At 37.7% G+C, this 144,179-nt stretch overlaps 1 protein-coding gene, 1 long non-coding RNA gene and 1 other non-coding gene across 3 annotated transcripts in view; all 3 read right to left on the bottom strand.

Annotated features, from left to right (window-relative positions):
* LOC121072125 overlaps positions 1-16,868 on the bottom strand; it is a 34,117-nt gene extending 17,249 nt beyond the window's left edge. Inside the window, exon 1 of the long non-coding RNA XR_005821022.1 lies at positions 16,737-16,868. This is a non-coding gene — a long non-coding RNA (uncharacterized LOC121072125). The remainder of the gene's footprint in view (positions 1-16,736) is intronic.
* A 21,709-nt stretch (positions 16,869-38,577) lies between these two features.
* On the bottom strand, positions 38,578-38,649 carry TRNAG-UCC. The gene has a single exon. It is a non-coding gene; the product is annotated as a tRNA-Gly (tRNA).
* Positions 38,650-46,239: 7,590 nt separating this feature from the next.
* MTPN (myotrophin) lies at positions 46,240-89,946 on the bottom strand. The gene is made up of 4 exons (XM_040561401.1): positions 87,720-89,946; positions 62,564-62,677; positions 61,345-61,428; positions 46,240-49,486 (listed from the first exon to the last, which is right to left on the bottom strand). The coding sequence occupies exons 1-4, from the start codon at positions 87,789-87,791 to the stop codon at positions 49,400-49,402; spliced, it is 357 nt and encodes a 118-aa protein (XP_040417335.1). The 5' UTR covers positions 87,792-89,946; the 3' UTR covers positions 46,240-49,399.
* Between the last annotated feature and the right edge of the window lie 54,233 nt (positions 89,947-144,179).

Raw genomic sequence — 144,179 nt, 5'->3', positions numbered from 1 at the left:
CATGCATTCCAGTTAGTCTTGAAAAAGAGAAAATAAATATCCATAATTTCCAGGATGTAATTTTTTTCTGTATCCATGCACAATTTTTTTTTCCACTTTTCTTCACATGCAGGGAAGGATCTGCACTAGTGTTGCATTCACTCTGTTTCTACTCCAGGATTTCCATTGTGGATTTTTGTCCACCTCACAATCAGTGTCAATGGAGTCATTTGTGTTTGATCATTAGAGAAGGAATTAATGTCATTATCTACATACTACACTCTCCTGGAACTGTAGGCCTGGATGTTCAGGCTCAGGCTGGATGAGATGAATTCAGTAGGTCCATCCTCTTCCTGATGTCAAGGAAAGAAAGGTCAGTACCAGCAGCCACTGATTAAATTTAGCAAAGTGAGGACACCTAGGAGATTAGCAAGACTGAGCTTTGTCACCTCTAGCTTTTGGTTTCAAGTCTTCAGTGAATGAAAATAAACATCTGTGGCTCATTAGAATTCATGTCTGATGGAAGGTATTTCAAAGAGACAGTAACCTCTGACTGGCTCAGGCTGAGATAAGTGTCTCAATAAGTCTCAAAAATCCACTTCTCCGTACAGCCAGTTCAGCAACGACAAAGACAAATGAACATTGGTAAGATTTAAAATTTATTGGTCAGGATAAGCAAATGGGGATATTTTTTCTTAGCATTTAATGACAGTCAATGATGCTATGTTTTTTTGACTGTCACTTCTTCACCATGTTCCATGAAAAGCACATGAAAACCGTACAAAGAAAGTTTTCACTCAGGGTGGCCATAAATCCAGGTTCTGTTGTATTTTTATTTCATTTTGCCATTATCAGTGACAGAAACCCTGTTTATTTCAGTCAAGAAGGTGCCACACATTTTTTGAGAACTCTGAAATGTCAAGAAGATCCTTTAAAAAGACAGGAAATGTTATAAAGAGAAAAACCAATTCAGTAATATTAAGTCTCTAGGAGTCAAGCTTCTGGTGCATTTCTCATCATCAGTGATATAACAATAAATTTCACAATAACATTTGTAGGGCATATGTGGCATACTGGAAGAGTGAGAATGCAAGCCAGTCTATTTGAGATATTCTGCATGGTACTCAAGGGTTTACATAGTAAACTACACAGTAAAAGAGGCTCTTTCTGTTATGTTACTGTAACTTGTTTTTGTTTGATCTGAATCTGCAATCAGTCAGTGCCTTTGTCCCTAAAGAACAAAGGAATTGGAAGAAAAGGGCTGTATTCTGGTTCTTGAAAGAGATCTAATTTTATGTCTCTAAGTTTCAAAAATCTAAACAACCAAAGAAAGAGAAACATGACAAGAGAAAGACAACCTCTTAGTTCAAACTACTATTGTAGCTTGTTAGTTAATTCTATGTTTTTACTTAAATAATTGCAAAGCAGTTAGACAAAACCTCAGAGAATAAATTTAAATTAATTTCTTATGAACCTCTTAACCTGTCTTGGATGTAGTGCCACAATATCACACAAGCTTTTTAACATATGAGCATGTGAATAGGATGATCATAACATGAGTAACGAATAGATATTCCAGTACCTAGACTCTTATTTCAAACAAGTCTATAGGTCTGGTAACACCGTGGTGGGTACTCAGACATACTCACCATATCTCATGTCTTTGAAAAGCTTCTGGTGTGATTAATTTCTCTCTCATTAGGAGAGAAAATAAATAAATAAATAATGATAATAATAATAATAAATGTTAAAAAAAAAAAAGTAATCCTGTTCTCTACAGCAGAAGATGCAGTGGATGCAGTGGTGAAGGAAGGAAAGATGTCGGGTGCTACTGACACATTCATGAACTGCTGCTTGCAGTAAAAGCCACCTGTCCATGCTGGGACTCCTTTTATTGTTGACTTGTTTAAAGGAGGCTGTAGCGAGGTGGGGGTTGGTCTATTCTCCCATGTGCCTGGTGACAGGACGAGGGGGAATGGGCTAAAGTTGCACCAGGGGAGGTTTAGGTTGGATATTAGGAAAAACTTTACTGAAAGGGTTGTTAGGCATTGGAATGGACTGCCCAGGGAAGTGGTTGAGTCACCATCCCTGGAGGTCTTTAAAAGATGTTTAGATTTAGAGCTTAGCGATATGGTTTAGTGGAGGACTTAGTGTTTGGTCAGAGGTTGGACTAGGTGATCTTGGAGGTCTCTTCCAACCTAGATGATTCTGTGTGATTCTGTGATTCTGATTTTAGCTTGGAGTGATTTCCCTATGATACTTGTGAACTGCAAGCAGAACAGACGTAGGAGTGTGTGGCTACTTCTGCCAGACAGTCAAATCCTGTTTGAACAGCTGTAGAGAGAGGTGATGTCACCCAAAGAGGAATCATAGGACAACCTCCACATAGTTTTGAGACCATAACCTGACAAAACATTCCAGGAAATAAAACTCTGAAAAAAGAACTTCTTCCATTTTTCTGATTTTTTTTTTTCCTCCAATTTACCTGCCTCTGGCTGTACTGTTGTGCTTTTTATCATTCCTCTTCTCTGTATGCATTATATTTCAAGTGTTCATGGATATGTAACTCAGGTAACCAGCCAGAATGATTCATTACTTATCATTTCAAGTGTCCAAAAAGTTGAAACCATCCATTGTTAAACAACAGCTATGTAACATGCATGAACATTAGCAAAACCAAACACATCTCCCCAGCCTTTAAAAGGTCTTTTTTTTTTTTTTTTTTTTTTGGGGGGGGGGGACAGGTTGGGACAGGCAGTCAGATGACAACAGATAAAGGAAGAACCACAAAAGGAAGAACTTTTACGCTGTAGAAATCTTTGCGTTGGAAGCTGAGGAGGTCAAAGAAATATGTAGAGTTCAGAAGCAATGAGAAAAATTCATGGAAGAAAGGTCTGTCAGTCTTTTCCTGTTCCTTCTCTCTGCTCTTCTCCCTGGTAGCATTATAAACCTTCATTCTGAGAAGCCAAAAGACTTCTTTTTAGAGAACAACAGAAAAAAAAAAAAAGCAACCAACTTCTATTCTAAAGGGCTGTCTATTCTACAGTCATCTGTGAAAGGATGTGCAAACCTTTTCAAAGTTGCAATCGCATTACCTCAGAATTTCTACTTTGAATTAGACATAGTATGTTTAAATCTAAACCCAAACCTTTGAGCAGTATCTTTGAAAATAATTAGAAAAATTAGTAGTGTGGCAGTGCATACCCTTTACTACAGTTTTGTAATTCTTTGGAGTACATTGTTCCCAAATGACCTATTTGTCGGCATTGAGCGAGGAACGTATACAAGATATGGCAGGGTGGTGGCCTGATGGGAATGCTGATCTCCAGTGGAGAACTTCTTTTTTCCTTTGAGCTAACAAGAATATTTGTATCTGCCTGTCTCCATGACTCATGCAATGATTGTAAGTTATTCCCCTCTGGGAGCCAGAGGCTACCAGCTCATCTGTTTTAGTACATGCAGTAATTCACTGCACTCTCTGGAAATTTTCTTACATAAAAAACTCTGCTGACAAAGGTCCCATTTCAGGATTCTACTTTGGCTTAAATGGGCTATTTCACATTTGAAGTTCAATATTTGTTAAAGTACCTAGTAAAATTAAAAAGAGAATGACTGTCCTCTCCATCATCATCCTCTCTGTTCCTACAATGGTCCTCATGCCCTGAGAGATGTTATTTCAGCAATGCTATCAATATGCTTCCTTATTTCCTTTTGTGGGTTGTATGGACTCTCCAACACAAAGCTCTATGTGCACTTAATAGAAAAGCAAAGTGAGAGGGAAGCAGAGAAGACAGAGACTTCAAAGCTCAATCATCTCGTTTTTCTAGCAAATGACTGATTTCAGTTACTATTTCCCTAAGGCAGAAAAGGAGCCAGCACAGATTGTGGTTGTTACATGGTTCACCTGCATCAGCAGGAAATACAAGCACATCAGGCAATGTACCTCACTTTTTTTTTTTTCTCTTTATTTATGTGTCAGTGTCTGGTGGCTGACATTTGCAGTAAAACCAAGAAAAATCCATAGGGAAATTTTGTCCTTAAGTTCTGCTGCTCTTGAAAATAGGCCTGCTGGGCACTAAAATTTATAGTTGCCTTTTTAGAGAACATTTTTTTTTTTTTTTCTGTAATAAGCTTCTAGGAACTACTTTGACCAATGCAACTTCCACATGCTCTGATTTTCCCTGCTTTGATAAAGGCTTTCAAGTATATAAGGAGTCTTAATTACAAGTGTCGAAATAGACAAGATTTATTTATCTGTGAACCAGTCAGGATTTGGGTCACTTTGACTACCTCTTAGCCCTCCAAAACCTAGGTGGCCTGGCCTAAGTCACAAATAACCACCAGTGGGGAGGGAAGAGAGGTTCTCCTGGACCACACTTTATTCTGTAATAGCAACCCAGACATCTGAGGTACATCACCTCCCAGACACATCCCTGGACTTCTGTACACTACAGAGGGCCCCTGACTGGCTAGGTTAGCTGATTGAGTGTTAAAGAGACTTAGAGAATAAAGGGATATTAATCTCTCAAGCAATGGACACAAGGAGATCCTAACTGACAACAGAAGACTATAAATGAATTTCATGTACCTACAATTATTTTCCAGGTAGTTCTTTAGCTTTCTACTCCTTTTGTGCAGTAGTAGAAATCTAACTCTTAAAACATTTTATCTGCAACTTATATTAGCATTTCGGTATGTATGCAAAGTGAATAGAATGCAAACCAGTATGGGAAACAATTCTTCCAGATGAACAGTCCTATGTAAATGGAGGGAATTACAGTAATCTCAAACTGAAACACTTTTTAAATTAAATTTCATTTGACTCCACTTCTTTCAATAAAATGTTGCATTTGAAAGAATTACATGAATAAATTTCTGCTTTGAGTCCATCCAGTTATAGTTTTTTTTTTGTTTGTTTGGTTTTTTGACACACAAAGTTTTATATACTAAGAAAGCCTAATTATCATTACTGCTACATTTGTACTAAATTTGTCTTCCAGTACAAATTTTGTAGTGGATGCCAAGCAATTTGTTAGAATGACACAAAACAATACAAATGAACCTTAAGTGAGATGTTCTTTATCAGCTGCTAGCAGCATCTACCCATTCTTCATCTCAGAAATATAGGCAGAGCATTTCACACACTTAAGAAACTTTTAGTATAGGTATGCAATGTGTATAGGGAACTCAAAAATCAGTCAAATTTAAAATAGAAGAAAAACGTAATACCCTATGAAAATCTAACTTACTTTCTATTTTAACTATTTAAAAGATTTATTTTTTTCCCAAAGATTTTACATTCTACAAACTACAGAGTTTTTAAACAGAAAACGAATGGATTTTCTTGGACCTGCTGGTAACTACCACAAAGTTAATTAAAAATATGAATTAAGTCTCTGAGCAATTCTGTGATACCAGACAAATAAATAGGTAGTGCAGCAGGATACAATAACTGCAGATATATTCCCCCAAATTTATGGCACTTTTCCACAGAACAAACAGTGAAATTGCTACTATGGATGTCCCACCAAATGTCTGCCTTCTCAACTTCCCTGCCTATCAAGAAGTTGCCAGGGGTTTACCATCTACACTGCAGCCTAGGCTCAGCCAATTGCTGGGGACAGAATTGCACTAGTTTTGTCAACCACTACAACCAGCAGGGCAAAAACAGCATTCAGCTCCATACTGTCTCATTGTATTAGGCACATAAGAAGGCTTCGGACATGTAGAAGAGCCCTAAGTACTTCACCTGGGTGATGAGCACAGCAAACATTTTCCTTGTGCAATCATAGAAAATTAGGGTTGGGAGTGACCTCAGTAAATCAACCAGTTTGTTCATCTGCCCCAAGGCGGGATCTACTGTACTACAGCAACATTGACAGATGGTTTATCTGAGTCTAATGTATTATTAAAAGCCACTGATAACGGACACAGCACAACTTCCCCCAGGCAAATTATTCCTATGTTTTATTAAACTTTTAACAATATATATACGTATATTTCAGCAATAAAGAAGTTGGAATCTTTATCATCATTCTTCTCAGTGCAATTAAAGTTAAATTTAAGAAACACCCTCACTCATGGAATATAATTTCACTTCCCCTTTATCTTTTCTAGAAAACTTGAACTTGACTTCAGAAGGGCATGGAAATACCAGGGGGCTCTCTTTGTTTCCTCGCTGGTACTCTTTTTCTTTTTTTGGGGGGAAGGAGTTTTACCAGAAGAGGGTGGCAGCCACTCTGAGATATTGGTTTCAGTTATTTACTGATGAATGTTGTACTTCTCTCCTTCTCTTTTAAATTTAATTTAACTCTAAAGCTTCCTTTGTTTTATTTTGCAAACTGTTGTCTAAGTTAAAAGATTACGTGCTTCTAGAGAACAGAACAAAAGCTTTAGGAAAGGGCTGGTATCTCAAGCAAAAACCTAATACCTGTGTTAACACAGATGTTTGGCAGCCTCTGTAGTAGAATACAGGCAAGAAACACACATAGCAAAATCCCACTTAAATAGCTGTCCTTTCTGCCTCCAAAGACTGCTCCTACAACCCCAGGTGCAGATATAGTGGTTACTAATTGGATGAAAATCTACCTGTATTTCTGAGGAACTTGCAGGAAGAGCATTGAAGAATTGTGTCCTTGTTGCTTTGTAATCAGTTTCTAGAGAGCATCCACCAGGAACCCAGAAGGTGGCCACCCCCAGCCCCACGACCTTCCCGGAGGGGAATGAATTGATTCATCGGCACAAGATTTTTTTATATAGGTAGTAGAACTGGGGAGAAAATCAGTGTGGTATTTGGTCTAACCACATTGTAGGCACGTTTAGTGCAAGCCCTGACAATTCTGCATTTTATCAGATCTATTTGAGTGAATGGAAGTCTTAAAACTATAATCTTACTTTGTATCTGTTTTTATACTGTATATTTTCTATAATTCATAAATGCATCCCTATAACAAGCCTGTAATATTTGACTTCATTGCCATATAGCCCTATAAAATTCGGGTCATCTAAGGGATGGAAGACAGTAATCAGTATACAACTGACAATTTCAGGAGACACCATGATCTCACTCTCTGACTATGATGCTTTTTAGAGGTCATAGGTAGAGAAATGACTTCCTTTAGGTTGTAAATCAAAAAGAGAAAGTACCAAAGTATGTCTGACATCAGTGTACTTTGTTTCACTTCAAACCTCCCTTTGCAATTAAAAAAACATATATTTATTATTTTAAACATTCACCTCTTGCATTGGGAAAGTTGTTGATTCCCACTTGAGGGACAAGGGGAAACATAAAGAGAGGTGGGAAATCATGCAAAAATGTTATCTACTCGGGTAGTTTGGGATAGCCAATAAAGTAATTAACAGCACAGCTGTTAGCTAGTTTGCAGTGACTCTTGCAATCAGAAGCAAAGACAGGGAAGGCAGGAAAGGGAGAGAAAGTAGAAGTTTTCAGCTGTCAGTGGAAAATAAATTGGTTGGTTCTAACCCCTTACACTAAATTGTCAAGTAGGCACATCTTATGCTCCCTAGACAGCAGTGCAGACTGTGGGAAAACAATGACTTAGGGACTTCCCATTTTCCCTCATCAAAATCTTAATCTTCAAAACAACACATTTGCTACAAAAGCCATGAGAGGGGAACTGAGAAAACAGCTGGTTAGACAAATAGGCTGTTGGAAACTACCTGCAAGAAAATGTGAGTACAAATTTCCTCACTTTTTATTCAGCATAAAAAAAAAACATTCATTGCCATTGGAAGCACAGAGTGGCATGTCTTCTGATTAGTCTCCTAGGGCAAACGGCTAAGGAAGGCTGCATCTTATTAACACTGAAGCTATTGATTAAATCTTGCATTCTGACCAGGAACACTTGCTTGAAACAATAAAGTTTTAAGGTGTAATTTTAATTAGAGTCAATCAAATGACACTGATTATTGCTGTTAAAGAAAACTAGAGCTCTTTAGAGAATTCCGGTGGTAACTTAGACCCTCTTCACTTGATCAAGGACCAAGCTAAAGTGTTAAGGTGGCGTTTGCCATACTGTGTGCTGCCTTCCAGGAACTTTGGCTGGAAGGGAAAGTGTTGACCACTATGAACATAAAATTAGCGTGAAATGAAACATTTGTTGGTATTAAAAAATAAATTAAAAAAAAATATCAAAGAACAAGTACAGAAGCAGTATCCTGTATGTTCAAGTAAATCCTTATAAAGGTCACTTTTCCATGTGAAATCAAAGCTTTCAACAGAACTGCAAGAGTTCAGTGGTTTTGGAAAGATCAAAGGTGAAGGTGCTAACCCATTGTGATAGCTGGTGGTGTGAGGAATACCCTCCTTTTATGAGGAACTGAACAGAAACTAGCATTTCCTTAAGTGAATTGCTGAACTAATCACAGGTTCAAATAAATGACAAAGAGGTAAAACTGTCTGAGCATGATAAAAATCCCAGAGCTCTTATTTGGACTTTGGCAAGAAAATCTTTTTATTATGGCAAAGATGTTCAGTCTGCTGGATGAGTTTTTTTTCCACTGTAGGGTTCATACTAATTTTGTTTGATTTTCTACCCTTCCTACCCATCCTTCTAGGCAGAAAAAATATATATATCCAATCCCATATAAACCCAGTCCTTTCTCCCGAGCACTTGGGCATATAACAGTTATCTCCAGAGGTAACTATGACACATTGAGACATGGACTATTTGAGCTCAGCACGTGTTTAGGGAGAAGGAGAGGAACATACATCTATGCACATCAGTGATTCATACGAGATGAAAGAAAGGGGGAGGCTGAGTATGGCTTGAACAATGGGGATTTTTTCTGCCCTCTGGATACAAAGGTACAAATCTTTTGTTTATTTATTCTTTTACTATGCTCGTGAAGACGTGAGGAAAGATGCTAAAAATGTACACCGGTAAATAATTCAGAAGAAAAACATTTCCATTCTAAGAAATAAAATTCATAGTTTTAAGACCAAAAGAAAAAAAAATCCTGCAATAAAATAACCTGATTCCTACCACTACTCTTTCCTATAAACATTTTGTTGAGACTGAAGCAAGTACATACTTCTAAAAGCCTCTGCAATCTTGATATGAGCATTTTTAGTTTACAAGGAATCCATTCTAATCAACAGATAATTTGTTTCAATGATCAAGCATTCTCACAGTTAAAATCACTATGTTATCACTAGCCTGGATTTAAACCCCAGGTATGTATTTCTTACTGCATCTCAGTCCATAAAACTGAAGGTTGTTATTCTTATCAACTTCCGAATTCCATTGAAAAATCTCAGTATATGGCTTACTATAAAGTTTGAAAATATCTGCAATACCCTTACAATGATGTTGGCTGCTATTCATTATGTTGGAGAGGATGCCTAAGGCAAGGCAACCTATCCCCCGCATTGCTACATCAACTGTCAAAAAAGAAAGAAGGGTTATTGTCATGGCGGACTCCCTTTTGAAAGGGACAGAGGGCCCAATATGCCAACCAGACCCAACCCACAGGGAAGTCTGTTGCCTCCCTGGGGCTCGGGTGAGAGACTTTGCGAAGAAAATCAAGCGCCTGGTATGGCCCACCGACTACTACCTGCTACTGGTCTTTCAGACTGGTAATGACGAGATAGCAATGAGAAGTCCGAGAGCGATCAAAAGGGACTTTAGGGCTTTGGGGAGACTACTTAAAGGATCAGGGGCACAGGTTGTGTTTGCCTCTGTCCTTCTGACTGGGGGAATCGATGCTGACAAACAGACTCATCACATTAACACATGGCTTCTGGACTGGTGCAACCGGCAGAATTTTGGGTTTTTCGATCACGGGAAGGTCTACGCGACACCAGGCCTGCTGGCACCAGATGGGATGCGCCTCTCTCAGAGAGGGGTGAGGATTTTTGCTCAGGAGTTGGCAGGACTGATAGATAGGGCTTTAAACTAGAGTCAAAGGGGGGAGGGGATAAAACCAGGCATGCCGGTGATGAGCTAAGGGATGGTGTGCTAGAATCAGATGGACTGTGTGCTAGTGAGGCCCTTCGGTCGGCTACACAAGGTGCTGCTTGTAGGGAGGCGCATTTGAAGTGCTTCTACACAAACACATGAAGTATGAGGAATAAAATAGATGAGCTAGAAGTCTTGGCCCAGTCCCGCAGCTATGACATCATTGGCATAAGTGAAACCTGGTGGGATGAGTCCTGTGGCTGGTGTGTTGCAATAGATGGTTACAGGCTCTTCAGGAGGGACAGGCAGGGTGGGCGAGGTAGGGGGGTGGTGATGTATGTGAAGCATGGGCTGGACTGTGTGCAACTTCAAGTTGGCAATGGCAAAGTTGAGAGCCTCTGGGTAAGGATTAAGGGACGAACAAATAAAGGAGATGTCGTTGTGGGAGTCTATTACAGACTACCTGGTCAGGACGACAACACCGATGAATTATTCTTTGCAGAACTAAGAGATGCCTCAAGATCAACGCCCCTTGTCCTAATGGGGGATTTCAACTTGCCAGATATCAACTGGGATCACCACACGGCTGACACGAGCAAGTCCAGGAGGTTCATAAAGCACCTAGATGATAACTTCTTGGTGCAGGTGCTAAGGGAGCCAACTAGGAAAGGTGCCCTCCTAGATCTGTTGCTGGAGAACAGAGAGGGTCTTGTGGGAGACGTGGCAGTTGGCAGCCGTCTCGGTCATAGTGACCATGAAGTGGTTGAGTTTAGAATTTATGGTGACAGAAGGAAAACTGTCACCAAAACTTCAGCCCTGGATATGGGGAAAGCAGACTTCAGGCTGCTCAGGGAACTAGTCAGCAAGGTCCCCTGGGGAACTGCTTTTGAAGGCATTGGTGTCCATCAGTGGTGGTCAATCTTTAAGCACTGACTCCTAAAAGCACAATATCAGGCGATTCCAAAATATCGGAAGTCAGGCAAGTGGGGAAGAAGGCCAGCCTAGCTGACCAGGGAACTTCTACTGGAGCTTAGGCAAAAAAAGAAAGTGTACGGCTGCTGGAAGGAGGGTCAGGCGACAAGGAAGGAATACAGGGATGCTGTTCGTGTTTGTAGGGAGAAAATTCGTGTGGCCAAAGCCCAACTAGAGTTGAAAGTGGCCGTGTCTGTGGGAGACAATAAAAAAGTTTTTTTTAGATATGTGAACAGAAAAAGGAGAACCAAAGAAAACATAGGTCCGCTACTTGATGGGGAAGGTCTCCTCACAGACAATGACATAGGCAAAGCAGAGATGTTTAACGCCTTCTTCACCTCTGTCTTCAACACTGATGATGGGCTTCGGGACCCAGGGTGCCCTGAGTTGGAGGACCATGACAGTGGGAATGACAAACCCAACCGACCCTGAACGTGTGCGGGATTTGCTGCTCCACCTGGCTCCATACAAGTCCATGGGTCCGGATGGGATTCATCCCAGGGTGCTTAAAGAGCTGGCTGACGTCATTGCGGGACCTCTCTCAATTATTTTTCAACGATCTTGGGAATCTGGTGAGGTCCCATTGGACTGGAAGCTGGCAAATGTTGTGCCAATTTTCAAGAAGGGTGAGAAAGAAGACCCTAGCAATTACAGGCCTGTCAGTCTCATGTCAGTGCCTGGTAAAATTATGGAGAGGATGATCCTTGAACTTATTGAAGCATACCTGGTGGACAATGCATTCATTGGTCCCAGCCAACATGGGTTCATGAGGGGTAGGTGCTCCCTAACAAATTTGATTTCTTTTTATGATAAGATCACCCATCTAGTCAATCAAGGGAAACCAGCTGATGTGATCTTTTTGGACTTCAGCAAAGCTTTTGACACGGTTTCACATAGGATCCTACTGGACAAAATGTCCAGCATACAGCTAAACAAAAACATCATACGATGGGTGAGCAATTGGCTGATGGGCAGGGCTTAAAGGGTTGTGGTAAATGGGGCCACATCCAGCTGGCAGATGGTCACTAGTGGGGTCCCTCAAGGCTCCATTTTAGGGCCAGTCCTCTCCAATGTTTTTATAAATGATTTGGATGTAGGACTAGAAGGTGTTTTGAGCAAATTTGCTGACGACACCAAACTTGGAGGAGTTGTGGACTCGGCTGAGGGTGGAAAGGCCTTGCAGAGAGATCTGGACAGATTGGAGAGCTGGGCGATCACCAACCACATGAAGTTTAATAAGAGCAAGTGCTGGGTCCTGCACCTGGGACGGGGCAACCCTGGCTATACGTACAGACTGGGCGACGAGATGCTGGAGAGCAGCCCTGCAGAGAGGGATCTAGGGGTTGTGGTTGACAGCAAGTTGAATATGAGCCAGCAGTGTGCCCTGGCAGCCAGGAGGGCCAACCGTATCCTGGGATGCATCAAGCACGGCATTGCTAGTTGGTCGAGGGGAGTGATTGTCCCGCTCTACTCTGCGCTGGTGCGGCCTCACCTCGAGTACTGGGTGCAGTTCTGGGCACCACAGTACAAAAAGGACATTAAACTGTTGGAGATTGTCCAGAGGAGGGTGACGAAGATGGTGAAGGGCCTAGAGGGGAAGACATATGAGGAGCGGCTGAGGTCACTGGGCCTGTTCAGCCTGGAGAAGAGGAGGCTGAGGGGGGACCTCATCGCAGTCTACAACTTCCTCACGAGGGGGAGTGGAGAGGCAGGTGACCTATTCTCCGTTATCACCAGCGACAGGACCCGCAGGAACGGTGTTAAGATGAGGCAGGGGAAGTTTAGGCTGGACATCAGGAAGAGGTTCTTCACCGAAAGGGTGGCCGCAAACTGGAACAGGCTCCCCAGGGAAGTAGTCACTGCACCAAGCCTGTCTGAATTTAAGAAGCGATTGGACTGTGCGCTTAGTCACATGGTCTAAACTTTTGGGCAGACCTGTGCGGTGCCAGGAGTTGGACTTGATGATCCTTATGGGTCCCTTCCAACTCGGGATATTCTATGATTCTATGATTCTATGTTGCTGACTGGAAGAGATAAACGAGTAAGTAGGCAGTTTCTGCAGGTCAGTGTGAACAAAACTAAGAATGTTCCAAGAAAAAAAAGCAGAATGCTGGTAATTAACTAACAAATCAAATTGGCATTCCAGATTAGCTTTATCAGAACAAATAGCTGATGTTCTGAATCTGCCTATAGCTCTGTGTGCCCACAAGAAAGTCAGATGCCTATCAGTCAGCCCCAGGAACTGAATTCAAAGTGAAGGCTTTTGGGGTATGAGACTCATTGCATTGAAGTGAGGTGGCTAGGGAATGGAACCTACCTTCACTGATGTGCTGGATAGCAGGGTTAAGGACTGACCACTGCCAGCACCCAACTCAGGTGTAATGAAATATCTCCTGTCCTGCATTCAGGACAGGAGACTTAAAAATATGACAGAGTAAAACAAGAGACTGCCCGTCTGTTCTAGTACAAGAAATAGACCTTGAGTGACAGCAAAAAACCTGAAAATGTTCATCACTTTTGAATATCATGTAGCCTAGTTGTGTACCTAAATAAGCATTGACGGTCCCAATTTTCAGAGATGCCTTTTTTTTTTTTTTTTTTTTTTAAATAGGAAAAAACATTGGCTAGGGAATCTAACGTGTGGCATATGAAAAAGACCATGAACTATGTTTTATAACCATTCCACAAAATGAAATGTTAGTTAAAAAACAAACAAAAACACAAACAAACAAGTCAGTATATTAAACTTCAATCTGTAGTCTGTTATATAGTTCTGGTCTGGAAAAAATTTTACTGGTTTTCTAAAGATTAATTTTGCAGTAGAATAAATATAAGTTTGGCTTACAAATTGTGATTTAATGGAACAGAATAAAACATACTGAATTTAAAATACAGCTCAATTAGATGTACTCCTACCCTAGGAAACCATTTTCAGCTTAAATAGTTGCAACACCAGCTCTGATTACATTTACAGTTTTATTCATTGTCCAGTACTGACAGTTCTTCAACTTTTAGGGCAAGATATGTGTTAATGAAGGTTTTCATTTATTATCCAGTTATGGGAATCAGGTAAATAGGGGAATATACAGCCTTTCTCAAAATAATAGTAGGTTTCTTGTATTTCTAATTTAAAAGCAATATTTCAAAACATTGAAAGTGCACTTCAAGACTCTGAGCATAAAGGAAAAAAAGAAGCCTCAACTTACTGTTGTCTGTTGTAATGAAAATAAAAGAAAAATAAATAAATAAATAGAAAAATGTGGTTGATCTGACTCATGAGACAGAGTAAACAACAACTCTTGGATTTAGACACTGGGGTCTATTTAAGAACCTACACATTTTTGCCCTACCTTATTATTTTACATACTTGTTTGCTGTCCCACCTGTATCATCTTCCCTAGGTCTTAGTTTCCCTGCTCAGGTGGGAGGTCTTCCTAGTCTGGGAAGGTCAGGCAGCAAGTCAGGCCTGCTGAGCAGCTGCTTGCCATTGTCAGTCTCCAGTGTTATCAGCTAAGGTTCCTGGGCATTTCTTTTCATTTTTCTCTATATCACAGAATTATAGAATCATAGAATGGCTCGGGTTAGAAGGGACCTTAAAGATCATCTAGTTCCAACCCCCCTGCCATAGACAGGGGTGCCACCCACTAGATCAGGTTGCCCAAAGCTCCATCCAACCTGGTCTTTAACACCTCCAGGTGGGGCATCCACAACCTCTCTCGGTAAACGTCCAGTGCCTCACTACCCTCTGAGTGAAGAATTTCCTCCTAACCTCTAATCTAAATATCCCTTCTTTTAGTTTAAATCCATTCCCCCTTGTTCTTTCATTATCTGATTAAGCAAAGTGTCACTCTCTATCTTTTTTATAAGTTCCCTTTAAGTACTGAAAAGATGTAATGAGGTCACCTCAGAGCCTTCTCTTCTTTAGGCTGAACAGCCCCAGCTATCTCAGCCTTTCTTTGTAGGAGAGGTGCTCCAGCCCCTTGATCATCTTCGTGGCCCTCCTCTGGACCCATTCTAACAGGTCCACATCCTTCTTGTGCTGGGGGCCCCGGGCCTGCACGCAGCACTCCAGATGGGGCCTCAGAAGAGCAGAGCAGAGGGGGACAATCACCTCCCTCACCCTGCTGGCCACTCTTTTGATGCAGCCCAGGATGCAGTTGCCCTTCTGGGCTGCAGGTACACACTGCTGGCTCATGTCAAGCTTTTCATCCATCAGAACCCCCAAGTCCTTCTCAGCAGGGCTTCTCTCAATGAGTTTTTCTCCCAGTCTGTACTCACGTCTGGGATTGCCCCAGCCCAGGTGCAGCAACTTTCATTCTGACATGTTGAACCTCATCAGGTTCAGGTGATCCCAATTCTCAAGCTATAAATCTCCCTTATTTCCACGATATTCCTGCAGCCAGGATGTTTAGATATTCACCCTGCACACGTATGCATACATGCAATTATCTGCTGCCAGTTTAGAGGAGTTTTTTGCCTACCATAATGACTATTTTTTTAATGTTTATATTTGGACTCATCACTAAGATATAAAAGAACCTCAAAGATTTTCAGAAGTATGTAATGGTCCTAAAAGTGTCCATGAATTTCCTATAATGGAGACATTTTTCACCAGAAAGAATGGCCTCAACTTAAAGAATCAATATTAGATGGCTTGGAACAAATTGAGAAACTGAACAATGAAAAATTACCAGGAACAGATGATATTTATTCAAGAGCTTAAAGCATCTCAGCTATGAAACTGCCATGAGGTGTGATCTATAGCATAGCACCAACAAAGTGCTTGAGGAGTAGAAGGTGGCAGTATGGCACCAATCTTTAACAAAGGCTCCCTGTCCCTGCATGAAACTCACAGAAAAAAATCCCAGCTGTTGTAAGAGACAGTGAGAGAAACAAAGAAGAGAATGAATAGTAAATAAGTGTATCAACATGACTTTTGCTCAGGCAAGTCACCCATCATATGGACAGAATGAATGCCCAAGTGGTCAATCTGCCATCTTCCAGAAAAGGTGGCAACAGCTCTCCTTATCAAAAGCCCTTCAGACCTCTCAGGCTGGAAAGAAAGTTTCTCTCAAAGACTGATGACTGCTTAAAAAGTAGGAAAGAGAGCATTCAACTATATGGTCAGTTTTGACAATGGAAAGCAGTTATTGTCATGGTCCTCCTAGGTTCTGAATACTAAGACCTAATGCTGCCTACAGTGCCGACTGCAGTGAACTGCCACAGAAAGACTGCATGACATTGAGTGACCAAATAATAAAATGGCCAATGAAAATCAAATGCAATACATTGTAAGTAATGCACTTAAGTAAAGAAAAAAAGATATATATAGTATAGATTATAAATTCTAAGTTAGCTATTTCCGTTCAGGAAAGAGATTTACTTCAATTCCTCCTCCTATCCAGCCTTCCTTGCTCTTTCCTCTCACATCAGCTGACCCCAGATGCCTGATACCTCAGTCTGGCTCTGGTACCTGACTGATCATAGGGCTAGCCAGCTCAACACACCAAATACAAATGCACTTTTTTTTTTTTTTCCTTCTATTTTTAAGTGCGTTTTCTACCCTTTCAGTCATTTGGAGTGAATCGGTGTGTTGTGTGACTGGACAAGCATCAGAACTGCACAGGCAAGTTTATGAATCCAGGAGCTGGGGGTGAAGAAGCTGAAGGAGCAGGACCTTTCTCTCTTGGCAGTACCTAGCTGTTATCTTGGCTCTATGTATTATGAAACCATAAGCTCGTGCTCATCTCTAAGCATCTGCTACTATCCCAGACAGCAAATTACCTAGATTAATCTTTATTCTGGTGCTGTACTGCCATTCTTATGCTCAGTGAACAAGACTTTGAAAGCAATATGGATAGTTACCTTCAAGCAGGGTAGGTAATTATGTGACCACTGCCCCAGAGCTTCAACAGTCTTTGTCCATTAAGAAATCATTAATGTTCAGTTTAAGATCTTCGGTAAGTTCTTCAGTAAGATCTTCAGCTCTTCTCCCTGTTTAACAAATCACAAATAAAATTAACTATAGAAGTGTATAATAAACTATATATATATACATATTCTTATGTCTCATAATTCTTTCCTTGTTTTAAAGTGGAATATATCCATCTTTATTGTGTTCTTTCCTATTCAAATAAATAAATAAATTTCTATACACCGAGAAGAATTGTTAGAGCTGAACTCAGTCTTACATTTTGGAAATAAAATTATTTCACCATTATTGTGAAGTCTCATTTGTTGAATAACTTGAAAAAGTCTGAAATGCTTTAGGGATCAATTATATGCTCTGAGTCATGCTTTTTACAAAGCTACCACAAAATGGCATCCAAGGAGTACTCAGGCATGAATACATTTTAATTTTTGAAATCTTGTAACCTGAAAAGAGAAGACTCTATCAGGAGATATTCTTGATTAAGGCTATGACTCTGCCCTAACTGGATGTATTAAATCCAAACATAGAACTATGGTGGCCAATTGGTTGAAAAGCTTCTCAGCTTGGGATGAAGACAAAGTTAGCAAAACAATGGGTTGTTCATAGATGCTACTTACTTTTTCTTCTGAAAATACAAACAGAAAAAAAAAAAAAGCATAAAACTGAATGTGAAACCTGTTTCTTAAAGTTATTAGTTTAGGTAATTTTGTACTTACAGGTGTGATTTTTTTTTATGATTTTTTTGCTAAAAAAAGATCTGGAGTAGCTATAAGCATACTGACCAAAACATTAGGAAGGCATACGTATATGATATGGTTGCTGAAATAGCTTGTATAACACGGGCCCAAAACATTTTAAGCTGTGTCACAATTCTCTTCCAACATTGTAAGTGTATTTAGGTTAAGTGCAAATATAGCAAAGCCTATATAACCCAACTGATTTCTCTGTGAACAGGAGGTCATTGAAGTCAGGATGCCAGCCTGTCTTAGATGGGAAGTTGTTGTTATTTAAATGAACATTACAAATCACTACAATAACCCTTAGAGAAAAATAGCAGCCATAAGCAGCTAATAGATTTGCTAAACATTCTTCATCTTCATGGCCCAAGTGGGACTATGAAAGTGCATTAGTATAAATACTTACATTTAATATGTTACATCATACTGGCAAAATTGTCATGAATAAATATAAGTCCAAGCACAAACTCTAGTTTATAATTCTAATAATTCTAATTATTAGAATTATAGAATTATAATAGAATAGAATTATTATATATAATATATATAATATAATTATTAGAATTATAATTCTAATTCTTCTAGTTTATAGTGAGAAAATCACACGGTCCTGTATTCTTGTTTTCCAATATCTTTGTCCCACAGAAGCACAGGAAACCAACTTGTGAAGCCATAATAAATTGGTGTCTGAAAATGTGAAAGAGTGAGCCAGCTCATGAGCAACATCTGGGGCACAAGACCTGAGCTGGGCTGGAACAGCTCTGCCCTGGCTCCAACCCTCTGCTTGACCTCAGACAACCTGTTTTCTTTTGATGGCCACCATTTTCTCTCCTGACTTCTGTTTCTTTTCAACATGTAAGGTTGATTACAGAGGTACAGATGTTAAGCGCAATGGTTTCTCTGAAATTGCATTTAGGTATTTAGCTCCATGTAGCTGAAGAGGGAATGTTCGGTCAAGGATCTACAGCTTCACAACTAGCATTAGCCAGGTCTTAAAACAACTTGTCCAAATCCCAGAAAAGGGTTTATTTCGCAGTGTACCATTGATTCAGCCAGAGAAGTGATTTAATTCAAAACTCACAATTAATTCTCAATTTATTGAGACTTTTGCAAATTAAAACTTAAAAAAAAAAAAAGAAAAAAAAAAGCATCTGTATAATCTGGCAGTTCAGCATATGGTTGCTGGGGGAAGGAAAGCTATTTTGCATGTCTGTAAAACTGATACCAGAAGCTGATGGCTATGAAATGTGTGTCTGAGTTGTTGGTCTAAATAGAGCAGAAGCTGTTGGCCTGATGGTGGGTTGTGTGGGGGCAGTATCCAGAAGCAAGTGGGAACTGGAGTGATCAGAAGACGATGCCAGGCACCAGCTGGAGAAAAATCATTGCCCATTGATACAAAAGACATTGATTCTTCCCTCCCAACATCTTATGCGACATAGAATCGTCATTCTTCTGGCCTATGGAAATCCAGGAAGGAAAGTACGATTTTCTGTGTGCTTTATAATAGTGTTGTTGTAGGTGTGACAGCCAGAGAAAGTAAGACTTAGAACAGAGCTCACATCCATTACTAGGCTGGATATAGAATATTTTCAAGCACAGAATCATCTAAAGGAACCTGACAGCACTTCTTTTTTTTTTTTTTTTTTTTTTTTTTCTAGTAAAAGATGGTGCCTCTCCCTACCAATTGATTTCCCAGAAGTACAGTAGTCACCCACCATAAGGAGTTACAGCACAATTTAATTATCTGAAGAGTGAGGCCAGGAGAAGTTGCTGTATCACTCATGAATAGCACAAGTGAAAAAGAAAAACTGCTGATGGACACATTAATATTTCCCTTCTCAGCAGTGTTTAAGGAACACATATTTTATAGTCTGACACCCTTGTTTACCACTGTATTCAGTGGATGTGATGCAAATATGACAGAAAGCATAATTTTACTTAGTATACTAATATGAATAAGCAGACATGAATGTCAGAAGGAAGAGAAATATATTCTTAAATGAAATAAGAGACTCCAGTCATTACAGAACTAAGCAGCTCCTCTCTCTGGGCATTAATAGAGCATTAGCAGTTTATCACACGGATATGATGATTCTTCTCCTTTCACCAGACAGTGCTTTACTTCAAGTGCCTTAATTCAGGAAGACGCTGATTAATACTAACAGCATTCATCATAATTCTTCTGTGAAATCACCCCCACAAAATTTACCACATTGGCTGAATGAAGTGACTGCCATTGAAACAGGGAGACTAATGACTGAGAGTAGAAGGTTAACCTAGCACACCAGCAACCCAACAAGAACCACACAAGGTTCAATGAAAAAAAAATAGTATAAGAACAATCAAAGAAAACTTGCCTGCTTTGTTGGCTGCTGATTCCATTTCTTTCCAACCAATGCAAGAGGCCACGTGCTATGTCAGTGTAGATGTTTCATGTTTAAGAGTATATTAATTCCCTTTGATCACAGCCCTTTCTCATTGTTGAAATGCATCCTATGAAGTTGGCTCTGCCAGTCCTCTGAAAATGCCCTCCCTAAACAAACATGAGGGGATAAGAAACTTAGTTATATTCTCTTTTATGACTGATTTTCCTTCAACCTTCAATCATCTCTGAAGGAGATATCAGAGTTGCTAAAGTTACTTGCTAATCTCAAGCACCTTCAGAAAGCAGACTCTGAAACTTGTCTTTCCAAAACAGCCCTAATCTCTCAAAATTGCTGTCAAAACCTGCAGTAAAACAGCCATCCATATATTCTCAGTTCTTGTCACAGTAGCTCAGAAAGATATATAGCTGTGCTGACATGCATTGAAAGAAAGCCAGATTTTGAAGAAGGCCATCTGCATCTTGTTCTGTTTTCATGGCCTGAAATAATGCCTATTTCTGTTTTCTTAGTTGCTTTGTTTGTGCCTAAATGTGGCTTGTGATAGCACTTGCTTGAAATGGGAGTAGAAGAAAAGCTATCTCAAGTACAAGGCTGGAATAATGCCACTGAACATATTCATCCCCTTTGCCCCAAAGAAAAGTTTCATAATAATGTGATCCTTGTCATTAAAGTGTCCTATTTTGGGATTTGGTACTTTTGTACACTAAAATAAAGAGATGTAATTTTTTTCTTAAATCCAGGTTTGATTCAGTTTCTGTTCCATCTCTTTGGCTTCTATCTCCTCTGCTGCTTTGTATGCCTTCTCCTCTTTTTACTTCCATGCACGAATAGCTTTTCCTTCCTGTTTTCTCTGCATCTCTTGAGCTGAATCTGCCTCTAAAATCTTCTGAAAACAATTTATGTGAAATTTTGAATTCTACATTTGAATCTATTTCTTGATGCTGTCACAGGAGGTCTCCAAATTTCCCTGTTTTAAAGACAAAGGGAGAAGTGGGAATTCTATCATACATAATGGCAAAACAATGCCACTGTTCTCTGTCAGGAAAGGGGATCATGCAAGAATTGTCATTTTAAGGGACAACCGACATTGTATTTTCAGTAAGAAAATGAACCACAACTGCTATAGTGTGACTGCACAACTTCAAAGCAAACCAAAGGCTGAATTATTATAATTTAGTCCCATGAAAACTTTCTTTGAGAATGTCTCTCACTGTGCACAGCCCAGATGTCCTATGCCCTCCTGTGAGGAAAAAAAAAAAAAAAAAAAAAGAAAAAAAAAAAGGAAAAAAAAAGGAAAATACTTTACATTACTTGTAAAGCACAGCAGCAGCAGCCTCTGACAGAGCAGGGAGAAGAGTGCTGGCAGAGCAAGAAAGGTAGTGTCTGCATCTGAACACATCTGCTAGATTGTCAGAGAGCCTGGCCAGGACTTGCACAGTTTCTGGGACTAGCAGCCTGAAGGGATAAGCTCCGTAAAGTTGCAACAACAGAGCTGTTATGTGCTTATTTAAGCAAAACTCTTCCTCTGAGGCAGAGACTGAGAGCTCCCCACGGAAAACTTATTTACATATTTGAGTGATACATCACTTGGTTATGAGAACATTTCTCAGGACTGTAAATCTGGTAGCTAGTCTAAATCCGTGATCCCACTGAGGTTTTTTAGCTTCTTCCCTGTTACAGAGAAAAATTTAGGTAGATAAGCCCTGTTAAAAGTAACTGTTTTTCTTACTGCTAAAGAAGAAACAGTTGCAAGATGAGCTGCAAATTTTCATCCAAATGTTTGAGACTGTTTTTAGCTCTTGGGCCACAGATAATAGGGTTTGAAGCATTGCAGTCCCACACCTCTCTCTATCTGAAAAATAAAATGTGTATATATATATATATATATATATATATATATACACATTGCTGTTCTGGCTTGTAGTCAATAAGGTGGTTTTTGGCCATTGAAGCAGTACATGTCTCTGAGACAGCTCAAGTCCAGTCAATTAGCGATTTGGGGAATCAAGGGAAAAACTTTTAGTATCAAGTGTTATGGAATGTAAAGCCAATGTATCCACAAAAACATAGGACTCAGACCTTACAGGAAAGGTCTCTAGGCCCCACACTGCAATGGAGTGGGAGATTCTGACATATGTGTGTGGGATTTATGGGAGAGGAATAGCACAGATTAAAAGACCAGTACTGACAATTTATCAACAGCACAATTCTGCAGAAATGCACTTCTGGCAAGAGGATAGGAGCACGTTCTTCCACCCCCACACCCTTTGCAGGAAAAATATCTTAACTAAACTCTCTGTTTCTTTTATGACTAAAACAGAAACCTGGACAGCTGAGATTCAAATGCAGGCTCAGAGATGTAGTTCACAAACACATGTGCTGTGGTCCTCTGTACTGCAACAGCAAAGAGGTGTTTGGCCACAGCTAGAGTGAGCCTAGGACTGCACAATGCAGTGAGACTGAAACAGCTGGCTGCTGGTACATGAAGGCGTTTTTTAGGCTGGAGTTCTTCCGGTGGAAACTCCTCAATAGCTCCAAAATGCCAAAGGAGTTCTGTAGACCCTTAGTGGGAGTGTAAAAACACCTCTATGGGCCTTGCTGAAAGTGCTACCCTGTGGAAGCAGCTTTCTTCTTGTGCTTCAGAGCAAACACGGAGGACAAGGAGACCTTCATGAAGCCATTAGCATTCAGCATGGGGCTATCCAGCTGCTCTGGAGAAGGGACTATCATGCCCCTTTCTTATTGCTGATGACTTGTTTCCAGCAGGGATAGTGCTGTTGATAAATTGCTCGGCACTACTGCCCAAACTCCCACACCTTATCTCTTTGTTCAGGATTACTTCTCCTCTGGGAAATGTGCAGCCTCTGGGGTGCAGGGCAGGAAGGCTGATCAAGCAGCCAGAGCAGTGCCAGACAAGTGAGAACACGGGGAACAACAAACAGCAGCAAACACTGAGAGGAGGCATACAGACATAAACACGTAGGTTTTGTTTCCAGCTACTAGCAGTGTCAAGTTATTCTGGCAAGAGCAAAATTACAGCTCAGGCAGACTGTATCACAAGGAATCACTTATCACTGTAGAAAAAAGAATTGGCACCAACACTCTGCAAGCACTTTTGCAGGGTAACCAGTGTTCAGCAAGTTGGTGGCAGATTTCACCTGATAACTTCACAGGAGATAGAGAGTGCAAAATGTACTTTGAAAGCAGCAGAGCAAAGCTGGGAAGGTGCAAGGTGTGCACGTGCCCGAGCCCTGTTTGGGAGCTAGACTATAATCCTTGGGGCTTGGTTGCCTCATGTTTCTGCCTTGCTACATTTCTATCTTCCACTCATTCCCAAAAAAAAGCAGCAGGTGTTGTGCAAAGAAGAAACACTTACCTCTGGACAACGTTATGAAATACAAGAATATGAAAGGCAGACCTGAAAAAATAAACAGAAAGACAGAATAAGATAGAGAGACTGAAAGGGGGGTGGGGATGAGGCTAAATAAAATAAATAAATTAAAAATAAACAAACAAACAAAAAACAAAACAAAACAAAACAGAAAAAAACACTTTATTCATTTCAGAATCCAATTACCTGTTCATCCAGAAATAACTTACATGGTTCTTCTGTCTGCACATAAGCAGCTCCTCCCCGGGAGGTATGATGCTATGACTGGATATACTCAAACAATACTGCAAAGGGAAGCAGGACAGAAAGCCAGAGCAAGGAAGGGAGCTGGGCTGCTCCTTGGGAACCCAAACCAAGTCCCAGGCTCTTCCTCCATTTCCCGTCTCTGCTTTTGGCAAATCCCTTTATTTTTATTCTGCTCTGTCTGCTCTCTGGAGATGGTGACTAGCACACTACTTTCTTCATGTGATTTGATTTGCCTGGATAGGCTGTAAATGTCTAGGAGCAGGGACATCCATGCTCTCATTCTGCACATTATTCATGTCTAGCAACAGTCAGAGGCCCTCTCTCTCTGCTGTAACTACACTAGTGCATATTTGTTTGAATATTCTGGTTCCCTTTAGCAGCAGCAGCAGAAAGTGCAGCAGCTGCAGCAGTGGGATGTTGCTTATGCACAGGAAAAGAAAAAAAAAACATATTTAGGAATAAATGGTCTTTCATCTTCACAAGTTCACATCTTCACAATCTTCACGTCTTCACATGCAGGGAAGAAAGAGGAATGAACAAGTGGATCAAGACCACCTGAGGCAGATAAAATACTGAGATCTCCTGATAACATGTAAATCTACACCAAGAAAAATGGTTGGGGAACCAAAAAGTAACTGTGGTGCTCCCCGAGTAGACTTCTGAACCAGGTGCTAGGATTTCTCCTACAGACCACGGTGAGCTCAGTAGCCTTCTGTAACTTGTTTCTTCATGTTACTGTGAAGAGAATGTTAACATTACTATTCACAATTTACAGATGAGGAAACTGAGGCACAAGGAGGAGGGATGACTGGGCCAAGACTGCAAGTGTATTAGTGGCATAACCAGGAATACAGGCATCCACATTTCCAGTCTGGCACTTTTATCCACTCTAAACTTCATGTATTTATCTTGTTCTACCGAAATTTGTATCCAGTTCTGAGTGAGCATGATGGCACTGAAGGAACATGAGGAAGATGCAGCCCCATCCAGCTGTAAGTATGCCCAAATTACATCTGTTCTGTCACACAAACCAAAGAGAGACTTCTGCTGCTCAGGATTAGACACATACTTCCCAACTCCCTTCAAATGGCTTGTCAGCATCAAAAACTGCAATGTCCTCGGTAATGCTAATCTTTTCAGAGAAGTAAGGTTTGAAGGGACAGGTCAAATGCTTTATAAAATCAATTGAGTGCATTGAAAAAAGAAAAAAAGGTAAGACCTGAGACATACAAATTTTCAGCCTGGTCAGAAACAGACAGGACCAGTGCTTTTACAACAGCTGAGAAGGGGCAGAGCACAACCCTACTAAGAGTTACCTGTTATGATTGCAAAAAGATTGGAAGGCAAGGTGTTTTTGTCTTGTCCATGATTTCAGTCTGCAGCAGCGTTATGAATTTAGGAATTCGCAGGCTTGCCCTGACTTTTCTGCAGAGTCATGGTGGGGAGGTTGGAGGTGGAAGGCTTCTTAGTGAAAACTTCTTTCACCAGACTCTGGGTATTGCTGATCCCTCTTATACTGGCTGTTTGGTTTCATCTACCTCTTATCTACTGCAATCTACTCTGGCAGTAGAATTAGATGTATAAGGAGGATCAGAGCTTTTAAAAAGTGTTTTCTCCCTCTCTCTCTCTCTCTCTCTCTCTTTCTTTTTTTTTTTTTTTTTTTCTTTCTTCTTCTTCTTTCTGGTATGCAAGCTTAAAAATACAGATACATTTCTGACTTCTAGAGCAAATTAGTTGTTCCAGAACTAAAGTTGGGTTTGAATTAGAGTATTTAACCTTCATAAACACCATCACATTAAAGATTTATAATTTCCCAGAATTACATCTGTTTTTGAAGTCACATATATGTGTATTTATTTATTTTCTCAGAAAGGGTTCATTATCTGCGCCTTAGGTATGACAGGAAAAATATTCATTAGTGAAAATGGACATGATAAAAAATTAGTGGAGAATGCCATCATTAGAGCTCCACTGTTTAAAGCCAGGCTGGAAGAGGGATATCAGTTTCCAGGCAATGGCAATGTGCAGATGAGGGTGTCTCTTATGTGGAAGGACTTTGGGAATCAGAAGGAGTGTGTGGGGTGCAGGACAGGAAATGAGGTTGCCTACTCTGAAACCTCTCGTTCTAAATCACAAATGTTTTTCTGCCTGTAATAGATTCTGCAGTCATGACAGGAATGAAGAGACTACTACCTGTTTACTTCCACTGAAGGTACTGGTGCAAACAACTCTTTTTAATGTGGCTTTGCCTATCAACATATAACCTTGGACTGGAATGTTATATATGGAGATGTGTTAATATTGATGTGCTAATTATGGTGTCCTGACAGGGAGGTGTCTAATGTATTTTTTTAGGAAAACAAAATAAGAGGTAATTGCACAATATGCAAAGGCTTTTGTAATTTTATTTAATGGCTGAAGAATCCCCAGGGTTTTATTTAAGCAGAAAGACAACAGGCAACGCCATTTGGAATGCATAGAGGTATCAGTGCAGAATGGAAAGTGAACTAACAGTAGCTATAGGACAGTGAAGGTTGCAATAGGAAAATAAAAAAGAAAAAGAAAACCCCAAATCCAGGTAATTACCCTTTTGTTCATAATTAACCCTTGCTTTCGATTTCTGCTCAGCTTTTCATCCCAAACAGAGAATGTGCTTGCAAGACAGATGCTAGTTGCTCCAGTTCAAATTGTCCCATCACTTCCAAAGCTTAAGCAAATTGCCTGAACTTGAGAACAAGTTGGAAACTGCAATAAAATCTACTGTTAGATTTCTTATTTTTAGATCAAATGAGCAAGATATGTGACCACAAAGGAAACCCCACCTGCATGCTTCACTTCTAATGCTGAGGACAATTTTTTTTTTCTCTTAAAAGACACCACTCCCCTGTGTAAGGCAATTTTGACAGGCTTTCAGAAAGTCAAGCTGCTCTCTGCAAGCCTGTGCAAACTCTCTTCTGAGTAATACTGAAACTTTAGTTTAGAAGTTTAGAAGCAAGCTTTCGTTGGTCCTCATAAAACTCAATTAGTAGAGCTGTGCTTTTCAACACATCTATTTCTCTCTTTCCTTCAGATGACTCTAACTAACCAAACCACAGAGTTGTTTACTTGTACAGTAGAAAAACTCTTGCCTGGCATTTTCAAAAAGAAAACAACAAAAAAAAAAAATACACCAACAAAGCCATCTCCAGAGAGAGTAATAGGCAAATGTGACTCATAATTTACCAAATCAGCATGTTAGGGAGGAAGCAGCTATCCTGAAAGAAAAAGGAAATTTGGCAGTCATAGTTTGATCTAACCCCCACTAATTCCAGTCTGTACATAAAATATTCCAAATCAAGAGAAAAAGGGTATTTCATGTTGCACCCAGCCCGTGACTTCATAATGCAGAAATAAATCTTATATGTCACTGATCATAAGAAAGAACAGCTTGAACAGGACATAAAACAATTAATGTTATGAAGTCTTTAAAGCTGTACATTTATCAAAAATTACTTCCAACCAACGTCTCTGGAAATAAATAAATAAATATATATATTCTTTGCCATAGCTCAGAAACATATTCTACAGAGCAGCAAGAATTATAGGCAAATTAAATCCACACCTTAGACTAAAGCGTTTCCCTGCTTGAAGATGTGTAACATCCACAGCAGAAGAACAAGCAATTGATCACCATGCGTCACAGGACAGGATGGGGCTGCTGCATTAGCATTAAGTTTGATTGTTCCTTCTCCTGCTAGGAAGCAAAGCTGCATTTTGCAGATGTCATTTATAATGAGAGACCAAATTTTTATTCATCTGCAGGTTAGGTCGTTAATGTGATTCACTTTCCTGGTCTATAAGTCACAATAAAGTGACTAGAGCCCTCCAGCAGCCAGTGTATTAGCTCCCTAGTCATGGCCCTTCCAAAGGTCAGATGTAAAGTGCACAGAGAAGCACCCTCTTGATCTCCCTTATCATTGATGATTCACTGTGGAGAAGGCACATGCTGTCAGCCACAGAGCCACGAAAAGAGCACGCAACCTGTGACCTGAAAGAGTTGCTGCAGTGCTGGGATTCTGCCTGAGGGCCCCTGCCTTTGAAAAGTGTTCCAGTTGGTGAAATCTTCACTGGAGAAATAAATGGTGTCATTCACAGAGCTGTCCAAGGGAAGGCCTTTGCTAAGACTAAGGCTCTCTTTATAAAAAAAAAAAAAAAAAAAAAAAAAAAAGACCTTCATGCCCAATCAAATGAGATTAGGAAAAAAAAATAAAAAAAATAAAAATAAGAAAAAAAAAATCCCCTGAATGAGGTCACAAGGTTGTGGCTGTTGTCTGAACTACTCCAGGACTTTGTGTTACTCCAGACTGATTATTTTAGGCAAACACTACAAAATAATGCAAGAGGAAACTGAATTCAAGTTGCATTTTAATCCTTATTTTTCCTAAATTTTAAGTGCTGTAAAAATGTTCTTTAAGTGTAAGTTTAGGCAGTCTGATTCAGAATCTCAGTGTCATGCCTGTTTGTTGAACCCATACGTTGTCTCTTGCCCATACTCAGCTTGCAACCACTTTAATAATAATACTTAAATAAATAATTGTGCAGCTGCATGGAGACTTCACATGATCCATTTTTGAGCTGTCACACAGAGACACATATTCTCACCCACTCCTTTGCAACAGCCCTTTTGTCTGGGCCGTCAGAGGCCAGCAGTTCTGCCTGGCACCCTCCCCTAGAATTCAAGAATTTTCATGGGCTCCGCTGCTCAGCTGCTTTCTTGTCCCTCCTCAGTCACATAATGTCTGGCCAGAGAAGGGAGCTGAGCTAGAAAACTCAGGGCAGGGAGAGGAGCAGAATTACTGGAGCCCTACTTTAGGGTTTTACCTTAGAAAGTTCTGCCTTCTTCAATTTAAGTCTGGCATGATATGTAACAAGGCTCTTAGATATTACTGACTCATGGAATGGGGTAGTCAGGCTACCTAAAATGTGTTGAAACTGGCTTTTAAGTAATTCACGTTTAATATTGTAACTGATGACAATGGCTACACTCAAAAGGAACTTTCTCCACTATTACAAAAAGCAAAGCAAAATAAAGCTGGTTTGTTTTTACATAATTTTGTGGCCATTGCTGTTGGCTCCTGTGCTGCTTATTTCCAACATTGGCTGGCACAAAATAAGCTATGTTCATTTCTAGCTAAGCTAGAAATACCTGTAAATCAAAGCTTACCAAGGAACACTGTTTTCAGTAAGTTCAGATACAGCTTAAAATCAGATTCAACTTTTGGGAACTTCATTCAAATGAAATCTCCAAATCTAACTAAGTTTTGTCATTGTCAGATATTCAGCTGAAAACCTTACCAGCAGTAAAGCTTTGGTAAAGGATAAACCAAGATCTACCTTACATAAACATCTGGGACTGTAAATATAGATTCCCCTCCAAATCACAATATGGGTTGGTTTAAATATAAGCTGTTTATAGACCCCACATATTTTTCTTCCAGACATCTAAAAAAGTTGTCTAAATAAAGACAAATCTCAAACCCAGCCTTTGTTTAAGTTTGGTAACCTAGGACCTGAGATCTCTCAGAATTTTTGGGAAGTAATCCCAATTTCCTTTACATATGGGAATAAAAGTAATTAAAGGAACACACAGAAAATAACAAAAACAACAACTATTTCAATATTTTATCTTTTTAAAGGCAAGAAGTCCTAAATCTTTGAGGTACTCTAAGGCTTTCTCTTGTCTTTTTTTTTTTTTTTTAAACTTTTTTCTTTTAATGTTAGTTATATCAGAAAGGTACTTTTCATCAGGCTAGACTGTTTATCCTCGTTATGTTCCTTCCTTAAACCTGTTAAGCAACTAAAGTTTTTCTCCCTGAGGTATAGGCACATCTTTCTTCAGTTTAAGTCTTATGTGATGCATTTTAGTACCTCCATCAACCACACAGTCTGTTTGACAACAAAACAAAACAGAACTAAATATACCCAAAATAGCAGGAGGGGAAAAAAAAAAATATATATATATATATATATATTAGCTTAGGGTAAACAAGACATGTATAGTACCTTTGAGAATTTTTATATAAATCTTCAAGGGAACACTCTAAAAATGAAAAGTGAAGTGCACATCTCTTAACAACTGCAACTGAGACCTTTCATGTCAGATATCAGACATTTAATATCACAGCATTAACTATTTATTATGAGGATATATGGAACATTTCAATAAATGATGAAATAACTTCTCAAGATACTGACACAAGAACTCTAGGGAAAAACAAACAAGAAAATAACAGCAGCAACAAACATTCTCTTACACAGATCAAACACTGGCTGGGGGTGTGCTATCTGTCAAAATTATCTGGCCAAAATGTTCTCATCTCACTGAAGATTATGTATATCTCTAGTGCTTCATAACCATTTTTCCTAGTTCTCGTTTCCTCTCTATTTTCCTGTATTTCTATTGATTCTCATGTCCTCTGTCAGCCTCAGAATGAGACAAAATATTTTATAAAAATGACACGGAGAGCTACATGATTCAGAATCGGAATCATGTGTGGCATGGGACACGCACATTGAGAAGCTGCATTTTATTGCATCCAAAGATTGTGGTTGTCAGAGGCAAGTACAGCCCAGAGGATCATTATTCTAGGAAGAATATGTTATGGTAATGACGCTGTTAAGTGTGGAAACAACTATTTCATGTGTTATCAGTTGACAAGCAAAGTGAGAACTTTAAAATTAACTACACTTAAAAGTCTTAGAGAAGGAAAGCCTTATTATGTTTCCAGGTATTCTCAGATCTGTATGTAAGTGTATTTATATTTCCTTTTTTTTGTTGTTTTAACTTAAAGTCTGGTGTATATATATCAGAAATTGAGTAGATTTGTATGTGGATTAACTTTTTATATTGTTTTACTGTTTATTAATATTGACATTATTAAATGTTACATTACTTAAAATTCAAATATTGAAATAAAACATCCAGAAACCTTTCTCAAATACCAGTTTCAGAACTTCATTATCTAATTCTTGATGTCAGACTCTTCACTGAAGTTTATATCTGTTTTATCTTACCTACCACAGTCAGGGGCATGCTTTACATATCTGAAAGTCTGTCTGTGTCTGCCATGTTTTCTTGACCTCTGATCACTCTTGTTGCTTTCCTCTATGTGTGAAGGCATGTTCAGAGTTCTTACTGAAATTCAGGACTTTTTGGTCTGTCAGGGTTATCTGAAATAACAGTAAGTGTAAAACATTGTCTTGTTATAGATTTATTTTACCTGTTTGCACTGTATCACAGAATAAAAGAGATACCACCCTTTAGCTGGGGCTTCTGGACTCCACTATAAAGCGTTAACTTGATTTGGTAACAGCAAATCAGGCTGAGAATTTGGGGATGTGAACTTATTTCTGTCCTCGACTGTGAGATTTTTATCTCTAAGTGTCTGCTTCCTCTATAAACCTCCCACACGCAAGATGGTGTACAAGAACCATGCATTACTAATTATAGCTTTCAGCTGTTTGCCCATGATATCATGGCAGTGGTGAACTCAAGCAAAGATTACGCATCATTCAAAGTGTATGTTTAACTTTTAAATGGCTGTCTAGTATATTCACAGAATAATGATAAATTATTGATATACAAGACATCCTGGTGGTTTGTCCCATGTAGTTTGAACTGTCAGGCTGTTGGCAAAAATTTGATTTTCAATTGCAAAGAACTTAAAAATATTGCAGAGATGCTAGTTCACTCCATTCCTGGGTTTGCAATATCAATGATCTGTCCAAACTTAGGTCAGATAGAGATGTAGTCATGTATTGAAGTTGCCTTAACAGCAGCTGATCATTTGTTTCTTGCTACAAGAGGTAGGGGGAAGGGAATCAATTCATTCATTCAGAAAAGGTATCAATCACTACCCTAAGCATAAGTTTACCCTTGTAAAGAACAGTTTAAAAACTACCATGCTTACTCTGCGGGAAAATAGGTCTTTGGGGAAAAATCAAACTTCTGGCCAGATTTTAATTGCTCATCTATCCACTTGTTAAGGATACTTGCATCCCCTATTTCCTTTGAAGTTAAAGTTGAAGGAGCTAAAGAACTTTAAAGTTGCAAGGTAATTATTGATTGTTAAGGAACCCAAAAAAAGCCCGTGCTATTTCTTCTCTATTGCCACTTCCTACACAATATCTGATTGATTTTAAACACACCAAACTGTAGATAGAAAATGTTTAAACTTTCCAAAGACTTTTTAAACCTCCTTCACAAGAAGTTATTGGAGAAACTCAGCAACCAGCATGAGCTAAATTCATAATGTGGTGTAAAATGTGACAGAGAAGTAGATATAAGTAGCTATTTCTCACTGCTGACAGAGGTTAATACTAGAGTGACCTTGGCACCAGGATGAGGACTGGACCGAGGACATTCCACCTACGTATTAATGAACTGGAAGAGGTGAGCAGCAAGGTGACTATATCCCCTTGATTACAGTAGATTATTGTGGCCAGTGAGAATTAGAAGAAACTTTGGAAAGACGCAGTATGCCTGGGGAATGTGCCAGATGCAATGTATCCACAGATAGCTATATATGATTTTTGTCACTGCTATAAATTAAGAAAGAAATTTTGCTTCTGTTCCCTAATGACAGCTGAAATATTGTTTTAGGCTTATCATATTTTTGTTGTTGCTGTTAGGCAATATTTTCTGCTGTTTCAGCTCTCCTCAGGACCAGGTGAACATTAGTGCTAATTCAAGAAAAGAGTCTGGGCTTTGGCTTAAGGCAGGGGACAAGATTTGCCTGTTCAGCAGCATTTGCTACTTTAACTGCTCCGTCAAACTGCATCACAAATTATCTGTCCAAAGATCAAGCAAAATCTGTTATATGAGGAAGTCAGCCCTCCTGAATCTGGGACAGCCACTTTGTCACTTGGAACATCCTTCTCAGCAGAGGAAGGCAAAGACCAGCAACATCAGGCAGTCCACTTTGTCTTTCTGCACTTTGTTATCTGTAATTCTCCCACCACTGCTGCAATGATGACAACACACCTGAAAAATCTGTGACAATTCACAGCACTCTCTTACCAGTTGCGTAAGAATCCTTTACAAGAGTCCCCAATACGTTAGCCTTTGAGTAGTGATTTTCTTCTTCCTCCGCTATAGTTCACAGAAACACATCAGCCAAGGCCTGCAATATTATATACTAACAAGGCATTTAACACTGCTTACAGCAAGCCTGGAGGTGATAGCTGTGAAAAATGAAGTAATTTGTAGCCAACGTACACCAGTACTCCTGCCACTGCTAGCTAGAAGAGAGGGAGTTGCACCAAGGACAGGACCCTGGCAGGAGAACCAAAGCTTTATCATGCCAGGCTGACAAATAGATTTGTACTTCCCAATGTCTATTGGGACTGCTTATTACAAAAGAGAAAAGTTTTGCGTGGGTTTGTTCTGTTGAAATATACATTTATCTTCATTATTTCTCTATTAAGGATTATTGGATTGGTGACAGGTCCTCAAACTTTAATGTATAAAGAATCTTTGTTAAAACAGAAGAAAGTTTCACAGCTTCCAACCAGCTACAAATAAATAACTGGAGCTTGGTCACTCCCAATGAGAAGAGAGTCACAGTATGCGTGTGTAGAAAGCCTATGGAAAGCAGGGCTTGGAGAGGGTTATTCACTTACATACTGCAAATTTAAACACACTTGCATTTTAGAGAGGTTGCTGGTTTTGTCTGTTTCAGCAATAAACATTACAACTGCTTTCCTGTGCTTCTTGCAACAGTGTATTTCACAATTTCAACCCTGTAGAATACAGTGGCCTTACAGTTCAGGACTAAATAACACCATTTAGAAATTAAACATTGAGCCAAAGAACTTCAAAGCTGCAACTTTCATGTACTCAGCTTTCATGTATTTATTTAAAGTCACAACTAAGAGAAAACAAAATGCAAAATAAATTAAAAGACATAATTATTCCATTTGAAAATAGATTCTAATGACTGCCCTCAAGTTTAGACTTCTTTTTTTCTCTCTCCCCCAAATTATAGCATAAAAATTTGTTTTCAACTCTTGTCTCACCATACTGAGCTAATATCCTCTGGAGCATAACCCTTTGGACTGTGTAAACCTGAAGTTTGTTATTGAATGCATTGTGATAAACAGGATTGATACTCATTGCTTTCCTCTCCTACGCTGGCTATATTTTGCCATTCTCTATTTTTTTTTCCAACTGTTGTTGTGATACATACTTCACATTCTTTTTGCTTGTATGTTGCCTGATAATTTTCTGTTTTCCCTAAAATCACTAGAAAGTTCCTATTTTGCTCTGCTTATATATTATCATTAGAGATAATGCTGAAGCTGTCATATTCCAATGTAATTTTCTCCAAAATTAATCAGTTTAAAGTTAAGGATTCAAATTCATCAATACAAAATATTCCCCATCCTACAAAAATTGAAAAAAAAAAAAAAAAAACACAAACAAATTCATCAATACAAAAAATTCCCCACCCTGCTCCACTCTTTATTTTATTTTTTTTTTTTTAATTTTCCCCATCCAAATACCTTTTCTTGTCATGCAAGCAGGGTAAATTCAGAGTTCTCCAACTTGGAAGAGGCATCTTTGTGCAGCTTTACACATGTTAACTGTGCTTAAACTACTTTCAATCAACTATATCCAGAGGAAAACTTATAATTGACAAGACCAAAACAATGTTTTAAAGGATTGATTTGCTAAATAACTATGATCCAGAAGGCAGCAAGTACTTTCTGGAGACATTATTTATATCTTGGAAAAACAAAAATCAACAAAATTCAACATTTTCTTCCTATTTTGCCATACTCTTATCTATTTTATTTCAATCCAAGTTCCTTTAATGAATAAATGCAATAGGAACAACATTCAAAGCTCAACTTTGGCTTTGCAAAAGCTAAACACAACAGATGAAAACAGATAAAATATTCAGCTCTATCCCTAATATTTTTTTCCTAATATTTCTCGAGAAAGGGAAGCCCCACATCTCGCAGTAACAAAATAGAAAACATCAAAGTTTTTGAGAAGGCCTGGCCTCCCTGTAGACTCTCGGCCTGGCTAACAGCGGTAACAATGCGATATGAAAACTTTTGTCTGAAGACACTCTGGAAATGGCGAGCAGATCGCTAATATACAGACCTTTAGGGACCGATATCCCATGTTTTTCTTGTGTAGTCACACAATGTTATGGTAACTTCTTTAAGAAGCTGCCACTCTTGGCACAGGTAGAGAGACAATGAGATCTGTAACTTTGGTGGACAAAATACTAATCTTCCAGCTCGCCCAGACAGGAGCACAGAACTACGTCTTTCTTTTTAGTTGTTCATTTGTTCTGCTTTTTAAGTTTTCTAGCAACACTTCTAGTCAGACATTTGCAAAGGAAGTGGAAGATTCCCACAGGTATTTCCATGCTTGCTTATTAGCTGCCACTCAAAACCAAATACATTAATTTAACTCCTCATTATAAAGAAAGTGCTTGGAACAAATTGCCCTGAATTCTTCAACTCTCAAGAGGAAATTCTTACATATTAGGTACCAGATGTTATAACAAACCGATCCATGACATGATCCATTTATATAGAATTAAACTGAAAAAATTCATCAGGTCTTGTTGATGCACTAATCCTGCCAAAGACATCTTGATGAAGAAGGTATCAATTTTTGATCAGAAAACTGTACCAAAGTCCATAGATCAGGGAAATTCCTACCCCTTATTACTTTGTGATCAATGGTCCTTGAGTAAGATAAATTACTCTCTCTCTCCCTCTCTGAAAAGAAAGCAAAGTAACTTAAAAAACAAACAAACAAAACAAAACAAACACCAACAAAAAAACAACAGTTTCTATGATGAATATTACTCTGTACATTAAAAAAAAATACATTTATATATATATATTTCCCCCGGTTATAAGGATTTTTTAATTATTGTTATTTTTAATCCAAATAACATATAAAACATATACCCCAGTTTTTAATCAGAGAACTGAAAGACAGAATAACCAATAAACTGTCCTTATAGGTAGATGAAATTGTGAACACAAGGAGAAGGCTGACTGAACTTCTCATTAAGACAAATGTAAGCCTGGAAAAAAGCAAGTGTTAATAACACATTAAAAAGGGACATCCATGGTCCCTACTATTAACTTGTTCTGAAAATATGTTCAGTGAAATTTCAAGTCCTCTATAAGAAAATCTTTGTATTTTTATTTTGTTAAATACCTTAATAGGTCAACTCCCATACTAGCTATTAGTCTTTCTTACATTAAATAAAACTTAAAAAAACCCTGCTACCCCAGCATCCCCATGCATCCCTCAATGAGTACTATTGCTTTTCTTAATACCGCTGCTGTCAAGTGACAAAGGTAGGTTTAGACTTCTGGTTTTACTCATCAGTTTTTAACAGTGAAATGCAGAACATTTGAACAGACATTCTGAATCCTCAGTAAATAGATGAGATAACATGACTAGTTGGCAGGTGCATCCTAGCACATATACCACCTGCCTGGTAATGGTTTTAACATTTCATTGGGAGAGGATCTAGCAGAATACAGTTTTCTATAAAAGGTTTATATTGGACAGGTCAAGCTCATATTACCTCTTTCAAATCATCATTACCTCATTCTAGCAAGTGGTCACTACTTTTTATTTATTTATTATTATTATTATTATTTTATTTATTTATTTATTTATTATGTGACACATTTCTGCCTAAACACCTAATGATTGGTTTTCACAGCCACCAGTGGGGAAAAATATGTTTGGAATTCCACAATTCATTGCAGCTGCTCTCTGCAGTGAAAATGCTTGTAAATGCATCAGACAGCTCTGTACTTACGTGGGCCTCTGCTTTGTTGCAAACCTCCATCTCAACAGAGCAACATTTCTCAGTCTAAATGGTTGAGGAACAAAGGACACCTAAGATTTTCTGGAAAAAAAAAACGCATACAGCATCTTTCATCTATCATTTCAGAACAGGAATGCAATAAACACTGCCTTCAACATGAACATAAAAATGTGTTACAGAACACTTTAAGTCAAAATATTAATGATAAGAAAAAACAAGATGTTTCATTCATTGGGACAATGGACTATATCTCATAAATGCACAAGCAAAGCTTGCTCATTAAAATTCTAAACGTTCTGGAAAATAAGATAGCTTGTTAAACACAAAAACTTAATGTAATTCTTTACTCTGCCTTATCCTCCTCGACATCTCCTTCACTCCCCTCCCCCCCCACCCTCCCGAAGCTCAGGTGTTTATGAATAATGATAAGTGTGAGGAACTGAACTCTAAACAGAAAATAGACCATGAAAAACTACTTAATTATTGTGTTATTTTTATATCCTTTACTTGCCTCTCTAGTCTGCTCGTACAAAGTGTTAAAATACTGCAAAGCCTACTCACACTCCTGCCTGGCTTCTACGTCCATCATTTTAACCTTCTGCTTCATGGATAATCTTTTAAATACTGTTTTCATTTTACTATGCTATTTTGCCCAGTTAATTAAAAATAAGATGTCCATTGCTGACTCATCCTGATCATTAAAATGTCTGGTCTTGGAAGCCTGCATCTGCCCAGGTATATTTTGAATTAAATTATATTTTGAAATCTTTTAATGCTCTCAAGTTGTGTCAGGGTAGGTTTAGACTAGATTTTAGGAAGAAAGTCTTTACAGAGAAGGTAGTCGAGCATTGGAATGGATGCTCAGGGAAGTAGTGGAAACCCCACCCCTGGAGGTATTTAAAAGGTTTGTGGACATGGCAGTAAGGGACACATTTTAATGATGGGACTCAGTAAGTAAGGTTGATAGTTGGACTTGGTGATCTTGAAGTTCTTTTCCAACTTAGATGATTCTATAAATAAGCATGTTACACCTGTTCAACAAGTTTTACTCAAAGTTCATTGAGCTAAGATTAGCAAAAATTGTTTGTCATTATGAATTTGAAGTATGCTTACTAAAGCAGCCAAAGCTACAATTTCTCTGTTTCAGAAAAAATGCACAGTAGCACAAAGCTCAACTGAACCACAGAATGCATATAGTGATCATTTGAATATTGGGGTTACAATTGCATATTTTTGTAAGATGTTGTGAACAATGGCAAAATAGGTTGTGTAGTTATGCAGGGAAGGCTCTTTCACACACAGATGTGGCAGATGCACAGAATCTTGACAGTTTTTGAGACAATCAAATTTAATGAATGTCAGGATAATACATTTAGTAGCATGGGACATGTCTTATATCCTTATTTTAAATCTTAGACTTAAAACAGTGATCTGCAGTAGCAGGAATCACATCAGTACTAATAGTATTTATTGAAGCTCAGGAGGAAGGGCTGAGATGACTTTCTAATTTACACCATGTAATGTATCTTTAAGCCATTATGGCTACAAGTGAAGCCAGGTTTGTAAAGAAGGGGCAGTACCTTTTATAAAAGCAGCTCATAAAATTGGAAGAGAGCACCAAGCTCTGAGTCCCAGTGAATTAGGCTGGTTTCAAAGTGGAATTGAGCAAACATATATGCCTGGAAAAGAGGGTCAGCTCATGATGAAGATTTTTTCTGATTTCAATGCTAACCCAAGACTGAACAGTGAAATTGCTCATAATGGTTTGCTTGTGTTTTTCCATAACATAAAACTCCAGTATACTATGTTCCACCTTTCCCTCCAGTAACATGAGATAGCTTTCCAAGTAGCAGAGCAAAGCAGAAAGAATGGACTTCAGTATTTCCTTTGATCCATCAGCAAGGATGGGTATTTGACCAGAACGCTTCTTAAACTGAGTGAGAGTTGGGTCCACATGTAGAAGCTAAGCAGCATTTACCAACAAAGATAAATTCAAACGATACCAGGATTTGGGGGTTTAGATGTGACACAGCAATTATTTTTCAGACAAGCACTTCTTGCACACAAGGTTCAGCAGTTATCTCATGGAATCATAGAATGGCTGGAGTTGGAAGGACCTTAGAGATCATCTAAATCCAGTCCCCCTGACATAAAAATCGACATGCGTTGGCCGGGAATCGAACCCGGGTCAACTGCTTGGAAGGCAGCTATGCTCACCACTATACCACCAACGCATTGTTTCCTAATCTCCTAAAAGTTCATACTGTTTCTTTTTTTCTTTTTTTTTTTTTTTTCCCCCCCTTCCTTCTCCTCTGTATTTGGTAATACAGATGATTCTAAGTATCTCCAAACCATAGACTCCAAACTATAGACTCTTTTTAAACTGGCCAATCACTTTCTCATTTACGACTTCATATTTTTATTTCCTTCAGCCTTTCCAATTAGACAGTGCCTGCTGCATTCCTAGATAAAATAAATCTTTTAGTAGAATGCTTTAAACTTTCTGTAAATTTTTCTATAAACAGGAAAAAAAATGCCTCTACTAACATTGTCAAAAAAACACTGAAAATTCATGTTTTTGATGGCTTTGAAAAAGACAGGAGTTGAACAGTGAACTGTTGATTATCAAATGTTCCCTTTCTCCCTCTTTTTTTTTTTTTCCCTCCCTCTCCTCTTTTAGGAAGAGCTGCCTATCAACTTGTAGGATTAGGAGAAAAGTAGTCAAAAGGCCATCCAGGTCTCAAACAATATGCAGGTGAAAACAACTGTATTACATTCAAACTGCTTCAGGATGGCACCAAGGATCTCTGGCACCACCAATACTGCCGAATTTTGAAACCACCTGGTCTTTCAGTAGTGTTTGGGAAAAACAAGTGGAAAGTAAATCAATTTGTTCCAGCCCTATAACAGCTCTTTGCTGTGCACCTGATGTGAAGAGGAAGAACAGCAAGTAAATGAAGCATCTGATAAAAAATAAATGGGACAAATTACAGAAACATTTAATGGGAAGAATTAGCCTGTAGTAGCAAGGAGACAGGATTGAAACAGTCTTTTTTTCACTTCATTTCTCCTAAGTCTTTTATCCTGTGATTTTGATACTTCCATTCCTCTTTATATGGCATCTTTTACGGGGTCAAACTACAGCTTTAGAAAGCTGTACATTAAGGAAGGGAAGATGAAGATGAGAGCACGTTACAAGTTGGACATGTGGGGAATGAATGAGCCTGGCCAAATGTGATCTTTAGAAACTACTCAGAGAGACTGACATTAATTTACAGTACATTTCACTCTGTATACCTTTGTAAATTTCACTTCTGACAGCAATTAAAACAAAACAAAACAAAAACAAACAAACAAAAACCCTCAACCTCCAAGTTTTGCAAATTGGGATCAAGGGAATTCCATTCCCCCAAAGCAACCATCTGTTAAGTGCCAGTTTTATTTATTTATTTTTAATCAGATGAGAGAACAGCCAATTTATACCCAGCTGTTTATAGTGAGAACACAGCCTTAGAAGCACCTCCTTAAGTGTACAGGTTATACAACCTTATTGTGTAGGTTTTATTTTCTTTCAAGTTAGCATTTAATATGGCTTTGTAAATATTTAAATCTATCTTCAGAAATTTTATTAATTTATAAGGTTGAGTTTTGTTCTTACCTTTTAAACCTCTGACATTAGAAGTTGGTGTGCTTCCCATCTGTTTCACTTCTCTCTTTAAATAAGGCCTTTTGTGCTTTTGAGAAGGTTACTGACACTGACTGAAAACACAAAAAACTTTAAGGTGTGTCAGGTCCTGAGAGATAATCCTTCAGTCAGTTTACAGGCCAAGTGCACAAATAAAAAATGAAGGAAAGAAAAGAGCTTTTCAATTGACACGTGATATACAGAGAGGTTTGGGCATGGTCACAAAACAAATTTGTTACTGTTGTATTGATCCTAGTTCTTGTTGTATTGAACCCAGTTCTAATGACATCTCACCAAATGCCTCAAACATCTCCCTCCTGTGTTCTATTTACACTAACTGTTCAGGATTTATCTATGTGTAGGTATTGATATCAGGTGTAGGAATAGTTTTTCATAGCAATTTGACAAAGTTATATTTGAAAAGTATTCTTTGGCACAAGTGTCCTTATATAACACTTATAGAGAAAAAAACAACCATTGGATATAATTATGATACTTTTTTCAAGAAATAACTTAAAAAGATACATTTCTACTGTAAAATGTAAAGTTACAGCTTTGCTTTATGAAATGGAGCAATGAAAACTAAATGGCATTCTTGTTTTAGGAAGCTTTCTTCCTAAAGAACATGCAAGACAACAAAAAAGGAAATACATACACATGCACAAAAAGAATCAATGTTTGGAAAGACTTTTTAGAAACTAACATTAGAAATAATTTGCTTCTTCTAACAGACTATAGCAGATGAGCTATGGCCATCATAACATGGTAATGACAAACTGCTGTTTAACAGTAACTTTGGTAGCTATCTGTATTCTCTACCTGTTGACAGATGTATACTGGGAAGTCTTCTGCAATACAGAAACTGAGTCAGGTAATAACTCCACTCAGATCTTTGTCCTAAATAAACTTCTACCTCTGCCTTGCACTATAATGGACAGTAGTATGAAGCTCAATTAGGACACACTATAAAACTCCAGGGCATTGTTCAGGTGATATCCCAGGCATATCACAATTCTAAGCAGAAAACAAGCTGAGTCCTAATGATCTGGTTTGGTGGCTGCACTGATGAGTTTGGGAGAAAAAAAAAAAAAAAAACTCTAATAGAGTCAACTTCGAATATAGCTGTTGGTTTTCCTACTGAAGATGAAGACAAATGGGTGGTTGGATTTTTGCCGCAATATTTTGCCTCTTTTTAAATTAAAGGCTATATTTCTAAATTAAAGGCTATTTCAAAGAAGAAAGAGGAAGTATTTCGCTTTATTGCCATGAACAGCTACATAATTTTCAAGAGTTCCAACCTCCAAAACACTTTGAAGCAAAATAGTTAAACATTGATATGAATTAGAAAGTGGTTTCTTTTATTCTGAAACAAAAACTTTGGTGAACAAACAAGTTTCTGATAAATGCACTGAGAAAATATTTTCAGTTAGAGGAAGTTTATGAGAAACACACATGAAGGAATGTTTTGAAGGCAAGTAATTTTTATACATACAGCAAACTTGAATTTATTGTAGGACAAGAAATTTGCATTTAGCTTGATTTTTTTTTATTATTATTTTTATTGTAAATTTGGTAGATGAATTGAGATACGCTACCTACTGGTTTTGGCTCATTGTCCTGACTCTCAACTTTGTAATATCAAGCAATATCCCCTTGAATAAAAGCCCCAAACTGCTAATGCATACACCTCCCTCCCATCCTGACTTGTCAAAAGCAGGTCCTATTATCAGTGGCATTATTTCTAATCAAAGGACTTCAAGTAATTCTAGAGAAGCTGCTTTTATACACGGTGCATCACTGGAAACACTGCAACTAATCAAAGTTTATGCTTGTACGAGACTGCCCTTTAATATCAAACTGTCTTATCAACTAATCATATAAAACTTTAGGGTCCTTAAATTAGAAGGACAAGATCAGTATCTTCACTCAGTTCACAGCCACTATAGCAATGATTTAATCTATTATTACTACAGGAAATCAATTCATATAAATCGTTTACACTAATTCTTTACTTTGTACTTCAATCACACTGGTTATGTGGATTGATCTTCCATTGTCTGTGGATGTTCCCTGTCGGTGGTGGATTCCACTGTTGCGGAACTCCTGGGTTTTGAATTCAGATTAACCTCTTACTTAGACAACACTGATTCTCATTTCCTTTTCCAAAATTTACCTCCTCAACAGAACAAAGACTTTCCAGCAAAGCACCAAAAAGGCTTTGCAAACTTTGTTTGCTGGTCATGAATAATGCTTTAAAAAAAAAAAAAGGTAGCAAAAAAGTGATGAATATTTCAAGGTAGAAGCAGAGCTTCTTCATCTCTTACTTACATCATAATAATAGATAACACAAAGCACAAAACAGAGATGGGGCCTTACTCTGTTTTAAAAATCTTCCTATGTTCTCAGCTTCAGCATTTCAGAAGAATCACAGTCTTATGTATATATGCATCACACACAGTATACATATGCATCCACTACCACTACTACTCTTCTCATTCAGCTCTTAGATTCATCTCATCAGTAAAGCAGGAAAACCAAACCCCACAAAACTATAAATTCTAAGCTTGTAGTTCTCAATTTAGGTGAAACTGAAGTCCCCTGAAACTTTAAATGACAAATTTAGCAATTAAAAACAATAATTCTCTCTAAATGTCTTTACACAGCTTTAAGGAGAACTACTTACCTAAGTAATTATAGTTTAGAAAACTGAAGCTTTTTTCTTACCATCTTAGAGCATTAACTTTAAGTAATAGCTAGCATTGTGATACTGGTGCACGTTGTTTCCCTTTACATCCATGTTTATTGGTAAATACTGCATTCCTTTATCAAACTAGGTCTTCGGTCTTAGAATTAACTTTATTCTCAGAGAAAACCTCTAAGTGGAAACAGCTTACCCCCCTCCAATCCTAATATAAAAGATTAAAACCTAACTTTTTTTCCTCAGGAAAGTTTTCACCATATTGAAGGAAGCAAGTATTGCCAGAAAAGCAGATTCAGGTTGTTTCTTTAAAAGTTTGGAAACATTGTGTAACTGCTGACCAATACAAAAAGCTGCCATGAAAGCTAAATGAAATAATGCAAGCACTCAACAGCCTGATCATCAGAGACACTGTGGAAGCTGTGGTCAGCATCATGCCCGCTATCCTGACTGAGCTAAAATATGCCCGCAACTTTCCTTCATCTACACAATATTGACCTGATAATTCCTTCTATTCTGTACATTTAAAAACATGCTAACTTTGTCTGGTGAAGACGAACTGTCTACAGTTAAAACCTCAGTACATTTCTCAGACATACAGGGATAGTTATCTTTATGAAAGCACATCCCTTTTATATCTATTTACCAAAGATTAGTCTCTACCTTCAGGCTTGGGAAAATGCAAACCCTTCAGTCATCATTGATTCCTCCCCTACTACTTCCTGAAGTTTCTCTAATGCAGCTTTCATACTATTTTTCATGTTTTTGTTTGATTTTGCAGTACTAGCAAAACACTAGAAGTAGTCAATGGAGCTTATGGAAGAGGTTTTTTTTTTTTTTTTTAAATTGCCTGTAGTGATGGTATTTGGTTTAATGTCACTCTACAAAAGATTAAAATTCATGGTACTCTGTTATTAATGTGCAGAAGGGAGCTCCTGCAAAATTTATTTATATCTATATATAAACATGTTCCTAGATAGTGCTGACAACAGGAATGAAATACTACTGTTTCACACATTTAGATTTAGCAAAGCATCCCCTTATTCTGAAGGCTTGGAAAACATTTATTTTTAAGTAGTGCTGACCTTTCCTATAGAGCTTTGTCAGTTTTTTTTTATTTTAAATAAAATAAAATAAATAAATAAAATAAATAAAATATATATATATTTTTTTTTAAGTATGAAGGACATGCTGCATCCTGTATTTTAAATATAGTCATTAGTATTCATTAGGCTCCTTTAAAGGGTAGCTTGAATGAAGTCTTAGAGAAAATCTAAATAACTGCTCTTACTAGAAAAGAGACTTGCTTTTAAGGACAGATGGATGTTCCCAAAAAGTTGTGATAAAACTGAAACTTTCTTCACCAGAAGTACCTATGATCCATATCACAGGTGGTTCTCCTCAAAAATCTTAAATACCTATCAAAAGCATCAACATGCGTAAGCGTGTAGTCTAGTCAAGTGAGCAGCATGAATTGATCAATTGATCTAGCATTAAGACTGAAGCTCTCTTCCTCTTACAAGGAGATGTATACCCCAACTGTATACATACGTGTGTAAAAAACAGAAGTGTTCTCTATTCTTATTTCAAATTGGCATTACTTTCTACCATTTAAGAGACTGGACTACTAAAGGCAAAATGGATCATATAAAAACAATTTGGTTATACTGTTTTTACATTTTTTTTCAAAAAAAGTTTAAGTTTGCTATGTAGCAACTATAGAGCTAGATGTGAATATTATTTCTAGTTACCTTTAATTTCCTTTCATCTGCTGATCTCCCTCACATCACATGATATCACAGATAACAATGATTTAGAAACAGACTAAGTGTGCACAGAGCAGCCATCTCCACCAAATCAGTGTCTAGATAACAGAAGCACAGACAGCCCAGTAAGACAGGCATAGTTAGACTGAAGAAGTTTAATCTGCACAGTCACGGTTACCGCTGTGTGGGACATCAGCTAGACAGACATGCTTCCTTTTTCAAAATCACCTATTTATTTCAAGACTAGTAGCTGTGTATTCTCTAGCCGGAGAAGAGAGGTGTGCATACAGGTGCTTTCCAGATACAATTTAAAGAGCGAAGATTCCAGGACTTTTCCTGTTTGAAGAAGGGCTTTCAGACATTAACATTAGATCACAACAGCAAACTACAGTATTTCATTGGATTTTTTTTTTCTAGTTTTGAGTTATTATAAACATTGTTTTGACTGCTGAGGCAGGGAGAAAAATGTGCTACTCCTAGGAATTGTCAGTCACTTCCTGAGTGGGATAATACTGTATGCTTTTGAAGCCTTTCAAAGTACTAAAGAAAAAGTGCTTTCCAATCAATGCAGGTTTTTTATGTCTCAAAGTTTACAGAATAATTTAGTTATAAACTGGCATCTTGGAACAGCTTTCGAGTAAAACAAAAATATTTTGAGGAGAGCTTTGAGGAGAATATACTGTTCTCAAAACAGAGAAACAATCAAGTAATCCAATTGAAAAAGTTTGCTTTTTCAGGCCAACTTCCTCTTGAGCTAAGAAATCCATTTCTTCCAGAAGACTGGACAAACAAATATGAGGGTGTTTACATGTATAGATGAACCTGGTTAGCCATAAAAAATGAAAGAAATCTACATTCTAAAGCTTAGCTTGTGCTTTGTCCTGCAGAAAAGCTGTCTATCCATTAAAAACAAACAAAAAAACAGGATGGACACAGGAACCAAAGCACACATCAGTTGCCACCAGCTATCACCTTATTTGAACTGCTTTGGAAAACTTTATGATGAACACAACCCCCTCTTCCGTTTTCCAATATTGGCTGAAAGGTTGTGCATACAGCATTAAGTCCCTGTTTCCAAAATTTAGCATAGAAACTAATTTTCTTTTAGAATCCTCACTTTTTTCTTCATATTCATACAATTTTCCCACTTTAATTTTTTTTTTTTTTTATTCAGAAGTCTGTATTTTAAAAATAAACCATATCAAACAATTGGATATAAATCACTACTGCAGGTAGCCCTGACAAAGTCAGGAAGAATAACGAATATACATTTGTATACAATTTTATTTATATATGTGTTTTCTGTAAACAACTGGTTTACTTTCTGTGATAAAGACTAAAGTAATTCATAGTCCCCCTAAGAGGTAATAAGAGGGACATCCCTCCACTACAGAATGCCTCTTAAAATTTAAGATGAATAACATCTTCAATATTATGCATTACCATTTAACTGGGAAATGCAGACTACAAGACCACAGAATTAATCAAAAGCTTTATATACTTAGTTCTCAAGGGAGCTTCCATTCCACATTTAGATCTTAAGTATCTGAGTATTTTAATCACTGTAAAAAAGAGAGATGAAGCATAAATGCCTTCTAGGCAAATACAAAGTTGTAGCCAAACAAATTAATAAAACACAGAAGCAAAAGGAGAAGTAAGACTCCAGATTCCCATATCGCACAATTCAAGTTTATTCCATTCATTCTTGCAACACAAACTTAAAAATACAGTATCATTTAGCATTCTGATGTCTATGAACCATGATAATGAAACCAACTGTGTCAAAACAGTTAACAATGGCGAAAAGAGGAAGTCCAATATCAAAATGCACAGAGCACTAATTTTCTTCCATCACTGCGTAGAAAGATGATTGTTTATCCATTTACAAAATATAATTAAGACAAGTTCATTTTGAAATTTTGCATGCAACACTGCAATTGCTTGACCTAGGACACTCCACTCTTACCAGCCTCTTCTACTAATAATTCAATGTCATATTCAAGGATAAGTTCCATTTAACTACTATATTCCTTTTCCAATTTGCTCCCCCTTAACAAAAAGGAGCAGAGGGTACAAAATCCAAAATACATTTTAGGTTATAAGTTATTCAGCACAAGTTTCAAAGGAAAAGGTTTAAGAACAGAGTGGATTTCGAAGTGTATGTGATTCCAGTCGGACAAAGTATTTAAATGTTCTTTAAAGAATGTAAAATAATTTACAGTTTGGTATTTTCATCTAGTTAGGACCTACTCAAAGATACAGGCACCCACCCATTAGTTTTTCCCCACAATATAATTAACAAGAAGGGAATGAATGAACAAGCCCAGTTTCTAGAGAATTACAAAAAAATTTAGCTTTTTTTTTTTAATCCTGGACAAAATGATCAATCACCTCTCATGTAGTGCAAAAAGCGAAAGAGTATTTCTTCTTTACAAATCAAACATTAAATGCCATCTTTTAACGAACTGGAAAGGCAGCTTGGGTGTATATTACAGCCAAATTAATACTTGTCTCACTGAAGTTTGTTTGCATTTTTTCCCCTCAAGTGAAGTAAGAAAAAAACAAGGTGTTCACGTAACTGTAGAAAAAGGGAGGCAAAATTACCTCAGTGAATCACCGCAAGAGTTAGTACAAAGATGATGTTTCTTTACTATTATAATGCTCACTGAAGCTAGTTTAAGGGAAGTGCAGTAAAGAATACAGAGAGAAAAAACAAACACTATGGCCAGACAACTTGACACTAATCAATACAAACTTGAATAATCAAGTTTTCCACATAAAAACAGATTGCAGTTTTCTAGACTAGTACTTTAATAGCTAAGTATTGACTAGCATAATATGGAGGCAAATTTATGCCAAAGATGGTTACTTTTATAGCTGAATAGTTAAACCTATAGTCTGTGTTCAAACACTACTACAATGACATGACAATTCAGCACTGATCAGAGATAAGATCAAAGAGTTCTCTTTAAATAGTCATTAAAAGCACTGTTCACCAAACATGCTTCATCTTTTATCAGCAGCTCACCAATTGATTTATCACTCATTTCCAATCTTTCTGCTCTTCCTCGACACCCATATCCAAGAAGCAAAAAGTAATTGCACTGCACTGTTGATGGCCAGAGTTGATTGTTTGCTCCATTGTTTTCCTTATGGGATATAAATGTACATGTATGTGTAAATCAGTTTGTTCTTATTTTACAATCTAAATGCAAGGCTTTTTATAGCTGAAACATTCAATAATAATATGCAACATGATTCCAGTAAAACTAAGTCTCCATTAAATATTTATGAGTTGTAGTCACCAGCCTATTTCTACATATCCTCTCAATTTCAACAGCGATATCAAAGTAGTATCAGCTACTTTAATGAATTCAGCATGAGATACTATATACATTGTTTTCTGTATTCTGTATATGTTATCAGAAAGTTTGAAATCTGTTTTCAAAAAAGAAAAAAAAGATTTATAGTTTGTGGTACTCAATTCTGTTTAAAAAAACCTGTTGTTCAGTCTTGGGTGAATCAGCATTCTAATGAAAATTCTCAAGATGAAAGCCAGAAGCTCAGGCATTCCTGAGGACTATAGGATGTGACAGGAATCTCTAACAATTTCTTAAATACCGCCTCATGAGTTGTCGAGGCTCTCAATAGCACTGTCATATTTACTGGTACAATAAGTCATATCTAGAAGTCAATGGTTAATGTGGTTTGGTTGTAGTGGGAACTTTCAGAACAAGCCCCATGCTTTAGTAATGAAATTTAAGAGGTTTGTTCAGCCAATAATGAAGCACCAAATCAAGGATACCCACAATTACTTTGCCTTCCCCAGCCATAGAGCAAGTGAAGCTTTCAACTTCTAAGTCTTTCTGTTCTTAACATCTCAACTTAGAAAACTCCCAAGTATTTAAATTACCAGAGAAGTTTAACAACTATATTTACCTGACATTTATGTCTAAATTATTACTGTTTATTTTGCACGACTTGATTATCTTTGCATACAAAACAGCCTGGAGCTTTTGCATGTGGATAAATTTTATGCTGACATAGTGAATAAAGAATAAATTCTATCTTTTCTAATCATTTTTAGAAATAAGTGCAATGATGTTTTTAACTTTCTCAAAAACTGTTGTTTTAAACCTGTCTTGGACTAGAACATGCAAAGGAAAAAAAACCTCAAATACAAGCATCCAGAACTACGTTGGCAGATATTCTGGAGTGTAACACCATGCCTCAACTCATCTTTTCTGGTTTACTCAAGAGTCAGAAAAAATATTAGTGTGACATCCAATTAGTCAATAAAAAGACCAGCTCCAATAACTAGTATCAAAAGTCCTCAAAACTGCAACGTAAGCTTTAGGCAGAGGAAGAATAAAGCTACCCAGAGAGAAGTGAGAGAAAAGCAACCCAGCCACCTACATTACTACACTTCAGATTATAGCAGACACTAATAGCATGGGACTATTGTCCCCTTCACAATTAGTTTCAGGTACATAGCACAGTACTTTCCATCTAAAGTAATCTTCCAATGAAAATCTTAGTACTAACCTAGAAGGTTTACAAGCCAAAATTCAAGATCATGGTCTCTCTTCTTCTGTTTTCACTAGAAATGGGAAGAGATTGTGCACTGAAAAGGAGTCCTAGAGGGACACTGCTCATAATTGTTTTCAGCCCTCTCCAAACAGGTTATCTTCGATACAGGCCCCTAACTAGTCTGATTCATAAAGAATTTCCCTCCCCCCAAAGTATTTAGCTGAAGAAGCTGGAAGATGCAAAGAGTGACAGACAGGCAGCAGTGTGAGGCCACAGGAGAGACATTTAAGATATCAGTCCATCCGTCACTGAAGAAGAGTTTTGATTGCCTGGTTGTCAGTGGCTTCAAAGGCAGTTAGTCCATCTGGGCCTTTCACAGTCTTATCAGCACCCTGTAAAGACATTGAGAAGGACTGTCAATTCATAAAGTTAGGCTGTGTAAGTATCAAGCACATCACAACAGTTACTTAACTTGGATAATTACACTGATTAAATTACAGCTTTTCAGTCCAGTACGTGTTTTCATTTAGAAACCAAACAGGCCACATTTACTTATCGAACTATTCAGCATGCAGCTAAACTTCAAACTTCATAGCTAGAAAAAAAGCCAAGAAACCTTTGTCACAGAGCAAGTTTCAAGCTCAACAATTTATCAATTAACGTAGAACAGAACTATAAGAATTTGTATTCAGTAACTATTCATATGAATGTAAAAATTTTGTCTCATACATTTCTACGAAATCTATGGTGCAGCATCTTTTTCCACATTCTGAATTGGTTAACAAGATCTTTCAGAGCTTACATAAAGTGTTTTCTTTCTATATCATAACAGATTACATCCATCTAGCATTGTGCTTCTCTTCCATTTTAGAAGAAAAAAAACCTTATTACTACATAGAAAAAAAACAAAGTCATTCTAAATGAAAAATTGAACAATCTTTCTGAATAAGTTTCTGAATAAGCTATGCCTACCTTAAAAACAACAAAACAGAATAGGGAGGCATTTTATTTACAGATCTGGTATTACTTCATGGATGATAACAAATGTACCAAATGGCAGGAGGGTACCAAATGGGCAGTAGAATGGTAACCACAGAAGCAGCCCCAGTGCCAGAAGTGTGGAAGAAAAAAAACACAAAAGCAAAGAGTGATTAATTAGTCATGTTTGTTTTGAACACTGTGTAGTCATATATGTAAAAGTAAAAACCCAGAGTAAATCATAAATAGGGTAGTTAAATAAATTAAATAAAAGGATAAAAGTTAGATAATATAGAACTACAGAGATCAAGACAAAGATGTTTCCTGAAAATAAGTTAGATGCCAGAATAACTTCTCATGAAAAGATATGCAATTCTCACTTTAAAATGCCTGCATTAGCTCAATCAAATGACAGGAAGAACACTGTGGGTATAGACATGCTTCGACAAGAACACGTGCTGAAGAGTTCTGCCTTTAGTTTCATGTATAACCTGTCTATAAAATACAAATTTCTTCTCCAGTACATTAAAGGGAAGAAAGTGCATAGATTAATTGTAACGGACACCCAATAATTCTCTAAGAACGTACTGGACCTAGAATTTCAAGAGCTACACACACAAAAACCAGCTGAACTTCCACATGTAACACGTTGTTTGTTCCCAAGACAACTCTTGCCGCTACACTTCCCACTGTAATTGTTCCTAGTACTTTGGATCTCACCTTACCGTAACTTGCTGCCAAAGAGGGAAATATTCCACCTGCCATTCTAAGGAGATGTCTTTACAGTATTTTTTAAACACAGTAGTGCTCATCCTGTAGTCCACTGGCCAAACTGACCCTGCTTACAGCCATTTACCTCCTTTTCAGCTCCTACAGACCCTTAGCACAAGACATCAGCTGAACAGACTGGTGGCAGTCAGCTGTTCGGCAGGGAGACAGGTTTCTGCTATAAGTGAAAGAGCCTGTGAAAATAAAATTGTCTTGAACTCCAGCATAAAATTCCATGGAGGTTACTAATAATTGCAGTAACTCTTTACAGGCTGCTCACATTCTCCACGCTTTTCAGACTGCAGAATACAGGCATGTGTTTTGTATGTAAGCAATAAACCACTGCAGTGACAGGAGTGATAACATTTACCTTTCTCCTCTTACTATGCAACGTCCTTGGACAGAATGGTACACTCTGTATGCTGCAGTATCACTGTTCTTTTGGGTTTGAACATGAGCTGACAGTCATTTCCTGAGGACAGACCATTTGGTCAACACAAACACACCCTTTGGCTGAAATCATTGAAACCCAATGTTTGTGAGATTTTCCACTAAAAACACCAACTCTCCACAAATGTACAGCATTTACAGTACAAAAGCTTAACTGAAGTAACTTTTAACACAACTTTAGTATAGACTTAGGACTGCTTTTCTCCCTCAGGTACGTTTGTACTTCAAAACAGCTAGACATGATAGACTTGAATTTCTAAAACAGCTTTACTGAGCGTAGGATAAAGGTCATGACCACCTAAGAATGACGTGGTTTATTAAAGTTTAGGTTTAATAAAGTTTAATAAAGTCAGTGTTCATAAATTAGGAGAATAGCTCTTTAGCTACGCAGAAAGATTCCTGCCTGCATTCAATAATAAGAAAATAATAAAGTTCAGGTCAAGAGGACTTCAATTTTCAGAGGTACAACACTGCCAGGAAGCAAATTTACTTTTATGAATTTTTCATTAAAGTGATTCCACAGCATTCTCTACTTCCCTAAAGTAAAAAGGTATTAACATCTTTTGTTTTATGTTCTCTTGCTTATGTTTCCTTCCTTAAAATGTGTATATACACACACAGACACACACTCTCTTTGGCAACATGAAACAGAGCAAACATTCTTGTTTGTTGTTCAGACACTGTCCAAAGCAGAAGTATTAAAAATGCTCTGAAGGGAGCGCAATAGCTACTATGGTACAGTTACAGTTCAGAAAAATCTTGAAAGTGGCAGGTAGTCAATGCAGAGCTGTTCAAACCCTGTGAAACTCGAACTGGTAATGCTTGATGAACCTAGCTAATAGAAGACTGGTTTACACAGCAAGCAGTGGACTTTCAGGATCAGTTTCCAGTTGAAGTCACAGAGACAGACGTCATCCGGTTCAAAAAGGATGCGGGTGAATTCTTGGAGAATGCTTTTGGAAGTGACTTCAGAAGACTTCTGAACCTCTAAGTAGACATGCAAGCCTCAAATCCCCAATACGAGAGGAATAAATGAACAAATGTGTTCAAGCCCAAAATTTTTCTCAAATGGCATTGATCCTGCCACTGTCAGAGAAAAAAGGTGCTAAATTAAAAAGTATGCTATTGAATTAGGTGACACATTTCTAGTAGCAAGCAAAGATCAAGTTGTCAAAGACCAAGTTGTATTAGATATTTTACAAAAACAGTAGAAGTATTCTGAAAGATGAACTGTGCCACAAATAGCAACCTCCATTAGAAGTAGTCAAAACTGATTAAATAACATCTATTGTAACACAAAACTGTCTTTTATCTTTCGTAATGTAGGAGAAATCTTTTCACATTTAAAACTCAAATATAAAACTCATATTGAAGAAAAACATGAAAATTTTTATACATTTCTGCTTTTTAAATAAATACCTCTGCTATCTCTGCAAAAACTAAAAGCAAACTGAAGTACAATGACTTATGTTAGCTATTAGTGCACATTTTATCTGTTATTTTGTTTTGTAGAATGCTTGTATCTTTACCTTGTAAACTAAATTCTTGGTACTTAAGACAATTCATTTCCAACTTCGTCAAAAACTACTGATAATTCACTTCTTCGCTAAGAGTAGAATATCCTTAATCTTCTCTAACATTAATAATACTGAAAAGGCAGAAGTGAAAGAACTGAACACACTATATGACAGTTCTGCTCTACTTCAAATTCACTATATGCTGCAAACCACTTCACTGTTTAAAATGACCAGGAATATTTTTAAGTCTTAAAATTCTGGAAGAAATATGTTAAAATTAGTTAAAAAAAGCTACTGTTAAGGTAGCATCAGGCCCTATCTTAGAATTTAAAACAAATTACTCTTTAGACTAAAGCTAATTACTTTCATGTTGTTTTGTTCTCGTTTACTGTAGTATATTTTGGGCAAACTCAGATCAGTTTTTGGTATCACTCTACAAACCTCCATAGGTCTCTTCTTCAGCAGGTCTATAGTATGATATTCCATCTTTTTTCATAAATTTTAAAGATATATCAAGAATTCCCCAAACTGGTTTTGGACTATATAACTGTATAACCCAGGCTTAGTAGTTTAAAAGTGATTGATTATACAAAAGAGCAGTTTTGTGGGAATCTGATAAATGGATTCATCAAAAAGCATGTTTTAAGGATATATCAGAGGTCGAAATACTGTAACCAAAATAAGTGTTTATTAAAAGAGCATGCCTCAGTTCTGACCTAGAAGGTTTATGCTACTGCTGACAAATTTAAAAATTAACTTAGAAATTAACTCTTAAAGATTAACTCATTTACTTTAGTAAATTCAACCATCCCTTACTGAGGGTACCAAAACCCTGCTTTATGAATTGTGTATTTCAGTGCTTGGAGTCTTTCAAACTTGAGAATCAATGACACTGTATTATTAGTTACCAGTAACAGTAGGTTAATTAAACTTTTTGTAGGCTTATCAAGCGTATATGTAGCAGCAATTTAGAGAACAAACATTAAAATCTTGTTCCCAAATGGGAGATTAAATCCTTTCTAATGTACAGAAAAGTTTCAAGTACAGAACATCCCCTCCATGCACACACTTAAGTACATTTTACAGTTCTATGATGAAAAGATGATTTCAGACTAGCATTAAAGCTTTAATCCTTAAATGTCTGGAAGGATGACACTATTTGAATATTGTATACATGCTAACAAAAACATCTATCTTTAAGTTTAAATTACCTTATTATCAATGTTTTGGATTAGCTGATATTGGACAAACTTAAACCATCAAAGAAGGCTACAACTGTGCTGTGGTAAAAAACATTTAAATCCAATCCATCTAAATCATCACAGTAATTGATTATGGCTGATCACTACAATTAGCTTGAACATACTCAAACACTTAAGATAGTAAGTTTTGAAGCTTTCAGACTGTATTTAAGTTTCTTATAGTATAATTCAAACTGAGCACTCAAGATTCCAAAATCAAAGCATCTGAACAAGGTATCAGGAAGTCTTCACTGAAACATTAACTTCAGAATAAACTATGTAAACACAGGCACTTTTGAGGAAGTGCCTTTAGATGAGTACAATACATCTACTCTTAAACCATGTTAGGTATTTACCAGTAATCCTATACATGCACTACAATTGAGGGAGCAAAGTCAGGTAACTATCTTTTTGTTTTAAATAATGCAAGTCACGTTGTTTACACAGAATAACCATATGTTGGTTATATCTGATTTCTCATACAGGAAAAAATGTCTGAATTTGAATATCACCATCAATCACGGTTGTGTGTGAAGCTACAGTTCAAAGTAGATTCATCATAAAAGAACAATCTGAAAATGTTTTTGCTGTTTCACAAGTAGAAGAAAACACTACAAAAATAAAATGGTGGTGGTTAAGCATATACAACCACCACAGCAGGTCAAAGCTTGAAAAAAATAAATCCTTGTAATCAACTTCAATACTGAACAAAGGATTTACCAAAGGGTAAAAGCAGTTTATAGAGTTGTGGCTTTCTGAAGCTGAAAAAATTACTGTGTCAACCTGCTAGAGTACTCATTTGTAACCACTAATAAATATTAAATCACATTTCAAATACTTCCTGTAAAATCTACCAGGAAATTCCATTGCACGATTTCTCCTTATAGTACTTCACCACTTCTGATGAATGTTCTTTCCAAGGTCAAATCAAATGTTATGGGGTTACCTGCCTTTCACAGATCACCACTCTTTAAATGCTTGCAGGGATTCTAAGAAGAAATTTGGAGCTAAGTCCCTTGGTTTAGACAGCCCTTAATACCCTTCAAAGACAGGAATTTGAATACTTTTATCCTTCAATCATCCTACAATTTCTGAAGTGTCTGCATATACAAGGCTTACATGGCAAAGTTTTGGTAGCGGGAAGGCTGCAGGGGTGGACTGTGAGAGTGCGGCCCAGCTGCCCCATGTCAGGTAAGTGCCAGTTCCAGCCAGCTTCAAAAGGGACCTGCCGCTGGCCATAGCTCAGCCATGAGTGGCACTGGTTGTACCTCTGGGAGAGGCAGATTTAAGAAAGGAAAATTAAGAAAGGAAAATCTGCTGTGCTACAGCTGCTGGGAGTGAGGAGTGAGAAAACGCAGAGAACCAGCCCTGCAGAACCCAAGGTGAGTGCAGAAGAAGGGCAGGAGGTGCTCCAGACACAGAACAGAAGTTCTCCTGTGGCTTGTGGAGAGGCCCCTGGTGGAGAAAGAAGGCTGTCCCCCTGCAGCCCATGGGTCCCACATAGAGCAGATCTCCACGCTGCAGCCCGTGGAGGAGTCCCCGGTGGAGCAGGTGGATGTGGTCTGTAGGAGGCTGCAACCCATGGAGAGCCCCCACAGGAGCAGGCCCCGGGCCGGAGCTGCAGCCTGTGGAGAGGAGCCCACGCAGGAGCAGAGGGTCTGGGGGGAGCTGCCGCCCATGGGGGACCTGTGCTGGAGCAGTTTGCTCCTGAAGTATTGACCATTTGGTATGGGTCCGTGCTGAAACAGTTCTTGAAGAGTTTCAGTCTGTGAGAAGTCCATGCAGGACTTCCAACTCGGGAAGGACAGCATCCAATGGGAGGGACCCCACACTGGAGTAGGGGTAGAGATTAAGTTTTATGGTCTGACCGCAACCCCCATTCCCCTGCTCAAAGGGAAGAGGTAGAAAAGGGTGGATAGAGAGTGAAGGTGCTTTTAGTTTCTCACTGCTCTAGTCTGTTGTCAGTAAGCAATAAATTACAGTACTCTCCCTTATGCTGAGTCTGTTTCACCCTTGACAGTAACTGGCAAAGCGTTGTAACACACAAGATTAAGGAAGGAGCTCTACGCTGCAGTTTTCATAGTATTCCAGTTCTAGTATATAATGAAGTGCTGCAGGACCTCTAGGTAGTTATGAAAATGTTAGCTATTTCATAACTTGAAGTTGTGGTTGACAAAACAACTTAATGCATTTGTAATAGGAAGGAAGGAAGAAGCAGGAAATAAGATCTAGGAATTATAAGTTCATCCAGAAGTAATCAGTTCAAGTTTCCTGAAACGGTACTAGAAGAGTGGTAGCAGCATGGCATACCGTGTTTTCAAGAGGAATATTCTAGACTTTCCTACCAGTGAAATCCCCTCTCATTGAGCATACAGCTACAGCTTCTTTTTCAAGTATTTATTTCACTTCACTTTTCACCTCCTTAAAGTCCCACCTCACCTACAACTGTTACTTCCTATACAAAGGCCAAAAACTTGTTATTAACCCAAATTATTGTATATTTGGATTATTTCTGGCTACCCTACTTTTTCATAAAAATTTTCAATATTTTTATTTTCATTGCTAAAATGAAACAACCAAAAGCCTTCTTGCTGTTAGAAGATGCAAATATTTCATTACAAGTTCAATACCCAGGCAATGTGACCATGCATCCAAGCAACCTGATTTCCTGTGATCAGGTACTTCCAGAGGCTTCCCCGCATAAGCTGCTAGCCAAACATAAATCTAATACTGCACAGTCAAGGAATATAGATTCGTATGAAAACAAAAAAATACAGGTGTGGCAAAAAGTATGCCTTGAGTAACCTTTAGCCTTGAGTAACTTTTTTCTTAGAACAGATGTCCTAAGGATGCATCACTCCTTCAGATATGGAAAAACAGCAAGAGCTGTGTTTTATACATGTCACATTTTATACGTTAAAATTTTCCACGTAGTTCCTCAAGAATAAATATGAAGTATGGCAATAGACAGAACAAGACCACTTGAGCCATTGTAAGTGATAGGATGAGGCAAGTGTGGGTATAAAATATACTAATGAGGCAGCTAGACAGACTATAACTTCATTCCTCCCATCTGTTCCATGTCTTCTATTCTCAAGTTTCAGCTGAAGTTCATCCAACCCCTACAAAAACAGTGCCACAGAGACAACGACGTAAACAGTTAGTATAAGGCAACAAGCAAATATCTGCCATTTACAAGGCAACACAGATACAAGGTGAGCAATAAGACAGGAAAAAATGGGCTCTATTGCACATTTGCAGAGACTGCAACAAGAACCTGGAAGACTACCCTCTGGAACAGGTATGTCACCACCGCAAGAGCGCTGCAAAATTTCCCAAGGCAGCAACAGAATTGAAACTGAAGGTATTTCCATTCCATCTTGATTTGGCATCAGTGTTTTCCTAATCCCATAAACTAATGCAAGCAACTAAAATTTAAAACAGAACAAAATTTGGAAACCTCAATTTGCAGAAAACTAACTACAGGAAATTAACTTGCAACAGGAACAAATGAAGAGGGTCAATGCCAGGCCTATGGTAAAGAAGCAGTTAGAATACACAGGTAATAATATTAAATAACTAAACAGGATCGCCTGTTCTGCTGGCAACTAATATTTACATTGGCTGAACTGTAACACAGAACTGCAGCTTCACCTTCAATGGTGAATGCTGGTAGACAGCATGCTCATTATTCCCTCTCACCCTCTAGAAGAGATAATATGCCATGAAAAAAAAAAGCATACAAACACTCCTTCAGCCTTATGTAACTGAAACTACTGCAGAACATCACAAATTGAACATCTAAATATGACTTAGTTATCTGGTTATGCAAAATGTGACTTCATGTTAGCTATATGCTACAATGCATTCAGTAACAATACCTGCTTAGTCTTTTTTCATCTCTCCCCATCTCCACAGACCCATATCGATCCTGACAAGGCTACCAATGAGGCTGCTTTTTGTAAGATCTGGCTAGATTCTTTGTCCATTTCTAAATGCGGCCACATGAAATAATTCTACTGATCTACTGAAATAATTCTACTGCTGGTGATAGCACAGACTGCTTACGCAACTCAATGTTTTCTCTTGTCATACTATATTCCAATATGTTTCAAATTCTGAGCTGTGTGGAGCCAGCAGTCTGAGTATGGGCTGCTAATGATTCCTGGATAGACAACCAGATTTCACTAATCAAATAAATCATTTTCATTTTAGAATGTCTCACACATTCAGCTTACATATGTGTAATAAGTATTAGCTAAGAACACCAAAACAGCCCTTATTAAGGAATAAAAATAGTAACAAACAGTGCTTTATCACAGGAAAGCCTTTTTGAAAGTGACTTGCAATTCCACAAAACTGCTGCTTTAAGATACAACAGTTGATGCAGTGACTTCAACTATTAGCACTGTCTACAGAAAGTTATGTTTCTGGTAAGTGACACATACATTAAAAACTTTTGCGGAAACTGAGCTAACAAATTCAGAGTCAGTGTAGGTCTCCCCATTACTTCTTAGATTAAGTTCTTAGTAGTGTCAACAGTTTCTATTATGAGCTTTGCAGCTTGCATACGTTCCTTGTAGAACTGCATGATCACAAGATTCAATAACAAACAGTACATGTTTGAGGCAACCTTGAAGCAACCCAGGCTACTTCAGCTTAAAATCAAGAGGCTACTCAAACCACGTCAATTTGAGAGGCAGTGATAAAAGATCAAAAATATAAATATTTCATCAGCCAGCCCATGTCAACGGAAACTAGCAGATGTGATACAACACCTAGACCTCCATGAAGAAATCTGAAAACTAATACAAGCTTTCCCAAGCTATCTAGTATCAATAGCATTATTCTAATCTCTCATCCTAGACTAAGTTCACGTTCTGCATATCTTTGTATGATTACCTCATATTTATGACCATTGAACTTCACCAATTCCAATCAATTTATAGCAAGGATAGAGATCAATACATTCTCAAGAACTGTGAGAGAAAAAAAAGCTGATTCAGGATGGATTTCAGTGCCATCACTAACTGCAATCCATGCATAATTGTTATTAGATACCAGAAAATTCATGCGTGAACTCAAATTTTGAGGCATTCACAGGAAACAAGTTCAGAGCAACTTATTTAGAATGCAAAGCACTTCAAAACAGAAATGGCAAGAAATACACTGTGTGATAAAGGAGATCTTTCGTAATGCATATATGTCAATAATATGAGTAGATATATAAATAACATTTAAAATCTCAAAACTTAGGATTAGCCCTACCCTCAAGGCCTGTATTTCCAATTTCATTACAAGATACAATCATACAGAGCCATATGAACACTGCTGCAAATCCCATTTTGTATAAAACCATACAGTAAACAAAAACTATGTAGAAATCATGAGGTAAACTCACTGAAACTAACATATCTTTTAAACTAAAACCTCTTGGTTCTCTAAAAACTTGGCAAGTTTGTCTTAACTCTAGAAATTACTGTCACAGTAGATTAATCAACAAGAAAAAGCAGTCATGGGAGTATTAGGTATTAACCTAATTAACAGTTAAAAAACAGTGGTCACAGTAACGTACTGAATCTGCCAATTCCATACAAAAAAAATTAAGTTTTATATATTGAAAAGCTACACCTCTAGAAGCGCTCTCATAATACACTCTCCCTGAATCAGAACCTTTTAGTACTGTACCAAGTGTGTTTAACTGAATCACTAGATGTTGCTTTTTTATGTTAGCAGTTTATTGCTCATAGAGGCATGGTACCAAACATCTGTAAGTCACCCTAGGCTGTAAGATGGAGATAGTATTACAGCAATATGCAGAAAATTAAACATTTGTCTTGGCTACTGGCATCTAAGGCAGAGAAAAAGTTACTGTCTTTGAATTGGACTCTTTCTGGCTTGAAGAATGAAGGATTTACATAGTACGTGCACTTCTAAGACATTAAAATCTTTCTAGTTATGGACCACGTGGGGCAATCTGTTGCAAGGGACTATTCTCAAAGGAAGTCCTCACTACAGAATATAAAAATAAGCCTTCTAAGCTAGCAATATGTCCAACATCGTGGAACAAATTATCAAAATTGTATGAAAATTTACAAGTCTGCTTCTGAACAAACTAAATTCCCAGAACTGAGCTTGTATCAGAAATTACGTTGAATCAGACAACAGGACATAAGGACAATAGTCTGTATTTAAGCAAGCATTATATACCACTGCTCTGAACTGTGTTAGAACAGCAGCTCAGAAAACAAGAGCTTAAGTCTGTTCATTTAAATTAGTATATACTTTACCAGTAAAATAAACTAAAAGTTCCATACACACCACGAAGACAAATGTTGAGAGATGTAAGAATTCTACACTAGCTATACACAAATTCTTTTCTGTACATATGTTAAGTTTCTTTGGTCCTAAATGAGGGACTAGTCCTTTCAACAAATGTAAAAGACCAATATAACGTTTGAATCCTAAATTAAAAGTCACAGCATTTCTTCACTTTTCTGACCCAGGCTAATGTTAGTTATCTTTGTGAAGTAGAGATAAAATCCATACAGTGCTAAGGCAGTTAAGGAAAGCCATTTTACCTTGGAAACTAATGTCATGTGTAGAACGAAATATACATTCCTTTGTCTGAATAATTTAAGTGGGTTGACGTACTGCAAATTCACTGTTAATCTTCTCTCTCAAAGGAAAAGAGGTATAACAAGAAGGAGCACTTATGGAGACAAAACACTGCTTGAATTAACTACTGCTTTGTAAAATTGATCACCTTTGCAATATAAATCAAAAGGAGACCAAAACCAGATAAGTTTATTCTGCTCTGGACAAAATTTACAAGCTCTATAGGAAAGAAAGTTTGCCACCTTCCTACTTTTATTGCCCTCAACCTATACTTCTCAACCCTGATGGGTTTTCATTCATCTCAGAGAAACAGAGGGAAACTGCACCTCTGACCAGCTTCGCAGTGGACATATGAGACACCTAAATGGCTACTCCAGCAAAATCCCACTTTTCTGTCCGCTGAACAAACACACTTGTAATCTAGCCTGATATGCTGTTAACTTTTCACTCAGAGCTCACAATAAATACTCTTTTAGTGGTTGCTATTACTTTTGCTACGCTGCAGAAGTCCTAGAACATTTTCTTTCAACTATCTTTTCATTACAAGAATATCCTCTCTCTTTTAGTAAAATAAACATTTGTTTGATGTTTCGATCTTAGCTGGAGCAGCAAAATCTTATTAAAAAATCATAACATACTTCACTAATGGGTAACTTGTTCTAAACATTTGTATCTCACCTTTGACAGAAGCAATTTCACACAGGAAACATGGCCCTCATAGACTGCTGATAAGAGTGGTGTAATATTATGTTTGTCTGGAGCCTGTAAATTGAGACACAGTTATTTGAAACAATTTCAGACAGTATTAAAAGGTTTCGCTTAACTTCATTTTGTTTTTGTCAACAACAGAGTAAAGTTAAGGGTTTAAGAATATTTCCAGAAATGCATTCCTTCAGATTTTTTTACTCTGCCTTTTAAAAATAAGTGTGTTTAAAAATCAGTCAGGGAACAGCACGATAGCTCTTCCATCAATCTACTTGGTATTCCAAAGTTCGCCTATTTTTTTTTTAGGCCAATGATAAAATTTGCAAGGTTTCAGCTGAAAAGTTTTGCCCAGTTTAAGAACAGCACTCCCCATTCTCCCCCTTTTCAGACAGTCTGGCTTCAGAAATCCTTTATGGCCGGAAACATTCTGTGCTTTCTTCTCCTCTCTAACCTATGATCCTGGAAAGAGTAAAAAGTGTAGCAACAGAAATTTTCTTATTTTTTCGTCCATTTTGTGCTGAATTAGTAAAACACCTGAGGAACTACTAATCTTTCTAGGCACCGATGAGAAAATTCAAGCTGTTTTGTTAAGGTCTGAAGCTAAAATGTCTTATATATTAATTTTAGGCAGGTATTCTGAAGCATGGCATTTGGGGCATATGGTTAAAGTATATAGCAACTTCATGGAGGACTGTTTTGAAGTGCCAATACTGCTCAGCCAAATCTTTTCACGACACAAAGCCATGCATGTCAAGCTACAGCAAAATGACAGTTTGTGCAATAAAAATGTCTCAAATCAATAAAATAAAAAGGCAAGCATTCCCATTTAAACACAGCTGATCCTGCCCCGGCCAAGGACGCATTGCAATGTCTTCTGAAGTCCCTTTCAACAAATTTAACATGCATTTCATGTCACCCTTTAGACATGATTGCTGGTTCTATTTTTCTAATCATCAGCAAATGAAATTTAATTTTTGTAGATACAGCTTTTCCTAATGTCTTTCGAAGTGTTAGAACATTTAACAAATGTAATTTTAATCTTCTAACCTTTAGGAGAACACCTGTCAGGCATTCTTAAATGAATCAAATTGCTGTTTCATCCAACTCTTCCAGTAACCATTTAAGCACTTATACCTATCTCGTATGTGGGAGAAAAAGAGACCCTAAACTGTTTGTAAATTGATGTACATACATTAATATCAGCTCCTTTCAATAGCAGAAATTCCAGAATCTCAAGCTGTCCACAGTCTGCTGCATAGTGAAGAGGCTTCCTCCCACCTTCAAGTGTCCGGTTGACATCTTCACCCTTCAGTGTAAACAAACACACAAGCAAAATTTAAAGTTATCACACCAAAAAATCTTGAAAAAAAATCTAACAAACTTCAAATACACCAAAGAATGTTCCATCCAAATATTTAAGTCATTGCCTAATAAAAATCAAAATTAAGTTGCTTGATTTCCTTTTTCTCTTCACCTACACATTTAAAACTACATCACAGCCTCGGGTTCTCCTTCCACACTGAATTTCAGGTTTAGAGAGTGCCCAAGCGCCATAGGTAACTTGACAACAAAAAGTCATGATAGTATGTGGAAAATGCCCATGTTTGCTTGTTTTGCTTCTCCTATCCCTAACTGGGATCTTATTTATCTGGCTACTCTAAGTTACTTTCCCTACTTTTACACATGCTGAGGTGTTGCATACTGAGAAGCTACATGTACAGAAATAAGTCAGCATCACAACTACTAGCAAGTGAGTATAGACCCTCCATAATCCAAAAAGCAATTACAAAACTTCACTCTTTTATAAACTGCATCCACTAAATCTGTAATATGACACAAAAAGGTCTGAAGGCAGTTAATCAAATCAGGACACAGGAAGTTATATCTAATGCCCCTTACAATAGTAGATTGAGGCATCCCTTAAGGTGCAAATTAAATTTAATTCAGTGAATGCCTAATTAGCTTTGTTTCTTCATTCTGGGTTGTGCAACTAAGAATAAACTGATTTAATGCACATCAGCAATGATAAGAAGTTACTAAACACCAAATACTGACAGGCCATATGGTAAACTTGTTCGTTTGTGCAAGTGAGATAAGTATTTCAGGTCACAGCTAAATTTAGCATCTTACCTCAAGTTTTGAGTCTCCACAGAAAAACAATCAAAATTTCAGCTGCAGCACCAATTCACACTTCTCTATAGAACCTCTGCAGTCTCCTTACTCCTGTCTCAGCTCTCTTCTGAGAGTGGAAGGATAGACTATTAGAAGGAAGTCTTTTTCTGCGCTTGATGTTCTATATTGTCGCAGCCTTATACTGCAGGCCGGTCAACAAGAACACCTTTCCTGGTGTTCAGAGTTCTCCTCTCCTTGCCAATAGGCTATTTGACTCTTTCTATAATAAATCCCAATCAAAGTCAAAGCAGCACAACAGTGTTTAACTTCATGTGTTTAAATAGTATGCTCCACGTTTTCTGGTCTCAGAAATCAGGACTTTGCAAGAACATTCAGTAGCATGAGAGTTTCAAAGTAGGACTTCAAAGTAGTAGACTAGGGCTTATGAAGCATGTTGAACATCAGAAGAGAGTTAGTTTTAAATTAACTTTAAATAGCTTTATTTATAATTTTCAAAACAGCAATAAGTTGTACCTCTAAACAGCGTCCACCACAGCTTTAGCTACGGATACTCACCACAGTACAGTAACACGTAAGATACTAGTAAGGCTACTGAAAGTCTAACTACCTTTGACAACTTTATTGCTGTGCAAGTCCTGTGATGCAACTTCTCCCTTACTTTGCTGAATTTCAGTACAGATCATTGGCTGGGATATGTTAACAACTGTGTTCCAATAAAAAAACACAAAACAAAAGAACCCCACACTCATCCAGATCACGGTACACTAACAGCATACAAATAGACTCATCAGTCTGAAAAGCGCATAAGGATTCTGCATACTTTGCTTGAATAGGGAGTTAAGCTCTACTGATTTGTATTTGCACCTCACCACTTTTCATCAGTTTAAAAACAACTGGCATTAGAATAGCACATGTATGCGGATAATACCTGAAAACAGGCTCTGAAGCATCTAATGTCTGCCACATGTGAAGACAGGGTAAATAAGGGGATAAGGGAGAGTGTCATGAAAGTTAACTCTTGGGACATCACATAGTAAAGCTTCATATTCAAAAAGTTAATGGTCAAAAATGATATTTTGTACTTTAGAATCATCATGTGTTAAGATTAAGACAGTCCAAAGCTCCCCTTTAAGTGTCTAAATACTCAGCTGCTTGGCTTACGCTATAGGATATCTTTCTTTTGACAGAATATACGACAGATTCTTCTGCTTTCTTCTAAGCTAGTTGCAGGAAAAAATCCTGCTGGACAATGAACTTAATCACTCAAACACCAAGTTTTCTAGGATTCCTTTAGAGACTGTTAAAGCTTGCTTATAGGTAAGTACTTTGCAAGAAGTCTCCAGACAAAGATGTCCCAAAAAGACACAATATGGATTTGAATACGAGCACTAAGGAAGTGTATTAGCAGCATCCAAACACAAACTATAGCACCAAAATGTTTCAGCCTGAATTAACGTAACCAAGATACACTATCATTTACAGTAATAAATTGAAGATGTACTCCTGTAATAAACAAAGCCAAATATCCATATTTTTCGTGTTTGTGAAAAGCCACTGTACAACAGCCCACTGGATGTTATAAAGCTTCTTTTGGCCTTCCCCATCCCCAGTCTAAGACACACAGAAGTAGGAAGGGAAAACAAATCAATTCACTTCATACACAAGGATCAAATCCTATAACAAGTAACTGCTTTAAATGTAGCTTATAACATTTCAGAAAAATTGCAGGATTCTTCACAGATAATTTCTTTCTGGCTTTTAGATCACCTGCTTACACTGCATTCTCAGCTAATAGAATGTGAACATCAGAAAGGACACAACCGATACAGAGCAGCAGTCTCTGGAGTGGGTCGCACATGCCTGGAGGGGTGTGCAAGATAATCTACTGGGGGGTGAGGACATTTTTTGCACCATAACTGAGGTGTAAAAACTGTTTATTTCATCCTTATCACATCCTTTAATTTCTGTTTTGGGTCTTACATGCATAACATATTAGCACAGTAGTACATGTATATAACTTATAAATAAAAAAGCAGTACATTTATATAACTTATAATCTATTAGTGGTGCTTGTTCAATTTTTTTTTTTCCACTGATAGGGGTGCATAATCAAAACACTGTGGATACCACTGGTCTACAGTTCTATCCATACACATGGAAACAATAAGTGAACTCTTTCAGAGGGCGATGAAACTGTTCCAACGAAAGTTTTACAGGCTAAATAAAAAACCCTTAACCTTACCCCCCCAAATTATTAGAATTAAAGACCAACTGTTATAAAACTCAAAAATATTATTGTTCCACTTTTGCAGAGAGAAAGTGCCTTTAGGCATGGAAATGTTGACTTTCAATTGAATTTCAATTAAAGATATAAAGCTTCAATCTTAATGTACACCAGCTGCCATTTATGTGCTTAAATAAGTCTGTACATGTAAGTTTCATATAAGATCACCAATAAAGTGGGAACATCAAAAGACTGCTTGAAACCTCATGATTCAAACTGGCAGTAGGCTGCTGCCAAAGACAGCAGTCACCACAGCTGCAACAATAAGCTTTTTACTTGGCTAGACAGTGATGTGGTACATATCTAACATCCCAGACAATGTTGTCAAAGATCATCTAAACAAGATGCTGTGCTCCTTTAAACTTTGAATGCACAGCCCTGTGAGTATTGATTTTTGTCTTCAGTGGATGAGCACTCCACACTGAATTTTCTTGTTCTTCCATTTGAAGTATCCTGGTTAGTAAGCCAGGTAGAGATGTTGACTTGTAGGCAGACGGGTTCTCAGTTTCAGAGAGGTCAGCCATAACAGGCCATATTTTGCGCAAACACATTTTATCTATACAGTAGTGTCTAAAAAATGAATGAACAGGTACTAGAAAATTCAAATATTCACAACTGCAAAGAAATTATGTATTGTAGCTATAGCAACAACCTCCAAATCCCAATTCACATCTTCACAGGATATGAAGAAAGTTAGAGTGTAAGGTCAAGACTTGGGTCTCCTCTCTAAGGCAGCTCTGGTGAAGACATGGCTAATTATGTCAACAGAATGAGATGAAGAGCTCAGCCAAGCCCTGCTAACAGGCCAGGGCTGGAAATAGCACAGAAAGTAATCTCTTATGTATGTCAGCCAAAAAGCATCCCAACAGCTCTTGCAGGAAGTTTTATAAGATTATTTTTGTCATCTTCCGGAGCCTAACAGAGCAGAAACAAGATTAATAGTTATAAGGGTACTTTGAAGGAAACAAATCAGAATGAAAAAGAGACATACTGACTTCAAAATAAAATATACCTTCACTCAAAGGCCACACTGCTCCTGAAGAAAGGTTATTTCCACTTTCTGTAGTGGGCCTACAGATTCACTAACAATTGTGCAAATGCTTGTGCAAAGCTGGGGAAAGGAATGTGCCCTTGCAGAGGGAAACGATCACTTCTTTTAATAACTTCCCAGAATACATTGAGTTCACTTAGTCAGATGTTTGAGATTAAGTCTGGCGTAAACCAGATCAGTAATGTTTTTCTTTGCTGATCAAAGACCTAAGGCACCAACTACCTACTAACATTAAAAACTGGTTCAACACATGAAACATGAGAACCAGCAGTTAGCAGGTATCTACTTTAATCCCTTCTACTAAAATCTGATTACAGGTTAAGAAAAGCCTCTCTGTGAATCTCCAGTTACTATACAAGACGGAATAAAAAGTTTACAACAGTCATCTTATGTCCTACTTAGAAAACTCACATACACAGATAACTACAGAGTATTCATTTAGAAAGACTAAGTAACAGCTTTAATTGAAAACTACTTACCAACATTCAATAAAAGACAGGAAAATAAAAACTCAAAGCTCAGTTCTAAACACTTAAAAAGTCTTCTCTGCTTTTGAAATAGCTTACAGTTGGGTTCATCATGAAAGCAAGTATCACGTTAACTTCCTGTAATGGTGGAATTAAATCCTTAAAAAGATCTGTTCAAACTAATTTCTTGAGTACTGTCTAAATTACTTACTCTAGAACTTAGTTCTCCCACTAACCTCTATCAAAGGACTCGGCAAACATGCTTAATGCAAAATCTCAGTTTAGTGCAAGATTTTGAATGACAATCTTAGATTGTCAGAAGTAACAGAATAGAATCACAGGAAAAGTAAGGTCAGCACCAATCTCAGGAGATTGTCTAGTATAACCTCCCTGCTCCAAGCAGAGCTATCCTTTAAGTTTAATCAGATTACTTGGAGCCTGGTTCACTTCAATGCTGAAAAACAGAAACACTTGAGACTTTTACGCCACCTTTTCCAGTGCTTAACCACCGCTGCTGTGAAGAATCTTCTCCCTTGTGTCCAATCAATTTCCTTTGTGACCACTGCATCCTGTCCTGTAGCTGAGCACCTCTGAGCAAAGTCCAATTCCATCTTCTTTATACCCCTGCATTTAATACTGAAAGGCTAATATTAATCCCCTAACATCTCTTAAAGCTGAAGAAATGCTGTCCTCATATCATAAAATCCAAACCCCCTTCAACACCAACACATGGCTCTTCTCTGTCCTCACTCCAGTTTACGTCTCTTGCAGCAAAGAACATCATGCTGAACACACTAATCCAGATGTGGGCTCAGAGGTGTTGACAAGAAGGAAACAACTGCTTCTGTCAAACTTGCTGGACTCTTCTCTCAAACACACTGGATTTGTTAGTGTGCAGGCGGCCTTCAACAATGAAAGGGCACACTGCAAACTTGGTGCAATCTGTGTTCTCTCTGGGAAGCTGTTTCTGAGTGAATTAATCCCCAGCTTGTACTAGCACATGAAAGTTACACCATCCCCAGAAAATGACTCTGTTTGTCTTGTTAAAATATGAGGTTCTGTCAATACATTCCTCCAACTTCTTAAGGTCCCCTCTGAACAGCATTCCTACTTTCCATGTTATCAGCCAATTCCCCTCAGCCTGGTGTTATCTGCTGACCTGAGCAGTGTTTCATTCCACCATTTCAGTCATTGATGAAAATACCACATAGTATCAGCCTCAGGACCAACCCTGAGGTTTTTAACCTCAGGTATTTTACACTAGGTAAATAACAACCACCGAGTCAGAGTGATAGAACCATTTAGGTTGAAATGGACTCAGGTCTCAGTCTGATCTCCTGCATGAAGTAGGGTCCACACTGAATTAAGACCAGGCTGCCAAAACTCCGTCAGTTAGGCCTTAAAATCCATAAGGATACTGGTTGGAACCCCTGTTCCAGTGCTTAATTACCAATAGTGGAAGTTTTGTATTTTATACAAATGAAACCTCCCCTATTCCCAACAAGAACAACAACAAAGAAAATCAGAAAAATTACAGAGAGCAATCAGGTTGGTCAGGCACGTTTTGGCCTTGTTAGGCTGTGATGGCTACTCCTAACCACCGTAATGGGTCTGAAAAAGCCTTCCAGGAGGATATGCTACACAGACTTCCCAAGGACTGAAGTGAGGTTGACCAGCCTTCCTTTCTTGCCCTTTTGGGAGATGAGTATGACATGCTTTTTTGAGTGGGAACTATCTATCATTCCTTGCCATGACTAACAGGTCATGGTGGAAAGATGACAAGAAGGCCTCAATGATGTCAGTGCTTCTGGTTGCACACCACCAGTCATATGGATTTGTAGGCACCCATTTCAAGTGATCCCTGACTCTAACCACAATAGAGGGGTTTGCTTCTAACACAGACTCTGAGCTAGGCACAGGAGCCCGCAAGGCCTGACAGCAGAGCTTACTTATGAAGAAAGAGGCAAGAACTGCATGGAACATCCAAGCTTTTCTTTCTTTTTTTTTTCCCCCCCTCATATAATATCATCACTAGGTCATCTGCAGGCCAGCATATTCCTTGTTCCATCTTTTCTTGCCACTATACCTACATAAAAGCCCTGGCTGCCTCATGCCCTTTTCCACTTTAACTACAGTGGAGCTTTGGCTTTTCTAGTTCCATCCCTGCATACCCTGGGAAAGCTTCTGCATTATTCTTGGGTTTCAACATCCATACTTCTACTTTTCATACTCTTCCTCTTTGTATTTAAGACTTAAGAGATGAGTTCACTGTACAGCCACACTGCTCTCCTGTCATACCTGCTGGATGTTTCAGAATAATCTGGAAGGGTCTGCACCTTAGCAGCTGCCTTGAGTAAGTTCTGCTAAATTTCCTTATTCTTTTGCAGTCCAAGTGATAACAATGACTTAAATTTCACTGTCTGCCTCTAATGAATATTATGACATTAGCTCATTGAAACACCAAATGAGCAAGTTTAGTCATAAATTAAATTCTAATGCTCTTTATTTTCCAGGCAAATTATTTAACCACAAACTGACGCTACCCTCTAAAACAGCCCTTACATTTTCTGTAGGCTCTGATACACAGACTGCATTCCACACCTCCCTTCATCTAGCTCTGTCCACTAACTCCCTCCTGTCCCAGTTCCTGTCAGCTTCAAAAGCATCAATACCTAAGGCCAACTCAGCTAGAACAAATTTATCTAGTGCCACTCAAGCATCCCTACAGCATACTCCAAATGCTTCAACCACAGGCTTACTTTGCAGTGGCACTGCAGCTGAGGCTGAGCCAGCTATTCATGCGGGCATTGTGGTTTGCCAGTAGTTTTGCTCTAAAACATTACTGCCATGCTCTTAATGTCTCAGCTCACCAATTACTTTAACACTCATTTCTTCTTGTGTAACAGTTACAGTACCACTACTCATTGCCACAGTTTGATGCTTTCCACTCCTGCATCAAAATTAGTGGCTGAAGAATGAATCCAATGTAGCAACTAATCAATCTTAGAATTAGCTTGATCATTTCATCTTTCCAAATGAACCTGTTTCTTCATCTGATTCACCACTTGGCACTTGAACACAACAGATAAGTAGCTGGGATTTACACTGCTGTTCTTCCACAGGAATAGAAACTGAAACTGGTGACCTCATTAAATCCTGTTGCATAGGTTAACTGGATTAGTAGAGCAGTATCTGCAATTCTGATGGCATTAAAATGCTCTTTCAGATTTAGAAACAACTCCATATCCCCATCTGTACTTATCCTATCGTGCAGAAATAACTGTCTCCCCACTTCATGCATTCCCTTCCTTGAAATTTTAATGAAGAACACCAGATTCCATGCACTCAGATGTCCTTTAAATGCAGGAGAGCACCCTATAGGAGTTGCACTACTGAGTAATGCCAGACTCGATTACCCTAGTAAAAGATGGACTCTACAAGCCATTTCATTACCCCAATCTCTTTGTATACAAAGGATGGCCATAGTTAGAGTGTTAGATAACTGACGTTTTATATAAAGCAATAACTTCACTGATGAAGTTTAAGCAGTAAAGAAGACTAAGAAATCCTCTTTCTATAAAGAGAAGTTTAAATCCTATGGATGATATATTTAGAAAAATCTTATTGCACATTGCAAACACTACTTTCAAGCATGTGATATTTTGCTATCTTTCCCATAGGCCTTTGTTCACATTGACTAGTTTTGTTTTTAAAAATTCAACCAAAACATTTAATGAGTTTTAGTTTATCAGGAACATTTCAAATCAATCTCACTGCACATATCTATAGCAAAACATGTTAAGATTTCAATTCATGGAAAGCATGAAAAAAGTAGCATCTCAAGCTTTGAATATTTATGTTCTCCAGGTGTAGGAACAACGGGCAAATACTTGAGAATAAAAGAACAGAAAAATGTGAATATTTTACATTTTTGTTCCCTTGCCACAGCATGGTGTATGACCTTCATATTGGAAAGGTCACATGTAACATTCCTGTATGCAATATTAGTGACATTTTGCACTTTCAAGTGCATAGTGTCAACAAACAAAATCCTCCAGAAATTTTATGCCAGAAAAAAAATTGAAAACAGGAGAATTTCCATGCAGCATCTGCTTTTTATGTTCTTCATGAGATGTCTTTAAAGAAAACTCCTATTAGGAAATTAAGTAAGCTCTGACACTCCGAATAAAAGTGATGGAGGTGACCTCTAACTGAAAGATAAAATCTTTCTTATTTTGTGATATTCTGAATCCAGAGATCCTCTTCTGAATAAAAATACCATGGTCAGGTCTCCCAATTTCACTTAAACTTTGTAAAATGTAACTAACAGAACTAAATTGTAATTTATGCTCTTGAATACAATCTGAATACACATTTCGCTTTAAAAGTAGTTATGCTGGTATCCACTGAATGAAGTGTCTTTCCTTACAACCAGAAGTCACACCTAACCCATTGCCTGAAAGAGTAAGTTTTATGCTTTTAGGTAGAATACAGATAACATAAGCTTTAAAACCGCATAATAGTGACACAGTCCTCAATCTTTTGAAGGGAAAGTAAGTTTGTACAAACCACACCTTGGGGAAAAAAACACTGGCCATATTTTCAGAGTTTAGCTGACAGTCTTGCTTTCTCACAATGAGGAGCACAGGAGGGAATTCCTTTGTATTCATATTCCTCCGCTACTCTCCTTCCTTTTCTCAAAGTTTGAATAACAGGGTGTAAACTGACTCATTCTCCAGTATAACTTTTTTTTTTTCCAAATTCATCCATATAGAGAAAGGCATTTTGCAAAAATATCCCCGCATAAGCACTCTGAAGATAAAAATACATTTAGCTATCTTTGTAATTCTAATTCTACTTAGAAGATAGCTGTATTTTAAGAATTTAAGCCAAAGTTCACTGCCTAACCTGCATTTCAGTTGTATGTTCATAGCATTTTCAAATGTTTACTGCTGTTACTTTTCAGCTGTGACTGATTTAATCCAAAAGTTACCTCTCCAGCACCACAGATCTCAACCCCTTGATTAGAAGTCTTCAAGGACAAGACAAAGTATAAGGCAAATACAACTCAAATTATTTTTTTTTCTTCAATCATCCTACAAGTTCTGAAATGACTATGAGTTCAAAAACATCATAAGTGAAGCAAAAGCTTTTGTCCTTATTCTACATGCTTTACCATTAAAAACGTAAGATGCTATACTAACCCGCAGGTCATAAATACTTGAGGTAGTGAGAGGAAACTCAAACACCACGCTTCCTGAGACATGACTAATAATCTAAAAATATAAGGACAGTTCAATATTACAAGCTTGTGAGTTTACTAACTCATTGAATCACAGACTATTTAAGGTCGAAATAGAACTCAGGGGGTTATCTAGTCCAACATCTCAAAATCGATCCAATCAGATCAGGTTGCTCAGGACATTACCCAGCTGAGACCCATGCTGAGACTCTCTGAGGATAGAGGATTCCACAAGCTCTCTACACAGCCCTTCCCAGGGCTTGATCATCTTCATATCGAACTATTTGTCCCCTTACACCTAACTGGAATTTTTCACATCGCAGCCGGAACTGTTACTTCTTATACTTTCAGTGTGCACCTCTACGCAACCTTCTCTGTATCCCTCCCTTGGTACAGAAAGACAGTAACTTCCCCCAAACTCTTGCCTCTGAACACATTCTAGTATATTATCACTAGGCTTTCGGCCCCACTAAGCTGTAGGTCCACATCTTCCTTTTGTTATCGATATACTAGCCCCTTCTAGTGCCCTTCAAACTCCTTGATAGTTTCAACTTCAACTGAACTTCGGTTTTCATACCTCCACTCCCTGCACATTTGTGCAATGTTTCTGCATTCCTTCCAGAAGACCATTTCACTTTCACCTTCTACGCAACTCTGTTATTTGTTACAGATTCCTCAAACTATCTGACCTGTTTGCTGTCTCTAAGTAACAGCCCTGGAAAGCGCTCTCTCAACTCAAAGTTTCTCATGCTATCACGAGTAGGTCTCAGAATGCAAAGAAAGGCCCCTGAAGCATGTTAACCTTCCGTACTTGGGCAGGCTGTACTATTGCCTCATCTATACTCAAATACCACCAAAAACTGAAGTCTCATCTTGTTTGATTGGAATAAAGTTTTATAGCTCGTTTCTCCTGATTTCCTCCAGCTTTCAGTTGCTTAAGCACAGAACTCAAGCCTCAAATACCCTGGTTTTCAATTAACTTCCTCTAAAGAGTCAAAACTAAAACTGAACACTAAATTCAAACAAAGAGGCTTCACTTTTACCATTTACCAGCATAAAATCTAAACTGAGGCTCATCACTGAAAACTCAAGAGCTACTGCCTCAGTTTTCTCACTACTGAAACATTCCTGGGGCTTACATACAGAAAGCCCTGATTCCTCATGTGACCGTATGGAGAAAGCTCTTTTTTCAGGCTCCCTCATGAGGGAGGCCTTCCATTTTGTAACCCTTGTTCTCACCTAATGACTGCCAATGAGCTGATTCACATGCTGCTAACCTCAACTCAAAGCTGGATTTGCAGACATCTATTGTTCCAAAATATATGTTTCTATAATGCTGTCAGGCTTCTTTGCCATTTTTTACAGAATACCAGATCTTAAGTACAGAGCTCACTATATAAAATATTCACCTGGTCTGTGTTTTAGGCCTTCAGTTCAGCGACCTTACAACATTCGAGTCCTTGCAAGTAATATTGAAGTTCAACTGAACATTTTCCCCTTACAGAATAGTCTAAAAAAGCAGCACTGACTTTGAAGCAGCAGTTTTCATTCCTGCCATGATATAAACTGATTTGGCGAAAATCCACAAGCACTTTCAGAGGTCCTTGGAGATCACCAATAGAAATACCCTTAAAATGAATTCAATAACTCAGGACTAATGATTTTTCCCCAAAGCCTTATTTATAGTTTTCAAGTGTTATAATTAAAATGACTTCCTGCCTCAAAACACTTTCAAGCAGCAGGGACAACAAATTAGTCTCTTCTCCTGAGCTATTTATACCATTTTCTCTAGAGATTGTCATAGTAACTGGAATGGAGTACAAGGCTGAAGCAGTTTCTGCTGGGTAGAGCAGAGAGATTACATATCTGCATCTATTACTGAAACTCTGTTCTGAATTGCTACTGCGGACATATCCTCACATCAGCTGTCCTAATAGAAGCCTGAAGCTAACTGAATCACTAGTCTAGCACTTCAGACAAGAACTATTTCGTAAGCTGCTCTATATTTCATCACAATCATACCCTAACGCACTGTTTCCACAGGCTTGTCAATTGTTATTTATTAGAAAGAAAAATAAAACAACCAGCTCATAACACAAGCCAGTGCAGAATATTGTTTAAACTTTTATACATTTATTCCATAAGAGAAAATCTTGACATACAATGACTTTGGGATTGCAGAACTAAGAACTGGGCAGAGCAGATAAAAACATACAAAGTCCCCATATCCACTCAGACTTAGGTGTTCAAAAACTACATAGCAAACGGCTTCTCAAAAGAGGAGGCCTAAAGAGGAACTAGTTTCCTATATTCTACTCAGCAAAATTACCAAGTCTCAAGTTTTCTTGTCTCTATCTTCTGATTCACAAGAAGAAAGTGACCTTGTTGCTCCAGCCAATATTTAGCCTAAGAGTAGAAATAGTGAATATTTAAGTAACTGATAATTCAAAGTTTGAGAAAAAGGGAAGGGGTAAAAAACAGTAAGTGTTGTGATTTGTTTATGATTTTGAAGCAGATTTCTTCAGTTAAAAACCAACATTAAGTTCCTGCCAAGGCTAAGGAATCAACTCATTGTAACTGCAAATAGGCAGTTTCCCATGGCAACTGCAACAATTTTGTGCAGGATCCAAGTTTTCATTAACATGTTCATATTTTCAGAAATTACCTATTTTCAGTCCACTAAATAAATTAATGTAATCCTGTCTCATTCAGCCTGCAGCAGGAAGACTTCTGCTTCTGCTCAGTGGTTAAGCAAATGCTGACCATTCCAGTAGTTTTCCAGTTGTGGTCGGAGTGGTCCACATACAAGAGTGGTCAGAACAGAAGCAAGTGACCTAGATTTGTTGTGTGGGATACTGGCTTCCACTCAGAGAATTTAAGAAGATCTAGAAGCTTGTTGTTGTTTTGTTTAAAGACTGGAAGCAGCTGCATTAGCTAAGCCTTTCTACTGGTAATCTTTGTGTTCGTGACAGGAGATATTTAAAAATGCCTTTTTGCTACTGCTGTATTGTTCATTTCTCTGCCTCAAAATGTCATAACCTGGAACAAGAAGTAGTTTTCTCCCAGCTGCCCTTTTTCTTCCCTGTTCACTTTGGGGAATATCTAGGACAAACTGTCTTTACCTCTATCTTTTGCATCTTACCAAGATAAACAGCAAAAGCATCTCCACGAAAACCCGTAGAAAATTATCAAAAAAGCGAAATTCAGTTAATAGGTATTCAGAAGCGGACTTTTTAAATACAGAAAGTTAAATCTGTGGAAGAAGCTGCAGACATCAGTAGCAAGTGAAGTTTTCATTGCGGCTCTGGATCCAACCCAGTCTTTTCCTATTAGTTTTCCTTACGACATTCATCTGCGCTTCAGTATTTAACAAGCTGAAAAACGCAACTCAAAGAATTCCAGCATAACATTCCCTCTAAAAGTCACTGGTTTATCAAGAGAGGTAGCTGCTCTCCTGTAGACATTTTGCAGGAAGTGCTATGACCAGAGCAGACAGATGTAGATGTCCAAATGTTTAGAACAGGTATCTACTTTATCACTGATGTATGCAGTTCTGATTTAATAGATGCCTCAACTGCTGATGACACCACCAATACTTGGTCCACACAAGTTAAGAAAATGAATTCTGAACATAATGCTGGATTTGGCCTATCTTTATATGGTATTTAAAATACTCTGAAAAGCTTTTATAAGCACCCTTTCACTTATTTTTGATTAAGACAACACAAAGGTGCTTAACTAATCTACTTTTCAGGTTTTGTTAGTGGTAAACAAGTATCTAGCTTATCCACTTTAGTCAAATGCAATCTGAAGTTCTTTCTCTCAGTCAAAATAAAGAGTCCAGAAACAAACTGCACTACTGAGCCATCTGTATTTGTTGTTTTACCAGCATTTTTAAAGACAAACCTGATGAAAGAGTTGTTCTGTAAAACAAAAATGAACCTACTGTTTTCTAGTAAGAGCTTCTAGAAATGTGCTACAATCCCAGCCTTGTAGATGTATCAGCTATTTGCATTGTTGGAAGTAGTTGCTCTCCCCTCAATCCTTAACTGTTTAGGACTTGAGTTAAAAGCAGTGGAAACTACACAATATTTGCATTAGTATGCGAGATGAAACAAGAATATAAGGGAAAGTTTTGCATCCTCCCTTAGCTTTTATGAATTCCTATTAAAACATTTTGTCCAAAAGTACTTGCCTTTTAGTTAGGTAACAGCTCTGGGTAATGGCAGCAACTAATTCGGACAGAACAAGCTGCTGCAGACAGAGGTATTATTGCTCCTAACAAAAGATCTGGTGCAGAGGTCTACAGGATGCCAACCATAGAAAAGAACAATGAACAAGTAAGTTTTTTTTCTTCGCTTAGAAAAGTTGTTAGAATTTGGAATTAAAGCTAAAGTGATTTAGTTACAGAACCAGGGCTTGTCTATCAGACCTGATTTGGAATACAGGGAACACAACTCAAAATAAAAACATTTAACAATTTTTAAGGTATTACAACCAAAACTTATCACCATATGCCTTAACTTGGCATAAAACTAGGTGTCCGCTCTGAAAAGATGTGTTAAGTATGCATCCATTGAATACAGTGCAGTGTCCATTTTCACAGGCAATGCTGAGCTGGCCTTAAATTTTTTTTTTCCCCCCTCCAGGAGTGATTGGCCAGGGTCCACATTTTAACACTATTGCACTTTGATCTGATTTAGAAGATTTACCACTTCAACGGTGTATCAAGCAGAAAAGTATTCCAGCTCACATGGGTGCCAGGGTGATTACTAAACAGCAGACAGGAACCACACTTGAACCAGAAAGCAGGTAATTCACTACTATGCCATCAGCAGATTGACAAAGGATGACATTATCAAATCAGAACAATCTCCTACAAAATACCCATTTATGTAGTTACACATGACTTTAACTCAATCTTAATACATCAGATCATCTAGTCATGGTATTCTGAAAGCAAGCTTGGACAGATAAAAGTACAGCGTAACATGCTTCACCTCCTTTCCTAGTACCACAAAGTTAAAATATTAGAGGTTCAGTAGAGGTTCAGTAAGAGAATTCAGGAAGTTTCCATCATTAGACCATTGCTCCAGAAGTTAACCAGGTCAGGAGAGTCTAAAAGCAATTATAATCCAATTTCCACTTAGTTTCTACCTCTGAATGAAAGCATTTTCAGTTGTTGTATGAGCACCAACATCAGCATCTGTATTTAAATTTCTGATGATGTTGTCCAAAGATTGCAAAGGAAATGAGTGTTTTCCTTCTAGGAGAACAGTAGGGGCGGCCCGCTACTGAGTTTCAGGTTCCATTGATGCCAGCTTGGTATTTTGACTTCTGTGTGATCTAAAATTTACTATCAATAATTTAAGAAAAAAAAAGAACACGACAACAATCATGAGTTCTCAAAGTTAAGGTCATACTCCACCACGAAGATATGACAGGCTAAGTGGGAAAACGAGTACATCTTCCAGAATTCATTGCTGTAGTTTAAAAGGTACTGAATTTAAGTTTTATAACTGGGGCTAGACATCAAAAGCATGACTTCCTTCTCCAGAATATAAACAAAGGATATATCCAAGGCAAGATCAAATGTTCTGTCAAACCCAAAGCAACAAAGTTTAACTTAGCTTATTTACAAGTATTCATATCACATTAGCAGGCATTATTTTTCTCTACATGTTGAGTTTACATTGCCTTCATAAAGAAATGTATAAAAATACATAAAATATAAGAAGCAGTGTTAATAATAGAGTTCCGAAAGCTCTGACACTTAACACTGATTTTTGGTTAAATAATTCATTAAATGAAATCATGAAAAAACAATGTGATGGAAGTAAAAAAACTTGATCAGAAAAGCTATTTTAAGTGCATTAAATAAATGCTGAACCATAAATCCATGAAATACATGCTATGCAGCATATACTTAGAGAACATGTATAACATTCACAGAATGGCTTTGTAAATCACTTATACTTGGGGTATTCAACTTTATGGTAATGTTTTTATTAAAATATTGCAATAGAGATATTACACTAACTTAAATAAGCCATCTACAAAAGGTAAGCTAATTTTTTAAGTCTCATCTATTAATGAAAATGATTTAGTAACCATAGGGTCTACTAGCTTGTCACAAGAACTGTACCAAAGACTTTCATTTATTCTTGTTAAAGAAACATTCGATCTTTTTCATGAATTAGGTCTCTTGAAATAAAAACCTTGAATTTAAGTGTATATACTGTTTGTTGAGCTACTATGTCCAAGGTAAATTTAGCTAACATAAATAATGCTTTATTACAGGTCAAATCTAAATTTTTTTTTTTAAGCCATGATAACAATTCTTCCTTAGCTAAAGAGATAGATAATATTATTGAAGGTATTGAGAAGTTAGGTATCCAAGAAAGTGATAATCCCAAGCCTTACTTGAATACGAAGGATCCTGCAGAATTCTTTATACAGGGCGTGCTCAAACAAATGCAGATCTCACTTCACAGGAAGGAACTCTCCTGACCCACGCCCCCTCCCCTTCCTTTTTTTTTTTTGTAAATAGGACTTGAAACTTCCTCCTCCTAATTACATTACCTGAATCAAGTATTGGAAGTGTTTTTGAACAAATATCTTTTTTAAACACTTGTTGCCTACAGTATTTATAGTCATAGCATCGTTAAGAAGTCTGTTTAGAAGAAATGCTGATGATAACTGTTCTGTAGACAGCCCTCTCTCTTGTCTCAAATGGCCTTCTAGCTCAACTTTCCTCCCTGAAGCTAATCACTAATTTATAGGCCACAAGTGTGTTAAAAAGAATCTTCATAAATTACTGGAGTTTGAGCAAACAATGTATCAGTCTTTCAACAATAATTATCAAGACTTTATCTCAGTTCATAAGAAACTTTGAGCATACAATTCTGTTTTATAAACTGACTCTGTAATTAGATACACATCTGAATATTCTTTGAACTTCGGCTGGAAGTATAACAGGCAAATCTCCAGAAAACCTTTCTACTGATGTTTTGGGCTGTTCAGCTTATTAGCCACTGCGTGCAATTACTGTATTTGATTCTCAAAGTGTAGCTGCAGGCTAAGTAAAATGATTTCACCATTTCCCTTTTGGCCTGTAACCACTAAAAGCGGCAGCAAATGTATATAAGCAAAGACAAAAAGCTAGACTGTACTATAATTCTTGTTGCAGCTACAAAAATACTTTACTCAGAGAAATGCAATGACCTGTGTTGTACTACACATCTGCATTAAACTATAAAATACTAATAAAAGAACACAAAGATCATAAAAGCAGCCAAAGTGTCAAAAAGTACTAAAATCCAAGTCCCCCGAGCTAATTTAAAGTCACATTCAAGTGCATATACATTATAATAGTGAATTTACAAGATCATGTTTCTCTTTCCCTTCCTGCTCTACCTCATCAGGAGGTCAGCTGCTTTCAGGACAACACCAAGTTATTTTTTTTTTTTTAAGGTAAAAAATCCAACAAGATAACACAAGTACCTTCCAATCAAACCAGCAACTGAACAAGAACAGTCCTTTGTTGAATAGGACTCATTAATACTGATTACTTTCCAAGTCAGAGGGCTACAGACCTTCACTGCATGGAACAGCACCCCAGAATAATCTCCTAAACACTGAAAGGAAACTACTGTTTTCCCTCTCCTCTCTGCCATATGATTGCAGAATTTACCATTGGTGGCTGCAATCAACACAGGCTTTAGCATCAGCTTCAGCCACTACTAGCATCTCAAGCATGCGATAATTGCAAAGTCTTCGATACGAGCCGTGCTAATTTGTACCTGCCCATCCTCACAAACTAAGGCAGAAAAAAAAAATTAGTTAAAACTGCTGAAACAGCAATTTTAAGAAAAACAATCATATAACTAGCTGATCATTTATGGGCACTTAATTCCAGTTAACACTTTTGTCTTAGTAAGACCTTCATATCCAAACAACTACCTCTTTCCACAGAAAGGCAGGTGAAAATAACGTCCCAGATGAAGTTCTTGCTAGGGTAATAAGAAAAGTTAAGAACAACTTAATATAAACCTTAAACTTTGGAAGTGTGCAAATTAGGCAAAAGTAACTTCATTCACACTATTGTCTGGGCACATATCCAGAAGCTGAAACAAGCATAATCTTAAAAAAATAAATGTTAAGAACACAGGGACACATACAGAAATAAACGTGACTTAAGCAATATAATTTGATACATCCCCTCGCTTTCTTTATCTTTCCTCCACTTTCTCTTCTGACTTTTATATGCATCTTTACAGAGCCTTTTCGTCTCATAAAAATTCTTGGACTTGCAAAACCTATATTTATGAGTCCACTACGTTCTCCTTAAACTTGGGAAGTTTATTTGACCTTCATGTCCCAATTCCTTACTTGCGCTTTTTGACACTACAAGATCTACTCATTCAGTATTTTTACTCATGAGCCTTGCATGACTCACCAATTCCACGGTATCCAAGTCAACATTCAAGTGCCTAACCTTCACAGCTAACACAACTTTCCACCATTCTTCCAAATGGAGACATAATACAGACCACTGCAGAACTCTTCTCTTTGGTTTTAAGAAAGCTTAGCTCATCTTCCATATGCCCTCCTGTTGAAATCAACAGCAACTGAATCAGAGTACAAGACCTAGACTTGAAAAACATGGATTTAAACAACAACAAAAAAGATACAGGAGGGAAAAATGGGCTTAGAACGAGGAAGGATAAGAAGAAATACAGTGGTACCAGAAGTAAATATTTTCTCCACACCACCGAATTCTCTGATTGTTATTCATAACATATTCCTAATTTATAACATTGTAGTTAGTGATATATGAGCTAAAGACTAGCTCAGACAAAAGAGAATTTATCCACAGCAGAGACAATTTTCTTTCATTTGTAGTATTGAATATATTAACAAAGTTTTCCAGCAACAAACATTTAAATTCAATACTTTATTAAAAACTGGTCTTGATCACTTTTTTTTTTTGCTAACAGCAATTAGATACAGGATGATCACATCAACATAATAATAGCCCTCACAAACAAATGAGAAAGGCCTTAATTTTTTAATTTGTGCAAGGAAAAAGACTCCTACATAGGTCACATACTTTGGCAATCTCTTAACGTCACCAAGAGCTTCATGGTGCAGAACCCATCAACTGATTGAACAGAACGATCACAGGCCCTGACATCAACATCTCAAAGATACCACTATATCTAGCTGTTCCAGAGATGTGAAGATTCTTAAAACCTCCATTTAAATTTCAGGTGAAAATGGCTTCAAAATCAGTTATACCTGTATCTTCATGAAATGGACAGATCAGAGAATTCTGGGACGTCCATCCTGTCAGTGAGTCATACATTCCACTACAATGCTGAGTTTACATTTTAATAGACCCTATTTTCCCCTGGAAAATATTATTCTTGGCTGAGTCACTCTATGTTAAGTCAGTATGACTTTCCTGACACTTGTCCTATTTTTCCTTTTAATGTTATCTTAATTGATAAGATTCAGTGGGGACAGCACATTCAACTTCAAAAAAGTCCCTTTTGTTAAGCTTCACATATCCCAGTGCAAGTTCTCCAGAACCGTTTCCTGAAGAGCCGAGCTGTAGCACAAAAGAATAAAGAACTAAACATTCGAAAATTGACCAGTTTCGAAATCAGTTTGCAACCAAAGGCCACTGCACACGTTCCTAAACAGGCACTCTTCGTACCAGGTGAGTTTGTTACTCCTTGACATTCCTATACAAGTACTTAAAGAACCTATGCATGAACCAATAATACTTGTGAAGTGTCACATGTCTTAAGACTCTTTTGAATCCCATTGGGGAAGCTAATCAGCCACCCTGAAATGGTGTTTTCGTTGACTTCATACATCTCACTGTACCCACTACCAAAAAGTAGCAGCCATGCTGTGTATTTCAGAAAATTGTTCTAGTATATTCATGGCAATTTAGTTAAGAACAACTATCATGAATACACAACCTGCTAACAGCCTCTCTTCTATCCCATCATAGGCATTCAGTAGTACACAACTGTCTTGTTTCACAAACGGAAGATTTAGATTATCATATTCAAATTGACAAAACAAACTGAACACCAAGTTTCAGTTTTGTTTTACTGCTTAGTTATACTATCTTAAGTGATCACACTCCAGCACACTCAAAAGTAATCATGAGAAAATGAACAGAAGGCCTAGAATACTCCACATAGAGACAAACCCACACAGTGCAAGTATTAGCACAATACTGGGGAGCTACAACACAGAAGCATCTGAACAACTCTACAGGGGATAACCTCAGACCAGCAGCTTCAGGTCAGCACTAGTCCTAATGTGTTCCTGCACAACTATTGCACAGCATTTGCACTTCACTCTAAAACAGCAAGGCTTTCAAGCCAAGGAACTGTTTCCATACTAGATGCAAACTGGGTGTCAATATAGCCGTAATAATGAAGAGCACTCTAGCATTCAACATGTTCAGCTAAGGTAGATTTCAGTGTATTAACAATAGGGTTAAACAAATTCAAGTAATCCACCCATATGTAATGGCTATTTAAGTGTTTATTTTCATTTAGTTTGTTCCTGAAGGAGTAGAAATATCAATTGACACTCAAAAGAATAGAAGCTACTCTTCAAAAGTTAAAAAAGCTATTTATTTCTCCTTGCTAATCATTTTTCTCTCAGACATCTCTCTTCTCTCACCCCTCCACAACACAGACTTCAAATTTACCTGATTGCTGTCCTTTTTACAAAAGAGCATTTCTGATTTCTAAACTGTTTTTTTGCTTTAGTGTCTCCAGTTAATTTTGCAGCAGTTAACTTCTCTTCTTTTCTCACAGAATATTCATTTAGAATATTAAATTTCATTATATCCCAAAGTGCATGACTTTCTAAAGTATAACAACTTTGTGAAGGATGTATAGGTAGTTGCTCTGTTTTCCAGCCATATGAATTATTGAGGGTCTCCTAGTTTGTTTGTTTTTTTTTCCCCCCCCCCTTTTCTCTTTTCTTTAAGAAGTTAAAGCGAAGACTCCCCACCAGAAATGCCCACTAGGCAAGCATAGCATGGCATGTGTTTTCCAAACACATTCTACTCTCAGCCTACCATCATTTCAACCTCCCTGTCCTCTTAGCAGCAAAAATCTGGTACTTCCAGTCTGGCACTGTCCTATCTTCTTACAGTACTAGGTTAGTTGATTGGTCAAATTCATCTGTAAGCAGTGCTATGTTTAAGAAGCAACAATGTAGGTAGGGGGATTACAGCAGCTCGTGAATTGAAGAATTCTCAGTTAAGCCACGGGAAGTGAAATTACTCCAGGAAAACAACATTTATTGTAGCCTCTTTCTTATAAATACAAGTTTATCTTGCGAAAACCTTTGCGCCCAGTGACTGAACATAAATTCTATTTAGTTTGAGAAGTCTTATTGCTAACTGGAAAACTTACAGGTACCTGTTAATAGAGGAGTCTTTTTAAGCAATTATATAACTTATTTCATTTTAATGGGGAAGGAGAATAAAGAAAGGGAAAAGCGCAAATACCACTCATGATAAAGAGTTCTGCAGGCTTAATATAGACTGCTCTTCTTCTAACTGGTACTTTTTTACCCTCTGTTCCCTCCCCTGAGGGAATCAAATTTCTCTAATCTGCGTGGGTCCTCCTCACCCATTTGAGTGCACATTTGATTCATCTGTTCTTATGAAAGTTTCTGCTTTCTTGTGGAATTTTAAAAATTTGAGTGGATGTATGTGGGAAGAGTGCAGAATTCCTTCAATCCTAGCCCTGCAAAGATACCTCTGAAGGCAACATATGCTGGCTATATTCAAAAGACATCAAAGAAAACAAACAGTAAAAAATACTTTTTAATCTAGTCATCATAAAAATAGATGACACCATACTTAACAGCTAGCATAACACACTAACTGCCCTACTTCAGTAGAAATTAACATTTACCTTAAAAAGTTAACATGATTACAAGTTTAGAAATGTTGAGACTAATATTTCCTACAGAAAAGAAGTCTCACGGGACTCTTCAAACCATATAAATCATCTTTCATATTTTTATCAAGTAGAAGCCAGCTGTGACTTCTAAACGCACAGATAGGAAGCACTAAAAACTTTGCAAAGTAACAAAGAAATATTATGTGCCTGTTTCATTGTCATCCCTGAGAACTACTGTTTCTGAGAACACCTTCTTTCTGAAGAAAGTATCCTTAAGAGAACACAAAATCTCTTCACACTGAAAAAAACCATAAAATGCAAATGGAGACCCTTCCTTTTGCCTCTGTACCCTCTGCTTGTCTAAGAATCACTGAAGTCGCAGAAACTTTCTCTAAAGAGAACAAACCATGTCACTGAAAAGAAAGGTTTTCACGTTATACCTTGAGTTTCACTTGATGTTGAATCTGTATGATTACTGTTTTCTCCATACCTACTAATCATACCTGAGGTGAAATAAAAGAAATGCTAATAATTTCAAATGCAAAACCTTCGTAGCTTAAAACACACAAATGAATAAAAGCCGTGAGTGATTATTAAGAGTTCAACTCTCAAAACCTCACTGATGGCATCCGTTTATACTATTATTTTCAAATCATGAGTGGTCATCTGGGTAACATTTCAAGACCTGCCACTCAGATGCTAAACAAAATCAAAGGTCAAAAAACTTTATGATGTAATTGGCAGCAAAACCACACAATTATAAGCTGTTTTGTGTCCATTCAAGTAATGGGGAAATAACACTAGCATGAGAACTAAAAAAAAAAGTTGGAAGTCAAAAGCTCCAGGAAAACAGATAGGAAAGTTAGAAATTTAGGAAGATGAAGACTGCAAGATATAAGACCGCCTCCCACACTGCTGGGAGAGGAAATTCTATCACTACAAAGTTTATAATTCTAGCAAAATTCCAAAACATTAAATCATGCTTAAAACAGGAAAGCAGCAGGAAGAAGCTATGTAACTGATAATCAAGACAGTTAAAAAGAGAACATGCAGAATGGAGAAGATATTTTTCTGAGAACTGTTGCTATCATAGCATGATTTGACCTCACATAGTTCATTAATTTAGGAACTAAGGTGAAATAACTGAGGCTTTTCCTACAGTCACAAGGCTTATAGAGTTTTCCTGTTCTCCCTTAACGCACGTCTCCTTTTGTCGCCCTTGCACTCTTTCCCTCCCTACAGGATCTCCCTTTACTTCATTTAGTTTCATAAATAACCAGTACCTTTGGAAACAACTGCCCTGTAAAACTTATGAAAAACTGACCAAAAAACTTGACAAACCATTAGCAAGGAACATGGTCAGCCAAAATTTGCTCTTTAAGTTTTGTTTCCACAGGAAATCACACTAAAAGTTTACCAGCCCACCATCTATCAGGAAAACACAACGACTGAAAACAAAGTATTATATTTCTTGCTTTACTGGAAAGCAAGATGCTTAACAGCTGAGGATAAGAGACTTATTTGCAAGTGAGGGAAAAGAATGAATGAGATTTGACCACAGAGAAATTCCCATGGCTTATTCATCTTCTACATTAGAAACCATTCTAAAATATAAGGTTCAAGGATTGTAGGCTTTTTTATTGTAATCATCTAACATTAAACAGAATTTCCCTTTTAAAGGTTTCTAACTCATTAGCACAGGTAGAAGATGCCCTTTATCTTCACTACAGGATCCACGAGGCTGGCTCAAACAACTTTCCATATTTGACTTCGTACTGGAGTGGATGAAGGGTGATCACATAAATCCATTTGCTGTATCAGCTGCAGAGCCATTTGGGAAGGGTAACAACATTAAAAAAAATAGTCTTCTTAACTAGTATTGCAGCAACCTTGTGGATATAAACTGATTCAAGATGACTACTGCCAGACTTTTTGTATGAGCAACAAATACAGAAGAATCCATTACCAACGAGCATGCAGCAATTTCTCTAGGTATACATATACGTAATTCCTGTAAGAGCTGTAACAGGAATCCAATTCTCCTGCTGAAACATTTTGGAGGCCTTCAAAGCTGAGAGGAAATAAGAACATGTTAATGTAGCATTCAACTTTATTACACAGAAAGAGCTATGTGATCATTAACAAGTGGCTGAAGCAGGAAAATAATACTACTCCTCATTATTACCTCTAGTGCTTTGCAGATAGAGCAGAGCATGTGAGCACACAGCCACTCTGATACAAAGTCCAGGAGCTTAGCTGAAATTGTCAGAAAAGACTACTCAAGCTAAGCTGTTGGACTTTGCACTAAAGCAGCTGAAAGTACTTGCACATGTTTCTTTCTGCCAAGAGTGCTACAAGTTTGGGTAACTTTCAACCAAAGCTGACAAGTGGAGTAGGAAGAACTTAAGTCATCAGAAGGTATGTCAGCATGCGTCAAATTCCCAAAGACAACCATTTGTGTGTTCAGAGATCTAAATAATTATAGCTAAATTACATGTAAACCAAAGAGCCTGTGAACATCTGCTATGATGTAAGTTTGTAGACAAAATATTCCTGAACACTAAGGACTGACTGAAGCAGAATTTCGTCTTTATATACAAGCTCTTTTCCCCCAAGAACTCACTGACAACTGCAAGCAAACGAGGATGGAATCCAGTCTCCAAGTATGAGGATGTGTGTGAAGATTATTTCAGCCATTACACAGGTGTCTGCTGTTCCTGTAGCACTTGCCCTAGCTAGATATCAAAACACTTGACAGAAGGTTAATGAATTAAGCCCCAACACACCTGGCAGTTTAGCATCACCCTATTAAGGACGAGCCCTGAGGCACACAGAAATGATAACCAAGCCGAGGCCACACATATGCATAGCCACATGAGCTCAGCGAGGCAGGACCGGGGCACTGCCTGTCAAGTCACGACGCTGCCCATACTCGCAGCAAGCCCCCTGGGAGCAGTCCCGGGGGTCGGCGGGGGGCGCAGGGCTGCGGGTGCGGAAAGGAGGAAGCAGAGACTCGGAGCGGGCCGCCGGCAGGGGGAGGGGAAGCCCGGCCTGGATGCCCGGCCCCGCAGGAAATCCGCGCAGAGACCGAGCTCCGCAAGGCCTGCTGCCGCCGCCCGCCCCAGCGAGACCCCCAGCAGCGGCGGGGAGGCCCTGAAGGCTGCCAGCAGACCCCTTCCTCCTCCGTCCCTCAGCAACCCGCCGCCGGCCCGGGCCTCCCTACCTTGGCCACGTAGTCCTTCACCTCATCCAGGTCCCCGTTTTTGAGGGCCCACATGAACTCTTTGTCGGACATCGCGGCCGCCGGGCAGGGAAGACGCGGGCGAGGCGGCGATGGGCCGGCAGCACCTCCAGGCAGCAACGAGGGCGGCGGCGGCGGCGGCGGGAGGGAGCCCCTCCCCCGGGCGGGCGGGGCGGGGCAGGGCCGGGGCCCGGTGGCGGTTGGGCCAGCAGCAGCCGCCCGGCCGGAGGGAGGGAGAGAGGGAGCGAGCAGCGGTTTACTGGCGCGCGGCCCTTCCGCTTCCGGTTTGTATCCGAGCCCCCCGTCCCCTGCCCACCCCGCCGCGACACCCACGCGGGAGCAGGGGGGGCGCGGGGCGCATGCGCCGCACGCCGCCTCCCTCCGTAGCCCGTTCTGCGCAAGTGTCTAAATTTAGCACCCCGCCCCCTCCTTGGGCCCGGAGATACCGGACAGGGGGACGGGATGAGGGCGGAAGCGGCACCGCGCATGCGCACTACATCCCCGAAGCCTCGCCCCGCCCTCGGCGGCCCGGTGGTTGCCATGGTGACGGGGCCTGCGCCGCGCCCCAGTAGCCGCCCGCCCTCGCGGGCCTTGGGGCGAGAAATGGAGGCGCGGGCAGCGCTACGCTTACCTCACCCAACGCCCGCGGCCCTGCTGAGGCTTGGGGCTTGTGTCCTGGGCTCCTCCATCCCTGCTGCCCGAGGACCAGCGTGTCTGAGTGTCTGGGCTCACTGAGGAACCCAGTGTCTAAATATCTGTTCTGCAACACCCCGGGCACTGAAACATGCTGTGAATAATTACCATAATACTTCCAAAACATGAGCGGCGAGACATAAAAGGAAGTGTGTGATAATTAATTAATAGGCTGGCACTCGGTGGTTGCATCTGTTTTTTTTTGAAACCACATGTTTTGCGTATGGAGCATGCGGCCTGTTATGTGAGTCATGCTTGACTGTTAACAGGCAGCCGCTCTTTCTAACCCCCGCTGCCAAGCATCGGCCCAAACACCCTTGCAGCTAGAGCTGGTATGAGTGTACCCAGTCTGGCAACAGTATGCAAAAGCACAACAGTGTTTGAAGGTAGTAATGGTGTCATTAATGGCAAAGAGGAGGCACTCCATGGCCAAAGAAAATTTGTATTTGTGAGCTCGCTATACAGCTCATGATGTTTCTGTGTTTTCTTTATATTTCTGAACACTGACATGTTAAATATGTGGGGATCTGCCAGAGGGTAGGAAGACCCTGCAGAGGGATTGATGGGCAAAGGCCAACGGGATGAGATTCAACATGGATAAGCGCCGGGTCCTGCGCTTTGGCCACAACAACCCATGCAGCGCTACAGGCTTGGGGCAGAGTGGCTGGAAAGCTGTGCAGAGGAACAGGATCTGGGGGTAGGTGATCCTCCCTCACTGCTCAGCCCTGGTGAGGCCACACCTGGAGTGTTGTGTCCAGTTCTGGGCTCCCCAGTACAAGAGGGACATAGAGCTACTGGAGCAAGTCCAGAGGAGAGCTGCTAAGATGATTAGAGGACTGGAGCACCTGTCATACAAGGACAGGCTGAGAGAACGGGGCGTGTTTAGTCTGGAAAAGAGAAAACTAAGGGGAGATCTCATGAATGTGTATAAATATCTGAGGGGAGCGTGTCAAGAGGATGGAGCCAGTCTCTTTTCAGTTGTGCCCAGAGAGAGGATGAGATGCAACAGGCACAAACTGAAGCACAGGAAGTTCCGTCTGAATATGAGAGGAAATTTCTTTACTGTGGGGGTGACAAAGCACTGGAATAGGTTGCCCAGAGAGGTTGTGGAAATATTCAAAACCCGCCTGGACGCCATCCTACACAACGTGCTCTAGGTGATCCTGCTCAGCTGGGGGGTTGGTCCAAATGACCTTCAGAGATCCCTTCCAACCTCAACTGTTATTCTGTGTTGGTCGATACTCGCCTGAACATGTGCCCAGTTGGCCAAGAAGGCCAGATTATCTTGAAGGTCTTTTCTAACCTTAATGATTCTATGATTCTATGATCTGCAGAGTTTGGACAGGGATTAAATGGTATTTAAATGAAATATCTAGAATATTATTTGCAAGGAAATAAAAATCTGTACTCTTTCAAGTCAGAATCCTTATTGATTTCACATATAAATTGAGATGTTTTGAAATATATATGGTTTTGTCGATGTTCCTTCTCCTAATGCAATAAAAGAAAAATTCTCTGAGAGACACAAATTGTCAAGTGCTATTGCATTGTTTGTAAGTGCTCCCAGTATATGTGTAAAATTTTTCAATGCTTAATTTTCAGTCAGCAAAAATGGTAAGGAGGTTTGGATTTTTTAAATAAGAAGTTAAATCAAGTATCTTCCTTATTTAGGCAGACTAAATAGTCCTGGGTTAATACGTCTGGTGAAACAATAATATTCTGGTTGCTTACTTAAATATTTGAATATGCATCAAGGAGCCAAGCTGTGACCACATTTTTTCTTTTAAATTTTGCCAGACAATTCAGTTGCCATATTTGTACTATTTGAATCCAGTCTTTCAATTTTTAGTCATCAATTTGCCTATGTTTTCCGTACTCCTACCTTATCACTGAAGCAGAAAAGCTTTCACACTTCCCTCTTTCTCTACAGGCCTTGTTACATAAAGTGCATGGTTTACGCAGACTTTTCTCCCCTTCTACCTGATACATGTCTTTACTAGAGGCCTACTCACTGGTTACCTTCAGGCCCAAATTCTGAATGTTTTTTATATGATTAGTGACTAATACCAGATCTCTCAGACATGCATCCAGGAATAAAAACCCATACCTCATACCATTTTCTAGCTGCGCTATCATATGTACCTTAAAAGCTGTATGTACTGTTAGCCCTCGTTATTTTTCTTTTACTTTTTTCAGGTTTAATTCCAACTCCTAGAAGCCTGTATGCATGTAAGAACTTTGTTTTTTAGACATATTAATCATAAAAAAAAAAAAGTGAGAGAAATACATTGAATACACATTTAGCACAGGAATTTCTTAAACATATAATTTTTCTCCTGAAATCACTGCAAAGTTACATTGAAAATAAATGCAGCTAAACATATAAAGTCTCTGAGACTTGGGTTTGATTGGAAGTCTTAAAATTGGAATTGCTTAAACTAGGAATTTTACACTTCTCCCTGTTTACTTTGCCCTTCTTGTAATCAGTAGTGGAATCACTGCATTTGTAGAACGGATCTCCTCTTCATACTGTCTTGAACCATACTAGGCAAAACTCTAGGTGGGCTGTAAATTCACTGTCTGGAGAACTAGTTCATTGCCGAGAGAGTCATAATTGTTAGCCATAGAATTTATGCTGGCTTCTTGGATATAAGCCTTCACCTGGTGGCATTCCTTCTTCAAAACAGTATTTTTAGTCCTACCAAAATAAGTGTCAATGCAATGTGCAAGTCATGCTCCTGAGGTTATACTATAAAGAGGACCATTAAACAAAATAGCATTTGTAATTAGAGATATAATCCAAATGTATTACAAGCAAGAACAAACTTTTTCCAGTCAGCAGCTTTGTATGTTTGCTATGAATGTGTGCTTCAACAGACTTAAAGTTGGTTATTTATTTTATATTCTGCATCCTACAGAAAGCTCAAGAAGAAGCACGAGATGCTTCGTCCCATCATTTGAATGGCTGGAGTAGACAGGAAGTTATAATGAGTTAAGGTGTAGGAAAACTGCTAGATCAGTGAACTAGAAACCACGCATTCTCTAGCTCAGTTATTCCTGTTGAGATGAAATCCATCTCTCTGCTCTCACTTACAAGTTAAGGCTTGTTTTGGAGGCCTACATAATTGCTCAATTGTCTCATAGACTCATCCTGCTCTGCTGACCAGAGTGAATCTCACTTACTGGATACAAATACTATTAATTTTTGTATGTATCATATATTTTCACATATGATTTTGCATGTAAGTATTGTTTTACATTTTTTCTATTTCAGCAAATAAATGTAATTCACTTCAAACGTATTCATTTATACAATGGTACTATTATGTAATGCATACACTTGTATAAATCATAAATGCAATGCAGAAATAGTCTGGAACAGAAGACAAGACAATGAATTTAGTTATTAAAATGAAAACCAGAACAGTATAAAAACACAAACAGAAGACTTGCATATATGATGGTCCCCTTGCAGGCTTTATATAAAACCCATGTTTGATGACGCAGTTGCTGTATTCCCTTTGAATAATGCCAAACAGTTTGTACACAGCAGTTGCTAGTTTAGCAACAATAGCCAAACAGTAGCATTAAATATCATCATAAACAAAACATTCTGTTGAGGAGAAGATTTAAAACAAAATAGAATAACACAGAAGAATTTAACACAAAATAGTAGACTGAATAAAGTTACAGAATTAACACGAGATCTAGGAATGACAGGTGAAAGTTGGACAATTGATTGTTTTTCTGCATATTAATTTGCAATATTTATACTATTTGATGCAGTTGATTTGCCATGGAGACCACCAGAGAAGAAAAGTTCATATCTTCCTCTTGGCCATTGAATCCAGCAATAATTTTACTTCATCTTAGCCAAAAAAGTTTTGGGTTTTGGTCTACACACCGTAAACTTTTGCATACAGGATATGAAAGGCAAGTATCTTCTCTCTCCTGAGGTTCTTTCTTTAGCTGCATAAATCTCTGGTGAAATAGTTGAGTATTTGCTGACACTACTGCAAATAAATCTATTCCTAACCTTTTCAAAATCTGTGTAAATATTTGAAATGTAAACATAAGGCCAGGTTTTGCTTTGCCTATATGTGAGGTGAGGTGTCTGAAGGAAAAGGAGAGGAAAAGGAAGTAAGTTATTTTTTCCTTCTTGATGTCAAACGATTGCAGCCAGGGAAACCCAACAACTGTTGACTATATTTGTTGTGGTCCTTGAAATAGCACTAGAAGCAGACAAAGACATATAGCTCTAGCTCCTTGGCACTTGTTCTTCAATCCTAATGAGACTGGATCTTGGAAACTAATATAGTAACTTGGGTGCCAGCCTTTGGTAGTAACGAAGGGCAGCATTTGTGGAAATGAATCTTCCCATGGAGTAGAACTGCCATTTCCTTGGACACTATTTAGTAAACATGATCTAGCACTCAATTTAGCAATTGCTAAGCAAGTGGCTGTATCTGAAAACTGAAAGGAGTGTATCGGTGTTGACAAATACTCTCAGGAAGATCAGCAGGTGAATAATGGTGTAGAGGTTTGCCCCATAAAGAGCCGGGCTGGGTTTATTTATTAACACAGCGTATAAATATCCTTCTGTCTGTAGGCTTTCTCTTTCCCAGATTCATTTGTAGATGACATTAGTTGTGTTTTTGTTGTTGTTGTTTTGTTTTGTTTTTTAATTTTTTTTATTTATTTCATATTTAAGTAGTCTACCTTCTCTTTTATTTAAAAAAACCATTAGTGAAAGTCATTATTTCTGTCTCCGTGGCTAAAAAGAATTAAAATCTTTGTGACTTCACCCAAGAGAAGACACCTTTTTTTTTTTTTTTTTTTTTTTTTTTTTGTAATTTTATTTCTCACTTTGGGAATTGTTCATAGAAAATGGAAATACAAGAAGTTATCTCTTCATAATCTCAGCTATATCTCTGAATTAAAATCAGAAAATTATAGAAACGGAATAATTCTTGTTGGAAGGAACCTGTGGAGGTTATCTGACACCATCCCTGCTCAAAGAAGGGCTAAGCAACATGAGGTTGCTTGAGGTATTCTCCAATCAAGTTGTGAATGTATCAAAGTGTGGCAAAACCACAAATTTTCTTGGCAACTTATTCCAATGTTTGGTTCCTTTCACCAACCAACTCCCTCCCCAAAAAAACAACAACAACAACAACAACAACAACAACAAACAACCAGTCAAACAAAAAAGCAACAACAACCACCAACAAACAAACAAGAAAAACTCGTACCTAATCAGAATGTCCCTGTTTCAGCTTTATCTTTGTTATGTCTTATCCTATACCCCTTCAAGAAGAGTTTGGCTTTGGTTTCCCTTTACATTCTCATGAGGTAGTTGAAGACAACGTTGAGATCCCCTGCTGCAGCTTCACACCTCACCTCCTCAGCCCCCCCAAATCTTGCCATCTCAGGGCTGAACAAGCCAATTTCTTCCAGCGTTTTGTTATTGTCGTATGCTTTGGTCATCTTATTGTCTTGGTTGTCCTCTGATGGACTCATTCCAGTATCAACACCTTTTTTGTAATGGGGAGCCCAAAACTGGGAGCAGTACAGCTGCAGCCTCGCAAGATGACTAGAAGGGGTCAATCACTCACTACTGATTATTCCTTTGAGGGCTGAAATTGCCTTCCAGCAAATGGTTGCAATGAAGGGTTAAACACTGGAGAGGTCATACTATCATGGGTGAAAACACAGTCTCTATTCTCAAGCAAGGGACTGTACAGGGTAGCTGAGAACTGCAATCAGGAGAACCTAGCCCAATGCTTTGGTGATTGTGCAAGAGTCTGAATAGGTTGCAGTTTGCTTTTTGACAACAGCATGGGCTGTGCAGTGCTGACAAAGGTGAAATCTTTTGCTAGTAAGCACATGAGAGTTGGATGCATTAGGGACTGATGCTAACAAAAAGGAAACTTTAGGAACATAATTTTTTCTCACAGTACTCAAAGCAATAAACAACTGACTACTAAAACTGATACCAGTGTGATCTTCTACACTGAAAACAATTGATTTTTGAACTTACTCAGCTGCATAGAGATAATTCTACATTGTAATACTGTAAGTAAAATTCTAGGATTTTAGGAAAAAAAAAAAAAAAGAAAGAAATTGCTCCACTCCATATGGAAGAATTCCAGATAACAAAATTCTGCCTTTTGTACACAAGACAGCTAATGAAAATAAAAATTGAAAAATTCCAACAATTCATGCATTTTTGCCTTAATTCAGAGAAGGTGTCTGTGTGCAAGTTCTAGTTTGAAAAGAGTGTAAGTTCGTGTAATATATATTGGCTGAATGAACAACTGGAGCAGTTGGCTAATACCAGGAGTAGAACAAAGTGTTAAAAAGTTTTAAGGTAAACCAGAAAAAAAGCATTTTAACATTAAACATTTTTTTTTTCCTGCCACTTATATTTCCATCCAGATCAGTGCTTCAAGGTAGCATGTGGTTGTGTGCAGTCTTCCAGGTTTTATTTGGAGAATAATCATACGTCTACTTGCAGACTGAAAGTCGTGCTTTTAGTAGAAAACAGCTCTATTTGAAAAAACTACAGAGATGCTACTGAATGCTTCAATTTCTACAAACACAGCAGAGAAAGATGCATCTGGAGCAGCTGCTTCTTACATCTGAAATTTTCCACCCATTGACTATCGACTTTGGTGTGTGGTGGGGCCTCCTTGCCCTTTCTAAGCTGAGAAATTCCTGGGATGCCTTTTTTTTTTTTTTTTTTTTTTTTTTTTCCATGGTGGCAAGATCTTTCAACTGGCAGGGGCATTGAGTGCTGGCTTACAAATCTTGTTCATTTTGGAACAGTCTCATCATTTTTAGTGCTTTGAGCACTGTCTGAATCTCTCCAGTTTTAACCCAAATGGAATTTATTGTCTGAAAATTAAAAAAGACTGATGAAACACATATGCTAATGTTCTGTCCACTACCATAATAAAATTTGGGCCACTGGTTCCACACTGAAACATACCATTGGTATGGTCCTGATTTTATGCAGATTCTTCGCTGCTATACTGGTTGTCCTGTGAGCGTCAGAGGATAAACCAAAGATCTTCAATATAATAAGATCTTCAAAGCAAATACCTTCAATATAGCAAAACTCATTAAGCTGTGCTGATTTAAAAAGTGTAACGCTTTGTGGAATATTTTGTATATTCTGATGTGTTTGATAAACTGAGTCACTGTCTATAAATCAATAGGCAAGGAAGATAACTTCTTTTCTTTCTTGGGTATTGAATTTTTCACTGGTGACATTTATCTAACGAATGTTAACAATAACAGCCATCGTGCCACAGGGAGACACTGTTGTCCCAACCATCATTTCCTATGCCTTCGTTTTCCTATCCATAGTCTAATGTATTTCTTCAATTGTAAAAAACCCTGAAAATCTTGGATGAAGGAGGCTTTATCGGTGAAAAATATATGGCAGATTTTTATTTTCTGACAATCATATGACAAGATGATAGACAGGTGTGAGGAATCAATTATGATTGTTACTACTTGGCTTTGTAGAAGAATTAAAAAAAAAAAAAAAAAAAAAAGAATACTTGCTGAAAGGTGAATTTCTCCCCCAGAATGAAACGTCCTACTTTTGCAGACAGTTCATGCCAAATATGTGCTTTTCAGACATACATGTGACTTGGGTAGGTATTCAGTTTTTATTGAAACCTTCCCCTGAGTTTGAAGCAACAGTTTGTTTTTTTTCTTTCATTTTTTATTTATGCTTTTTCTTTCCACATTTTTCCACTTTCTTTTCTCCATTTGCTATTTAATACATGAACTATCCGTTCATAATAACAGAGGCAGAACTATGAGAATGTTCTTACCATAATCTACTTATACAACAGTTTGGGTTATGTTCTCCATGCTTTGCAAAAGGCAATAGCTTCCTTGAATTTGGTGTACATCTCTTGTTACATGGATAATGAAACATTCTGGTCTCAGTTTGATGAGGATCTCCAGTACAGTACAGTCTGATTCAGTGTTATGTTGCAATGCAGCCACTTCCATGCTTCCTGGGTACAGCTTTGTTGTATTCTCAATGGTCTTAGCAGGGGGTGGGAGGAATTTTAAACAGTTTGAAATGATACCTCTCCCTTTAATTGTGCAGAAGGTCCTTGCAAAACTGTAACATGCATTATTCCAACATTGTGTGTGGGAATACTGCAGGAGCCTCACAATAGTCTCAAGAGGACAGCTAAGCTCAGTGCACTTGGTCAGGTTGCTTATGTCCTGTATAGGTCACTCTAGAAAGAGGGCTGCTCACGTTTGTGATGATAGGCACAGTATACAGCCATCCCTAGAGTTAACAGACTGTAACTCTGCCATTACCCACACACTCTTTAGTCAGATTTGTAACAGCACAAAAACATCTGCATCAATTTCTCATTTGAAAAATGTGAACAATTCAGTCTTACTGCATCCATGCACTGCTGTGGCTAAGCTTTGTTGCACCCATATTGGCTTTAAAAGCAAAGTCATTACTTCTGCATGGCACCGATCCGTGTTTTAATGGAGCACAGGAACCAGCTCAGATGCCCCTGCACCATGCTATACAGTGCCTCCTAGAGTGTCTGCATTGTCCTAGGTAATGTGTTGTAGCCCCTCCTGATTCTGCCACTTACAGTTTATTTGTGCTTTTAATTAACCCTGCATGTGCTAATGAATATCTGTGTTTAATTTCTTGGCAGATTCATGAGATCCTAAAGTCTCAGATCACACAAGAAGGGGGAGGGAGATACCTATGCCCAGAATATTTCTGCAGCTCTGGTTATTTATACAGGTTTATGCTCATGCACCATGAGTCTGTAAAGCCACTTGTTGTCCATGCTTCGCTTCATTCAATCAATATGCCAAGGTGCTATGTCACTATTCTTGTGAAGATGCATAGCCTGTTTCTGCTCAGGAAAATGGAATAAAGAAACAGCATGCCAATACAGCCTAACTGGTTAAATTGACACATGCTGACCACATACTGACTGTGTCTCATTCCATATCTACCCTTTCTTTTTGTTATGGTCTTTATTAACTTACAGAATCAATAATAGCAGCTTATTGAGTATTAACAGTATTTTCTCACAATTCACATTTTAAATGTAATTGCAGATTGTATTGTGTGCATGCTAATAATAAAGCTTGTGTTGTTCTATGTGCAGAGCTGTAACATTTACTTCACTCTTCATTCACCAGGTGTTACTCTCCAATTTCTAACTGCTGTGCAATGTGAAATTCAGGGCTTTGCAGTGCAGGTGGCAATAAAAACAAGTGGCAAACTGCATTTTCCTGTGCCTTTGTATTTCCTTGTTTCTCTGCATGGAAGCTGATGAATGGTTGGCCCTCTCTGTTTCTTTGGAAAAACAAAAGAAACTGCAGGATACATGGGTATTTGTCTATGCGTCTAGTAAAAGACATAATATGCTATAGGCATCTAGTCTAAAACAGCAATGCTATGTATATAAAATATATAGAGACAAAGGAACCAGAACAGATCTGTACTATCTTTCAACTGTCTTCTGTAGTCCCTGTTCACGGTGGTAACAGGTAGATCATTCCTACTATAAATAGGAATAAAATAAATATAACAGCTGCAGAAACACCATTTTTTTTGGTACACCTTTACAGGTTGCACTTGTACATAGACTTTTGTTTGTCAGCTCAGATACAAGTCCAGAAAAGAAGGGTTCCCAGTTTTCCCTGCTTTGTCCGAGGCCAGTTCTGACATTGAAGCAACTGCACAAAAGATGCAGGTCTTATTCCTTTACAGCTGTTACAGATGATGTCCGCTGTTGAAGGAAGAAAAGGTTTATCAAAAGCTACATATTAAATTTTAGCAGGCTCTATTAACTAGCAACGTGTATTATGCATATCTTCCTTTACTACTACTACTACTACTACTACTACTACTACTACTACTATGTTTTATTTTCTATTGCTATGTTGCAAGTGAGTCTAAATTTACTGTATATCTTTTTGCCTAATACCACTAAGGACTTATGTACATCTTATGTACATAACACAAGGATCTCACAATCCAGTAGATGGCAAGTGCCTATAAAGATTTTGGCTAACCTGAATAAAATGATGTTTCTGGCCAAAGTGATGGTTTTGATAGAGCTATCAGGGACAAACCTCTGTAAGTACAGATTTACAGATCTATAAGGAATTAACAAAATAGGAGGTACAGTCAGATGCGAAGCTTAGTAATGTTACCAAATTTTCAGTAATTTCTTCAGTCTGAGTACGGTATCCAAAAAACATATGTATCTGCAAGTAAGTAAGCTAACTAAAATCACTGTTTTTTGTTTGTTTTGGATAACTGACCCCACCTTAATGTAAGCATTGGTGGAATTATTTTAGATGTGACCAAGAAAATGAACTGTCAGGAAACAAAAAGTTCCATCAAAGTTCTGTATTCACACCCAGCTACACATCAAACAGGTTGGTGAGCTTGATGGTTTGGTGGCAAAATGTGGTCCTCTATGCACCCACTGAGCTTAACTCACCTATTCCTGCTGAAGGAACAGACGTCCCTGAGGAGCTCACCAAAACAGTGAGAACTAAGTGGGTAATTCAGGGAAGTAGCTGTTGAACACTTTTGAATATTTCAGTGGCATATCTTCAAAGACTGGGATGGTATTTCTCATTCAGACAAGAAAAAGAGAAGATGTGTTTTTCTACTTTCAAGTGTTTTTCTACTTTGTCCGTCTCCTCTTCCCTTCTGTAATGAAAGCAATATGGATAAACTGCTTCATATGGCAACTGAAGATCCACTAAACAAGTAAATTTTGGTGATTTGAACACTTTCTGAATTAGGTGTTTGCTGTGACTAACTTCTATTTATATCATTGTCCTTATTTAACTGTACACCTGTTTTCTAATATAATTGGACTTCCTCACCATTTACCTACTACCAGCACAAGTCATCTGCCTGGATTATACTGGTTTTCAAAGCATGGTTTTGCTTTCTGACATGAAAAGTAGCGAATATTTCAATCTTCTTATGTAAGCGTCACTCCGGTAACTCATTATCTTGCTAACAGCCCTTATAGAAATCTCCCATCTCTATGTGGCGATGAATTATATCATGCCTGACCTCTAGTGGTTACGTTCGTGAATTGAGTCTCCTCCTTCCTACAGAAAGACTACATTCTTATCTTTGACAATCAGGAAAAGAGGTGACCACAGATTTAAGACTACATCACGTTGAAGGTAAAGAGGGTTCAACACAAAGAAAAGTCAAATAGGATTCCAGGACCAGATCCAAATTAATACTGTAGCATGAAGGATGTATGTGGTTAAGTCTTCAAGATCACTGCATGACTTTAGGTATTCCTTCTACACCTCTGTGAGTTGAAGTAATATTTATCCATCTTTACAAAGTCCTTTGAGATCTAAGGATCAGTTTTTCATGAATTTAGATTGACTTGATCTACCAGTGATAAAGAGTTAGGGCACAAAAGAGATGCTATCACACAGAGTCTCAGAATAGTTTGGGTTGGAAAAAACCTTAGAGATTGTATAATTCCAACCCCCCTACCATGGGCAGGGACACCTTCCACTACTCCAGGTTGCTCAAAGCCCTATCCCGACCTGGTGTAAAGCAGCAGTTACATCTTTTGGATCTATGTAGAAGCGTGTATGTGTGTGCGCACATGTGCTTTTGGTGCATTGCTCTGCACATATACATCACGTAGCAGTGTATATATACAAAGAGGACGTCTCTGTTATAATATCAAATGAAGACATTATTTTTGTTATTTATCCTACCCCTTTGCCAGTAATTATGAAGCATGCCTGTATGCATACAAGTACTTGTAGGTTATGTAAATATGTACATGCGTGCACTGATTCTGCATGCAGATTTCTGTATGCTGTAATACTATTCCTGTGAGTGCAAAATCAGTATGGTGTCCCAAAACCTGTTTTTCCTTTGATCATTAATCATGTTCCTACTCTGTGCATTTAGACCTTCCATATCTATCTGCTTACATAAGAATTGCTGTAACAAGCAGGTATTCATACTGCTCTTCCAGTGACTTATGTCTCAGCAGATCAGCCCCATCAAACTCCCAGATGCTGCGACAGTTTTCCATTCACAATCCTTTTGGCTACATTTACTTTACTAATAGAAAAAATAATCTTACTACTAAGTGTGCATCTACTTCTAAAAAGTTAACATTTTTTTTCTAGCTTTTACTTTATAAGAATGAATGTGGCTTTAGAATGTTTAATGTCAGTACATATAGATATTTCTCTTGATAGTGACTTTAACACAGGCAGTTCTGCTTCAAAAATTCAAAAGTTCCAGATTTCCTTAGCCTGATATAGAATCATAGAATATCTTGAATTGGAAGGGACCCACAAGGATATTAATGTTTCCTGTCTGTATTACAGATACTGAAATTGGTAGGAGATGTCTTCCTGTATTTGAGAAAATGTTTCTGATTAGAAGACCCATTGGAGTGGATAATGATGTAAAATCTCATTGCGCCAATGTCTGAACACCTGAGAGGGAAGTAAGGTTTTCTATGCAAGTTACAAGAGCAAATAAGAAGAAGTGTGGAAATGTACTTTCAGTAACAGTAAATAGCCTGTCACTGTGGTACCTAACTACTGCTTTAATAGATTCAGGTTTAAATGGAATTTGCTGCTGTTCCACCTTGTTATGAACCAGCTATGGTATCAGAAGTATTAACTTAGTAAACTGCAGCTTTGGAGCAGAACTGAACTTCCTGTATAATATTCCACAGTACCATCAGCAAGTAACTGCTCCATTTTTTTATGATAAGGGGAATTTTGCTCTGCGATCATCTGACATAAAAATAAGAGTACTAACTCGTATTTCAAAACAGTGTTATATGATATCAAGAGAAGAGTATCTAAATTAAAACTCTGTTTAATACGCAGTACTAATGGATCTATTGTTGGATTGGAGATAAGAAACATCAGTAATCCATTGGTAGTTTTGACATTATCTACTTGTATAACCTTGGGCTAGTAATTTTAAACATATTCTACCAAGATTTTCTGAGTCAGGAGATTCTGTAACTCAAGTATATAGTAGTATCTGTGGGGTGGTTTTGACCATGATAAGTAGGCTTTACCTGCTCAGGATGAGTAGGATGAAGGTAGATTACTACTGCAAGGTCAGGCACTTCTAAATTAGGATGCACCAGACTGATTATTGTCAACTTTACCATTATTAACCAGTGGCTAAAATTCAGTAAACTTAAGAAGAATTGGGATGATGGACAGGTAGCCGTAACTAAAATGACTGTTCACAGCTGCTCTGAGGGAAAAAAAAAAAAGAAAAAAAAAATCAGATACAGGAAAAGGATAAGTCCAGATTTAGGCTTGCTAGCAGATAGTTATCCAATGAGTTGTGTTTGATTGTAGCGTAGATCCATTTTCTAAGAATCTTAGAAATGGATTTAATCTGTACTGATGTTTTGAAATGTTTGTTTATTTTACTAGTGAACCTGAAATAAAACATATAATTCCCTAACTTTGATTCATTGTGTATCCAGATACAGGACACTTTATTTGGAAGTCATATGCTTTTCTCTGCAGTCCTTAATGGAGCAATTCAAATTCAAGGAAACATAAAGAGTTAATTTATTGATGTCGGCACAGCACCGGTAATGAGCTGCAGTGGTATCCTGACAGTAAGCTGCTAGTACATATTTCAAATGGATAGATTCAACATTGTCTGGATTTTTCTGCAGTGTGCTGCACATAGCAGAGCAGATCTTGTCTGTGGAGAGAAGCTCTCCCTTTGGGCCGTTCAAGGCAATATATAATTTCGTTATAAGAAAACAACAACAAAAAGGAAGTTCTCATGGGGACTTCTTCCTGCACTTTTTGATAGCTGCAAGGCCACACAGGTGATGAAATCACTGAGTGGGAGCTGCCTGCAGGATCCTCCTGTACAGAAGGCTGACTGAGTTCATCCTGCATCCAAGGACTCTGTGCAGCACAATGCATGTCTGAAAGTCGTGCTGTACAGAAGGGGGAAAAAAATTGGCCATACTTTTTCTAATTTGCATCCCTGTGAATGACACCACAGACAAATTAGCATGATTTTTTTAAAAGAGTTTTGCTTGGAGTGTGAAACCAAACCCAAAGGATTCTCATGTCTTTCAGTTTTTCTCCTGGCCTTCCAGTAAGCAAATTTGTAGTTAATTCACATATAAATGCACGTTTTCTCCCATTGTATGTTTTTGATTTATTAGCATTTACTGTGTATACTGTGTCTAAAACATTTTCCTGACTGAAAATTACCCAAACCTTTCAGATGCTGGAGAATGTGCATGGATCTATAGAAATAATGCATTTGCATTAAGCCATTTAGATCTGACAAGTTGTAGGATTTTCATACAGTGTTTTGTATAGAGCTTTAATATTTGTTATTTCCAGATAAAAAGCTAGGACTTCTCTCCATGCATTACAAATAATCTCTAATAAAAAATCAAGCATGAACTTTTGAAACGATAGAACATTTAAAATTTTCTCTGTAGTATACTGATGTTGAAGGAATTAATTTTCCTGAAAAATGAAGTGAAAATGTAACATGTGACATTTTAAAAGTCTATTAGTATGATGATGGGTTATCAAATAAACTCCCTGCAAATTTAGTGGTCAAGAATCCCCAGCCTGCTAGAGGATGCAATATCCCTCCCCCGGTTTCCAGAGTTTGAAGGGAACTTTTCAATTCGTACTATAGGAATGGAAGATCAGATAGCTAGCAGTGACAAAGTACATAATGAAACCGACAATAATGGGAAGATTGTTATTAAAAGGCAGACTTCTACTCCAGAAAAATACGGATTTGCTGTCAGGTTCAAAAAGAGGGCTGGTCACATAAAGGGACCAAATTCACTAAAAACAGTTAGGGAAGGTGAAAATAACACCTCCTGTTGTTACCTCCAGGTCTTTTTGCATTGCAAAGGATTCACATTCAATGAGGGCATGAAGGGTTATTGACACCACCATTTATTTTGTCCTGAGAACACACCTGCACTTCTGTCAAGTCTGGTCCTCTCAGCACCTGCATCTTTGTTCACCTGTCTCCTCCTTCACACCTCCCCACAGCATGGGCTTATTCCTCCCATATTTGCAGGGCTTGTTTTGCATCAACCCAATCTCCCTTTCAAGGGCAACTGTGGAGGAGAGGCCTATGAGGTCACGGGCTGAGGTCATGAAGTGGAGGAGAAGTAGAGACACTGTGTTGCTGTGAAGGAGCCAGTTACTAGCAAGATCTAGGACGAAACATTGCCCTGTAAGTGGCACAATCTGCAACTCCAGGCCTCTGCTGTGGCTTTTCCCAGCACCAGAAGTGCCTCCCATCAGGTGAGAAGCTGAAGTGCTTCCTCTTGCACAGCAGAAAAAAAGAAATCTGAGAGGTCTGCATAGGCTCATCAGAAGAATGACTGAACCTAGTTTCTAGCATAAATTTGTTTAACAAAAGCAGTTATATATTCTACCAAAATGGGATCTCATTTTTGATGTCCACAGAATCTGAAAGGATTCATACTTGGTTTCTGGGCTGTGGCTGGAACCATCTCTTGTCTTTATGGATCTTCATTCTCATTTGTTGTTGTTGTTTGTTTGTTTTTTCCTACAAAATTCCCCCAGAGGTTATAGCTCTGTGATGTTATAGCTGGCAAACTTCAACATGGAAAACAAAGCTCGGTTTATAAATAAGTAGAGCTGTGAAGAGATTATAAAATATATAATGCTGTTTTGTGTGTATTTTTTTAATCTAATACAGTGTTTTATCTACTGACTAGTTTTCTTTGACCTATATTTATTATCTGTCACTTGCCTTAAAATGAGAAATGTAACTACTTTGATAAATGGATTTGAAGGGCTATTTAGTTCTATGCTAGCTTCTCGGAGTTACCATTACAAGCTTTGCTAAAATGTTACTTGATAATTTTCTGAAGGAATACTTCTTGGTGAGCTAAATTCAATGCTCTGGGTTCATAATAAGTTTCTTGTTCTCACTGTATGGATAGACGAGAAAGGACCTGTGCGAGGCAGGAACTGTTGCAGTTTCCTCTGTGCAGATAATCATTGAAATAGTCCTGTACTCTCTTTACTGGCAAGTAGAGGTCATGCATTTAAAGGTCCTGCTTCATAATTTAAAAAAAACACCCTGATTCATTTTTGTCTCAAATTTGAAGTGAACCATGACATATAGTTTTATCTTGAACTAAATTTCCTAGGCCAAGTCCAACCAAACAAAAAGCAATAATAACAACAACAAACTTACATGCTTGTAGATTTACTTACTAAATGATAGATAATATGTCAGGGTTTGAAAATGTAGTAATTCTTTTTACTTTGATGACCCATGTTCCTTTACACGGGATCATACTTCAGAAGTACAATTTGTTGCATCTGATAATACAGAGTGATTCAGTGAAGGTTTTTCAACCTCCATATTTATATTTGTTAGAGGAACAGCTGCCACAGAGGGCTCACACTACAGATGACGTGGTCTTACAGGGCCAGTCTTAAACTGCACAAGGGCAAGCCAGCTAAAATGATCTCTCCATGGGATTTTTCTCAGTGTATCTGGTGAGGACTTCCCATTGACTACAGCAGCATGCTGTATGACCAGAACTGAAGACCATGTATCAGTGGTTGTCTTTCCTTTGACGTGGGATCAATCGTCACGAGAAGACTCCATATGCAGGATATGACCCTAGTTACATCTACTTACAGATCTAGATGCTTGTGTCTGTCAACTTATTTGTAACTGAGCACTCTTGCTCTCTAAGTGCTGTTACTCCCTTTTTCAGCCTACTCCCTATAGAAGATAGAAGGCAGAGAAAAGTAAGATACTTATCTGAGGAAACAGTCCAAAAAACAAACAAACAAACAAACAAAAAACAACCAAACAAAAAACAACCAATTCTATCAGGCACTTTCTGTGTTTTTGTTATTTTTGTTTCAGCAAAAGATACATTGTGTTCCTGCTATCTGTTAAGATAAATTGTAGGTTTTTGAGTGAATGTATTGTAGACATTTCATATATATATTTACTGTTTCTCTACACTTTCTTCCCAGTAGTGAGGGTGTTTTCTCTAGTCCTTTGTTTTGCTTACCTACAATACTTTTTGAAGGCTACTTTAGTATAACAGTACGAAGTATTTTTATGTAAGGAGAAAGGACTGCGCTCTAGTGGACTGATAAATTACTGCAGCCTAAAGGGCAGCAATAACGGGAGCTTTCCCAGATACTGGCTAGTCTTATGTATCTGTCAACAATATCAGCCTTTAGAAAGTAGTTCAAACTAGATAGAAAATACGTCAATAACGGGAGCTTTCCCAGATACTGGCTAGTCTTATGTATCTGTCAACAATATCAGCCTTTAGAAAGTAGTTCAAACTAGATAGAAAATACGTCAATGTGCCACTTCTGCATGGGAAATAAGTGCACTTTTAACCATATATTCTTCTGTTATTATAAGATCCTTCTTCAGCCTTGCTTAACTACAGGCAAACAAGTTGAAATCTTCAGTTTGAAAGGTAAAGAAATAATATGAATATAGAAGAAGGTAATTAAAAATAAGAGGAAAGTGTAACACAATTCTTTTGTTGCTCTTATGTTGCTAACTGTCATATAAAGCCCTTTTTGCTAAGAACAGTGAATATGATGCAGCTTGAAAAGAACAAATCTGATGACAGGAAGTCATAGGTTTCCATTGTATTTGTCTGAAAGAGTAGCAATTTAGACCCAAGTGAATAATTCACAGAAAACAATTTATCTGATGCATTTGGCATCATGAAATATCCAGGAGCAAATTGTAGCTTCCTTATAAGTACCCGTTTTTTTCTGTTTGATGAGTACATTTTTTAATTTTTCTCTCTCAATCTGGTGATTGACAGAAATGCTTTAAATACAGACTGGGTTGTAACTGGTCATAGAAGTCAGATAGCTTCTGTGTTTTCTGACACTTAGGGATGTTCTTTTTCCTCCATTGTCTCATTATAAATGTGGTGGGGACAGAAAGTTATTCCAGAGCTTTGGGTTTTCTTTCCCTACAATTCCTCCTCCATCCCTTGCCTTTTAAAACTAAGACTAAATGTGAAGATTGGTGTATACATGAAAAATTTGGAAATAGTAAGGGTAATTATGTGTGTAGGAAAATTACTGGAGAGATAAGTGAGGAAATTGCTGAGAGAAGGTTGATTTGAATTTCCAGGTAACCGGTCCGTCTGCCCAATAAGTTTTATTTAATTGTCCTGCTTTGAAGATATCTTTTCTGTCTGTCAGTCTCTCAATATCTTTTTAAATTATTAGGCAGCCAGTTTACTGGCATCAAAGTCCTTCTGTAACACATAAACGGGAAGAGGCACAAACATTACTAAAGCAAATTTCATTGAAAGCATGAATCTCAGTGGATATTTTTCTTTTGTTCATTTGTTCAGTTCTTATGGCAACATTAAAGTGCTGCATACATGTGGCAGCTAAGGAAGACATGGAAAGATGTTAGTTTGTTACAACGGTTTAAAAGTTTTTTTTTTTGTTTGTTTTGTTTTTAATATAAAAAAGATATTCCATCATAACACTAGTAAGCTTCTGCTATAGTTTTCTGTGTCAGCTAATCCTTGGAGACAGAATGATGAAGCTTTTCTACAAAAGGAAGAAATCACCAGCTAGGGAAACAAGAAAAGGAGCAGAAGGAAAGGAAAGCGAGAAGATTATTATGCCAGATGTTCACTTGATGCTGTTAATTAATTATATTGAGGCATTCTAATGCAACGTATTAACTTGTCCAGCTGGGTATGTGCCTGCCTAATATGACAGTGCTACCATTAACAGGAAGGAGTTCCTCAGCTTGAGAGTTCAGACAAGGATTCAGAAATCTAGGGCTCAGTCCCCAGTTCTGTCTGAGATTCCTGTACTATTTTAGACAAGTCTTTTATCATCTGGTGTTAGTCTTCTCTGTGTGTAAAATGCGCGTCTATACCCCTCCTCTCCCCCCCCCCCTTTTTTTTTTTTTTTACCCATTGTGCCTATAACGTCTTCAGTCCTCATGGATAAAAACTATTTCTAGCACAAGCTGGTCCTTTTTAACAGGCAGAATTGTGGGTAATGTTAATTATTTCATTCAAAACCTGGGCTGGCAGCAGTGCTAGCTGAAAAGTACCCTTACCCACCTTCCATTCAGGAAGGACATAGACTGCTCCACCCTACTGCCTCTGGTTTCTCACTGTCACCTAGTACTACATGGGATCATGTGTACCTCCTATCCTGAAACCAAACCTAGTCTTCACTTCCCAGAACACACTGAGTTTCTCAGCAAGCAGCGATCCTGGCTTGCATTGTCCTTCTGGGGCAATAGCAATAACTCACACAGTGATTGCGCTCTCTCCTAAAAGCCATATAATATTTACTTAGAATAAAATGTTTTCAGGAGAACTGTGTATCAAAACCACTAAACCCAAAATGTGAGTTTACTTGCTCTTTTTCCCAAGCTTTAGCACTTCCCACATCCAAAAAGACCAAATGTCATTAAGCTCCCTCCACAGACTCATCCTGTTGACAATTCTAGTAATTGACCTTCCTTCCCTTCTTCAGAAGTGCTTTAAAACGTATTACAGTTCTTCTGATGTCCAGCTTACCGGCTTTGTCACGACTGATTGCTATCTGTTGACATTAAGATGCTTGATGCTAACAGCCTGCCTGCGATGTTCTCACTGGAGAGTGTGCTTTATGCCTCCAGTCTCCTCTTGATATGAGGAGTAGCTTTTCTGCCTTAATTCCCAGTACTCCAAATTAGTTTTTAATCAGTAAGTTCCTGTAAGGTGCAATGATACCTCACTATAAGTATACAATAACTACCTGGACATTTGCATACCATAACCTGCAGTATTTGTGCTATGACTGCATATAAGTAGTCTTACATATACCTAGAAGTTCAATATATGAGAACATAAGGATGTGAGAGATGTCCTGCTCAGTCAGGCTGATGGTCCATCAAACCCAGAGCTGTGTCAGACAGTATCAATAGGAAATGTCTAGAGAGTAACCCTTTCTTTAGAACGTTCCCCTTATAATCTACATATCTAGGATCATTGTACATGTTAAAAGTATGTGTTCCTGGATCTGTTGCCCATAGGTTTGTCTAGCCATTTTTGAACCTGCTCATATACTATTTATATCCTCAAATTCCTTTTATGATAAATTCCAGAGGTTCATTATCCTCATTGTTAAGGAGAGTTGTTTTTTTATTTATTTTATCATTTTTTAATCTATTTTAAATCCATTTCCTAATAGTTTCAGCAGGTGTCTTCTAGCTCTTATATGGTAGTGTGATGAATAACAGTTCTTCATTCATTTTATCCACTGCTTTGATTATTTTTTTTTTTGTATATTTTTATCTTATCTTCCATCACCCTTTTAGTTTTTTATTTTTTTTCCCAAATTTAAGAGTTCCAACTTTTTTAGTGTCTTCTCATAAAGTAGCTGCTCCATCACCATGATCATCTTATCTTACCTCCTCTGTACCTTCTATAACTCATCCACAGCCTTCTTGAGTTGTACAGACCACAACTTCTTGAAGGTCTCAAAAAGGCGTTTCCAGGATCTTTTCAGTGAACTGAATATGGCAGTTCTGAGTCTTGTAGCCTGTAACCCTTGTTCTAGTTATTCTTTCCTTAGGTTTATTGCCTTACATTTGTTGAAAAATATTTTCCTACACTGAAAGCATGTAGTCGCTCTATTTTGTGAGGTTCTTTTGAAGTTCTGCGCTATCAACATGCTATTAGGCTGCTTGAAAATCTTCCACATCAACATAGAGCACTCTATTGGAAAAACAGTATGTTCCCAGGGTGCACTTTCTTACTGGCCAAGAGCAGATGGGGAGAAGACACATATGCTATGTTTTTTCAAGACCATACTTTGGTGCAGAGCTTCAAAAATATGTCTTCAGCAGCTTCATTTAACACAGCTGCTAGAATATTCAGCACAAAAGCAATTACACTTATCCTCACTTCTTTCCATGCAGCCAGAGAAAATCAAATTATGGCTATGTAATCTCACGCAAACTCTCCTGATATATGATATCATGTAAAATAAGCATAACACCTTTAAGAACAATGTCCCGGGTTGTACTGTTGGCTGTATTATTCTCTGCAGCCTAATTTTTGCCTTCAGTGTTACTATGTACAGAACTTCAGTTTTTACAGCTGTCTTCCTCTTTAATACAAGCAAAGTACAGTTTCATAGGTGTCAAGATTAACAGGGTCCCAACAACTATTTTAGTTCATTGAAGATTTCCATGAGTGCATACATTCCAGTTCTTGTAACAGTTAGGCTGAATTCATCATGCTGTTTTGTAATTCTTCCAGCATACACCAGGTTATGCAGAGAGAACACATTTTGATGTAAACTGTTAACCCTCACAGAGGGCTTTACAATTGTTAGGATATTCCTCTGCTTTATAAAGAAGTAAGGGAAGCATGCCTGTGCATCATGGGGAAAATTTTTGCTGTGTCCCAAAATGTTACCTGTTGTGGTAATCCTTTAAAATGTCCGTATGTCTCACATAGCAGCTGTAAATTATGCTCTTTTATGCCTCTATGAACATGTAGAGTATTGTCTAATATATATATATATATATATATTTAACAGCAAAACCCGCAGCTTTTACACCACAATGGAATTTAATGTGCTAACTTAATGAATGCATTTCCAGTGACATCTTTTCTTTGATGAGCCTGCAGCAGATTAGTAGTCCAAGATGTCTTTTGTTCAGAATGACATGCTTTCTAATATATTAAAACATGCTACCATCATACGCTTTAAAATTAAAAGGTGGAGCTTTTCAAAGCTTCAGATGTCATTTACATGCCTAATTTTTACAGAATGTAAATGTGAGTGAAATATGCAGTTGTCATTCAAGCCTTTGAATGACTTTTCTTCTTTGCCCTCAAAAACTGTTTGGCTAAAACTAACCTATTTTTAAAAAGAGATCTTGGGAACCACTACTAAATTCCCATGTAAACGGTTACCCCATGGCTGGCCTGAACAGGAATGCTTGGCAGGATTTTTATGCTTCCACAAGCTGCATTAGACCAACAACCATGGCTTAAAATACGGATCTTGAATGCTCTGGAAAGCACTTTGCAACTGCAGTAGTGAGTTAGACTTACAAGTTTACTGTCAGCAAAGACAATGAAACGGGTCTTGAGAGTGCCTTTGGGTGTTCTGAAAAGACAGTAATAAGCATACCTCTTGGAGCTGATCCCTGCCCATTTGTTATTGCTTTGTCATAAACATTTGTCAGTGAAGACTGATTTTCAAAAGAACCACGTTTGGGAGTCTGGAAGTAAAGAGCTATAATATGAAACATCTTTAAATGTAAATCAATTTTGTGGCCTAATCAACTGAACAGTGCCCCTTTAGCTTCAGCATCAGAAATGCTGCCATGTATTAATCTGCAGAATGTTCATTTCTTTTTCTTCTTCCTTGGGGACAATATGTACTGAGTACTATTTCTACAGCAGGAAAGACAGATGCATATAAATAATTGTTCACATGGTGGTAATTTCTAATAAAAAGGTAATGAAGAAGGGCAGCCAGAAACTTATTTTAACTCTTTATCCTTGTAGCTGCAAGAAAAAGACTTAAATACAGTAATGCAAGATGATGTGTCTGTTTTGTTAAACACACCTTTTCATTGTGTTTAGAAGCAAACAATAATAATTATAGTAAAGGAAAAATGGGGCAAAGTAAAGAATAAGTTTAACATTCAGCCTTATCAGCTTTAGTTTGCCTGCATATAAAAAATTACATAACAAATATCACCTAAATGAAGATTTAGCAACGATGTAGGGAACTCTGTTTGGTGGATTTAATCTGGGGAGAGATATTAACTCAGCTTCTAAAGGTCAAGGCCCCTGAAAAGTTTTAGGTACTATAATCTTATTTTGGTGTCTGAAAACCTCTCTGAATCTGGTCTCCAGTGTCTTAATCTATTTTCTATCGGATGAATAAAAGCTCTTCCATCTCCTTAGGAATTATTATTCTCTCTCAAATGATATATTTGAACAGAACAAACACATGGTTACAAGCCTCAAACCCATTATATGTTTGGTTAAATAGAAAAGGTGAGTTTAACTGAAGGCTAAAAATAAGTATGTGATTAGGATAACCAATGTCTGTACTAGAGTAAGGCTGTGAGAAATTGTACTGAGGAAGCCTGTCAACATTTCTCAATTAGAAGCACAAGTGAAAAGAGGCATAACAGAACCTATGAGGCACCTGACTATCCTCACAGGTTGGAGCTGGTCCACATACCTACAACAAGCAGCTTTGTCATCCTCTTTAAATTGCTGCAGCCATCTCAAGCCACCCTGTGACAGCAGATATTTCCCCTTATAACAGTTTGTGTCCCTCCTTCTTCACATTCACCTATGTACTTATATCTCCATTCTCAGGTCTTCTTTAAACCTTTACACCCCTGTCTGTGACCCCGTTTCCAGCCCTGATCAGCTAAATGTAAGAGTCATTGTGGTTTATTTCTTTGCATCTTAAAGTGCAGCAAAATAAACCCTATTCCTGTCCAGTCTAAAATCCTCCTGTGTAATTCACTCAACTCACAGTAAAGATTTCCGGCAATTCCCTATCACTTGTTCAGATTCGTCTGCAATACCATCTGTCTACTCAGATTCATGAACCTTCTCAATCTTTATCTGGTTCTAAAAGTGTAAAGTCTCATTTAAAACAAGTGTTAGGGAAACATCTACATTACATTCCCATCATATTACAAAACCATGGTTAAAAAGTGCAGGAGATACAGTGATTCATTGTGCCATACTGCCTATAAACTCTATTTTGTATTGATTTCTCCCTGGCTCCTGCTTAATCCAATAAATTGCTGTATATATTTTTCTCCTCTAATCAGTGAGGCACATACTGGAAATCACTGAGGGAACTAAATTGGCATAGGGTAACCTCTAGGCTCTGACCAAAACCTGTGCCAGTGGCAAAGACATCTCCTTGCCTCTGTCAGTTTATTGACATTACCTAATCTTTGTGTCTACCAAGGAGCCTTAAGCTATTGTCTCAGTTCTACTGAAATAAATAGAAAGTTTCATAGTGACTTCATTATGAAGTTTGTGAGACAGGCTTTAGAGCTGCTGCAAATGGAGATGTAGATGATGAAAAAAGGAAAACAGCCAGGGAGGTGCTGATATTTAGGACAGGCAATCTCCCTCGACTAGTCTCTCAGACATCTCCTAAAGATTAAAGATGGGCCCAAGCATTGGACAGTAGCTGAATACCTCTGATGCTTTGATGGCTGTGGCAGGGAAAGGAAAGTAAAGGAAGCTGCAAGGACCCTCATTCAAAGCCTTGTGTGAGTCTTTTTATTAACCAGAATGGGCTTTGCCTGAGGTCTGGTGCACAGGTTTGTATTTGTTCCTAGAATCCACTGTGCAACCAGAACTACATTGGGCTGGAGGAACTGCATCTGGAAATTTATTAATTTTTCTATTTCAAATACATAACTTTATTTTAGTATTAATTTGTATGCATCTCCTCAAAAAAAAAAAAAAATACTACAAATTAATGAAAAAGAAAGAAAGAAAAAACCTTTAATACTTACTGATCCACTATAAGACTTTAAAAGCTGTCATTTACAGTTGTGAATGCTGTTCTGACTTTTGTGATATTTTTTCCATGAAACACTAAGATTAAAATAATATCTAAAACTTGGAATTAACCTTCTCATTGGAAATATTAGAGGTCATTCCAAGTCATCAAGAGAAGTTGTACACTGCATTCAGTAGGTCATTTGTAGCAATTTGGCCCATCATGTTAATTTTATTACTCTTCTTCCCCTTTCCTATTGCTGACTCCCAAAGGGAATACAAACATTTCACAGGGAAAGAATAGGATTCCTGAGCGCTTCATAAGTTCACCGCTATATCACCATGGAGAAAATTTAAACAGAGGAAGAGTTAATCAAAATTCATGTGCATGTTAGTTACACTGAAGCCTTCAAAACAGAACTTGAATGCAACTTCACTGGTGCATAGGATTATTGCTACTCTGTTATATACGTAGCAGAAAGTGTCTTTAGGCATGCACATATAAGCTAGGTATCTAGGCTCACATTATCAAGAAAAATCTAGACAGTGATGCAGTTGCCACAATTTTAGAGTTTAGTGCCATTTTAGGTAACATGGAGTGCACCACCTGGCCAGCTGCTGCTGAACCAGAATGATGAATGCCTCTCGTGGAGCCCCATGTCCTGTAGCTGCAATAGAGGGCCAGGGATACCTTAGGATATGTCAGATGACATCAGATAGTTAAGCAACTGAAATGAGATGGAGGTGCCAAGATTAGACTTTTAGAGGATCTGAAAGACTGATCCTTAAGATCTTCTGCTACTACATTAGCACCAGTGTGGAGAACCTGGAAGGCCATGTACTGCTGAAGCGACTATACCCTTCCTAAGCAGCATAATAGCATTCAGAAGCAAATAAACAGCTATTATAAAACATAGCATCATATGAAAAAAAAACAGTCTTTTATGTGCCCTTTCATTACACTCTTTTGCTGTTTTTCATACTTAAGATTTTATTTCAAATAACACTGGATTCATTTCTACCTACCCCTCACCCAGAAAGCAGGATCTAGACTTAAAGTGCCATTTTGGCAATTCCAGACCTGTCATTAATTTGGTATGGAACTATAAAATACCTGTAGCTGGAAATGGCCAGTTTCATGAAGCTGTGGTGGTGGTGGATTGGTGATAGTAAAACAGTAAAATAGTAAAAAAGTAAAATAGTAAAAATGTGGGACACCCACGTTCTGTTCTTGATGGTGCCTTAAGTGGATACAGATCTATACAAACCGTCACAATGTCAATAACCAGCAGACTACTGTATATATTTGGAACCTATTTATCTCAATCATTCTTAATGTTCTTTTCCTATGTAGAAAACATAAGTTTTACCCGAAGCAGGGAAAGACAATGTATGCAGCAGTCTCAACACAATGAAAAAGACCCTAGAAATGGATAGGATATCCTATATCTTGCCCAATTGCTTAAGGCAGTATCTTGTATCATGGGCTCCCCTGTGTGGGCTCTGGTGAATTCTGAGACCAGCACCTGCAATTCTAAACCAAGTACTTGATCTATCAGATTATTGGTTAGCAGAAGTAGAAGTTTCTCTGCTGGCAGTTTTGTGATTCCAGCTTTTTGTTTCCTTGGTCTCTATTTCAAGCACTTGGTAATGGTGTTTCATTTGACCATTTCAATGGAGGGAAAAAAATACTAGACATTTAATCAGAAAAGAAGACAGTCCATGTTATTAAGCAGTGTAAAATCCCACTGTTGTCCAGTACTAATTTACAATTTTAAATTGCTGCTGAATATTGTTATAGCTGAACAAAACCTCAAGCTCAGTTCTGTACTTTCTTGCTCAAGCACCCCAGTCTGATATCCATCAGAAACTTTTCATCAATTCCAGTTAAGACTGATAATTGTATATTCTTTGGGACAAGGACAGTTTTATCTTGATAAAAGTCTGAGCAATGTAGCTCACCTAAACCACCTCAATAATGAATGTTGATCATTATAGTCACCTACCTGTGATTTCTTCACAGGTGAAAAAACAAGCTTTGTGCAGATGGCTTTTTAACTGCAATAACCCTTCATGTCATGCAGATATATTTTCTATAAGTAAAGATGAACAATTGCCACTTAAGCTGCTTTTAAAAAGCAGATTTATTACTTACTTCCCAAGTGATATGACAATTATCAAAATCTTTATAGCGGAATCCCCAGTTTGTAATTAGCAGACCTTCTGTTAGAGCAGACAAGAGCAGACAAAGATATTGCCTTTTTTCAATGTAGTTTTTCCTGCAGAAATATAGATCGTAATTGAGAATGAATAGTTTTGAAGAACAATTAGTTTAGCTACATAAGTAATAAAAAAGTAAAATAATAAAATCCGCTGGTGAATAATAGCATAAAATATATGAATAAACATATGAATGACTGCATTGCTTTCTATCTATATCTGCATTTAGTAAGTATATATACTTAAACAAAATATGATTATATGTATTTTAGATATATTCAGAAGGAGGCAGACAATATTCAGAATTATAGTAAATAAATATTAAGGTTGTAGAGGCTTTAAAGACAAAAACTCCAGAGAAAACCTGATTTGTTATTATTTTTTCTTTATGTGTTTGCATTTTATTTATTTATTTATTTATTTATTTAATTTATTTATTTATGCAATCACTTGTTATTTTTACACTGATTTGGGTGGAAACAAAACTTACAAAATCACTCTACCAGGGTGTGGTATCACCTCCCAAGAAATTCCATATCCATTGGGGAATTTCAGTAAGTTTCCAGATATACAGGTTTCAAAAGCAATTCTATTCTGCTAAGTATCCTAAAGGATGGGCTACAGGTTAGAGGAAACATTTAGTTATAAACACTTGTAATTTTGTCCTGAGTAAGTTTTCATTCCCTTGACTGTCTCTGCTTAGATACATTCAGGTAGTGGTACATAATGTAGGGGAAATAGATTATTTTAACCTGATACTTGAGATGCTTGACTAGACAAAAGAGATGGTTTCTTTACTTGCTTTCCAAATATTTTGATATAGGACAGTTACATGAGGAAGAGAAGGGAAAACAAGTTACCTCAGTTTCATAATCCAGTTATATATATCGAGATAAAAGACAATGTTGCTATAATTTAGTTAAAAAGTCAATCAAACAAGAGATAAATCCAAAAGAAATCAGGCTTTATCAATTTCATACTTGCACTAAGATTTGTTTCCATGGTAAATCCTAATGGAGAGAAAAAAAATATCCCTTACTCATTGACTGGATCTCATACTAATTCAGTTTTTACTTTTTGTAGTTGGTGGCCTGACAGAATACTTTGAGCTCTTCTTTGCCTTTCTCCAGTGTAAGCAGAATTATTCATAAGTTCCTTCAGGCATTTTTATGATGCATTTATGATGCACTCTATTAACTTACGTCTTCATTTTCATTCATGGATTTAGCTGTGTAACATCTCCACAAGTTGAGGTGTATAATGCAAATCTTACACATCTGGAACGGAGGTGGAGGGATTAAACCCTTCAGTCATTAATTCATTTAATGCAGGGCTGAAGTGAGCTGCTCTGGCACTTCCAGAGCATGTTTCTCCCCTTGGAGCTTTTCTCCACCTGCTCTATACAACTTTCCCAGGCTGCCTAAAACCCCTGCCTCTATCCTTTCTGTCACCAGGGAAGTATTCGAAGGTTGAGACAAGGGATAAATTGTGCAACGGATGAATGTAGGCAACCACAGAACACAGAAAGGAGTGTGGGAAGGAAAGGGTAGCAAGCAACAGTATCTCTGAAGACCCATACTCTTTCTTTTCCCTTCAGAACTTTATCAGGTCATGGCTGCTACTGTAGAGCTGTTCTCAACCTAAGGCCTATGGAGTAGCAGTGGAAAGAGATGAAGCAAGCAAGGCTCTTCCCAAAAATGCTAGACCACCTGCCGTTAGAAATATTATTACTATTCACCCCTATTTCCATGTCCTGGCAGCAACATGTTTAAAATGTCTTCTGATATTGGGAGGATTTCAAAAAATGGGCAAGGAGGTATATGTGGGTTTGGAGCCTTTGGTATACTTTCTGCCAAAGTCTTTCTCATCATTTCTTGCTAAATCTTACCAATAAATGCATAAAACTGTAAAATTGTTCTAATATCAGATTAAAATAAATTTTTGATCCTCCAAAGAAATTATATATGGTTTATTAAGTGAAACAGTTTTTACCAGTACTACAAATTCATCACTTTTTCATTTCTCACTGGAAAATAAACACAAGCCAATTTGTAACAGAATTGATTTCCCCTTTGTTTAATACTATCTTCCCTCTTCAAAGAAGTAGGCTACAACTCTGTCCTGTCCTGTTCTCTGCTGTCATACTTTTCTTGTAGAACTGACCCCTACTAGGTACACGGAAAGATCAAATTATGAATATGTCTGGAAAAAAAAAAAAAGTTGAAACTGCTAACTTGGGATCTTTACATTGCTGTACAGTCTTCGTGTGACAAGGCTTCAGTTATTTTTACCTTAATGTAGCAAATGAGATGAACTCTTCAGCCTGAAATATGCTGTTTACTTTAATTAGCTACATTTAATTAAAAGAGGATCTCAATCTCATCTCTATAAAAAGTTTATACCAAAGCACATATTTAGTACATCTACCATCATGTCTCAGTCCCAAGTTCTATGAAATCCCTTAAACACATTCAGCCTGAGCTATAATTTACTTACAGTCTTGACTATAGATGTGTCTCATCCTTTCCTAACGTTGGGTTTTCTCACAATACCATCTCTTTCCACAAACCTCAGCCTTTCTGAGAATGGGGACTGGAATAATTCAAGTTTGCCATAATTTAAAAAAAACAGAACAGACTCAGGTGAAATATTTTCTTGGTGGTCTAGGAGAGTCATTATTGCTCTCTTTACTCAGATTAGGTATGTTCTTCACACTTTAACAGCTCCCGTGATGAGGAGCAGTAAGTGGAGTTCTCCACTATTAGTTAACAGAGATGCTTTCTTTGCTATGCTTAAGGAAATGCAAGTGTGTATTAGAGGGCAGGAATGGAGTAGTTAACAAGTGGTACCTAGGGATGGGGATAGGAGGCAGAGAAATTAGGAGGCAGAGAAATGGGATGGGAAAACAAAAACAAAACAAAACAAAACAAAACAAAAAACAGGGAGAAAAGGAGGAGCAGGGGAGTGAGGCTGTAAAAAATAATCCAAAAGGATGTAGGTACAGTCACTGTGGTGAGGGCTGCCATGGAGCAAGGCCTGAGAAGGGGGTATACAGCAGAGCTTACCCATTTTACCTATTTAATTTTATAATTATCATCCTATTTGAGAACAGACTTAAAATTATTCCTAGTAAACAGTTTTCTCCGTTACTTAGCATTTATGAAGGACAAAGTTGCTCAACCACATGGAAGAGACTCAGCCTTCAGAGTTCTTCCCACTGGTCTAGCACTCACACATCTGTCAGATCACTGTGTTCTAGATATGGGACACAATTCAAAACCTTTTAGATGCTTCATTCCAATTCCCTGAGTGGGGAATTGATGATGTGGAAGCACCTTTAAAACTCTGGATCATAATCCAGTAAGTCTACAGTCTTTTGCCAGCTCTGGTTACCAGGCAGGGCATGTGATGGGAAGAGATAACAGCCTCAAGTCATATTACAGCCTCCTGGTGAAGATATATAACAATCCTTTTCACTCAATTCTTAGAATTTGAATATAAAATTTGGGAGCTCTTGTATATACCCATTTCTGACCTTAAAAATTGGAGAAACTTCAGATGTTAGATGTTTTGAGCTGTTTTGCTCTCATTCTAAGCATCTTAGTGTTTGTTAATAAATATCCTTTCCAGATGAAGAATTGGACAACATCTTAAATTAGTAGGATTTTGTTTGTTTGATTGTTTATCTTCTATATCTAGTGGGTATACTGGAAGTGATTTTCTTCTGTGTTTTTGAAAAGTGTTAAAAAAGCTGTCAGCTTTGCTGACATTTCATTTTGAACCTTCTTTTCAGATTATGCACTCTAGTAATGTTATAATTATTTTTTTGATGCTATCAGAATATTTGGGACTTTTTGGTCAAAAAAAGAAAAGAAGAAAAGGAATTTGGAAATGAAATACATAAATGTTCTACACAAAAGTCTTGACACTAGGATAAAACAACAAAAGCTTCTCCTTTATGGAAGCAAAAAATTTTGATTCCTGCATTTATTTATTTATTTATTGTTCTTATTTTTTTTTTTTCTTCTCTACTGTTCTGCAGCCTGTATTTAGTTTACAGCACACGTCCTTTTTTTGCAGTTTCTCTAGACGGTTAAAAAATAAAATATAGTGACACTCAATTATCTCTTATATCCCTTGCTGTCCTTTGCTACCTGCCCCTCCATTCACTCTGTTTTTAGTCATTTAACCTTTCCATTGTCAGTTCTTAGAAACTATACGCTCAAATACAGTAAACGTCTCTCATGAGTTATGCCCATGTCGACAGTGAAGTTAGAACTGTGATGTTCTTCAATCACAGTTTTGCTGAGCAATAAATATAGCTCTTGCATTAACTAAGTGTTCATTTACAGCATATCAGAGCATGTAAGATACTTGAAGAGTAAAGTTGTTAAAATGTGTTTTTTACTGACTCAATGAACAATAGTAGAGAACATATCACACCTCTTACAGACAGCACAATTAATTGAAATCCACTTTTAAACAGAATTGGCAAGATTCTGGTATCAGATGCAAAATCAAAACAGGGTTTCAATGCAATTCCTTCAAAATTATATTAACTGAGAAAAAAATTAATTTTATTATAGTCAGAGAACGTTTTTCCCTGACTGGCTAGTAGCAAATGTTTCCAGTATCAACAAAACTATTATAGTCCATTTTTAGTTTTTGAGCAGATTTCTGAGTTCTGTATAACTTGCTGCAGATTATATTTTGTGATTATTTGAGTTCTGGACTGCTCACCAAAATTGATTATCCTGAGAAAACTGAAATGAGTGAGAGCATTTTAGTGGTTCTGGATCAAACCATAAACATTTCTGCTGACCCCTGCCACTGTACATGTAGGAGATGCTGATTCCTATTTTAACTACAAGACCAAATTCTGTGTTTTCTGTGATTGATTTTGCCACAAAGTTAGCAAAATCTATACTACATTTTCTTTCCTCTGTTGGTATCTGCCATCTGTTGGGTAGCACTCCAAAATGTACTGATGTTTAAAATAAAATAGAATACCCCTCTTTCAGCACTTCCTGTTGTTTCTAATTTCTCAGCTGTGTAAGGACAGATAAATAAACAATCATAGCAAACATCTTTTTATTTTTGCTTAGTTCATGGAATACTTCAAAATAATAATAATTATTTATTATTATTATTATTATTATTATTATTATTATTATTATTATTATTATTATTTTCCCAATAAAGTTATGAGCCTTTTGCTGTCAGGATGGTAAGTACACAAAAAATACACAGAAATTTATTGGACTCCATATACCATTTCAGTTTCAGGTTTGTCTCAAAGAAGAGCTGACCAAGAACAGAATTCAAAATGTCAGCAAGCTGTTTCAAAGGCTGACGAAAAAACACTGAGGATAGTAGTTTTCTTTAAGCCTTGCTTATCAGACATTTCAAAAGTTTTTCTGGGATTCACAGAAGTGCCCAAACTCCTTGAAAAACGAAGCACAACCAGAAACAGATTTTTCCTTGATAGCTCAGCAGACCAAGCATTAACCCAGCAATAGCCTGGAGAAAAGAAAGCTCAGGTGAAGAATCACATTGGTGTATAGAAATATCTGATGGGAAGAAATGAAGAGGAGACAGACAGATTCTCTGCCATAGTGACCAGTAATCGGACAAGAGGCAATAGGCATAAATTGAAAATCATGAAATTCAATATGAACATAAGGAAGCATGTTTTTACCACGAGTGTGATCAAATACTGAAACAGGCTGCCCAGAAGGGATGTATAATCTCATCCATGGACATATTCAAAAGCCACCTGGACATGGTCCTGGGCAACATGTTATGGGTGACCCTGCTTGAGCAGTGGGGTTAGAGTGGAAGATCTCAAGAGATCCCTTCCAACCATAATGATTCTGTGTATAGTAGCTGCTCTTTGAGTAGATGCTCTTATTAAAGTTATGGCATATGTTGCAATACAGAAAAGAATCTTCTTTCAATGGAAGTCCTAACTTTTCTTCAGGGTTTTGGAATACAAGATGGGAGAATTGTGTGGAAGACTGACGGTCAAAATGGTCTAGCATTTCATCATGGGTCTCAGTCCTCAATGTAACAACATTTCATTTAATTAGGGACATGTTGGGAAAAAAAGAAAAAAAAAGACTGAAACCAAGGACTCTGAATTTCTGGCAAATTCCCCAGCTGTCCAGAGTTCTTTACTAACTTCTGCCCCATCCCCCAAATTAAATCCAAACCAATTCATGTTGATGATGCTTGCCTTTCTGTCCATTAGAAGATTAACCTTTTACTCATTAAGGCCTTGATAGTTTCACAGAAACACCTGATCTGAGATATCAGATCAGGCACTTATCTGGGAGCAGCAGAGAAAACCTACACATCTCAAAGAAGCAGGTAGTGAGGCTACTGAAAAGGGCAGGAGAGGACACCTTCCTCCAACCTCATCTGCTGTTTGGACGTGTTGATGGCTAGTCCAGTAAACGGGCTCTGGGCATAGCTGTGAGTTTAAGCACTAGACCACTTCAGAGACCAACAGAAATAAAAAGTTTTTCATATACCTTTGAAGTTTTCTGTTAAAAAGCATAAGATTTTAGATAATTCCTGATTTAGGTGACAGCTTAAAGAGCTTTTTAAAGATTCTCATGTTAGACAGATGTACAATAGAAACAATCTAGCCAGATTCAGATGTCTAACAGCCTTTTGCATGTACAACTAAAGGGCTTGCTCAGAGACCATGGATGTATCAGGGACAAAATTATACTAGGTCTCCCAGCTGAGTCATTGAACCTTTGCTCAGTGATGAAGAGACTGATGTAAAAGGTGCCAGAAAGTGAAATTCTGTGTTTACGGGATGAAGGATTAAGAACCGTAGAATATTAAAATAGCTAAATTACCATATTTCTGGAGTACTGCTAAGAGGCAAATATTTTTTGAGAGTACGTTTGTGGTTGCCTCTATTGCACTATTAGGATTCATGTTTTCAGGATTTTCTGAGGATAAATAACGGGCCTGTGGCTTAGTGAAAGTGAGGATGGCTTGTGGCTTAGTGAAAGAGATAATTGCTTTTGTGATTATATGATGGTCCTGGCTTTTGTTTTAGTATGTCTTGGAAAAGAGGATTCCAGAGAAGTGTTACAGTCCCACTTTCCAAGGGGTTTTGAAACTTGAAGATTTTACTGCTGCTAGAATGCAGTACAAAGTCAGTTTACACAAGCTGCTGTGTAGTTTATCTAGAAAATCCAGACGGCTTCTGGGAACACAGTATTTGCCATATGTTTCATCTTTGCCCTTGGCAGCAAGCTGCAGTAGCCCAAGTGCCAGGACCAAAGCGACTTTGGAAACCAGAAACCACACAAGGTACATACATGGCTCATATTTTGCCTTAGAACTTGACAGCTACAGAAATTAAAGTAAATAGATAAATAAGATTCAGAAAGCCACAATAAAGAAAAGTAGAAAGGACTACCTTCCTGGCTGATTCTTTAAGCCATGCAGAGCTCACTTGAGTCAGGACTTGGGTGGAATGGGCACCTTAGGCACCTTGAATGTTTGTAGTCAAGAAGACTATGGCTCATAGAGGTAACCTCAATATAATCATCCTTTAGTTTGATAAAAGCAGGGATAAAACTGCTTAAAATTTGCTCAAAGGTATTGAGTGATTTAGGACTAGATGTAAAAAGGAGTTGAGGTGATCTGACCTACTTTTTCACCTTTTTATGTAACTCATGATGGATGTTTCCCTGGTCTTGCTGATCACTCCAAAAGTTTAGCAAGGAGCTGAACAGCACTATGCTTAAAAGCTTGTAAGCAGTATTAATATATATATACATATATAAATATAATAATAAATAAATATATATATATATAAATATATATTTCCCCTTCCAGTATGAAACTATCATCTAGAGAATTCATTCTGCTATCAAGTTTTCCACTATGAATACAATACAGAACAGGCTTTCAGACAGAATTTGGAGTATGATCTGCTCAGATTTACTGTTTTGGATGACTGTGTCTACACAAATATAATCCACACGACAGTGTAAATCTGGCTCTATGGAGTTTCTGAACTACAAATAAAATGAACACTCTTGAAAGTCTCAAAAATGAAAATACCTCCTCCTCGCCCCCCCCCCCCCAATATAATTAAAATATCAATAATTTATAATTATTGATAAAACCCAATAGAATTTACACGATTAAGGAAAAACTTGATCTTCACTTTTATACATTCTTATTACTGCAGTTTAAACACAGCATGCTGCACTGTAAAATAATTCTCTGCTGGGTGCTTAAAAACTCCTCCTTTGTTTTGCAATTTCATAGTTGCATGGAGTCCCAAGTGCTATTTTCAAAGATTAAGGTACCACATCATGAAGACTGTTTCTAATCATCTAAATCCACCATGCCTGGTGATTTCAATTAAAAACATTACATGTTTTAGATGAATTTGAAAATAGAGGAAGAATAAAAGATTTATAGTAATGGGAATTAAAAATCATAGGCAAACACTGGAAGAGGCAAGAAATCTTAGGGCTGGAATTGGAAACATACTTTCCCCAAACTTAAGTAAAGGAAGCATTAACACAACAGACTTAGACATGGTGTGCTGGGCATCTCTAGCAGCCAACCCAACTCATGAAGAATCAGATCCTAAAAAACAGAGTAACTGCAGGACACGTGTATTTGCAGGATGACTGCAGTGGAATCCGAATGTGCTTGGCACATCCTGGGGATGAGCCCACGCTACAGCAAACAAGATTAAGCAAGTCTGATGTTGCTTCTCACGCAAGCCACCCTTGTAATTGTATATTACTGTCAGGTGGTATGATACAGAGGCTGAACTGTGAGGCTTTTGAGAGTGGGGGTTAGGTAAGGTTAGAAGATAAAATGTTTAGTTTAGTTCTTAGTTTTGTGCAGGACTTGATGTGGTAGATAATGATGTTTTTTTTGTTGTTGTTGTTTTTTTTTTTGTTTTTTTAGACACAATATTACAACAATATCAGGCTGAGCCTGGAACTTGAAAGCAATTTTGAAAAATCCACTACTACTTACAGGGAAAAAGTAGTTGTAAAAAGCCTAGAAATGAAATAATGGGAGCTACTGAAAGAATAATAAGTCTGACAGTTGTATGAAGAAATAAATCACCATATGAGAATAGAAGGAACAATTCCAGAGCACTTCTGAAAGAAGTGCATGAAATATTAAGAAGTATTTAAGAAGCAGGAAAATATGAACTGAGATAGAACAGATACGAACTGAGAAATATGAAAAAAATGAAAATATGAACTGAGATAGCTGTATGTGGCCTTGTCTGTGACATTTATGACATTAATGATCAACATTATCAGTGGGGTTAAAAAAATGCTCTTTGCCACAGATGCAAGAGGTTAACTGTATTAAATAGCTGCCCCAGACTGGCAGAAACAGTTACAGTGAGAGACAGAGGCAGGATGCTCTGGGAAGCCAAAAGCCAATGTCAAAGAGGGCTTCCATTGCAGACCAGTCATTTGAGAGAGAGTCCAAGATAGATACGTGACTTTCTCTAAAGGACTGTAAGATGATGTTACATGTCACATTTAGTGCCATAGTCCATGGATCTCCAGAATTGTGCTTGAAGTTCATGACTGTTATATTGTATTCTTTCTAAACTGGAAACATTTAAACATTTGCTTAAAAAAAAAAAAAGAGTGTTAAGAGTGCTGGCAGAGCCAAATAAAATTCCAGAGGAGCTCTTTGTAAGCATCTCAGAGTGTCTCATTAAATTCCTCAGTCTCCTCACTGAAATGCCCCTGGCCTCAGGAAGTATAGAGTAACATTTTTCTTCCGACATGCCATTACTTTTGATCATCATTCTGAGTGGTGCTTCCTCAAATGCTGTTATGCATCCATGTCTGTCAGCAATCATTTCTTCTGTCTTGTCTGTAATTGAATTCTCTGGTGCCAGGAGCAAGTTTATGTTGTTTGAATAACTGGCTTTGCACAGTTATCTGGATCCTTCACTTCTGCTCCTCTAAGTTCCTGGACTCTACAAGAGCAGTGGTCCTTCACTGGTTTAGTCTGTGGCTGAGGATAGCCAATTGGAAATGAAAGTAAAATTTCCTGTTCCAAGATACTTCTCAATATGGCACGCCCCAGGCCATCATGAAACAGAGGGCTTTCAATCAGCCATTATGACTTAAGATTGCTGCATGGAAATGTGCTAACAGACTGATTTTCAGTATGTTCCTTCATTAGAATTTAAAGATATAAGAAATAAAATCCACATTAGCTTGGCTTCTTTCCATGCTCCATAGATAATCTCAGGCAAACCACTATATTAAGGACTTCTAATTTCAACGTTGTTTTAGAAATACAATTGTTAAAACAAGGGTTATCAGTGATATATTTTCACTCTTGCTATGCTTACTGCATAGGCTTTCCTTGGAACTCAGAACCGTCATACATCTTTCCAAAACGAAGCTGTACTTAACTCCAGTTTCTATTAAACACTTTTATTCCCCTGAGATTTTTCAAATCCACAGCCCCAAATCTGCAAAATAGTTAAGCACTTAATTGCCTTATAGCAATAGTTCTGCTGATATCATTTGGAATACAGATATGCACTCAATGGAACAAAAGCTTACTTAGAAAATACCTTAAGTGTCAGAGGAATACATCTTGCCCAGTTAAGTTGGCTGGCCTGTCAAAGCTTCTGAAAATAGGGTCCTGCTCTAAAAGAGGTTATCATTCCCAATCAGCTGTAGATTAGTCCTAAGAAATCTAGTTTTTATACTTATCCAGCCAAATAATTTGACAAAACCTAGACAATATGAATGCATTCTTGAGCTTCCGGACTGTATGAAATATACTCAGATGCAAAATATACTCAGATTTAATATGGACAAGTACTTTGTTTGTTTGTTTGTTTTGCTTTTAATCCCCAGCAGGTACACTTGCTTGTTGAAGATATTGTACAGGTAAGTGTTAATTTAGAGGACAAAGGGGAAAAATTACTCAGGCATTAGCTGAATGTATTAGACACTTTGTGAGAGAATACATTGGAATTATGCTATATTGAAATAAGTCTGCTTTTCGGACATTACCTTCCTTCAGAGTTCTTGAAAAAAAATTACCCATTAAACTTCACCCTCTTTGGGACTCCCTATTAAGTATGTTCACTCAGTAAGAGGAAATGTTAAACCCAAAATATTTTTGCTTTTGGTATTTTAATCAAGCAAGAGACATCCCGCATGGAAGCTTAACTGGGGACTTAAAAATCTTCATTTAAATTGAGATTCAAAAATGTATAACCCAAGACATTGAATACCTTTTTCAGACATACTATGCATGAAGATCATTATGCTTTTAGCTAACCTGTTTGTCATAACTTACTACTTATCAGAAAGCTAAGTTGGAGCTTTAGATAAAAGGAGGTATATGAGGTTTGGGAGAAAATACTGAACAATGACTAGGGATTGATTTCTTGCCAGCCTGAAAAACTGAAGAATTCAAAAGTTATCTTTAAGGCAGTGATTTGGACGTATCAAGACCAGGCAGCCTGTGTCATCTTTTGTACCAAACAGGAGCTGATGCAACCAATTTGGAAAACTTTTGGCACTAATCTCTTCTGACATAAATATACACTGTGTGACACAGTGGTGAACTGCCCATTATGAGAAACATAGCTGTCTGATATTCACCACAAATTGATGCTGTCCCACGCTTGTATGGGCTGACATTAGTGGCATTAAACCCAACAGAACAAGAGGAGAGTGACTCCCTAAAATAATTCCTCTTGCATTTTCCCAATTGCCATCAATGCCACTCATTTTGTGGGAGTAAATGTTATTCCTTGCAATAAGAAAGCAACTATAAGATTGGATCTGCAAAACAAATCACATTCCCCAAGTGTTTCCTAGCATCACATCGACTTAATAGAAGTAAAAATTTAATTAAGGGGGAAAGTCAGATTCTACTCTTCTGGAAGAGTGCAGTTCACTTGCATGGTGAAAACAAGTAAAAAAGTAACCATAATTTTAATTTGTAAAGGGTCAGATATTTTTCCAGTTAGTAGTGGCTTGAGCTGTCTTACGTAAAAGCTTTGAATATAGCATAGCAGCATCAGGTCTTCAGTAGTTTGAGTGTTTGCAAAACATTGGTGTTTCCTCTCCACAATTTACAAAAAAAAAAAAAAAAAAAAAAAAAAAAAAAAAAAAAAAAAAAAAGAAAGAAAGAAAAAAAAGCATGTACATGAATGAATATATCTTAGCAAGTTTCTTTAGTTTCTTAGTAAATGGCAGCAGTATTTTTTTTTTCCTTCTTTCCTAAGCTTCTGCAACAGCTTAGTCCAGTAGCAGTTGGCTTCTTCCTGATAAAGTAGGAATAGACATTTTGGTTTCCACAAACATGTGACAGCTCTTTCTTGCCCAAACATTTTAACTCCTTCTGTAAGATCTTCCAGACTCTTCTCTGTCTTGCCCTGCTCACATTCAGTCTACATTGTAAGCAAGAGAAGACCAGGAAAGAAGGAGAAGAATTGGAAAGGTTTAGGAGACCTAAGAATACCGTGAAGTTGACAAAAAATGCCTGGAAAATCAGAGCAGCTTCAGTCCCCAAAGAGAGGTACCTATAAAAATGCAGCATGGCCCCCCCAAAAAATGAGGTTGTCTTGTCTACTGTGGGTATTTGTTAGAGATGTTTGGATAAACAAGTGAATAAATCACAGTCCTTTTCACTTTCCAGTTTATTCACATGTAAACTTTCCAGTTTATTCATCTGTTTTCCTTTAAAATTTTATGACTGCAAAGAAGTAATTGAGCTTTTACAGTTTTAAATGGTCATTGGAATTACAAAGAACAGAAAAACACAAAACTGAAAAAAAAAAGTTTCTGTTGTGAAGATTTGTTTGCTTGATCTATAATGTTTATTTATCAAACCACCTAAAGTACCTGTGGATGGATACAAGAACTCCAAGCTGTTTTCCTTCTCTGCCTGTGCTCCAAACGATTCCTGTGAAGCTAACTCTGAGCCTTTGCATGTCTCAGGAGGGACTGGTGATAGTAGTCTTACATTTGAAATGGGGTGAAAGGCACATTTTTATCCAGGTCAGATGCAAGTGGCAGGTACATTGTATATCACTATGAACTGTGCTGTTTTTTTAACTTCAGAAGAATTCAGCAATCTCTCACTAATGCTTGGAAATTAGAATGTACTTTCAAAGTTGTCTGGGAAGATCTATGGAAAAATAAATGTAGAAGGTTTATTTTGAAACGTAAAAATTATATTGGACATTTATATTACACAGATGTTATCATGTTCCTGCTAACCATAAAAACTATAAAAATAAGAAAAATAGATGTGAGGAACTTCTAGTGATCAGCTATATTAAGAAATTACAGTGACAATCCCTTCCCTTCCTGTTGTCTCAAAATAGTTTAATTATAAATAAATCAGTGGCATAGAGATTCAGCAATCCATCTGAGGAACTTTCATGAACGTTTTCCTGAATATTTTTATAACAGACTGCTCAAAGCACCTCAGTAAAACTTATTTGTCTGCCTTATTGTCACACAAAAGTTGCAATTGCATATTACTTTATTCTTCACCAAAATGCCAGTTAAGTATTATTCCACAAACCTCAGGCTAACACTCCTTAAGTAATACCATTTTAACTGAGATACATTTCATTATTTGAGGGAATATTACAGGAGTTTAACTAGATGACTGCTTCATTTAATACCTCGCAGCTCCTCAGGAACAGCACCTGACCACATCCTATTGATACAGAAAATTGTAGCAGGCTTGCTCTCAAGCTCCATTTTCTATAGGAGAAGTAACTGCTTCACTATAGCTCAGCTATAAAATGAAAACAAACTGTCATTTCCTTTCTGAGAATCTTGCTGGATAACAAAAATTTCACAAGCTTCACAAATAAAACTATTACAATAACTAAAGATTTGCAACATCCAGCCTCAGCTTCTAGGCTTACCACTGTAGCTAGTGAAAGGACCTTCACTCGAGTGTATTGGGTTTCCCCCTTGAGAACTCCTTCTCTTTTCACTAACTACAGAGGAAGCTGCAGTTGCTCAGTGCCGTAATTTAAGCAGTTGAACTTAGGTGCCTAGAGAAACAACTGTGAACCTCCCTTTAAATATGCTGTGTCTCTCACATATAGCAGTTTAATATTAGAAGGTAATGAGGGGGGTCATAAGAAGAAAAGCACTCTAGAAAAGGTTAATAAAAAAAAAAATAATAAAAAAATGGTGTAGGTGTAATGTAAGTTAGAGGAAGAAAGGCTGTCTAGACAACAAGGAGAAGGAAGATATTGAATTTTTTGTACCTATGCCTGTTTAAGAATGCTTCATTATTCTCAGACTATTGCTATGGATAAGATTAAGCAGTCCTGCTTCTTGTTAGTCCTGCAAGCTAACTGGAGCTAACCTGGAGTGCAGCACTAAGAGCGATGTACCTGTAACAGCAGGGAACTCAGTGTGGGCTGCATGATCCACTTTCCTGTTCAGACACCTTTTGCAGTCTAGTCTAAGTTCCCTGCTGCTGTATCTCTGCTCTTCTTGGTATGTAACATTAGACCTAGGTATGTCTGTGAGAATTGTTTTGCCTCTGACTACAGTACCGATAGAATAATGATATGTAGCTATGATTATGCCCGTTCCTGCCTGGAAAGTCTTGAAAAGGAAATCTACTTCTAAAATTCTTTATCTTGATCCAAGCTACTTTTTTTTTTTTTTTAATTTATTATTATTATTATTTTTATTTTTATTTTTTTAAATCTCATAAACCTAAGTATTTTATTTCTAAGTGTTTATTTATTTATTTATTTTTATTTATTTGCCTTCCTATTTATTTAGTTTATTTTACTTTAGAATAATGAAGACTTCTTCGAAAGGAGAACATTCTAACATTCTTTAGGAGATGATATGTTTTCATTAAAAACGTTTATTCTACTTCTTAATTAAAGCTACTTGTTGAATTCAGCTTAGATAATCATATAGTTTTGCTTCTCTCTTTTTTTTTTTTTTTTTCCCCAGACTGTCTTATGAGTCATTTTTGCCATCCAATTCTAATGTGACTATACTTCTTGTTACCTGTGGTTTGTCTCTGGCTGAATGAAAGTCCCTAGCTTTTATGGGGACTTCAAGCAGAACTTAGGCCTTAACTATTTTCATTTGGTAACAGGATCACGAAGACAAATCTACATTGCTCGCCAGGATATGCCTTTTTTTTCAAGAGACTGGGCTGAGTAATCAATCCAGATACTAACAAAAACTGAATCAGTCACTATGCAGTCATATTTAAAAAAAGTAAAAATAAAATAAAAATTAACATCAGTTTTACTAGCAGCGTGTCAACTTCAGTGCCCCATAATAATAATAAAAAAGTACAGATCTTCCTGTGATTGTAGAAAAAATATACTAAATAGGAACAACAGCAGCTTCTATAGGTCATTTTCTAAAGAAAGCTAAAATTCTTTCCTGGTTCTCATCAAAAATAAAAGGAAAAACAAAAACAAAAAAATCTTTCCACATGTTCATGCTCTGTTTTTTTATGCTTTGTGTACATATTTCAATTTGTGGTGTGTGTATATATGGTGATTTAGTATTGTCTAGCTAAGCAACATACAGATCCATTTGATGTTAAATTAATAAATATTTGTTACTTGAAGAGGAACAATTTGACACATTTTGTAAGTATTATTACTTTAGAGATTGTATTGTATCAGAAAATAAAAAAGGAAAGGAAAAGATAGGGAGCTTTCAAAGTAGGTCATTTTGCGCAGGAATCAAATGCAGTGGTGATTAACACCTGAAGACATCTCTATATATCAGAAAGGAGATCCAGGTTGTTCTGTGTTCCTTTTGCTTTAAAGTCAATGGTAAAAAGTACAACCAAGCTTAGTAATCTCAGAAATATATCCAAATACTAAGTAACCAAGAAAGGGAATACTTAAAGAAAACCTAGTCTATGGAGATCTGAAATAGTGAAAATATAATGAAGTAGTTCAACAGATAAAGATTCTAATAGTGTTTTAATATGTCAAAACTAACTTTCACAGGATGAGACTTCAGATTTAGAACCCAAAGTTTAGTTTATAAATGATGTTTAAATTAGCTAAAGTGCACCCCATCAGCGAGATTTCCTAAAGTATTCAGTGTTGACCTGACAGCCCCACTGGCATCTCTGCACTATGTATACTAATTTCAATATAGGAATGTGAGTCACTGAAAAATTTGGAAAGTATATTATTTGATTTGCACTAGATAATGATCTCCAGTAAAGGGGGTGTTCAAAGAATGGCATGTCAACAACACTGACTCAGCTGGTGGACCAAAATATTTTCTCAATCTGCATGTTAAAGTGTACTCTTGAAATTTCAGTTTAGTTAATTTTATTGAAGCTCGAAATAAAATTATTTCCAGTAATTGTTCCCATGCTCTTCCATATATGTAGGTATACATGTATATCTAAGTATATTGCAGCCCAGTACTTCAGAGGAAAGAGGAAGAAAGGTGATAAAGTGCTGATATATCTTTTCTCTGAATCTTTCATGCAGGGAAAATACAGTTCAGGCCACCAGCCCATTATAAGCAGAGGATGGAAAGGTTTTTCCTCCTGAGTTCATCTACAATATAGTCACTGATAAAGCTAAGGGAAGAATTATGCTAATAAAATCTGTAGGCATTAGATAGCAAGCCAGATTTTGAAACCTCGAGTCTCTTTTCAGCCCTTAAATTGAAAATGGGTTTTTGTTACAATGGCTTACAGCTGTGGTCCCACTCACTCCACTGACCCTTGTGACCAGCTCTGTCTCAACTAATAATTTGGAAGTGAATTTCAGCCACCACATCTGACTAATTCCCTGCAGCAGCCACACTCCATTTAAATTATTGAATACATAATACGAAATACTACTGTTTCATACGAAAAACCAGAGGCTGGAAAATTGCTTTGGAAGGCTGAGAGTGATTTCTCAGAAGTTCTGTTTGCAGTGAACATTCGCAGTTAGCAATGTAGTGACTTTAAGCCCTGTGTAGTTTGGGAATGCGATTCGTAAACTAAATGCAAGAAACTTTGTGTTGTTGAATGGCTCACTTTTGGTCCAGTCACTAATTAACAAATTAAAACCAAAAAGATTATATCTCCAGCCTCTCTGAGCATGTGCAGTTAATAAAATTTCTCAGTTTGGACCCCGGAGTTTTCAGGTAAATTGTAGTTTATTCTTTCAACAGCACAGATCATTGTAGCAACATGTTAGGGGAAAAAAAAAAAAAAAAAAAAAAAAAAGGATACAGAGCTATTGAAGACACAAATGTGGCCTGCAAGCCATCTCATCCTGTGATGAAAATTAATGAAGTTGCACAAGGTAAGAAGCTGTGGACTGCACCAGTGCTTGGATGGGAATCTCCAGCAAATGTCTCCTTATCCTCCTGGAGACAGTATATCTCCTGTCTCCTGTTCCTCTGTGGAACCATGGTGCTTTCATAAGAGCTACTTCAGAAAAATTCTCAAAGGCATGAAAAAATTCTCAAAGTTCATGAATAAATTTTCCACTTTCATCCTCAAAGTCCTACTTCTCCTAAATTTCAAAACCAGGCAGTGTTTAACTTCAGCTTTTTTCTTTGAACCTTTCTCCTTTCCCTTACCCTTCATTTCATTTTATATGATCTATAATCAAGTAGACCCTGAAGTCTTTGAAATTCTCTCAGATCTGTGTGGATCTGTCCCACATCTTGGGATACACCCCCCATGTCTGTTTATTTAAATAAAATAAATGAAAGCTGGCTTTCTCAAAGGAAGATGACCTATCCGGCCAAACAACTTGGACAAAGATAAAGTCTTGGTAGATGAGTGCGGAAAGGCACTTCAGTGCCATGTAGAAAAGGATAAACTATGCTTGAAGACTAGACTCAATAGAGCAGATAGCCCACTTTCTACTGTACAGAAAGTGCTACGGTTAGTTATGTGGTTGTTCCCCATGTCTTCAAGTGGACTGTCTGTTCAAGTTACAGATCGTTATATAAGTGAGGACAATCTAGAGAGGCTCTGAGACTATGCATCTGTACACCTCAGCTGTTAGCTCACCTTTTAATACCTCTATATTGAACTACATTTTTAAAAAGATTTTATTTGTTCAGTACAGAACTTTTTGTGTGTGTCTCACTGGTGATTGTGTAGCCTGCAGAATACTTTTTATTTCTCTGTCCTAGAACTATTTAGGTATGTACTTTATTAAGCCTTTTTCTCCACTGGCTGCACTTTAGAAGTGTAGGAAATGATCTGTTATTCGTTTGTAAAAAATTTTGTAATGAGGCTTCTCTACATACATAGAATTACGATTGGTATTTAAATTTAAAACTGGTTCTACACTTTCAAAGTGGAGGAAATGAGCTCCATTATTCACGTGTAAAGCATTTTGTAATGAAAGTTTCTCTACATGTATAGTCTTACCGTTGATATTTAAAACTGGCTCTCCACAAAGAAGGTATCCTCTGTATACTTTGGTTTCCTACCCCATTTGCCCATGTATCTTTCGCTCCCCCAATACTCTTTGGAGCTATTAGATTCCTGTTATGACTGAGATGTCTCAAAGATATTAAATTCCTAGTAAATATGTGAGTACAGATAGCAGGCTGAGGGGATGGAGAGAACTAACAATACTACTGGTAGAAAAGCAAGAACTCTGCCCCTTATCCATTCTGAGAGGCATCATCAGCTGGACAGTCAGTATGCACCTTGACTTTCTAAGACTTAAACACAAAGTTCCCAGACAGGAGCTGATTAGTGCGGACTGTAGAAGGGAGATTCGCTTGGGAATGTGGGAGTGCTGTTGATGGTGTGGTTTGTGAGAGATGAGGCATAAATTCACAGTTTCTATCCCACTGCCCATGGTGCCCATGCGCATTCTGTATTTGGTTGTATTTTGTCTGGTGTTTATGGGGACTTAGCACTTTTCATGTATAGTTATCCAGAAAAGGAGGTATTTTCAGCTACATTTAAATGAAAGAAAATGGATATAGGAAGGTCAAAAGCACACAGGAATTCTGGTTTGTGATTTATCTATAATATCACTCTTGTTGTTGAAAACTTGAGGACCTTCTCACTCTGAGCCATTGTCATGATAAAAGAAAAGCAAACAATGCGAAGATCAAAGCCATGAAGCAGTGTGGAGAGAAGTGGCAATACTATTTTCCTCACCAGCATTACAGAGCAACATTAGAAATATAACAGCACAAGACCCATCTCTTTATACAAGTCCCTTCTGATATTCATGAGCAGTACAGATTTTGCTACATGAATGTGTTTAAGAATAAATGTATCATCTTAATATTTATACTTGTCAAATTTTGGCACATTATTTCACTGTGTTAATCATTGCTTCTGTATTTCCAGAACTTGATATGCAAGTCTTATATTGGTAAGCAAATGAAATATTTGTTCTAGTCGAGTGTAAATAAGGTCTTCCCTCCTGACTGTGAAAGCTGTAAAGAAACATAAAATGTAGTATATTGTTAAAAATTCATTTTAGATAAACATAGTAAAAACGCTGAGCAACTATGTTCATCATCACAAACTTGCCATCTGTGGATGATGAGTAAAAGAACTACATATAGAAGTGGGTCCAGTGTGTATAGACTTCCTTAATTTTATGGGGCTACAAATGCATTAACATTTCCTGACAGTTTAAAAGAAGCAGCAAATTGCAGTCCCACTCTTCTGGTACGCATTCTGTTAACCAATGCACTGGGAAAAACGAGCTCTTCCTACCTACTGCAGTTTAAGGGGAAGAATAAAGGCATAGTGTCCCCTGACTTCTCAGAGCATGTGCCCAAAATCTTAGCAGGGAATGCAAATTTGGAAAAAGGCATATAGAGATTGCTTTCACATTTGTCATTGCTTTATTTTTGCTTTCCAGAAATATTTCTGGAAATATTTGTGAAATAGGTAGCAGCTTCATAAAAACAGTGAAATTTAAAGACAGAACATCTGGTCCATGCATAATAAGAACTCTGAAGCAAAATTGAACAAGCATTATTCTCCTAATCCTAGGACTAAAAATTATACAGAAGTCTTCTGGACATGGAAAGGAAAAATCATAGTTCTCACCTTTATATGGAAGAATATGTTTCTAATAGTGAATGTTAAGGAGTCACAACAAAAGATTTATGAAAAAAGTAGGCATATTCATCTACAGGAATTCCTGTCTGGCAGTCAAATATGGAATATTCAAGTTAAATGTATCTTGAGGACTAATCACAAACAAACAACAACAATAAAAAAGTAAGTGCTGAGTTCAGACTGAATTATGACATTCTTTTCAATAGGGAATGTTTATTCACTTGAATAAACTTAATGGTTAATTCAGTGGGAATATTTGTGATAAGTTTTGAGGGAAGTGTGTATTAAAGGGCCTGAAATTTCTGCTTAACTTTTATGCTCCTGAGGTGTTTAGCATATCTTTTATCATTCAGGATTTTCCTGTAGATTCCCATATGGTTGTCTTCTCCTGACCAAGTATCCTATGTTGTGGAATCAGCAGCTAAATGGTCAAGAGTAAGAAATAAACCCCTCGCGTGCAAGCCTAACTGTGTAACAAGCTAGGTGCTCCTTGCCTTTTTTTGTTGTTGTTGAATCAGTGTGATGCGGAGAGGAACTGAGCGACTATGGATACACTCTGTCTGGACAGATCTCTGAGAGAAGTCTTTTGGTGTCTTGGCATTGAAAAGCACACTGGAGATTATCATGGAAACTAGCAGGTATATATCATCAGGATGACAGTAGATTAATGATGAGGTGCCACAGATATCTGACTCCTGAGGCTGTTAGCTCAATTCTGGACTCCGATAGTCAGGAAAACATCTCTGTTTCTTATTCAAAAAATAAAAATAAAAAAATATATAGAGAGAAAGTCACTTGTCTAGGGAGGCCAGATAAAATGTGTTTTTAAAAGTCTCTCTAAGCTGTCTAATATTTGCTTAAGTCTTGGGGAGTGTGTCTTTTGTAAGTCCTGTTGAAATAAACTCTTCTCCTTTCTGTTTGGTTTCTAAACTTCTGGTGCAAGCAAAATTTCCATTGGTTTCAGTAAAGAGATGAGAAACCAAGTGGCTGATTGAAGGATACACAAAGAACTATACAGACCTAACATGGAAATAATTGGACCATTCATCTAAACTCTACACCTGCAACCAAAATGTCAGGTAATTTCCAAATGTCATAACCATCACTGGGAAGTTAATGTTTGACATCAGCTTTGAAAGTGCAGTTAAGTATTTTGAATAAGATGATTTGCACATTTTATAGGGGGTTTTGATCCACTTTTCACAATTACATAATATAATCTTTGATAAAGAAAATAAGGCCCTACCTGCTTTTATAACATACTTCCTCCTTTCTTTCTATCCCTTTTGAAGGAGATTATCAAAAAAAAAAAAAAAAGTCCAAAGTTTAGGCCCAGTCTTAGGTTTCATTTTTGATTAATATTAATAAATGTGAATACCAATATTTTCTTTCTCCTAGCTTTTATCTGTGTTGGCCTTTTGATTCTAAATTCTTCAAGGCAATGATTTAATGCATATATTTGGTTAATAACTAGGAAAGTCAGGCTACGATCTTGACCTATGAAGTCAAATATTGATGCCAATTCTTGATGCTGGTCACAGAAAATAACTGTTCTATCATTAAAAGGAACTGGATTTCGGTAGTAGCAATCCAGATGTGCTGGAAATTAAGCCCTGGAAGTTCAGGTCACAAGCGTGAGATGTGTGATACTGATGGGAACCCTCTGTGATTGTGGAATTTGACATAGCCAAATCTTACAGACATATATCTAATTAAGCCTTACTGTCCAATCCGTCAATCGGCCTTACTGTCCAATCCTAAACTTCTGAAAACACATTTGTCTCAGAAATTTAATTTTCAATGACAAGTCTCTAACTGTCTTGGTTTGGGTGAGAAACATGGATCTGTGCCTCTCCTGATCATACTGCAGTGACACTGGATTCAGCTGAGAGCCTGAAACCAATCTCAGCCAGACTGGTTTTCTTCCTTTCTTCCTTCTGTTGCAGCTCAGCACCATATGGGTAAAGAATTGTTGTCCCCAGGCAGTAGGACAGAAGTGAGATAGCCTGCGAAAACCCTACAAACCTGTCTGTGAAGGAGAAAGGGAGCCTTGTTATTCCTGCTGGAAGAAGAAGCTTCAGCTGTGCACCTGGCTGAGAAAAAAAAGCCAGCTGATCCAAATGGAAGTGATGGTAAGCCCCGATCAAGATCCTTGCAGGTGTAAAGTACAGTCACTACAAAAGGAAGAAGGGAAAGGCTGGCCCCATATCCAGTTTTATGATGTGTCCAGAGCCTCAGATTACCCTAATACACCTGTTGAGGCAACTTCAAGACTGAGGCCTTTGCATAGAAATAAAAATAAGACAATAAGTAGTAATTGATTTATTAGATATTTAGTTAAGGCTTTGTGCTATTAGAGATTTATGCCACTTGCTGAATTTAAAGACCTATAATTAATAACTGGTTGTAAAAATTAAAAAAGTTGTATTGACTAAAAATCTCCAGAAAAGTAATATGGACGTGCTAAAGGAATTATGTCTGTCACTTAAGAGCCAACCTGGCTGAGTGTAAAATCTTGAAATATAGCCAAGTAATACTGTATTAGTGAGTACATATGAGCCATGTTTCTGACTTTATTCTTGATTCCCCCCCCCTTTCTTTTCCTTTGGTTTCACTTGTGTTTTCTAACACCTCTTAAGCCTTATAGGGTCAGATGTTTGGGGAGCAGTCTGGGCTAGATTTTCAAAGAAGCAGAACTGTAATACCCTGCATAAGGTTTCTAACTCAACACCTGCTTTCTTTTCCACATTATGGAAAAGAGCTGTAACACCTAATTTTTTGTCTCCTATCCCAAGCTGAAACATCAAGTCACTGTCTCTGTTGGTAAGTTTTCTCTGCCAGGGATGATTGATGCTGTGAGCTTCCAAAAATATTTCAAGGGGCTCTTGCACCTGGTGTTGCTGTTAGTCCTTTGCACATCTCTCACTGCATGGACTATGTCTCAAGAATTTAGAAAATCAAACCTTGCAGGCTGTCCACGGTTCTTTTCAGAACTTCTAGGATACAAAAGGTACAAATGTAGCAATTATTTACTTGACCTATTTTCCAGACTATAAGTCAGTTCTACTGACAGCTGTTCAGTAGAAACAAACCCAATCTACTGTGTTTTCTGTTACAGAATAAAGAAGATCCATGAATCTGCAGACAAAAGCCATTTCCGGGCAGACATTTGCCTGCTGTTTGTCATATAACAGCATTCTATTTAGTAGTTTATATGAGGTGGTGCTTGTCATGGCTATAATAGCAGAATTGGACTAATATTGGCTCTTGCAGAGGTTATCTCACTTTAGCTGTCCCTTGTGCAATATAATAATTTTATCCCCATTTTATAGATGAAGAGAACAGCTGATATTCTACTTGGGGGAATGTGGGAAATTTTATCAACAAGCTCCCCTTCTCCAATATATGTTAAGCATTTTATTAGTAAATAAATAAATAAATAAATAAAAACTGGTGTTAGATTGTTAGCTAGATTTTATCCCATCCCTCCTGTAAATTCCAGAATCCAAGGCCTCCAGATCTTTATTTCCTGAAGAACTTTCACCATTACATAGAACTGAAAACTGATTAGTTTTCTTTGGTATACAAAATCTAGGCCAAGACACAACTTTTGGTGGCTCCTTTATTTAAACAACAATTGTGGGACTGTCTACTTGTTTTATTTTTTGAGGGTGAGAGAATTTTGAAGCCCTGTATCCTCTCCTCTGTCCTGTAAGTCTCATATGAATTATTATTTGGATTAACATGCACATTGTTTTAATGTGAAAAGTGCATTGTTTCTGTAACTAGTGTTAGAGTGCTGTACACATTTTCCTCTAGCTTGGTTGCTGCATCTTTCCATCTCTATAAAAGGCTTCCTAGGAAAAGGTCCAAGGACATCCACTTGGCTGTTACACAATCAGCACACAGAAACTATTTTTTGAAGTAACTCTAGATTATCAGTAAAGTCATGGAAAATGTGTTAGGAACATGAAGAATTAAACTTCTGAGGGTATTCAGCGAAAGCTTCCTTTCTTTTCAGCTTATTATACTAATTAGAAACGTGTTTTGCCTTGGTAACAAGTTGTTTGCCAAATAAAATGTCTAGCACTTAATTTCTGTTACTGCCTTATGCAGAAAACTTTACAAAGCGCAGTTCATACTGCAGTGGCAATGGCAGCTGCTTTGCATTTCTATAATGTGATTCAACAATGCATATACACAACTGGAGCCGCCTTTTGATAATCTGTGTTTCAATAACCAGGTGGCAGTGCTCTGATATAAATCCAGGGCAGAATGTGCTGTGATGCTCAGTGATAACATTTGAATTAATTCCTGCTCTCTCATCAGAGAATGTTAGTCTAAAAATGACCTCTGTGGAGTGCACAGCAGCAAACAGGCTTACTTTAGGTGTGAAGGAATTGGAAACTTCAACTGCATGAAAACGGAGGAAGGATCTTAGATGGGAATCGTTTGCTCTGCTACCATGAGAGCAACCATGCAGATGTCTCATTAGTTCCCAAAATCCATCCCAAAGAATTCCTCTGTTAACCTGGGGCTGGATTACAGTCCTTTTGTCACAGCTTTTCTGTGGTCCTTTATAATGGAAATTAACCCTGTTTTAGCTGGGTAGTGTGAATTCATAAACTGATGGTGTATTTCTGGTAAGTGCTGTAAGGAGGTTATTCTGTGGGGTCATAAATTCTCAACTGGTTTATTTGTAATTGGGAAATCAAAGTGGCAAAAGAAAATCAGACTTTTAAATAATAACACAGGATATGCATTTAGGATTAAATGCTACAGTGATGACAATGAGCTACAAATATCTCACTTTTCCTCCTCAGTGTGAGTCAATTACCTTGTCAAGCATTTAGAATAGAGTATTTAATTATCAAATATGAGATATAAACCTGACTCACCCCAGAAGCCATACATCTGAACAACTTATATAGTCCCTTTAAGATATTGATATTGTGCCATATATATATATATCTATTTTAATTTTATTTTTTTCCACCTGAGTCATTGTCCACTGCAGTCACTGAAAAGACCAATCAGGTGTCAGTGGATCAGGCCCTATTCTACTACTTTACCTCTAGAAATAAAAGGTCAGAATTTCACTGCAGACTACATGGCACCTCTGAGCCACAGTCAAATGTCCACCAGTGCACAGGACTCCCCCAGGACACCCTCATGGTTGTTCTAGTTGGGCCACCTGCAGCCAGCTCCAGGAGCATTTCAGCTGTATGGAAAGTTGGGGACCTTGGTCTTGAGCCCATTCGTAAAATACAGTGTAGTTGTTCTGCTTACCATAATTAGAGTTATGAGGAGGGGGAAAAACACAATGCCAAAACCAATAGACTAGTTTTTAATTTTAGTAACTGGAATTGGCTGTAAAACACAGGGCATGAAGTTACAAAGTTTCCTTTTCTTTTTCATTTAACATTTGCTGTTCTGATTTTGTACAGGCACCTTTTTCATGATGTACTTCTTATCAACTGCTGAAAAGAGTTGAACAAACTCAACAAAATCATTTTCTCTACTTTATTTTCTTCTAATATAGAAATAAAATGAAACTTAGAATTTTGACATATTGCTATGCTGCTAGATATACAAATGCCTAGGGGGTATTTATACTAGGATCAAACTCAGAGAGCAAAGATGTTCGTCCTATAAAGAGAGTTGCTCAGCTCAGCTGGGCAGATCTGCTTAGCAGTACGGAGGGGAAGCCCTGCCTCACTGCAGCAGCTAAGCACACAAAAAGATTGGTAAACCTGTATTGTAAGGACTATTGCCTTCTTCCCCTTAATCTGCTCTCAGATGTTATTTCCCTGGATAACTTTGTTGTCTTTAGACATTAGTGCATCTCAGATATACCCCAGGAGGGTATATCCTGGTAAGGCTACGTATTGAATCCAGCAGCAAAGCTGACTGACAGCTGCCACTCAGTGCCAGTGCAGTCCAGGACAGGCTAAAATCTCTGACAGTGTTGGGGTAGTGACTGTTTTCACACGTGATCACACATGCTAAGCTATGTGCATGCCAGTACAGACCCTATGTCCGACAGATGTTCAGTTTACATCTTGCTCTCTTTTTGGTGCCTTCATGGCATTGCATGTGAATGAGAAGACAACTAGCACCTGGCTTCTTCTTTGGCATAACCAAAGAGCTGAGCAATAACTTGTTTCACATAATGCAAATCTGACAGAGGTTGTGTATGCCAACTCCTGCCACATCCCTTTACCTGTCCCATGAGGAAGGTGGTGTAACCAGGCATGTTGTTTTCACTCCCTGTCCTGTTAATGACTGAATCCACTTTTTAGGCACGTGGGGCCAAGACCCCTGCCTTTTCTACATGCAGCTTGGGATGAATGAGCACACACTCAAACAAGCATGCATGGCTCCTATTATAAACAATAACTCACAGCACATTTTACTGTGCTGTGTGAATGTGCTTGTATGTCAGTAAAAACTTACTGTCCTAATGAAGAAGGCTGTTTGAGGAACTCCTGGAACTGTGTAGATGCCAGCTACTACTCCCCTCCTACCTATTGTGACTTAAGGAAGTATGGGTGACAATTTGCTCACGGTGAGTAGCTCAGCTGACCAATGACTCTTTTGCTGCTTCTGATTTTTGGTTAAATGTCGTTTTGTTTAAGAACCCTGTGAGATTAAACCAAACCAAACCAACCAACCAAACAAGCAAACAAACAAACAAACAAACAAAACACTCTACATCCAAGAAAGCTGATATCTGGATTTAATATTTATGTATAGGTAAGCTTACTTTTAATTATATTCTTATTTGCCTATTGAAAAGAGCTAAATAGGTACGTTTTTAAACAGAGGAAATTCTCTGATGTAGAATGCATCTGGAGAAAACTACCTTTATGACATGCTATTAGCATCTTTCTATTTCATTACTTTTGTTATTTTAATTGGTTGTGAAACCACAGCTCCCTGAGTTTGTCAGCTGAAAAATCAGGTAGTTGATTTACAATTTTAATGAAGTTTAGAAATTTGCATACATAGTTTTTGTCAGGGACACAAATTCAAGCCCAAACATTTCAGTTCCTTGAGGTACCCTAACACAAGGGAAAAGGGAAAATCTTCCTTTTGACCCTGGCCCCAAGGTCTTGGATCCTGTTTTTTTTTTATTATTATTATTATTATTATTATTATTATTATTATTATTACTAAGTAAAACACAATCCCAGTCCACAGAGCAAAGACAGCAGGACACAAATATGTAAATTTGAATGTTTTTCAGTTCAGAAACATTGTCTCTCTAAGGAAAATAAATAATGTGGTAACTGTGTTACAAAGAGGTCATTTTTTATAGAAGACTTCCAGGAGATTTCTAGATGTATTGGAGGGAGGATTGCAGAATGCTTATTTTAAAGCCAGGTGCACTGTGCCTCAAATCATCTTATTGTATGAAGTAAGAGCACGGGTAGGTGAAATGAAAATTGGTTTTACCCTGGCAGACAAGGATCAGGCAGTAATGTGGTACTTTAGGGCCAAAATATAGCTAAGGAGCCCTTACTCTAGTTAATTCAATGTGCACTCCTGGATTTAGTAGATGGAGGCTTAATGAGCTGCATTCTTCAGCCCTACTGATAAGTGGCTTGACTTTTTCATGCTTGAGATTTAATATATTTATTGTTATTATTTTCATCAATAATGTACTGGTACATGCATTTACTAGTATTACTAAAAAAATAATAAACTCACTCTTTGCCATTGCTAGCACTCTAAAAAACATCTAAGTTTTGTTTCTTGAAGAGGGGGTTGTAAAAGGGTGCAAGGATGGTTTGCAAAGTGTTCGTAAGAGCTTAAGAATTGCCTATGCTTAAAACATTGTACCAAGTGTCTGGGCCCTCTGGAGGTCATAGAGAGACAGATGAGACCAAACATGCTCACACTTTCAAAAAGTTTGAGAAACTCTATTCTAGCACTTTTCTTCATTATCTTCTTTCTCTTCATCTCCCAATTTCATTGTGTCTTCTTATCTTCACTGTATTTCTGTTCCCTCCATTGTCTATTGTTTTCTATCTTCTTTTTGTTTCTTTTCTTCTTGACTTGTGCCTGTCTTCTTTTATCAGCTCTAGTTTTATAATAGTCACAACTGATAAATGTCTCATAACCAGTATCTTCACCAAATTCGTCTGTGTATCTCCTTTTCTATAGGGACTATTCTTGGGTGAGCACCTGAGTACCATCCTTAGTTATATAAAAGTGACATTTCATTTTCAAAGGCAATCAATGAAGTGTAATCAGGTAATGATAACAACATAATGTGCAGACAAAATTATATTAGATCTTTTCTTATTTTTTTACAGCAATTAGAGTTCAGCTCCAGGTTGTGCAGGGCAGAGTTCTCCAGTGGCTGCAAGTTCTTTGGTCCCTGTGTCTATAGCCTGCCTCGGTTCAACCCTGCTCTCGTCTACCTTTACTGCTGTCCTGTCTCTCTCCTTCACCTCCCATTCATGGTCTTCTCCTGCATTTCAGCATCTCCAGTTCTCAGTTTTTGCTCTCTTCTGCTGCCTCCCACCTCTTATTTCTGTTTATAATCTCAACTTCTTCTCAGTTTCTCTGCATCGTTGCCCTGTTCTGCTCTTCCAAATTTCCTTACTACTGTGCTACTTACCCTTGTGTATGACCCAGGCATCTCTGAGGGGGCTTTCTGCTCTCTGGTCTGTGTTCACCACAGTGTAAAGCCACACACAGGAACAGTCAGGTGCTTGTCCTGTATACAAGAGTGCTGGTACCCTGGCACAGAGCTCAGCCTCTGGTGTCTTTCTGCACTTTTGGCTGAGACAGAAGTTGA

The sequence above is a fragment of the Cygnus olor genome, chromosome 1, assembly GCF_009769625.2.
Source record: "Cygnus olor isolate bCygOlo1 chromosome 1, bCygOlo1.pri.v2, whole genome shotgun sequence".
In the NCBI taxonomy this organism is placed as follows: Eukaryota; Metazoa; Chordata; class Aves; order Anseriformes; family Anatidae; genus Cygnus; species Cygnus olor.
The sequence above is the reverse complement of the archived record's forward strand: the minus strand, read 5'-3'. Positions and strand labels throughout refer to the sequence as shown.

Coding starts and splice junctions, on each gene's coding strand:
- MTPN (XM_040561401.1), bottom strand. CDS start 87,791: ATGTCCGACAAAGAGTTCATGTGGGCCCTCAAAAACGGGGACCTGGAT. Junction 62,678..87,719: donor TGAAGGACTACGTGGCCAAG/GTAGGGAGGCCC, acceptor TTTACACTGAAG/GGTGAAGATGTCAACCGGAC. Junction 49,487..61,344: donor TGAAATTGCTTCTGTCAAAG/GTGAGATACAAA, acceptor ATGTCTTTACAG/GGTGCTGATAAGACTGTGAA.